The sequence below is a fragment of the Bos indicus genome, chromosome X, assembly GCF_029378745.1.
Source record: "Bos indicus isolate NIAB-ARS_2022 breed Sahiwal x Tharparkar chromosome X, NIAB-ARS_B.indTharparkar_mat_pri_1.0, whole genome shotgun sequence".
In the NCBI taxonomy this organism is placed as follows: Eukaryota; Metazoa; Chordata; class Mammalia; order Artiodactyla; family Bovidae; genus Bos; species Bos indicus.
The window spans coordinates 134,087,775-134,231,953 of record NC_091789.1 but is presented as its reverse complement, the minus strand read 5'-3'; the positions used below and the strand labels follow the sequence as shown (position 1 = coordinate 134,231,953).

Sequence of the window (144,179 nt, the reverse complement as noted above, 5' to 3'; positions counted from 1 at the left end):
TCTGCCTGTGATGCCAGAGACCTGGGTTCAATCCCTGGGCTGAGAAGATCCCCTGGAGCAGAGTGTGGTAACCCACTGCAGTGTTCTTGTCTGGAGTATTCCATGGATAGAGGAGTTAGTGGGCTACAGTCCCTGGGGTCGCAAAGAGTTGGACACAACTGAGTGGCCAAACACAGTGCAAGCTGTAATAGAAGATGGGCTTCCCTGGTGGCTCAGTGGTAAAGAATCCACCTGCTAATGCAGGACATGTGGGTTCCATCCCTGGGTGGGGAAGATCCCCTGGAGGAGGGCATGGCAACCCACTCCAGTATTCTTGCCTGGAGAATCCCATGGACAGAGGAGCCTGGTGGGCTACAGTCCACGGGCTTGCAAAGAGACACGACGGAGCGACTCAATAACAACAACAAAAGCTAGAAGATGGACACAAAAAATGTATTTGCTGATTTGCTGATATTTAACATTAAAAGCCAATTCTAGCCAATGACTCACTCATGGAGACTGGAGTGTCAGCTTTGCATGTCTTTGAACTTCCTACCTACTCTCCTATCATCATTTACCTTTACTTTTCTTTACCATTTCTCTTTCCACTGTGGAATATTTACTGAATCTATAGTTATTTACTGAAATACACACCTATGTTAATTCCTAAAGTGGAGTTTGCCAAGGGCTAGACTGTAAACATTTATAGAGTTTGTAAAGAATTCACTAAAACTGTTATCTGTTAACTTAAAGAGGAGAGATGTCAGTGGCTTCATTGGCCAAATAAATAAAGCCCAGACTGTCATTTATAGTGATTGTATACATGGTTCATACTCTCCTATGAATATTTTGGAGCACTGACATTCTAGTTTAATTTGCACATACAAGTTCCCAAGGATTAGCTGTGACTGGCATAGCCCGAGATTCAGACATGCATGCTATCTTGCTCCTGCATACAGAGACCCCTTGTGGCACTTATCTGACTGCCTCCCTGGGTATGTGGGAAACTTTCTCTTTCTTTTACAGTAAGATACACAACTCTCTTACTGCACTGGTGGCAACTGATTTTTTTTTTTGGTGCATTTGAATGAAAATAATATCTAAGACTTATGGAGTATTGTCTATGTGCCAGGCACTATCCTCAGTGTTCTACATGCATTAACTCATTTAATCCTTAACTCTACGAGGTAGATGATCTAGTTATTGTCCTCATTTTACAGAAGAAAAAAACTGAGGCACAGAAAAATTAAGTAAGGTGTCTAAGGTCACACACTTATTAAAGGATAAAGCTGGAATTTGAACCCAGAAAGTCTAGTTCCAGAATCTGGATTTTGAGGCACTAGAAATACCACATCCCTTAGTAGGTAGGGGAGTGATCTGAGTACGTTTTAGGAGAGGCTGTAGAGCAACCAGTAGTCTCGTCACTGCTAGTGGAAGTGCAAACTGGTACAACCACAAAGAAACTGTTTGCTAACAGTTGATACCTACTAAAGCTGAACACCTGCTTACCCTATGACCCAGTAATTCCTGGGTACATATCCCAAAGCAGAGCATACGTGTGTTGATGAAAGGACATGAATTTGGGTGTTTGCAACAGCACTGAACTGGAAACTACCCAAAGGTCCATCAACAGGAAAGCGGATAAACACATTCTAGTGTATTTATACCACTGTGCAGCAATGAGAAGAAACAATGTATCACTACACAGAGTAATAAGGAAGGCTCTCACAAACAGAATGCTGACTGAGAGAAGTCAGGAAAAAAGAGCAGAGGCTATATGTCTCTATTTATATAGAGTACAGAGGCAGGCAAAAGGAATCTCTGCTATTAGGGGTCAGGCTATTGGTTACCCCAAGGGGGTGAAGGTGTGTCTGGAATGAATATTTGCGGGAGGGGGCTTCTGGGATTGTGGGTAAAGATTTATTTACTTATTTGGGCTATGTGGCTTGTGGGATCTAGTTCCCAGATCAGGGATTGAAACCATGCCCCCTGCAGTAGAAACACCGAGTCCTAATCACTGGACTGCTAGGGAAATCCCAAGTCCTCTTTATTGATCTGGTTATTGGCCACAGCATGTTTAAAGTTCTGAAAGTTCAGGGAGCTTTATATTTAGGTTACATGCACTCTTCTGTATGTACACTATCTATCAATAAAAAATTTGCAAGGGTACTACCTGTGATCAAATATTACCTAGGAGATTTCATTAAATATTTTCAAATAAACAATGCATATTTAAGGAAAGCAGTCATTCCAGGCAATCAAAGAGTAAGTTTCTGCTATCTCTAGTTCTTCCCCCACTTTCCTGCTTTTTATCACAAATGCCAACCTGATGATTTAATAATAACAAGAGAAAATGTTCAACTGGGTCAGGTATATGGAACGGGTTCAGTGTGCCTGCCTCCAGACAGGAGTTCAAAGGCAGGGTAACTAATGAGAGTTGTATGAAGGTACTGAAACCATACTCACAGAAAACTAGTCAATCTAATCACACTAGGACCACAGCCTTTTCTAACTCAATGAAACTAAGCCATGCCCGTGGGGCAACCCAAGATGGGCAGGTCATGGTGGAGAGATCCGACAGAATGTGGTCCACTGGAGAAGGGAATGGAAAACCACTTCAGTATTCTTGCCTTGAGAACCCCATGAACAGTATGAAAAGGCAAAATGATAGGATACTGAAAGAGAAACTCCCCAGGTCAGTAGGAGCCCAATTTGCTACTGGAGATCAGTGGAGAAATAACTCCAGAAAGAATGAAGGGATGGAGCCAAAGCAAAAAGAATACCCATTTGTGGATGTGACTGGTGATAGAAGCAAGGTCCAATGCTGTAAAGAGCAATATTGCATAGGAACCTGGAATGTCAGGTCCATGAATCAAGGCAAATTGAAAGCGGTCAAACAAGAGATGGTAAGAGTGAATGTCGACATTCTAGGAATCAGTGAACTGAAATGGACTGGAATGGCTGAATTTAACTCAGATGACCATTGTATCTACTACTGCGGACAGGAATCCCTCAGAAGAAATGGAATAGCCATCATGGTCAACAAAAGAGTCCGAAATGCAGTACTTCGATGCAATCTCAAAAACGACAGAATGATCTCTGTTCGTTTCCAAGGCAAACCATTCAATATCACAGTAATCCAAGTCTATGCCCCAAACAGTAATGCTGAAGAAGCTGAAGTTGAACAGTTCTATGAAGACCTACAAGACCTTTTAGAACTAACACACAAAAAAGATGTCCTTTTCATTATAGGGGACTGGAATGCAAAAGTAGGAAGTCAAGAAACACCTGAAGTAACAGGCAAATTTGGCCTTGGAATACAGAATGAAGCAGGGCAAAGACTAATAGAGTTTTGCCAAGAAAATGCACTGGTCATAACACCCTCTTCCAACAACACACGAAAAGACTCTACATATGGACATCACCAGATGGTCAACACTGAAATCAGATTGATTGTATTCTTTGCAGCCAAAGATGGAGAAGCTCTATACAGTCAGCAAAAACAAGACCAGGAGCTGACTGTGGCTCAGACCATGAACTCCTTATTGCCAAATTCAGACTGAAATTGAAGAAAGTATGGAAAACCACTAGACCATTCAGGTATGACCTAAATCAAATCCCTTATGATTATACAGTGGAAGTGAGAAATAGATTTAAGGGCCTCGATCTGATAGAATGCCTGATGAACTATGGACTGAGGTTTGTGACATTGTACAGGAGATAGGGATCAAGACCATCCCCATGGAAAAGAAATGCAAAAGAGCAAAGTGGCTGTCTGGGGAGGCCTTACAAATAGCTGTGAAAAGAAGAGAAGTGAAAAACAAAGGAGAAAAGGAAAGATATAAACATCTGAATGCAGAGTTCCAAAGAATAGCAAGAAGACGTAAGAAAGCCTTCTTCAGCGATCAATGCAAAGAAATAGAGGAAAACAACAGAATGGGAAAGACTAGAGATCTCTTCAAGAAAATCAGAGATACCAAAGGAACGTTTCATGCAAAGATGGGCTCGATAAAGGACAGAAATGGTATGGACCTAACAGAAGCAGAAGATATTAAGAAGAGGTGGCAAGAATACACAGAAGAACTGTACAGAAAAGATCTTCATGACCCAGATAATCACGATGGTGTGATCACTGACCTAGAGCCAGACATCCTGGAATGTGAATTCAAGTGGGCCTTGGGAAGCATCACTACGAACAAAGCTAGTGGAGGTGATGGAATTCCAGTTGAGCTATTCCAAATCCTGAAAGATGATGCTGTGAAAGTGCTGCACTCAATATGCCAGCAAATTTGGAAAACTCAGCAGTGGCCACAGGACTGGAAAAGGTCAGTTTTCATTCTAATCCCAAAGAAAGGCAATGCCAAAGAATGCTCAAACTACCACACAATTGCACTCATCTCACACGCTAGTAAAGTAATGCTCAAAATTCTCCAAGCCAGGCTTCAGCAATACGTGAACCGTGAACTTCCTGATGTTCAAGCTGGTTTTAGAAAAGGCAGAGGAACCAGAGATCAAATTGCCAACATCCGCTGGATCACTGAAAAAGCAAGAGAGTTCCAGAAAAACATCTATTTCTGCTTTATTGACTATGCCAAAGCCTAGTCTTTTGACTGTGTGGATCACAATAAACTGTGGAAAATTCTCAAAGAGATAGGAATACCAGACCACCTGACCTGCCTCTTGATAAATTTGTATGCAGGTCAGGAAGCAACAGTTAGAACTGGACATGGAACAACAGACTGGTTCCAAATAGGAAAAGGAGTTAGTCAAGGCCATTTATTTTGTCGCCCTGTTTATTTAACTTACATGCAGAGTACATCATGAGAAACACTGGACTGGAAGAAACACAAGCCGGAATTAAGATTGCCAGGAGAAATATCAATAACCTCAGATATGCAGATGACACCACCCTTATGGCAGAAAGTGAAGAAGAACTAAAAAGCCTCTTGATGAAAGTGAAAGTGGAGAGTGAAAAAGTTGGCTTAAAGCTCAACATTCAGAAAATGAACATCATGGCATCCGGTCCCATCACTTCATGGGAAATACATGGGAAAACAGTGGAAACAGTGTCAGACTTTATTTTTCTGGGCTCCAAAATCACTGCAGATGGTGACTGCAGCCATGAAATTAAAAGACGCTTACTCCTTGGAAGGAAAGTTATGACCAACCTAGATAGCATTTCAAAGGCAGAGACATTACTTTGCCAACAAAGGTCTGTCTAGTCAAGGCTATGGTTTTTCCAGTGGTCATGTATGGATGTGAGAGTTGGACTGTGAAGAAGGCTGAGAGCTGAAGAATTGATGCTTTTGAACTGTGGTGTTGGAGAAGACTCTTGGGAGTCCCTTGGACTGCAAGGAGACCCAACCAGTCCATTCTGAAGGAGATAAGCCCTGGGATTTCTTTGGAAGGAATGATGCTAAAGCTGAAACTCCAGTAATTTGGCAACCTCATGCGAAGAGTTAACTCATTGGAAAGGACTCTGATGCTGGGAGGGATTGGGGGCAGGAGGAGAAGGGGACGACAGAGGATGAGATGGCTGGATGGCATCACTGACTCAATGGACGTGAGTCTGGGTGAACTCCAGGAGTTGGTGATGGACAGGGAAGCCTGGTGTGCTGCGATTCATGGGGTCGCAAAGAGTCGGACACGACTGAGTGAATGATCTGATCTGATCTCTGATGGTTGGTAGGTGGTATCAAAACAAAGGGTCCCTGGCTCACTCCCTTTGCATCTCCTGGAGCACTCACGAGGGTGTGGAAATAGCTTTCTTTTGTAGAAATCTTCAAGAATGAGGAATCTGAGGTCTCCGCTAAGAAGTGACTGACTCCACATGACACTCTGCCTAAGGGCAATCCCCTCTGAGGAGAGAGTCACTGGAAGCAGGTGGACCAGCTCACAGTAGGAATTCTCACTACTCCTGCTCACCTGTGTAAGCGACTCATCAGCCACCCCTTTATATTTGAGGGGTAGAGCCCAAGCCACCATGGCCTGTTTATCCCACTTCTGCCTTGGAGAGAAAGACTTCATTAACTGTCACAAAGGCAATGCTTTACCAGTGAAAGCGCTACCTTCTGTTTGCCTAAAAATTATGCCTACAAAATCTTTTATCACTATAGATGCTGTCAGCCGGTTCTTTCTGATAAGTTCTACAGAGAAGAACTTTTGATTCTAGCTCAAAATTATAATCAAAACAGCCATAAAATTCACCTCTATTATCAGGCAAGACATGAACCTGGCCATCTTACCAGGTTTTCTTTTTCTTCCTCTGTGCACTGCACAGAATTATGGATAATTAAATATAAGATAACTTTGGCAAATACTTTTCTTAGATTTCTGCTGATTATTCTCAGGGGGAAAGTCATATATGAAGAAACTAGGTTGACTTAATTACTAAGTTTAGTCATCAATCATTTAGTGAATTTGCTCCAGGTCTTATTTCCAGTTGCATTTTAAATTTCAATCTATTTTCAGGATCAGATTTATTCCCCTGTCCCTCTCCTCATCACCTCTCCCACCACAGAAGCCATGCTGGATTTACCCTTAGTTTTCCTTAGTCCCACCAAGCCCTTGTGGGAAAGAAAGACTTCCGGTGAGAAGTGATGAGGGACGGAGGGAGGAGGAGAAGTGTCCAACTCTTTGCGACCCCATGGACTTTAGCCCGCCAAGCTCCTCTGCCTATGGAATTTACCAGGCAAAAATACTGGAGTGGGTTACCATTTCCTTCTCCAGGAGATCTTGCCAAGCCAGGGATCGAACCTGTGTCTCTTGCATCTCCTGCATTGGCAGGCAGATTCTTTACCACTGAGCCATAAGGGAAGCCTGTCCTGGCCTTACCTGAGTTGATTTAAGGTCCCTTTCATCTGAGAGGCAAAAGAGGAAAGATCTCTGGATAGAGGGGTGACGGAAGACAAATTCTTAACCTGGTGTCTGCCCTGTGCCTGATCTGATGAGAATTCTGGGGCCCCCTAGAGGGAGGGGTCAGTGCCTAATGGCTGAAGGTGCTCTGTTCATCAGAAGCTCTGACATGTTGGGCCCAAGAAGGGGTTACGTGATTATTGTGCAGAGGAGATAAAACACGAAAAGAAAATTTCTCAAGATAAAGTAAAAAAGGGCAAGAAGGGTTATGTTCCCCAGACCGACTCTTTCTGAGACCATCACATAGCACTGGGGCTATAGGACCTTAAAGTGAGCGCTGGAGAATGGCAAGTCATAGAAGAGAAATAGAAATAGGTGCCTACCTGGCAACCACGAAGTACCAATAGGTACGTGACAACAAACACAGCTCAGAAGAACATGGACAAGCGTTTTCCTAACTACCTGTAAGATACTTGCCCTGTGAAGTACCAGGGGCATCAAGGAATTTCTAGTGGCAGTTGGAAGAGCAAGCCACTCAAAATGGTTATGTTCTTGCTCTCTGTCTCTCCCCTGACTAGTGCCTACTCCACCTACACCCTATGCGCAGTACAAACCATCCCACCTCCTTGCCCCACGGCCCAGCTAACTATAGCTTACCAGACGGCTGATGAGGAGTCGGCCCCTCCACTTCTTTCCGCGATCAGCCATTTCTGCCCATTGGTAGACTTGGGTGCCATGAGTATGGGTTCTTATGTGCGCATGCATGCGTAGTGCGTGTGCGCATGTGTGCGTGAGTGATGTGCGCATGTGTGCTTGCGTGGGCGTCCGCGTGCATGTGCAGGTGCCCGAGTGCGTGCATGGGTGCGTGTCTACGTATGTGCTTGCGTGCATGCGTGCATGCGTGTGTGCATGCGTGTGTGCGTGCCTGCGTGCGTGAGTGCATAGCTGCGTGGTTGGCCGCATGCATGCGTAAGCGGGTGCCTGAGTCCGTGCATGCATGGGTGCCTGTGTGCGTGGGTGCCTGCGTTACTGCATGCGTGCATGTTCAGCCATGTCCCAGTCTTTGACTGTAGCCTGCCAGGCATTCTCCAGACGAGCATAGCCATTTCCTTCTCCAGGGCGTCTGCCTGGCAGGGATCACCTGAGGTCAATTCCCGTACAGTTAGTAATCCTGGCTTCCCCCAGCCCCAGGAGTGAAACCTGCCAACGTGTCCGTCCTGCCTGCTTGCTCCTGCATTGCACACGATGGGATGTTGTTCCAGGACCTTGCTTGAGACAGGCAGGGTGCTCCATCGGGTAAACCATGATGTCTTCGTCTCTGTCGCTGACTTAGGGCCCTTTCTTTGGTCGTGAAACTAGGCGAGTCAGGCCTTGCTTGCCTGTGGGATGCAGCAGAACAGTAGTCTTGGGCTAGGAATCCCTAATTTGGGCATAAATGTGTGTGTTTTTAAAATTTTATTTAGTTTTTGGTTGTGCTGGATTTTTGTTGCTGCTCAGGGGCTTTCTCTAGTTGGGGAGAGCCGGGGCTTCTCACTGCAGTGGCTTCTCTTGCGGAGCACTGGCTCTAGGGCACGTGGGCTGAGTAGTTGTGGTGCACCGGCTTAGTTGCTCCAGGGCATACGGACCGGGAGGGACTGAACCAGTGTACCGGCACTGGCAGATGGATTCTTTTCCACTACGTAACCGGGGAAGTCCAGTTTGGGCATAAAAATGTGACATCATTCATTCCCAAACTGCTAAGATCTGGGAATATTTTAATTATTGCACAGTAGGGTGTGTTGTCCAATCTCCTTGCAGAAGATTATACAGATGGTGTTTTGTCAAACTACTTCCATTATATTAAGGTGCTCTGTGGAAAGAATAGTCAATAATCAAAACCGTTTGAGAATACTGGATTAAATAACATTAAGTAGATGTCTTTACTGAAAACCTCATGTCATTAATGTGCTAATGGGGCAGTGAATCCTTGTGTCAATCAGGATATGCTAGGTTATGCTGCAACAAAAATTGACTCTAAAATTTCAGTGGCGTATATCAACAAAGGTTTATTTCACTAGTCCTGCGACACATCATCTTCTCTTTGGGACCTAGGCTGAAGCAACAGACTATTTGGCATTTGTTAGTATTCAAGAGAAATTTACCTTTATTTTTACACAGAATAAAGTGCGCAAGTCTTATGATTTTCTATGTAGAAGTTCAGGGAAGTTAATGCCCGCGGGACAAACTCTGATCAGTGTAGAGACAGGAGACAGCAGAGAGTCAGCAGCTAAGTTTCCTATGCGTTCCCTCTCTGATGGGCTGTAATGGGGCACAGTTCTTTCTTTTTATCTTGGTACCAGGTGGACACACCTGAGAGAATCAGCGGTTTCTCTCATAAAGTTTGATGGAAAGTTTTTTGGGAAGCAGTGACCAGTATCATAGGACATCATCTTGTATTTGAATATTGATTCATTTATTTGGCTGCTCGGAGTCTTTGTTGTTGCTCGTGGGATCTTTAGTTGTGGCGTGTGAACTCTTCTTTGCAGCATGTAGGATCTAGTTCCCAGACCAGGGACTGAACCCAGGCCCCCTGCTTTGGGAGTGTGGAGTCTTAGCCACTGGACCACCAGGGAAGCCCCTCACCTTGTATTTGAATCTCCCTCTTTTCTCCTCACTTTAGCTGCCATGGATTATATCTCCCATGAAAGCTTTAGCATTTAAACCTTTCTTCAGGCTCTGTTTTCCAGGGAACCCAGGATAACACAGTGTGGGAAAATACCAGGGCTTTCTGGTCTCATAGACCAGTGGAATTGTGCTATGTTAGGCCTCCTTGGTATTTCTCCATCTCACAAAGTACACACTCAGCTTTGCACATGCTGTTTCTCTATATGGAACATTCTTCTTTCAGACATATGCATGGTTTATTCCCTCACCTCCTTCAGGCGTTGCCCAAATATTGCCTACTTACTGAGACCATCCCTTCTCTCCTATTTAAATTTGCACACATATACTGCACTGTATTCCTTCACCCCCAATTTATTTTATTTATTGTTATCTCTAGAATAATAGCTGCATATTATATCTCATCATTCTTGGTAAGCTCCATGAGAGGAAAAACATTCAGTAAGTATTTGTGTGGCAGCTGGATGGATGGATGGGTGATGGATGAATGGATGAATAGAGTGATGGATGAATAGATGAACAGATGGAGCAGTAGGTGATAAGGAGCTGTTCTTTTTCATGTTTCAGGATCTCTGTAAACATGGTATAAATAAACTCCAAATGAACTTCAGTTTCAGGATTCATGGGAAGTTCAGAGAAGAACTGTTGAATCAAACTGTGCTGAATGTTTTCTTCAGTTACTCCCGTCAATGGTTGAGCTCATCAATTTTGGAAGACATCCTAGTATGCCTTCCAAACAGTCTCATTAAGCTGTTTGATACTATTGATGTCAGAATATAGCACTCTTATCCCTCCTTTTTCATCGTTAATTAATGGGTTAAAAGTCCACTATAGCAGTGTTAATGGAGAAGGCAATGGCACCCCACTCCAGTACTCTTGCCTGGAAAATCCCATGGATGGAGGAGCCTGGTAGGCTGCAGTCCATCGGATTGCAAAGAGTCAGACATGACTGAGTGACTTCACTTTCACTTTCATGCACTGGAGAAGGAAATGGCAACCCACTCCAGTGTTCTTGCCTGGAGAATCCCATGGACGGAGAAGCCTGGTAGGCTGCAGTCCATGGGGTCGCACAGAGTTTGACATGACTGAAGCAACTTAGCAGCATAGCAGTGTTAAAATCTAGCCCAGGAAGAAGGTGGTCCTGGACTGTTGGCTAGCTGCATCTCATTCCATCTGATGCTGCTGAGGCCTGGCCATCCGTGTGCATTTGAGGGAGACAACAAAAACCCACCGATCAGATGGCTGGAGAGCTTGCTAAGTTTAGAGGCATCCATTAATGGACTCTGGTTTTTAGCAAAATGGAAGTTTGTTCTTTAAAAATTTTGTTTTGAATTGTTAATTTATGAAGAGATAAAGAATGCTTGGATTTTTAAGCCAGATCAGCTTGTGTTCACAAAATCATTCTACCTATATTAAGGTGAGGAAAGGCCATTTGTTTGTCTGGAAGAGAATTACCTAGCTTTTGAGTACCTTCTGAAGTGGCAAATGATGAACCATTTTAAGTGGGTTGCTTTAGTTATATCTACAGTTTGTTTAGTATTTTAACTATTTATAAGGCACGCCATAATGTTGGGAAATGAGTATAAACCCTAGTTTGGGTGGTATCTGGATGTTTGTAGCCCTTGTTTAGTACCTACAATTCTAACCATAAGAGCTTGTACTTAGTGCTTATGATGATCCAGGAATCACATTCAATGCTTTCAGTATGCTATTTTTCTTCACAACAATCTTAGGAGCGAAATATTATTATCCCCATTTTAAAGCCCAGGAAACTACCATTTAATGGGGTTGAGAACCTGCCCAGGGTCTTACAGCCATTAAGGATCACAGGCATGGCTTTACCATGTTTGTAGTTCAGTTGCCCAGTCATATCCCACTCTTTGTGACCCCACGGACTGCAGCATGCCAGGCCTCCCTGTGCCTCACCATCTTCCGGAGTTTGCCCAAGTTCACGTTCAGTGCATCAGTGATGCCCTTCAGGCATCTCATCCTCTGACACCCTCTTCTCCTGCCCTCGATCTTTCCCAGCATCAGGGACTTTTCCAATGAGTTTTCTGTTTGCATCAGATGACCAAAATACTGGAGCTTCAGCTTCAGCATCAATCCTTCCAGTGAATATTCAGGCTTAATCTCCCTTAAGATTGACTGGTTCGACCCCTTGCTGTCCAAGGGACTTTCAGGAGTCTTCTCCAGCTCCACAGTTTGAAGGCATTAATTCTCCGGCGTTCCAATCTCACAACCATACATGATGACTGGGAAGACCATAGCCCTGACTATATGGACCTCTGTTGGCAGAGTAATGTCTCTGCTTTTCAACGCACTAAGTTTTTCATTGCTTTCCTGCCAAGAAGCAATTGTCTTCTGAATTCATGGCTGCAGTCACTATCTGCAGTGATTTTGGAGCCCAAGAAGAGGAAATCTGTCACTACTTCCACCTTTTCCCCCTCTATTGGCCATGCAGTAATTGGGCTGGAAGGCATGACCTTAGTTTTCTGAATATTTAGTTTTAAGCCCGCTCTTTCACTCTCCTCCCTCACCCTCATCAAGAGGCTCTTTAGTTCCTCTTTGCTTTCTGCCATTAGAGTGATATCATCTGCATATCTGAGGCTGTTGATGTTTCTCCTGCCTATCTTGATTCAGACTGGAATTTCATCCAGCCTGGCATTTCTCCTGATGTGCTCTGCATATAGGTTAGACAGAGTGACAACAGACAGCCCTGTCATACTCCTTTCTCAATCTTAAACCAATCAGTTGTTCCATACAGGGTTTTAACTGTTGCTTCTTGACCTGCATACAGGTTTCTCAAGAGACAGGTAAGATGGTCTGGTATTCCCATCTCTCTAAGAGCTTTCCACAGTTTGTCATGATCTATACAGTCAAATGATCTATACATGATCTATACATCAGGGCTTCCCAGATGGCTCAGAGGTTAAAGCGTCTGCCTGCAATTCAGGAGACATGGGTTCGATCCCTGGGTTGGGAAGATCCCCTGGAGAAGGAAATGGCAACCCACTCCAGTATTCTTGCCTGGAAAATCCCATGGACGGAGGAGCCTGGTGGGCTATAGTCCATGGGGTCGCAAAGAGTCGGACATGACTGAGCAACTTCACTCACTCACTTCACTCATACAGTCAAACGCTTTTGTGTAGCTGATGAAACAGAGATAGCTATTTTTCTGAAATTCCCTTACATTTTATATACTCCAGCAAATGTTGGCAATTCGATCTCTAGTTCCTCTTGTTTTTCTAAACCCAGCTTGGACATCTGGAAGTTTGTGATTCATCTAATTCTGAAGCCTAGCATGCAAGATTTTAAGCATGACCTTACTAGCATGGGAAATGAGTGCAATTGTCTGATGGTTAGAACATTCTTTAGTACCACCTTTCTTGGGAATTGGGTTGAGGATTGACCATTTCCAGTCATATGGCCACTGCTGGGTCTTCCAGATTTGTTGACATAATGAATGCAACATTTTGATGGCATCCTCCTTTAGAGATTTGAATAGTTCTTTTGGAATTCCATCGCATCCACTAGCTTTATTAACAGCAGTGCTTCTTAAGGCCCACTTGGCTTCGCACTCCAGAATGTCTCGGTTTGGGTGACTAACCACACCATTGTAGTGATCCGGTTCATTAAGATCTTTTTTATACCATTCTTCCGTGTATTCTTTCCATCTCTTCTTGATCTCTTCAGCATCTACTCGGTCTCTACCATGTTTATCCTTTATTGTGCCCATCTTTGGGTGGACTCCATGCTTGCAGACTCCTGAATCCAAGCTCTGGGGTTTGAAGAAAAAGGGAAAAGGCTATATAAAAAGTGTTGAGTTCTAAACTCTCAAGTGATAAAATTTAGATGATTCAATACTACTGACATACTTCTAACCCTGGTAGAATCCACCTTGTTCAGGAGGAGGGACACACGCATGCACATACACACACACGTGCACACATACATACAAAATATAACACACAGATACACTTTTATTTATATGCACATACACATACACACACACCAACCCTTGGCCATTCACACCAGGGCAATTAGCAGACACTCGTATTCTGGGATCCTTCAGGCTCAGAGCCAAGTTAAAAGACAGACCAAGTGCATAATTGCTCTGAGCACCAATCTGTAAAGGTTATACCATTTCTAATGGAAATCAGGAATATGGTACCATTTAACTCAGATCTACATGTGTGACTACTTCTATAACCATCAACTTACAAATCAGTCCTACTTTAGCGAAGTAGACAGTAGAAATGACAAAAACCATCCTGATGCCAGTTCTACTCCCTCAGTAAGAAACTGTTGCATTAAGATTGGAAGGACAGCATCAGAAGCACATATGTAATTCTTAGTTTGCCTCAGCTGCAACATATCTTGGTCCAGACCTGTTTGTGCAATGGGTGTTCTACTCTATTTCTAGTGCCAAAGTACCAGAGGCTTGAGCCCTGCTCCCAGTCGTCTATTCCAACAACATTGTCTTCTTCAGCTCTCATGTGTGGTCCAATGCATGCAGTCCAGTGCTTGTCTCTGCACTTGGACTTTCCTTCTGATCCAGTGTGGAATTTGTGGAACAGATCTTGATTGCCTCACTGGCCTTCAGGCCTCTCCCAAATTTGACTTTACATATTAGATTTCCATTTGGGCTTGGGGTAAACTACTTTTCTCTTCTTGTTATTTGGCTATCAGACATGCTGCTAAATCTCTCTAGCCTTGGTCTGGTCTAGCCTAGCCTTTGGCCTTCCTGGGATCAGCAGCCTTCTCTGGCTTCCCAGGCATCCTTGGAATGCTTCCAGGATACCCGTGCTTGTTGAATGTTCAGTATCTGTCCTGTCCTCTGAATGTAAACTCTTTATTCAGCACTCTCTCTAGCAATTCACACGGGCCCCACCATGTTCGGTTCAGTTCAGTAGCTCAGTCAAGTCCGACTCTTTGTGACCCCATGCATTGCAGCATGCCAGGCCTCCCTGTCCATCACCAACTCCCGGAGTCTACTCAAACTCCTGTCCATCGAACCAGTGATGCCATCCAACCATCTCATCCTCTGTTGTCTCCTTCTCCTCCCACCTTCAATCTTTCCCAGCATCAGGGTCTTTTCCAATGAGTCAGTTCTTTGCATCAGGTGGCCAAATTATTGGAGTTTCAGCTTCAGCATCAGTCCTTATTGAGGACTGCTTATTCAGGACTGATTTCCTTTAGGATGGACTGGTTGAATCTCCTTGCAGTCCCAGGGACTCTCAAGCATCTTCTCCAGCGCCACAGTTCAAAAGCATCAATTCTTCGGGGCTCAGCTTTCTTTACAGTCCAACTCTCACATCCATACTTGACTAGTGGAAAAACCGTAGCTTTGACTAGACGGACCTTTGTTGGGAAAGTAATGTCTCTTCTTTTTAATATGCTTTCTAGGTTGGTCATAACTTTCTTCCAAGGGTCAAGCACCTTTAATTTCATGGCTGCAGTCACCATCTGCAGTGATTTTGGAGGCCCCCCCCCAAAAATATCTGTCACTCTTTCCCCATCCATTTGCCATGAAGTGATGGGATCAGATGCCATGATCTTAGTTTTCTGAATGTTGAGTTTTCTGAAGGTTGAGCACCTCACATGGGGCCTGCCATGTAGAAGGTGATAAGTATTTGTCGAATAAATAAGTGAATGTATATTTATTTAGTTTGTTTGCAGGTACATGACACTTAGGATGTGCCAGAAGATATTGTAAGGATTTTATACACATGAAACTCATTGAAATTTTTTTAACATGCCATTTATCCCACTAGACTGTTTGTTCCTTGAGGACAGAATTTGTGCTGATCTCTAGTACAGTGTCTGACAATATATTTTGATTACATGACTACATCTATAGTTTTAATTGTTAAAATTACATTTCTGAATCTATGTCTTTCTACTGTGAGCAACATGAAAACACATATCTCTTAACTTTTAAATGCTCATGTTTAAATGAGAAAAAAATAAAAATAAATGGGCTATGTCATGGCCAAATTATCTTAATTTTATTTTCTTGCTTGAAAATTTCTGTTGCTATAAAGTTTCATATTCTGTTATTTTCTTTTGTTGAGCTATCTACTGCTGTATAATAAACTACCCCCAAATTCAGGGTAAATTTATATATACTAAAATTTAACCTTGCTCACCAATGTGTGGGTCAGACATTCAAGGAAGTTTCAGCTGAGCAGGTCTCACTGGGGTATCTCACACAGTTGCAGTCAAGTGTCTGCTGTGCCTACAGTCATCAGAATCTCAGCTGCACTGGACATCCATGATGGCTTGCACAAGCCTGGCAGCTAATCCAGCTGTCAGGTAGGACTGCAGTTTGGGTTGTCCACCGGAGTACCTACACCTGGCCTCTGCATGTGTCCTGGGCTTCTTAGAACATGGTTGCTGGGTCCCAAGAGAGAGCTATCCAGAGAGCAGGTATTCAGAGAGAACTAAGCAGAAGCTGCCAGGCCTTGGAAGTCACGTAGCATCACTTCTCCTAAATTCTATTTCTTCCAAATAAGGCTAGCCCAGGTTCAAGGCAGTAGAAGGGGAGAATTAGACCCTGCCGATTTATGGGAGGAGTGTCAGAGAATTTGTGGCCATCTTTTCAAACGTCCACAACAAGGTTAGCCCTGAACTGATGAATGAAAAAGTAATGCCTATGTAAGCATATTTGGAAAACATGCTCTCCCAAATTCTGACTTCTGTGAAAACTTGGATTCTTCTTTGCTTTTTGTCTGCACTGTGTCACTTGTGGGATTTTAGTTCCCTGAGCAGGATCAAACACAGGCCCTTGGCAGTGAGAGCTTGAAGTTCTAACTACTGAACCACCAGGGAACTCCCTGCATTTATTCTGAAGTGTTATTAGGTCCAAAATTAAACATTGTTTTTATCACAAGAAAAGGTCTACTTACACAAACTTCTGGGCATAAGGTGAAAGGAAGGAAAAAAGAGAAATAGAATGAAAGTCAGAGCTGGCCTCTACTTACCTGGCAGGATCCACCACTCCAGATATTTCCTCCTTCATCTGTTTCCATACTTGAAATCCTTCCAGTGAAGGCTTCTACCAAATCTTTAGACAATACTCACTGCAATATAGATAATACTTAGAGAAGAATAGCATTTTAGTCTTTTGAAACTATTACCCCTTGGGTGTTAAAAGTGTGAATGAAGAGGCCCTGTTGATTGAACATAGATTTGTTCTTATAGGCATGATCAAAATTCTGGGAAAATTTAAAATTTTGCAGGAAAAAATGAAAACTCAGTTATTGAAGTGGAACATCATTGTATTTGTCATCCTACAAAGGTTATATTTATGAACTGAACTTCCCATTCCCTTTAGTGATTTGGTAAATCCCAAAGCAGTGTCAAGATAAACAATAAATTGCATCTCAGAAGCAATGAGTAAACCCTAAACGGGAATGGATCCCTTCATATCATCATCTGATATATGGAGACAGCTACTCTACAGTATTTATTGGTACTTATCTCTTGAGGTAACACCTTCAAATCAATAGTTCTTTTCTATTTTTAATGTTCTTCTGCCATTAACCTGTTCTTATGTCCATTTTTATTACTGAACATAGATTTGTGCAGAGGCTTGAGTGTTTTTCTAGGTTATTTTTTTTCCTCCATAGGAACAGATTGTATTTCATCTGAAGTGTGTTAAGTTGCATCAGGCTTTAAAGATTGGCAGTGTACCTTCATTTTGGACACAAAGGAAGCCATTCTCATGTCTGCTGTGTGAAAACTAAAACTTGGGTCTTATGTATTTTTAAATTATTATGGTAGAAAACACATAACATTAAGTCTACCATCTTAACTATTTTTAAATGCACAGCTTCAGTAGTGTAAAGCATGATCACATTACGATATAACCTTTCACATCCTTATGTACTTTTTTGTGTGTCTACATCTTGGTCAGAGAAGCAAGTAGCCTCTCGCCCTGTGTAGACAGGCTTGATCTGTTGTCTCAGGCCTCAGACATGGTTGAATGGGGAATTTAGAATTAGGTGTTGGACCTGTAAGAAACCAGGGAGGCATTAACTCCGTTGGACCCACTGTGCATTAGAGGCAGACATGCCATTTTCTGGTTGTTATGAGGTTACAGGATGGGGTATCATCTTTACTGTATCACTGCTTGAGTTTCAGGATACTCTGTGCAAGGGTCAAAATGGTCACTTGTGCCCCTAGTGTTAACTCCTGTGAAACTCTCCGTCACCTTGCACCCTTTTGCTTTTAGCCATCAGTGGATTGGTAAGACTCATCTGCGGGTGACAAAGCCAGAATATACACATGTAATTTCCAAAGCTCAGACCGTTTAGCTAAACCACATCTTACTACCACCTGTTCAAAAGGACCCAATAAATGCATTTTTAGGTGCTGATGTTCAGAAATCTGCATGTTAATAGGTTCTGAAGTTAAAGAGTGTTGGCTTGTGACTCCCCTGGAAAATAATTTTCATTGTTAGAAAACTTACCAGCCAATGAAGTAAGAGTTGTTCCTATTTTTGACATGCCAGTGATGAAATGATAGATATGAAACGGTATGAATTTTAGATTGCAATTGGTGACCTCAATTTTGCAATATCAGTAAATGATTTCTTTGTTTTCTAGAGAGATTTTATTTTTATTAATCTTTTCTTTTGAAAAATTTTAAACCTAACAGAAATGTTGCTAGAGTAAGTACGATGAATTCCTGATGGCCGCTACCTAGATCCACCAGTTGTTAACATGTTGCTATGTTTGCTTTTGCTCTCATTCAACGTGTATTTTCTTTATTGAAGTGAAATGTACATAATATAAAATTAACCATTCTGAAGGGAACAATTCAGTAGCATTTGGTACATTCATAATATACTCATTTACATTTAGGTCCAAAGCATTTTATTTACCTCAAAATAAAACCCATATCCAGTAAGCAGTTACTCCTCATTTGCCTTCTGCCCAGCCCCTGGCAACCATGAGTCTGCTTTCTGTCTCTATGGATTTGCCTGTTTTGGATATTTCATATAAATGGGAATCATACAATATGTGACCTTTTTGTGTTTGGCTTCTCAGTGTAATATGCTCGGGCTTCATTCACAAGGTAGTGTGTATCACTAATTTTACCACAGACACTTTTCACTCACTTAACATCCTCCTGCTCCCACTTCACCCTACAAACTGACTGGATAGGAACTTGTGGTCTTGAAACTGAGCCAGACTCTGTGGGGCCTTCCTGGCAACATACCCTCCATGTCTCCTACCTCTTGTTTGTAAAAAGGATTTAGCCTCTTAGACCTTCTCCACATTCCAAAGAGTATATTTAATCAGAGAAGTGAGAAAATACAGAAACAACAGTAGCAGTCAAGCAAGACAAAATTACAGTAGTTTAACAATAAAATAAAATCGAAGACCTTTAGTTCCTCCTTAAGGGTTATAGATAATATCCTGAGCCATACCTTGAATTGTTTTTGAGGATACTAAAACCCTACCAAGTGTCAGAAAGTAACTGCATGCTGACCACAAGCATGTAGACCCCAGATTGGTAGGAACCAGAAGGTTGATGATGTTAACTTCCAATATACCACCCAGTGACCTCACCACAACCAATTCGAAGAATGTCCACGAGCTGATCATGCACCCTACAACCTTCAAACCTAATAATGTAGCCTTTAAAAACCCTTCCCTGAAAGCCATCAGGGGGTTCAGGTCTTTTGAGCATGCGCTACCCATTCTCCTTGCTTGGCCCTGCAATAAACACTGTCCTTTCCTTCACCCAACCCCATGTCAGTAGATTGATTTTGCTGCAAGTCAGGCAAGCAAACCCAGGTTTGGCTCAGTAACCATCTCTTAAGTCCTGTCTCATAGTTTTGTTTTTTTTTTTTTTTTTTAATCAAGTGCTATTTGGGGAAAGGGTGGCTGTTTATTCAAGTATATGTGTGCCATATCCCATAGACTTATTTAATAGTTTAAATGGACATAAAGAAGCAAATACCCAAAGATAATCACACTAAATAGCTATATCACTCTGGATATGTCACTTAATCTCTCTTACACTTAGTTTCTCCACAATGAGACTGGATCCAAGCCCTAAGAGTCATTGTAATGAAAATTGTATGACTCTATTCCCCAGACATTCTGGCTTATTTGTTCCTTAATCTGTTATTCCAGGGAGCTACTTTTTCTCTGTGGTATATTAGAGTAAAACTGATATTGATGAACCACTGGGTGTGTGATTCTGGACGTTATAGACTATAGCTTGGATGAGTTTACAATTCAATTGGAGCTAAGAAATAGGTGAGCATGTGACAACAGGGATATTTATAACCAGAGGACAAATCTTGTTAAGAGGGATTAAATATTCATTGTTGCACAACATACGTACCCTGTAGAGAAACTGGTAAAAGTGCCAACAAGAAATATCAGTCTGCCCTCGTCTTCACGTGTCACTGCCCTCTTTGATTTGACCAGTCATCTGTGGGTCAAATGGCTACAGAATGCTTCTGGAAAGCAAGTGGCATTTTAAAATTAAAGCTTACCTAGCTGGTACACCAGACAGAACGTTCTCTCTTGAATTTTCATGCTCAATTTGTTTTTATTTGTTCCAAACGTTTATTATAAAACTTTTCAAACACACAGCAAAATGGAAAGAATTTTACAGTAAACCTCTATATACCTACCTCCAAGGATCTACTGTCAACATTTTACTGTACTTGTTTTATTATATATTTATCCATCCTTCTATCCATTCATTAATCCATCTTTTTTCTCGGAAGGATTTTGAAGTAAATTACAGATGTCCTTATGCATGTCATTAGAATTTTAGGCTTTGTTTATCAGTTTTTCTTTTGATGTAAAATGTATATGCAGTGAAATATGTAAATCTTAAAGTATGCATTCATTGAGTTTTGACAGCTGCACACAACTGGTTAATTCAAAATCTTATCAAAGCAGATAATGTAGCATTTGTTTTTTTATTTAATTTTTATTGTAAATATGTTGTTCTCAAAAATGTGATCACATGACTAGTTAAACTGAAAGACTACAGTCACCTGCCCCTTCCTCTCAATTTCCTCTTTCTGCTTCTCAAAGGCAACTACTTTCAAATCTTTTACCTACTTCTGGAAATTCTTTTTATATCCCTGTATAGAATGTTGTTACTTCTATTTCTTAAGTTTTCAGTTTTAGAATTATATCTTGGTTAGCTACTATGGAAGAATAGGATTTAGCTACCTCAAACAATTCCTTAAACATATACTTTTTCTTCCCTCCACCCCCAATATATTAATAGCATGTATTTGGTTAAATTAATATGCAGTGTTTATATTATTTCAACTATGTAAATATTGTTCATAGTAGACAGTAGATATGATCACATTCTATATCCAAACTTTGGTTTTTCCTAAGTTACTAATCACCTGTTTTGTTGGTTGCTTTTAAAATATTGTTGTTGTTGTTGTTCCATCACTAAGTCATGTCTGACCCTCTGTGACCCCATGGACTGCAGCACTCCAGGCTTCCCCATCCTTCGTTACCTCCCAGAGTTTGTTCAATTCATTAACATTGAGTTGATGATACCATCCAACCATTTTATCCTCTGTCGTCCCCTTCTCCTCCTTCTTTCAATCTTTCCCAGCATCAGGGTCTTTTCAATGAGTTGGCTCTTCGCATTGTATTGGAGCTTCAGCATTAGTCCTTCCAATGAATATTGAGTTGATTTCCTTTAGGATTGACTGGTTTGATCTTGCAGTCCAAGGGACTCTCAAGAGTCTTCTCCAGCACCACAGTTCAAAAGCATCCATTCTTCTGCGCTCAGCCGTCTTTATAGTTCGACTCTCACATCTGTACATGACTACTGGAAAAACCATAGCTTTCACTGTATGGACCTTTGTTGGCAAAGTGATGTCTTTGCGTTTTAATACTGTTTGAGTGTCTAGGTTTGTCATAGCTTTCCTTCCAAGGAGCAAGCCTCTTTTAATTTCATGGCTGCAGTCACCATCCATAGTGACTTTTTGGGAGCCCAAGAAAATAAAACATCTATCATTGTTCCACTTTTCCCCCATTTATTTGCCACAAAGTGATGGGACCAGATGCCATGATCTTTGTTTTTTTAAGGTTGAGTCTGAAGCCAACTTTTTCGGTCTCCTCTTTCACCCTCATCAAGAGGCTCTTTAGTTCCTCTTCACTTTCTGCCATTAGAGCAGTATTATCTCCATATCTGAGGTTGTTGATATTTCTCCTGGCAATCTTGACTCCAGCTTGTGAATCATCTAGCCTGGCATTTCGCATGATGTGTTCTGTGTAGAAGTTAAATAAGCAGGGTGACAATATACAGCATTGTTGTACTCCTTTCCCAATTTTGAACCAGTCTGTTGTTCCATGTCCAGTTCTAACTATTGCTTCTTGGCCTGCATACAGGTTTCTCAGGAAGCGGGTAAGGTGGTCTGGTATTTCCATCTCTTTAAGAATTTTCCATAGTTTGTTTTGATCCACACAGTCAAAAGCTTTTTTGTTGTCAATGAAGTAGATGTTTCTTTACAATTCCCTTGCTTTTTCTATGATATTGGCAATGTGATCTCTGGTTCCTCTCTGCCTTTTCTAAATCCAGCTTGTACATCTGGAATGTGTCTCTCATCAGTTCATCTCTAAGCTCTCTAAGAAAACTTTCAAAATCTTTTCAATGTGGTTTTACACATTAAATAGTGCACCAGTTCCATTTTCTCTTGGAGGCATCACTCCAATCTTTACTATTTGTTCCCTAGGCCCTGAGGGCTGCCCTCAGGACCCTTCTTCACCTCCTCTAGCCTGTGTTGGATTTCTTATTTCTGGATCCTACATCTTCTTCATGGTTTCATCCCTCCTTTTGATGAAACACATCCTGCAGTAGTTTCTTGAACAGGTAAACTCTGAAAGTCAAGTCTTTTTATAGCTCGCCTATGGAAAAGTGGGGTTTTTCTGATAGCTCAGTTGGTAACGAATCTGCCTGCAATGCTGGAGACCCCGGTTCAGTTCCTGGGTCAGGAAGATCCCCTGCAGACGGGCAAGGCTACCCACTCCAGTATTCTGGCCTGGAGAATTCCATGGACTGTACAGTCCATGGGGTCACAAGAAGTTGGACATGACTGAGCAACTTCTGCTTTAATGGATCTAAAAGTGTTTTTATTCTAGCATCATATTCAGGTGATCATTTGTCTGTCTAACAGAACAATTCAGTTCAGTTCAGTCACTCTGTCATGTCCAACTCTTTGCGACCCCATGAATCGCAGTATGCCAGGCCTTCCTGTCCATCACCAACTCCTGGAGTTCACTCAAACTCATGTCCATCGAGTCAGTGATGCCATCTAGCCATCTCATCCTCTGTCGTCCCCTTCTCCTCCTGCTCCCAATCCCTCCCAGCATCAGAGTCTTTTCCAATAAGTTAACTCTTCGCATGAGGTGGCCTAAGTATTGGAGTTTCAGCTTTAGCATCAGTCCTTCCAATGAACACCCAGGACTGATCTCCTTTAGGATGGACTAGTTAGACCTCCTTGCAGTCCAAGGGACTCTCAAGAGTCTTCTGCAACACCACAGTTCAAAAGCATCAATTCTTCATTGCTCAGCCCTCTTTAAGGTCCAACTCTCACATCCATACATGACCACTGGAAAAACCATAACCTTGACTAGATAGACCTTTGTTGGCAAAGTAATGTCTCTGATTTTTAATATGCTATCTAGGTTGCTCATAAGTTTCCTTCCAAGGAGTAAGCGTCTTTTAATTTCATGGCTGCAGTCACCATCTGCAGTGATTTTGGAGCCCCCCAAAATAAAGTCTGACACTGTTTCCACTATTTCCCCATCTATTTCCCATAAAGTGATGGGACCAGATGCCATGATCTTAGTTTTCTGACTGGTGAGCTTTAAGCCAACTTTTTCACTCTCCTCTTTCACTCATCAAGAAGCTTTTTAGTTCTTCACTTTCTGCCATAAGGGTGGTGTCATCTGCATATCTGAGGTTATTGATATTTCTCCCAGCAATCTTGACTCCAGCTTGTGCTTCATCCAGCCCAGTGTTTTTCATGATGCACTCTGCATATAAGTTAAATAAGCAGGGTGACAATATACAGCCTTGACGTATTCCTTTTCCTATTTGGAACCAGTCTGTTGTTCCATGTCCAGTTCTAACTGTTGCTTCCTGACCTGCATGTAGGTTTCTCAAGAGGCAGTTCAGGTGGTGTTTGTCTATACAGCATTGTAAATTGGACAACATTTCCCCTCAGAAATTTGAAGATGTTTTTCTACTGTCTTCTAGCCTTCAGTATTGTTGTCTGAGGCCATCTGTTTTCTAATACTTTAAATATATTTTTGAAGCATTCTCTGTACCCAAGTGTTCTGAAATTTTGTATTTATATGCCTTGCCATGTTCTTTCAATCTAGAAACTCACATCCTTTATTCCTTGTGGAATTTCCTTGATAATTTCCTCTGAGGGAATATTTTGTCTGTTCTCTTTCTCTAATTGTCATTAGTTGAATGTTTCACTTCTGATTTGAGCCTCCAGTTTTATCTTTTCTTTCATATAAAGTGTGTTTTATTGCATATTAAATATTTTTTAAAGTATTATTATCAAATGTAATTTATGAAGATTAACAATTTATTGTTTATTAGGGTGGTGTGTGAGTATCACATTGTGGTTTTAATTTTGCATTGCTCTATTGTTAATGAAGCCAAGCAATCTTTTCATGTTAACTGAAAATTTATATTCTATGAAATGCCTGATCAGGTCTTTTGCCCATTTTTTTGGTTAGTTCTTTGTCTTATTTCTTATCTACATCCAGAACTTCGTATATTCTGAATACTAGCCTTTTGTTTCCCTGTTACTTATGTTGCAAATATCTTCTTAAAAGAGTTTGTGGCTTTTGTTTTATTGTTTTTTAAAAAGTATCTTTTATTGAATAAAAATATTGATCTTAATGTCATTTTGGTCTTATTTAAGAAATCTGTTTCTATTCTCAAGTCATACAGATATTTAGATGTTTTCTATAATATCTCCTAAGAGATTTTGGATATCACCTTTTGCATTTAACTTTTTAATCCATCCAGAATTTATTTTAATTTTTCCCATATGGAAAACCATCTGGACCTGGTGTGTTTTGTTTGTGGAAAAATTTGACTGATGATTCAACTCATTTAATGGTTATGAGACCCCTCAGGTTTTCTATTTCTTCTTGGGTCAGGTTTGGTAAATTAAATATTTCTAAAATTTTGTCCTTTTCAACATTAAAAAGTTTATCACCTTAAAGTAATGTATAATATCCTTTTGTTAAACCTTTTAAAATTCCATATCATCTATGATTACACTCCTATTATGGCTCATTCTTGCCATTTTTATCTGCCTTCTTGCTGCATGTTTGTCTATTTTATTAGTTTTTTCAAGGAACTAAATTTTGGCTTTGTCAAAAGTCCCTATTTTTCATTTTTAGCTTAATCATTTTGCTATTATATTTAGTCTTTCTTCTTTTTACCTTCTTTTGGTATATTCTTTTCTTTTCTCATTACTTAAGTTGATTACTCAGCTCTTTATTTTACAAGTTAATTCTACTAAATAGTCAAGGAACAATCAATGGTAATCATGCACAAACTACTCTAGATTATAGTAAGAGAGGGAATACTTGCCAACCCAGTTTATGAAGTTAGCGTAACTTTGATATTAAAACTTGACCAAGAGAAAATATGACAAAGGAACATTACAGGCCTAGTTATCTTACGTAGGTACAAAAATCTTTAAAAAAATCTTATCAGCATATGAAAATTGACAAAGATGAGTTTTCCTCAATACTGCAGGGTTTCATGGATTAGAAAATCAGTTAATACAATTCTCCATAAAACTAAAATAAGAAGAAAAGGCATATGGTTAAACAAAAAGCCATATGGTTTAAAAAAAGGCATATGGTAATCTCAGTAGTTGCAGAAAAGCATTTGTTGAGGACAATATCCATTAATTTAAAAAATTCTTAGCATTATTAAGAGTAGAAAGAAATTTACTTTATATGGAAAGTGAAAGTGTTCGTCACTCAGTCCTGTCTGACTCTTTTCAACCCTATGGACTGTAGCCCACCAGGCTCCTCTGTCCATGGAGTTCTCCAGGCAAGAGTACTGGAGTGGGTTGCCATTCCCTTCTCCAGGGGAACTTCCCGATCTGGGGATCAAACCCAAGTCTGCTGCATTGCAGGCAAATTCTTTACCATCTGAGACACTTTCTACCAAAAATACACAGAAAATATCATAATTAATAGTAAAACATTGAAAATATTTCCTTTAAGATTAGGAGCAACAAAAAGTGGCTACTCTCACTGGCATAGCTTAGCCAGTGCAGTAAGAAAAAGAAGAGAGAAACAAAAGTTATAAGAATTGAAAAGAAAAATCTCAAAATTTATCATTCACAGATGATGTTAGGATCTACACAGAAAACTCCAAAAAATCTACAGTTAATAAGGGAATTTAGTAGTTTTTCTGTATATGAAAAAAATCAACATACAAAAAGCAATTGCATTTATATACAAGAATCAAAAAAAATTAAACAATAATAGTTCCTAAAAGCATAACACAGTATAAAATAAACATGATGAAAGATATGTCAGACCTCAATGAGAAAGTAAAAATTCTGCATTATAAATAAGCAAGGGAGGTCTAAATACTTCTCTAAACATAGAGAAGCAAATTCAGTATTGTAAAGATGTTGATACATAAGTGGATACAATTCCAATGAAAATCCCAAAAAGATGTTGCTTGTGGAGCGTTACAAACTGATTAAAATATTTGTTAATGATCAGAGAAGCAAGAATAGCCAAGACACTCCTAATGAAGAAGAAGTAAATGGAGGAACTCATCTTGCCTTTATCAAGAACTGTTTGAAATCTATAGTCATTAGGAGGATGTGGTATACACCAGTGGAAAACAACAGAGAGTAGATCTCTGTGGATGAAGAACCACTCCAAAGACCTTGTTTGCCTGCCCAGTACTGTCACATGAGCACTAAATACATTTCCATTGTGTTTTGGCCCTTTTATGGTTTTGGACCTATTTTGTCAAGCAGTTGGCCTATTTTCATAAAACTTCTATTGCTTTAATAGTCACTGTGTAAATTTTGATATTTGAAAATAGCATTAATATTTAAATTAAGATGTCTGTTTTAAAACACAAGAACTTTAGAGTATTTTGACTTTAATCACCCTCTACTTAATTTACGTGCTATTGTTATTGATATTATGGTTCTATTTTTAAACCATATAAGACATTATTGTTTTTGTACTCTAGTATGTTTTAGATTACCCACATATTTACTACTTTATTTGCACATCTTCTTATATCCCTAACCTTCCATGTGAGATCACTTTTATTGCTATAGAGTATATTCAATACATTCTATACACAGTATAGAATTTTATGGGGACTTCTATTGGTTTCTGATACTCCATATATTTTTCAGTTCAGTTCAGTCTTGGGAAGATCCCCTGGAGAAGGGAAAGACTACCTGCTTCAGTATTCCGGCCTAGAGAATTCCATGGACTGTATAGCCCATGGGGTCGCAAAGAGTCAGACACAACTGAGTGACTTTCACTCGCTGACTCACTCATTCAGTCGCTCAGTCGTGTCCGACTCTTTGCGACCCCATGAATCGCAGCACACCAGGCCTCCCTGTCCATCACCAACTCCCTGAGTTCACTCAAACTCATGTCCATCGAGTCGGTGATGCCATCTAGCCATCTCATCCTCTGTCGTCCCCTTCTTCTGCCTTCAGTCTTTCCCAGCATAAGGGTCTTTTCCAGTGAGTCGGCTCTTCACATCAGGTGGCCAAAGTATTGGAACTTCAGCTTCAGCATTAGTCCTTCCAGTCAATATTCAGGGTTGATTTTCTTGCAGTCCAAGAGACTCTCAAGAGTCTTCTTGAACACCACAGTTCAAAAGATTTTAAAAATACTTATTTATTTGGCTGTGCTGGGCCTTAGTTGCAGCATGTGGGATCTAGTTCCCTGACCAGGGATGGAACCTAAGCCCCCTGCATTGGGAGCACAGAGTCTTAGCTACTGGACCACCAGGGAAGTCCCAGAGTTTTGGTGTTTAGAAATATCTTTATTTGGCCTCCAGTCATTTTTTTTAGGCAGAGCCAGGGCAGGGTAGGGGAGGAGTTCAGTTATTCACAGTGTTAAAAGTTCACATTGCAATCAAATGAAACAAAATCAGGATAAAGTGAGACCTTGATTAATACATCCTCCAGCAACAAAGCAGCTGAAAGCAGAGTGAAGTGGAGACTTGTCAGAGTGCTCTTTTGACTCTGCCTATGGCAGGCAGCAGGAGAAATGTGACAGCACCCCTCAGATTCCTCCACGACAAGCTGGGAACCTGGTGTAGTTGGGAACAAGACTGTACTGTGCTGAACCAGGTGACCCAGTCATCTGGGAGTAGGAAAGAACCGTATTTTGCTTCACCTGGAAAGGAAGAAATAGGAGTTTCCTGCCAAGCTCTAGTGGGGCTTCAGTATTGCATGACTTTTGTGTCTCTACTTTATCTGCTTAGTGGCCAGACTTCTAGGCACTGAGCCATGGCTGACAAGAGCTCATGGTCAAAGTTTGGAGATGTGAGACTTCTTTTTTTATAATGTCCTAAAGATGATGCTGTGAAAGTGCTGCACTCAATATGCCAGCAAATTTGGAAAACTCAGCAGTGGCCACAGGACTGGAAAAGGTCAGTTTTCATTCCAATCCCAAAGAAGGGCAATGCCAAAGAATGCTCAAACTACCACACAATTGCACTCATCTCACACGCTAATGAAGTAATGCTCAAAATTCTCCAAGCCAGTCTTCAGCAATACGTGAACCATGAAATTCCAGTTGTTCAAGCTGGTTTTCGAAAAGGCAGAGGAACCAGAGATCAAATTGCCAACATCTGCTGGATCATGGAAAAAGCAAGAGAGTTCCAGAAAAATATCTATTTCTGCTTTATTGACTATGCCAAAGCCTTTGACTGTGTGGATCACAATAAACTGTGGAAAATTCTTCAAGAGATGGGAATACCAGACCACCTGACCTGCCTCTTGAGAAATCTGTATGCAGGTCAGGAAGCAACAGTTAGAACTGGACATGGAACAACAGACTGGTTCCAAATAGGAAAAGGAATACGTCAAGGCTGTATATTGTCACCCTGCTTATTTAACTTATATGCAGAGTACATCATGAGAAATGCTGGGCTGGAAGAAGCACAAGCTGGAATCAAGATTGCTGGGAGAAATATCAATAACCTCAGATATGCAGATGACACCACCCTTATGGCAGAAAGTGAAGAGGAACTAAAAAGCCTCTTGATGAAGGTGAAAGAGGAGAGTAAAAAAGTTGGCTTAAAACTCAACATTCAGAAAACTCAGATCATGGCATCTGGTCCCATCACTTCATGGGAAATAGATGGGGAAACAGTGTCAGACTTTATTTTGGGGGGCTCCAAAATCACTGCAGATGGTGACTGAAGCCATGAAATTAAAAGATGCTTACTCCTTGGAAGAAAAGTTATGACCAACCTAGATAGCATATTGAAAAGCAGAGACATTACTTTGCCAACAAAGGTCCGTCTAGTCAAGGCTATGGTTTTTCCAGTGGTCATGTATGGATGTGAGAGTTGGACTGTGAAGAAAGCTGAGTGCTGAAGAATTGATGCTTTTGAACTGTGGTGTTGGAGAAGGCTCTTGAGAGTCCCTTGGACTGCAAGGAGATCCAACCAGTCCATTCTGACGGAGATCAGTCCTGGGTGTTCTTTGGAAGGATTGATGCTAAAGCTGAAACTGCAGTACTTTGACCACCTCATGCGAAGAGTTGACTCATTGGAAAAGACTCTGATGCTGGGAGGGACTGGGGGCAGGAGGAGAAAGGGACAACAGAGGATGAGATGGCTGGATGGCATCACTGACTCGATGGACGTGAGTCTGAGTGAACTCCAGGATTTCGTGATGGACAGGGAAGCCTGGCGTGCTGCGATTCATGGGGTCGCAAAGAGTTGGACATGACTGAGCGACTGAACTGAACTGAGATGGGCTTCTCATCCTGCCATCTTATGGTACTGCTGCCACCTAGCTTTAACCAGATACATATTCAAAGACCACGTCCTGTTGGCCTAAAGAAAGCTCCTTGCAACAGCCAGGAGCAGTAAGACCATAGAAAGAGCAAAAGCCACCTTTTTCTGACCCCTTCAGCCTGACTCTCCTCCATTATCAGGAATCTATAAATAGGAATTTCTGTGCCAAATCAGGGCACTAGCAGTGTTCTTAAAATCATAGGGGGAAAAGGTGAGGTTTAGCCAGGTTGATCCTGTTCCAAAATAATTTCTTCAACCATCTAATGTCTATGAGTTTCTAATGAAAGCTGTGAGGTTTGTTTTGGTTCGCTGAGTGTTTTCCTAGTAGTGACCTGGGGCAAGTGTTAAAACTAAAGATTATGTCAACTTGAGTATGTATTCTTAATTCTTACCTCTGGGGCAGTGCTATCCAACAGAAATATTATGCAAGCCACATACATGATTTTAAAATTTCTAGTTATCACATATTAAAAAATAAAGAGAGACATGTGAAATTAATTTTAATCATACATTTGTATTATTTAAAGAACATATTTAATTTTAATATATTTTTTAATGTATTTAAAATAGACTATTTTACTTCAGTTCAGTTCAGTAACTCAGTCATGTCCAACTCTTTGTGACCCCATGGACTGCAGCATGCCAGACTTCCCTGTCTGTCACCAACTTCGGAGCTTGCCCAAACTCATGTCCATTGAGGCAATAATGCCGTCCAACCATCTCATCCTCTGTCATCCTCTTCTCCTCCTGCCTTCTGTATTTCCCAGCATCAGGGTGTTTTCTAATGAGTCGACTCTTCGAATCAAGTGGCCAAAGTATTGGAGCTTCATCTTCAGCATCAGTCCTTCCAATGAATGTTCCAGACTGATTTCCTTTAGGACTGACTGGTTTGATCACCTTACAATCCAAGGGACTCTCCAGAGTCTTCTCCAACACCATAATTCAAAAGCATCAATTCTTTGGCGCTTGGCTTTCTTTCTGGTCCAACTCTCACATCCATACATGACCACTGGAAAAACCATAGCTTTGACTAGATGGACTTTTGTCAGCAAAGTAATGTCTCTGCTTTTTAATATGCTGTCTAGGTTGGTCATAAGTTTTCTTCCAAGGAGTGAGTATCTTTAATCTCATGGCTGCATCATCATCTGCAGTGATTTTGGAGCCCAAGAAAATAATGTCTGTCACTATTTCCATTGTTTCCCCATCTATTTGCCATGAGGTGATAGAACCGGATGCCATGATCTTAGTTTTTCGAATGTTGAGTTTTAAGCCAGCTTTTTCACTCTCCTCTTTCACTTTCATCAAGCGGGTCTTTAGTTCTTCTTCACTTTCTGCCATAAGGGTGGTGTCATCTGCATATCTGAGGTTATTGATGTTTCTCTTGGCAATTTTGATTCCAGTAGATATTTTTCTGGAATTCCCTGCCTTTTCTATGATACAATGGATGTTGGCAATTTGATCTCTGGTTCCTCTGCCTTTTCTGAATCCAGCTTGAACATATGGAAGTTCTTGGTTCACGTACTGTTGAAGCCTAGCTTGGAGAGTTTTGAGCGTTACTTTGCCGGCATGTGAAAAGAGTACAATTGTGCGGTAGTTTGAAAATTCTTTGGCATTGACTTTCTTTGAGATTGGAATGAAAACTGACCCTTTCCAGTCCTGTGGCCACTGCTGAGTTTCCCAAATTTGCTGGCATATTGAGTGTAGCACTTTCACAGCATCATTTAGGATTTGAAATAGCTCAGATGCAATTCCATCACCTTCACTAGCTTTGTTCATAGTGATGCTTCCTAAGGCCCACCTGACTTCACATTCCAAGATGTCTAGTTCTAGGTGATTGATCACATCATAGTGGTTATCTGGGTCATTAAGATCTTTTTTGTATAGTTCTTCTGTGTATTCTTGCCACCTTTTCTTAATATCTTCTGCTTCTGATAGGTCCATACTATTTCTGTCCTTTATTGTGCTCATCCTTGCATGAAATGTTCCCTTGGTATCTCTAATATTCTTGAAGAGCTCTCTAGTCTTTCTCATTCTGTTCTTTTCCTCTATTTTACTTAAGTATATTTCATTAACTTTAATGATATATTTTATAAACAATATATTTTACTTACATATCCAGAATACTATCATTTTACATGTGAGCAATAAAACATTATTGAAATGTTTTATAATCTTTTTTCATGTTAAATTTTAAATTTTTTTGTGCATTTTATACTTATGGGACATCTAAATTTGGACTAGTTATGTTTAAGGGCTGATAGTGCCACATGTCTAGCGGCTACTGTTTTGGACAGTTATATTTTATCAGAAGGCCCTAGAAATCGGTATGTTTAAAAGCATCCTCAGTGATTCTTATCAAGAAAGTCTGGAAAATGCTGCTTCAGGGAATGGTAGACACTAAACAGTGAGTTTTTAGCCATTTTGGTGGCCTCACAGACACTTACGTAATGTTGGAGGGGAAGAGGCTTTGGAGGTCATATGGCACAATTTCCCCCTTTTACTGATGAGAGAACAGAAGTAATTGATTTGCCAAGTCACATGGTCTGTTGCAGTCAGAGCTGGAACTAGAATCTGTCTCCAGATGTTCTATTTTTATTCTTTACACTGTATTTATGTGTGTTCTTCAGGCTGTCTGAATTATGTGGGGGAAAAAATCTGTCAGAGTGGTATCTGGTGTACCAAACCTCAACCCACATTTGATTTTGAGGCAATAGAAGGTACCACTTACTGAGTGCCTACTATGTACCAGGCACTGTACTGTGTGCAACTTACATGTTAAGTTTAAACCCTCACAACAAATGTGTAAATATTATGTCCATTTTAAAGATGAGAGGAGTAGGACCATCTTCAAGTTCACAAATGATAAGTGTCCAGGAGGGGCTTTGAACTAGGGTCTGGCTCCTAGACCATGTCTTTCCCAACATGGCCTAGTCCTCAAAGACAGGATGTCTTGTCTACTCATGGTGCTGAGGCAAGGGCTGGAGGTTCTAACAGTGCACCAAAATGGAGGAATGATCTTCCAGCATCATGTGACCCAGTCACTGCTGCCATGGCTCTTCCTTATGCTTGGGAGCATTTCTCCATGACAGCCCCCCTCTTCTGAAGGTTGCCAACCCCCTTCACCCCCTTGCTGTGGACATGATCTTCTAGTTCTCACAGCCCTCATTGCAAGGATGGGAAAAGTCATCCTGCCCTTTGCCTCTACCCTAGCCACATCTCTATTCATAGCTCCAGTGTCTAAAGCTCTGGGGGTTGGATTCTCAGGTTCTCAGTTTGAATTGTAGCTGGGGAAGATGCCTCACAGACAGATTGTCATTCCTTGAACTGGAAAATCCATCCACTGGAGGAACATGGTGAGGTTGCCATGCCTCTGTATTTGGCTTGGCAACCACCTAGGAGACCTTTCAACTCTTTGAGGTTGGTATAACCTAGAACCTAGTCATCAGTTGGGAATGGAGTGTTTTCAGGAAAATGAAATTGTCATGTTCTGATTCATATACACACACAGAAATCAGGAAAATGTGTGTGTGTGGAGCGGCTTGATGGAAGTCTTAGAATTGGTATACTGTGTTCAGAATAAGCAAGGTCATTCTTCTTCCACTTCATAGAATGATGGGGTGCTTAGAGCAAACACAATGTGTAACCTCCACTCATACCCCAACCTTTTATAAATGGGTAAAAATAGATCAAAATCTGCAACAAGTGATCATGGAAATTAGCCTTAGGAGAGAAAGTCAAGAACAGCATGAAAAGGTGTAAGTATCAAAAGTGGGGACAGGGGACTTCCCTGGTGGTCCAGTGGTTAAGACTTCCTGCTTCCACCTCAGGGGTCATGGATTCAATCCCTGATCATGGAACTAGAATCCCACATGCTTCATGGCACAGCCAAAAAAAAAAAAAAAAAAAAACCACAAACAAAAGTGGTGACAACCACAGGCCTTTGCCTTTGGGACTCAGTAAAGGGACTGACCACAGGGATAGTCTCCAGGCCAGACCAGCAGCACCAGCATCAGCATCTCTTGGGAGTTTGTTAGGAATACAAATTCTTGTGCCTCACCCCAGACCTACTGTATCAGACCCTCTGGGGATGGAGTCAGGTGGTCTTCGATTTAATCAGTCCTCCAGGTGATTCTGATACTGTTTTTGGACAGTAGTTGTCAACTATTGGCAGATTAGGCTTGTACCATAGGGGCATTTTGGGGGAAAATACCAGGTCTTACCTCTGAGACATTCTGATTTAATTGGTCTGGAGTGGCGCTTGGGCAAATGTACATATTAAAGCTCCCCAGGCGATTTTAATGTGCAGCCAAGGTTGAGAACCACTGCTTTAAGAAATGATGTCCTCGATCCTGGGCCCAGCTCTGCCCCACCAGCTGTCTGACCTCAGACACTTCACATATCTGCACGTCAGTTCTTGTATCTGTCAATAGGCCCTGAGAAGCCAGATGTTGTCACTGATCTCTAGGACACTGTCCAGCTCTAACAAACTTGGGAGCACTAGTGGGTGGTGCCTCTAAAGCTTCCTCCTAAATCCTTGCCTAGTGCTACTAACTGGGGGTCGTGGGTGGAATCCAAGGCAACCACAAGGCATCCAGCCCTCTGTCCACCTGTATGGTCAGGCCCCTCAAGATGGCTGTGCCCTTGCTCTCTGTCCATCCCCTACCTGACCAGGGCCTGCTTCACCTGTATCTCAGGTGTCTGTATCGCAGAGGTCTGAACTCCCTACCCATTTGCCCCAGGCCCCAGCTGGTGACTGTTCTCTTCCAAGGTGCAATGAGGGGCGTGCCTCTTTGCTAGCTTCCCTGGTGACTGATGAGCCCACCTGAAGTCAATTCCCCTATAACCTGTAGCCTCCCCGCCCACTTCACCACGCCCCACCCCCACCACACACCCCACGCCCTGCCCGCTGCCATGTTCTGCCCACTGTCTGTCACTGCACAAGGTGGGGTGTTGTTCCAGGCCCTTGCTTCAGACAGGTAGGCTCCCCCAGCCATTCAACCATGTCATCTCTGTCGCTGACTCCGATCTCTTTCTTTGGTCATGAAGCTGGGCAAGTGCAGGGGTGCAGCCCCCAAATTGGTGGGCCAGCACCATGGAGACCGAGGAAACTCCCATGAGCACTGAGTCTTTGGGAAATACAGGACAGAGAATGGAAATTTGCGGGGTGCCAGCTCACTTATGGGGCCCAAAAGTTCCAGGAGTGACCCTGCAAGTTACTGGGAAACCCCAAGGTGACTGTCTACTAGCCTGTGGGGCCCTGTGGTTGCTGTCCTTGCTCGATGGAGGTGCCTCTGGGCAACAATGGCCTCTAATGGCTCTGCTGTTTATCAAAGTGAGCCTCTTGTATTTAAGCTAGCTTTCTAGAAGGAATTGGTATTTCTCTGATGCCTTTGAGATATAAATAACCTACCTGGGCTCTCTGGAACTTCAATCTTGTATGAGCTGTAAGTGTAAAGGGGAAACAAAAAGACCTTTCAAGTAAACTCTATTAGGAATAATTATATTTTGTGAATGTCTCTCTATGGTAGTCTCTCCAGATTTTGGTTACTTGAAACTAAACTAATTCAAATGAAGAGAATTCCTGGACAATCTGGGTCATTTCAAATAGGATAAACTATTAGAACATTAATTGGCTGGGTGCATCTGTGTACCTACCTTTGCCTGCTGTGGAGAGAAGACCAAAGCTTAAATTTTCCAAGCAGGAAATGCATAATTACTTGCTTCTTGGTTTTTGCCAGACATTAAGGTTTTTAAGGGTTAAGATTATTCAGTTCAGTTCAGTCCAGTCTCTCAGTCATGTCTGAGTCTTTGCGACCCCATGAACTGCAGCACGCCAGGCCTCCCTGTCCATCACGAACTCCCAGAGTTTACCCAAACTCATGTCCATTGAGACAGTGATGCCATCCAACCATCACATCCTCTGTTGTCCCCTTCTCCTCCTGCCCTCAATCTTTCCCAGCATCAGGGTCTTTTCAAATGAGTCAGCTCTTTGCATCAGGTGGCCAAAGTATTGGAGTTTCAGCCTCAGCATCAGTCCTTCCAATGAATACCCAGGGCTCATCTCCTTTAGGATGGACTGGTTGGATCTCCTTGCAGTCCAAGGGACTCTCAAGAGTCTTCTCCAACACCACAGTTTAAAAGCATCAATTCTTTGGTGCTCAGCTTTCTTTATAGTCCAACTCTCACATCCATACATGACTACTGAAAAAACCATAGCCTTGACAAGACGGATCTTTGTTGGCAAAGTAATGTCTCTGCTTTTTAATATGCTGTCTAGGTTGGTCATAACTTTTCTTCCAAGGAACAAGCATCTTTTAATTTCATGGCTGCAGTCACCAAGTGCAGTGATTTTGGAGCCCCCTAAAAATAAAGTCAGCCATTGTTTCCACTGTTTCCCCATCTATTTGCCATGAAGTGATGGGACTGGATGCCATGATCTTGGTTTTATAAATGTTGAATTTTCAGCCAACTTTTCTACTCTCCTCTTTCACTTTCATCAAGAGGCTTTTTAGTTCCTCTTCACTTTCTGCCATAAGGGTGGTGTCATCTGCATATCTGAGCTTATTGATATTTCTCCTGGCAATCTTGGTTCCAGCTTGTGCTTCTTCCAATCCAGCGTTTCTCATGATGTACTCTGCATGTAAGTTAAATAAGCAAGGTGACAATATACAGCCTTGACGTACTGTTTTTCCTATTTGGAACCAGTCTGTTGTTCCATGTCCAGTTTTAACTATTGCTTCCTGACCTGCATACAGGTTTCTCAAGAGGCAGGTCAGGTGGTCTGGTATTCCCATCTCTTGAAGAATTTTCCATAGTTTATTGTGATCCACAAAGTCAAAGGCTTTGGTATAGTCAATAAAGCAGAAACAGATGTTTTTCTGGAACTCTCTTGCTTTTTTGATGATCCAGTGGATGTTGACAATTTGATTTCTGGTTCCTCTGCCTTTTCTAAAAGTAGCTTGAACATCTGGAAGTTCACGGTTCATGTATTCCTGAAGCCTGGCTTGGAGAATTTTGAGCATTACTAGCCTTTGAGATGACTGCAATTGTGTGATAGTTTGAGCATTCTTTGGCATTGCCTTTCTTTGGGAATTGGAATGAAAGCTAACCTTTTCCAGTCCTGTGGCCACTGCTGAGTTTCCCACATTTGCTGGCATATTGAGTGCAGCACTTTCACAGCATCATCTTTTAGGATTTGAAATAGGTTAACTGGAATTCCATCACCTCCACTAGTTTTGTTTGTAGTGTTTCTTCCTAAGGCCCACTTGACTTCACAGTCCAGGATGTCTGGCTCTAGGTGACGGATCATACCATCATGATTATCTGTGTCATGAAGATCTTTTTTGGATAGTTCTTCTGTGTATTCTTGCCACCTCTTCTTAATATCTTCTGCTTCTGTTAGGAAGCATTTCTGTCCTTTATTGAGCCCATCTTTACATGAAATGTTCCCTTGGTATCTCTCATTTTCTTGAAGAGATCTCTAGCCTTTCCCATTCTGTTGTTTTCCTCTATTTCTTTGCATTGATACCTGAGAGAAGCTTATCTTACCTCTCCTTGCTATTCTTTGGAACTCTGCATTCAAATGGGTATATCTTTCCTTTTTTCCTTTGCTTTTCACTTCTCTTCTTTTCATAGCTATTTGTAAGGCCTCCTCAGACAGCCATTTTGCTTTTCTGCATTTCTTTTTCTTGGGGATGGTCTTTATCTCTGTCTCCTGTACAATGTCATTGGTCATAATTCTAGTTATTGTAGCCAAGTTTCTTTATTGCTTACATTGTAATCAGGTGCTTAGGCTTGTCTTTTTATGTCTTTTGTCTTTTATAGACAGTTGTTGTTTTATCTGATGCTTTTGCAAAGTGCTTCACCTTCAAGAAGATTCATAGGAGGGACCTTTTGATAGTGACAGGCCTCTGATAAATTTCAAGTTGTATTAATATTTCTAAACTGGCTAAGAACTTAAAGAATCTTAATGGAAGAACTGATGGCTTCATAAAAAACTAACAAGAGTTGGTTACTGAGTGAACTGATGAATATGGTTATAACTTTTACGAGTTTTGTCTAGAATATTGCTGGTTTTGATCTGTGTTTTTCAGATTAAGGAAGCCCTTCCCCTCAAGTTGATTTTGATTTATAGCACTTTGGTAAACTACACCTGTGGGTAGAATTGACGCTTTTTCTTTCTCTCTGCCTGGTCCCTCCAGATACTGGACACTCTTGGGTTCTGAGCAGCCTTAGCAGATGAATGGGAAAGACTGTCTCCTGTCATGTGCAGGAATTGTGATATTTTGGGGACCTCTAGAAGAGAGAAGTTCACTGAGGTGGAGCGTGAGAGCAGGTTTTGGCATGGCTTTCCTGGCTTTGAGAGGCTTTTGGGGAATTTGGTCTGAGACTTCTGAAGAGTTCCACCACAGCCACTTTGTGTCCTGTGTGCTTAGTCACTCAGTTGTGTCTGACTCTTTGTGACCCCATGACTGTGGCCCACCAGGCTCCTCTTTCCATTTATCTCCAGGCAAGAATACTGGAGTGAGTTGCCATTCCCTTTTCCAGGGAATCTTCCTGACCCAGGGAACTCCTGTGTTACATGCAAATTATTTACCATCTGAGCCATCAGGGAAGCCCTACCTAAAAGTAACATGGGAATTATGCAGGCCTAATGCCTGTGTGTTAGTCGCTTAGTCGTGTCTCACTCTTTCTGACCCCATGGACTGTAGCCCACCAGGCTCCTCTGTCCATTTTGGAGGCACATATATGGTCAGTTGACCAGACTTATTTTGCAAATTAGTCTTGATTTGGCTGTTTGGTGGAGATGAGGGTAATTTTAGAGCAATATTATATTTTGCTGCTGCTGCTAAGTCACTTCAGTCGTGTCCGACTCTGTGCAACCCCATAGACGGCAGCCCACCAGGCTTTGCTGTCCCTGGGATTCTCCAGGCAAGAACACTGGAATGGGTTGCCATTTCCTTCTCCAATGGATGAAAGTGAAAAGTGAAAGTGAAGTCGCTCAGTCGTGCCCGTCTCTTAGCGACCCCATGGACTGCAGCCTACCAGGCTCCTCTGTCCATAGGATTTTCCAGGCAAGAGTCCTGGAGTGGGTTGCCATTGCCTTCTCTGAATATTATGTTTTAGTGGATGTTACATTCTAGTTCTGTTAATTGAGGTCTGTGTTTTTGAAGTTTATTGTGTTAGCCATACTTTTGCCCTGATGTTCTGAAAAGAAAATGATCTACTGAAATTGTCACAGAGTGTAACTGCTCATTACGTGCGACATTGCTTTAAGTCTTCTGCTAAAAGCACATGTACATGCTTGTGTGACAATTGGGTATAAGTGATAACATATTGGCTCTCAGTGATAAAAATAAAGTGTTTACTCATCAACATACCTCTGAGCCTGCTCACGAGATCTGATTAATTTTCCTGCAACATGAATAACTAGCAAAATACAGAGGAGACCTCGCATTGAGGGACATAATCTGAACCTGGGGTAGGAGCCAGCACCCCAGCATCAAGGGATGGGTATTTTGATCATCACTGCTTTCTGATTTGGAAGATGTGACATCAAAAGGGGAACTGATTGAAAAATCTGCACATATTGAGGTGGGGGCAGTCATTCTGATTTACACATGGTTTCACTTAAATTTTACTGACCAGGGCAACCGTTCTGTCATTGTTCAGATATGCATTGTACATCTGCTTTGGCCATTGAGGAAGGGAATCATTTTGAAAGTCAAAATGGAGTAGTTGTCGTTTATACATCCAACGTAGAACTAGGTGACCATTGTATGTGTGATTTTAGACATGTTCTTCTATCATTGAACAGTTGAGTTTTCTGAACTGTATTGCAGATGAGGACAAAATTCACAGGCAGGTGTGGTTTATCTTAGAATGTGCTTACTGCTTGTATTTTGCTTTCTGGTCATCATCTCCCCTGTGTTGTGCCTGTTAGATGTCTTACATTTTCTCCCTTTTCTGAGCACCACCACTGGCCTTACTGTAAGATATGTCTGATTGTGGGTGAGCAATGAGATGCTGCTGTTGTCCTCCTCAGGACTTCCGTGGAACATTGACGTGGCTGATGTGACAATGTAGGAACTACTGAAAGTGGAGGGGAGGGGGAGACTCACTGTTTTCTGGCTCCATGTGCCAATACATCAGAAGGACCCTGTAGGTAAATGTCACTGTACAGCTGACACCCATGAGCCCCCTGGGCTCTGTTGTGTGGAGTGGAATAGGCTGGCTTCTGGATACACAGTTCCAACTAATGGGATTCAGTTCAGTTGCTCAGTCGTGTCTGACTCTTTGCAGACCCATGGACTGCAGCACACCAGGCGTCCCTGTCCATCAGCAACTCCTGGAGCCTACTCAAACTCATGTCCATCCAACCATCTCATCTTCTGTCACCCCCTTCTCCTCCTGCCTTTGATCTTTCCCAGCATCAGGGTCTTTTCCAATGAGTCAGTTCTTTGCATCAGGAGGCCAAAGCATTGGAGTTTCAGCTTCAGCATCAGTCCTTGCAATGAATATTCATGACTGATTTCCATTAGGATGGACTGGTTGGATCTCCTTGCTGTCCAAGGAACTCTCCAGAGTCTTCTCCAACACCACATTTCAAAAGCATCAATTCTTTGGTGCTCAGCTTCCTTTATAGTCCAACTCTCACATCTGTACATGACTACTGGAAATAATGGGATTAACTGGTTTTTATTTTGAAAGACCTAATGGGTTCACCCCTAATGGCACTGAGCATAACATGGGGGTGCAGACCTGTGCTATGACAGCTGAGAAGACTAAGCCAGTGAAATGTTTCTCTTAGAGCCAGGGCCCTCTCCTCCCAGGGGGGTGACTCTGAGTTTGTGACCAGCAGGGGTGGCCTGTCTGTATTGTATTTGTGGTATCTGGTGGAAGTGTCCCCTCTACAAACCTGACCCCAGCAATATCACAGAAGAGGGGCAGGCCAAGATTGTCTGGGTCATGCAGGGTGTGTTGGAGAGGAGTGTATGGTCAGGACCCCCTAGATGCCTGTGGCCCTGCTGTCTGTCCCTCCCCTGCCCGACCAGTGCCTGCTGCCCCTGCACCCTACTCACACGACTCACCTTCCTAGAACTTTCCCCAGACCCCAGCTGGTGATTATTCTTATCAAAAGGGTTATGAGGAGAGGGCCCCCCCTACTGGTTTCCCTGGTAACTAATGAGCCCACCTGATGTCAATTTTGGCTGTAACAGGCACCCTCCCCCTCTCCTGAGGAGTGAAGCCTGCCACCATGCCCTGCCTCCCATCAGCCCACACGGTGGGGTGTTCCCCCAGGACCTTGCTTCAAACAGGTAGGCTCCCCCATCCATTAAACCATGATGTCTCCATCATGCACTCCGGGCTGTTTCTTTGGTCTTGAAGCTGGGTACATTTAGGGATTATAGGCTTGCGGGGTGCAGCCCAACACCACCCAAAAGCCCCCCCATTCCATCCCCACCCCAGCTTGTAAAACATCTTTTGGTTCATACTTACCCTCGTTGTGAAATCAGTATGTTGAGGCGCTTCCTTTTTTTTTTTTTTTTCAGAAGAGATGCAACAAGTCCCTGTGAGGGTTCAGAAGGCAGCTCCTCAGCAGCCACACCCCCTCAAACATGTACATTGTTCCATGTACAGTTCTCAGTGTTGCTTCTTGACCTGGTTTCTCAGGAGACAGGTAAGGTGGTCTTGGTATTCCCATCTCTTCAAGAATTTTCTAGTTTGTTGTGATCCACACAGTTAAAGACTTTAGCATAGTCAATGAAGCAGATGTTTTTCTAGAATTCCCTTGTTTTCTCTATGATCCAATGGATGTTCGCAATTTGATCTCTGGTTCCTCTACCTTTTCTGAATCTAGCTTGTACATCTGGAATTCTCAGTTCAAATACTGCTGAAGCCTAGCTTGAAGGTTTTTGAGCATAATCTTACTAGCATGTGAAATAAGCAGAATTATACAGGAGTTTGAACATTCTTTGGCATTTCCCTTCTTTGCAATTGGAATGAAAACTGACCTTTTCCAGTCCTGTGGCCACTGCTGAGCTTTCCAAATTTGCTGACATATGGAGTGTAGCACTTTAACAGCATCACCTGTTAGGATTTTCACTAGCTCAGCTGGAATTCCATCACCTCCACTAGCTTTATTCATAGGAATGCTTCCTAAGGCCTACATGATTTCACACTCCAAGATATCTGGCTCTTAGGTGAGTGACCACACCACTGTGGTTATCTGGATGGTTAAGACCCTTTTTGTACAATTCTTCTGTGTATTCTTTCCAGCTCTTGTTAATCTCTTCTGCTTCTGTTAGTTCCTTACCGTTTTTGTCCTTTATAGTGCCCATTCTTGCATGGAATGTTCCCTCGATATCTCCAATTTTATTGAAAAGATATCTAGTCTCTCCCATTCTCTTGTTTTCCTCTACTACTTTGCATTGTTTATTTAAGAAGGACTTCTTATCTATTCTTGCTCTTCTCTGGAACTGTATCACCATGTGATTAAATTAAGCATGGTCTTTGACTCCTTCATAGGCACAGGGCACCATGGGACCTCTAAGGAGGAGTGTCCATCTCAACCAGCAAGCATGGGCAGGGAAGGAGGAGGACTTTCTGAAAGAAGGGACATGAGCCTCAGCTGTATCCTAAAGGGAGAGGAGGCCAAGAGGTGGAGGAATGGTATTCCAGGTCCAGGAAACAGGAGGAGCAAGGCCTGGATGCTCCTGTATGCAAGAATTTAAGAAGTGCTATATTTCAGTCAGACCATCAACAGACATAGAGAAAGTTAGAGGAAAAGTTGGAGAAGGAAATGGCAACCCATTCCAATATCTTGCCTAGAGAATCCCATGGACAGAGGAGCCTGGTAGGCTGCTGTCCATAGGGTCGCACAGAGTTGGACACGACTGAAGCAACTTAGCATGCATGCATGCATTGGAGAAGGACCTGGCAACCCATTCCAGTATTCTTGCCTGGAGAATCCCAGGGACAGAAGAGCCTGGTGGGCTGCCATCTATGAAGTCTCACAGAGTCAGACACGACTGAAGTGACTTAGCAGCAGCAGCAGAGGAAACGTTTGAGACTCAGAGTCTGTATCACCGAGGGTGTCATATATCTCTTCTCAAGCTTGGGCTTTATCCTTAAGGCAACTGGAAGCCATGGAAAGACTTTCAAACAATGTGACAGGAGCAGATATATCACATGGACCATCAGTTAATGCAGAAGGGAGAGGTGGCTTTGCCAGTAGTCCAGGTAGAGGGGGTGGTGAGCTCCGGAAATGGGGCCATTGGAGGACAGATAGAAATGGAGAAACAGTCACATGATAAAATCAATGGGACTCCAGGGCTAACTGGAGCGGGGCCTGAGAGATGGTGCTGTGGAGGCTGGTTCTCTAAGGGATTGTGTGCTTGGTGGCATCTCCATCTGGGACACAGGAGGATTTAAGTGGAGCCTGCCCCGAAGGGAAGGAGATGCACTCAGGCTGAGTCTTAGTAGTTAGAGGCTGGAGATGATGTCCCCCTTGATGAAATCATTTTCCATATTCTTTTAAAGAAAGCAGCTGGTGTAGATCACATTTCAGAATCATTTCTTTCTTTGTTTTTTAAACAAAAGGGTTAAAATTAAAGATTTGGGCACCCAAAGGAACTAGCTCCAATTTTTCAGAAATTATGGGATGTAAGTTTCCTCATTGCCTAAGAAGTCAGGTGAGGTATTGTTGTGCTGTAAATATGCCTGCACATGGAGTGAATTACATTAGATGGGCAGCATGTCCATTGATTGTTTCAAAGATTCTTTGGTGCTTTCTGAGTCTTTTATGCATCTAAATCTCTATAAAACTGTTTTGGAGAAGCCTTGGCCTTAGTTCTGCTTTTCAATGACTTGCTTGAGGGCAGAGGTGAATGCAGTCATCTTCTTAGAACACAAGTGGATTTCCTAGAAAAAGAGCAGCAGGGAACACCATGAACAGAATTGCCTCATGCTCTTCGGACAATCTATTCACCACCCAGGTCACTTGAGAAAAGAAACCCAAATCCACATCCAGAAAGTGAAGAGAGAGGGAATTTCAGAATTCTCAGAGCCTCTTAGTGCTTTTGCTACTTGAGTCCACTTCAATCTTCACCACAAACCACTGGGTAATGAAAATGGAATTTACTCACATCTTTTCACAATATTGTGGGATGTAGAAAGTCGAAATGAATTTGTTAGCATCCTTATCGGTGGCTTTTTACGTTTTGTGACTTTCAGTGAGATGTTTGAAAAGTCTGTCAACCTCTCGGACTTACTACCAGCATGAACCCCCAAATCGACCCAGCAGGACGTGTACCACATGTGGAGCACATGTAGACTCCCTGCTTGTGCAGGGAGTTTTTGTTAGTGCAGTGCAGTTTCTTTTGTTAGGTTACCTGAAGTGGAACTAGAATTCAAAGAGTAAGGTCCCGTGTAACTGTCACTCAGGTATACTGAGGACTTACTAAGTGCTAGTCACTTTTGTAAGTCCTTTGCAAACTCATTTACACTCCCGCACAATCCCATTTCACAGATGAGAGTATGGCGGCATACAGAGGGTCAGTGAGTTGTCCAGAGCCACAGCCGAGAGGTGGAAGGACTGAGATTCAAACGCGGAACTCTGGAGCCTGCGTTTTTTTTAATAACTCTTTTTATATTTATTTATTTGGTGGCACCAGGACTTAGTTGTGGCACTTGAAATCTTGGATCTTAATTTCCTCATGTGAGGTCTAGTTCCCCCACTGGGGATTGGCCCCCTGCATTGAGAGTGTGGAGTCTTAGCCCCTGGACCACCAGGGAAGTCCAGCCCCCATTTGTTTTGGACACATGCCCTAGGCATTGGGCTGCTCACCCAGAGTGAAGTCTACACCAGGCCAAATAAAGACAGACCCTGAGAATGGGGCTTTGAAGGGAGCTGTCAGCTCAAATAGTAACACTTGAGAATATGGCATTTGTAGAACTCCAAACCTATTCTGCCCATCCTGTGGTGGTTTGTTTGCTGGTTTTCACAGCTGCAGTAGGTCAAGGCTGTTGGTTTTCAAGGTTATCAAAGAACAGGGAAGAAAGGGATGGACAAGTTAAAATACCACTAAGCTTGCTGATCTTAGTTTTCTGAATGTTGAATTTTAAGCCAACTTTTTCACTCTTCCCTTTAACTTTCATCAAGAGGCTCTTTATTTCTTCTTCACTTTCTGTCATAGGTGTGGTGTCATCTGCATGTCTGAGGTTATTGATATTTCTCCCGATATTGATTCCAGCTTGTGCTTCATCCAATCCAGCATTTCTCATGATGTCCTCTGCATATCAGTTAAATAAGCAGGGTGACAATATACAGCCTTGATGTACTCCTTTTCCGATTTGGAACCAGTCTGTTTTTCCATGTCCAGTTCTAACTGCTGCTTTTTGACCTCATACAGATTTCTCAGGAGGCAGGTAAGGTGATCTAGTATTCCCATCTCTTTAAGAATTTTCCACAGTTTGTTGTGATCCACATAGTCAAAGACTTTGGCATAGTCAATAAAGCAGAAATAGATGTTTTTCTGGAACTCTTGCTTTTTTGATGATCCAACGGATGTTGGCAATTTGATCTCTGATTCCTTTGCCTTTTCTGAATCCAGCTTGAACATCTGAAAGTTCATGGTTCACATACTGTTGAAGCCTGGCTTGGAGAATTTTGAGCATCACTTTGCTAGCATGTGAGATGAGTGCAATTGTGCAGTAGTTTGATCATTCTTTGGTATTGCCTTTCTTAGGGATTGGAATGAAAACTGACCTTTTCCAGACCTGTAGCCACTGCTGAGTTTTCCAAATTTGCTGGCATATTGAGTCCAGCACTTGCACAGCATCATCTTTTAGGATTTGAAACAGCTCAACTGGTATTTCATCACCTCCACTAACTATGTTCGTAGTGATGCTTCCTAAGGCCCACTTGCTTCACATTCCAGGATGTCTGGCTCTAGGTGAGTGACCACACTATCGTGATTATCTGGGTCATTAGGATCTTTTTTGTACAGTTCTTCTGTGTATTCTTGCCACCTCTTCTTAATATCTTCTGCTTCTCTTAGGTCTGTACAATTTCTGTCCTTTATTGTGCCCATCTTTTCATGAAATGTTCCCTTGGTATCTCTAATTTTCCTGAAGAGATCTCTCTTCTTTCCCATTCTGTTTTTTACCTGTATTTCTTTGCATTGATCACTGAGGAAGGCTTTCTTATCTCTCCTTGCTACTCTTTAGAACTCTGAATTCAAATGAGTATATCTTTCCTTTTCTCGATTGCCTTTTGTTTCTCTTCTTTTCACAACTATTTGTAAGGCCTTCTCAGACAACCATTTTGCCCTTCTGCATTTCTTTTTCTTGGGGATGGTCTTGATCACTGCCTCCTGTACAATGTCACGAATCTCCATCCATAATTCTTCAGGCACTCTGTCAGATCTAATCTCTTGAATCTATTTCTCACTTCCACTGTATAATCATAAGGGATTTGATTTAGGTCATACCTGAATGGTCTAGTGGCTTTCCCTACTTTCTTCAATTTAAGTCTGAATTTGGCGATAAGGAGTTCATGATCTGAGCCACAGTCAGCTCCCGATCTTGTTTTTGCTGACTGTATAGAGCTTCTCCATCCTTGGCTGCAAAGAATATAATCAGTCTGATTTTGGTATTGACCATCTGGTGATGTCCATGTGTAGGGTCTTCTCTTGTGTTGTTGGAAGAGGGAGTTTGCTATAACCAGTGCATTTTCTTCATTCTGTACTCCAAGGCCAAATTTGCCTGTTACTCCATGTATGTCTTGAATTCCTCCCTTTGCATTCCAGTCCCCTATAATGAAAAGAACATCTTTTTTGGGCATTAGTTCTAGAAGGTCTTGTAGGTCTTCATAGAGCTGTTCAACTTCAGCTTCTTCAGCATTACTGGTTGGGGCATAGACTTGGAATACTGTGATATTGAATGGTTTGCCTTGGAAATGAAAGAGATCATTCTGTTGTTTTGGAGATTGCATCCAAGTAATGAATTTCAGTCTGTTTTGTTGACTATGATGGCTACTCCATTTCTTCTAAGGGATTCTTGCCCACAGTAGTGGATATAATGACCATCTGAGTTAATGTCACCCATTCCCATCCATTTTAGTTCGCTGACTCCTAAAATCTTGATGTTCACTCTTGCCATATCCTGTTTGACCACTTGTATTTTGCCTTGATTCGTAGACCTAACATTACAAATCTTTATAGCTTCCGACTTTACTTTGCTCTTTACAGCATCGGACTTTACTTTCATCACCAGTCACATCCACAACTTGGTATTGTTTTTGCTTTGGCTCCGTCTCTTCAATCTTTCTGGAGTTATTACCCCACTGATCTCCAGTAGCATATTGGGCACCTACCGACCTGGGGAGTTCATCTTTCAGTGTCCTATCTTTTTGCCTTTTCATACTGTTCATGGGGTTCTCAAGGCAAGAATACTGAAGTAGTTTGCCGTTCCCTTCTCTGGTGGACCATGTTTTATCTGAACTCTCCACCATGACGCATCCATCTTGGGTGCCATTCTCTGTATGGCATTTGACATTTTTTTTCCCTTAAAACTTATTCATTTTTGGCTGTGTTGGGTCTTTGTTGCTGTGCTTGGTCCTCCTCTAGTTGCAGTGAGTAGGGGCTACTCTCTAATTGTGGTGTGCAAGCTTCTTGTTGTGCAGGCTTCTCCTGTTGCAGAGCACAGTCTCTAGGGTACACAGGCTTCAGTAGCAGCACAGGGGCCTAGTTGCCTGCAGCATATGGGATCTCCCCAGACCAGGCATCAAATGCAGGTGGCTTCTTAACTATTGGACCACCAGGGAAGTACTTGTTTGTTTTTCTTACAAGTTAAGACAAATTAAATAAAGATACTGTTTCATTTCCAGAAAAAAAAAAAAAAAAAGAATTAGTCTTCTTTTAAAATGGTAAAGTTCTACTGTGTTTATCTCCAAGTTCTACTAGGCTACCCTCTCTGGTGCACCAGGCCAGTCCTTAAGATGAGGGACTATGTTGTTAAAGGCCTGTGTTACAGTATGGACATTGCCTTGGAAAGGTAGAAAATGAATCCATTAGAAGCCATTCTTTGGTGCCCTAAGGGGTGAGCTCTCCTCTGCCACATTATCCAGAGATTGAAGCTTGGCCTGGAGAAGTGTATATGGCTGAAAAGAGGCCCCTGAAAAGACCAGAAAGGCTATGTTTAGTGCTGGATTCTTGAACCTGGGAGTGGGTTGATGGGAAGAGTTAGAGGACTGAATGTTTGTGTCTCCCCAAAAATCCATATCTTGACATTCTAACCCCCTATGTGATGGTATTAGGAGGTAGAGCCTTTGGGACGTGATTAAGTCATGGGAGTTAAGCCTTAACAAATGGGCTTGTGTGCCTGCGTGCTCAGTTGCATCTGACTCTTTGTGACCCTATGAACTGGAGCCTATCAGCCTCCTCTGTCCATGGAATTTTCCAGGCAAAGAGACCAGAGCAGGTTACCATCTCCCCTTCCAGGGGATCTTCCAGACCCTTATAAGAGACATAAGAGAACTTGCTTCTTTTTTCTGCTCTCCACTGTATGAGGACACAGCAATAAGACAGCCATCTGTAAAGCAGGAAGAGGGCTATCACTAGAATCTGACAATGCTGGGACCCCAATCTCAGACCTCCTATTCTCTAGAACTGTGAGAAATACATTTCTGATACAAGCCACCCAGTCTAAGGTACTTTGTTATAGCAGCCCAAATTAAGACTGGAAGCCATCAAAAGAGAGGGCACATATGCTAAAAATAACCAAATTCGTTAGTTTCACTAGAGTTGGCCCTACTTGTTGTACTTAATATTGTTTAGAATATGTTATACATTGGCTGAACATTAGACATATGGACATAGAGATTTTTTGTCATTGCACTGATACTTGTTACAGTGAGCTTTGGAATGTTTTTTAAAAAACCAAATAGTGCCCATATAAACTAGAAGTGCAGCCTTGGATGTTGCTGCTGGCAGACACTCTTGGCTGCCTACCCAATTGCCCTGTTACCTGCCTTCTCTATAGCAAATAGAACTCTGATTTTGTTCAAGCTATGTGTATCAAGAACACAACACTTCTTAGCCCTACACGGTGAATCTTGAGTAGTCAAACCCTGGTGAGTGATTTGGGAACAAGTTTGTGACACACAATGCTGGTCAACTCAGTTCAGTCACTCAGTCATGTCTGACTCCTTGTGACCCCATGTACTGCAACACGACAGGCCTCCCTGCCCATCACCAACTCCTGGAGTTTACTCAAACTCATGTTCATTGAGTTGGTGATGCCATCCAACCATCTCATTGTCTGTTGGCCCCATCTCCTGCCTTTAATCTTTCCCAACATCAGGGTCTTTTCCATGAGTCAGTTCTTTGCATCAGGTGGCCAAAGTATTGGAGTTTCAGCTTCAGCATCAGTCCTTCCAATGAATATTCCAGACTGATCTCCTTTAGGATGGACTGGTTGGATATCCTTGCTGTCCAAGGGACTCTCCAGAGTCTTCTCCAATACCACAGTTCAAAAGCATCAATTCTTCGGCAATCAGCTTTCCTTATAAGTCCAACTCTCACATCCATACATGACTACTGAGTAGATAGCTTTGACTAGATGGACCTTTGTTGGCAAAGTAATGTCTCTGCTTTTTAACATGCTGTCTTGGTTGGTCATAACTTTTTTTCCAAGTAGCAAGCCTCTTTTAATTTTATGGCTGAGGTCACCATTTGCAATGATTTTGGAGCCCACAAAATAAAGTCTGTCACTGTTTCTGCTGTTTCCACATCTATTGGCCATGAAGTGATGGGATGGGATGCCATGATCTTCGTTTTCTGAATTTTGAGTTTTAAGCCAACTTTCTAACTCTTGTCTTTGACATTCATCAAGAGGCTCTTTAGTTCTTTTTCTCTTTCTGCCATAAGGGTGGTGTCATCTGCCTTCCGGAAGTTATTGATGTTTCTCTCCGAGGTGTTGATTTCAGTTTGTGCTTCATCCAGCATGGCATTTCACATGATGTACTCTGCATATAAGTTAAATAAGCAGGGTGACAATATGCAGCCTTGACGTTCTCCTTTCCCGATTTGGAACCAGCCTGATTTACAATGTCCAGTTCTAACCATTGCTTCTTGACCTGCATACAGATTTCTCAGGGGGCAGGTCAGGTTGATTGGTCAGAAATATTGATTGGTCTTTGGTTCGTAAGGTTCTCATAATCGTGAATGGGTTTTCCAGGAGATTTTTCTGGTGCCAGGCAAGATCGAAGACAGGAGGGGACAGGGACAACATTGGGTAAAATGATTAGATAGCATCACCGACTCGGTGGACATGAGTTTGAGCATTCCCCGGGAGTTAGTGACAGATAGGAAAGCCGGTTGGACAGAACTGAGCAAATGAACTGGACAATTTTCAAGACCAGGGATGGAACCGGGCCCTCCTATTCTGACAGCCATTTTTTTTTTTTTTTTCCTTAAACAGGGATTAGAGTCACCCTCAAGGCCGAGACAGTAAAGAGTCCTTTTACAAAGTGGGAGACCCAGATTTACTCCTGGGGAAGCATCTCCCAGAGAAAGGAATGGCTACTCACTGCAATATTCTTGCCTGGACAATTCCACGGACAGAGGTGCCTGGAGGGCTACAGTCCATGGGGTCGAAATAGTCTGAGCATGACTGAGTGGGTTTGGGACTCTATTTCATTCAACAGTACAGTGAACCTTCTCTGTGTCAAATTCAGCGCCCATATATCATTATCTTTAGCCATCAGGAAAAGCCTTATTCAAAAGAAATCAGACCCGGAGTGTCAAGGAGGAGAAAACATGGAGTCAGGGGCCTGGGAACAAGGGACGAGAAGCTGGCTTCATGGGAGCTGGGGTGGGGACTCAGCATTCATTTGCATAGTCAGAATGCACTGCATGCAATAGAGTTTCCACTTACTATTTCAATTTATTGTAGATTTCTTGTAAACATAGTATTTCGAAGAATGAGCCTTCATCCACTTTCTTGAAAAGATTTGCAAACAGTAGACCCAGACTTACCCTTGTCGTGCCTCACCCTCACTGAAATCGGAGTGAGCATTCCCTCGTCCGTATGTGCATAGGAACCGTGGAGATCTATAAACCGTTCTCGACCAATTTTTGGAGGTCTTGTGAGAGAAACAAGGCCAACATTGTTGTATGCAAAAACAGACCTCAAGGAGTGAATGTTCTGAGGCGGGGTTTATTCCTGGGGTTTCTATACTTAACAGCTTTCTGTGTGTTTATCATTTGAAATCATGAGGTTAGGTTTTCGTCTGCTCAGATGATGCTTTCAGCCATATCCGACTATTTTGTAACCCCATGGACTACAGCACTTTAGGTTTCCCCATCTATCATCCATTCTCAAAGCTTACTCATACTCATGCCCTTCGAATCAATGGTGCTATCTAACTGTATCATTTTCTGTCATCTCTTTCCTCCTCCCACCTTTAGTCCTTCCCAGCATCAGGGTCTTTTCCAGTTAGTCTGTTCTTTGCATCAGCTGGCCAAAATATTGGAGTGTCAGTGTCAGCATCAGTTCCTCCAGTGAATATTCAGTATTGATTTCCTTTAGGGTGCACTGGTTGGATCCCTTTGCCATCCAAGGGACTCTCAAGAGTCTTCTCCAAGACCACAGTCCACAAACTGTGACTTTGGTAATGGCACCCAACTCCAGTACTCTTGCCTGGAAAATCCCATGGATGGAGAAGCCTGTTGGGCTGCAGTCCATGGGGTCACTAAGAGTTGGAAACGAATGAGCGACTTCACTTTCACTTTTAACTTTGAATAACTGGAGAAGGAAATGGCAACCCTCTCCAGTATTCTTGCTTGGAGAATCCCAGGGATAGGGGAGCCTGGTGGGCTGCCATCTATGGGGTTGTACAGAGTTGGACATGACTGAAGCCACTTAGCAGCAGCAGCACAGCTTAACAACCAAGAACAGGTGAATGTTGGATTCCACCAAAAAAAGATACCCCACATCCAAAGGCAAAGGAGAAGCCCTAACAAGATAGTGGGATGGGCAAAATTTCATTTGGAATCAAATGCCATACCCACCAGTGATGCTTTGAGGGCTCAAACAACCTTGTGCACACCAGGGCTCAGAGACTCCACAGAGACTTAGCCAGAACTGTGTTTGAGTGTCTCCTGGGGAGGGACTGGGGGTCAGCAGTGGCTTGCTACAGGGACAGGGGCTCTGGGTGCAGGAGCCCTGGTCACACAGCCTGTGGCATAAACTCTCTTGAAGGAGGTCGCCATTAACCCCAACCGTAGAGCCCCCAAGCAGATGATCCACAAACTGTAGAACAATCATACCAAAGAAATTCTCACGCTGTTAAGAAAGTTCTAGGACCCACAACAGATTTACCAACCTGGGGATCTGGCAAGGGAACTGAGAACCCCCAAGGAATTTGACTCTGGAGGCCAGTGGGATTTGATTACAGAACTTACACAGGACTGGGGAAACAGACTCTTGGAGGGCACAAACAAAACCTTTTGCCCACCAGGACCCAGGAGAAAGGAGCAGGGACCCCACAAGGGACTGACCCAGGCTTGCCTGTGGGTGTCTCTAGGAGTCCCTGGCGGAGGCGTGGGTTGGCAGTGTACTGCTGCACGGTTGGGGGCACTGAGTGCAGCAGTGCCTGCCTGGGACCTTTGGAAGGAGGTGGCCATTATCTTCATTACCTCCACCTTAGTTTTGTCTCAGGTCAAACAACAGGGAGGGAAACAGCCCCGCCCATCAACAGAAAATTGGATTAAACCTTTACTGGGTATGGTCCCGCCCATCAGAACAAGACCCAGTTTCCCCCCCAGTCAGTCTCTCCCCACAGGAAGCTTCCATAAGCTTCTTATCCTTCTCTGTCAGAGGGCAGGCAGAATGAAAACCAGTGTCACACAAAGCTTGTCAAACTGATCACATGGACCACAGCCTTGTCTAACTCAATAAAACGATGAGTCATGCCATGTTCAGTTCAGTCACTGAGTTGTGTCTGACTTTTTTCGACCCCATGGACTGCAACATGCCAGAGTTCCTGTTCATCACCAACTCCTGGAACTTGCTCAAAGTCATGTACATCGAGGTGGTGGTGCCATCCAACCATCTCATTCTCTGTTGTCCCCTTCTCCTTAAGCCTTCAATCTTTCCCAGCATCAGGGTCTTTTCCAATGAGTCAGTTCTTCGCATCAGGTGGCCAAAGTATTGGAGCTTCAGCTTCAGCATCAGTCCTTCCAATGATATTCAGGGCTGATTTACTTCAGGATGGACTGGTTGGCTCTCCTTGCAGTCCAAGGGACTCGCAAGAGTCTTCTCCAACACCACAGTTCAAAAGCATCAATTCTTTGGTGCTCAGCTTTCTTTATGGTCCAACTCTCACATCCACACATGACTACTGGAAAAACCATAGCCTTGACTAAATGGACTTTTGTCGGCAAAGTAATATCTCTGCTTTTAAATTGTAAATAATGCTGCTATGAACATATGAGTGCATAAATCTTTTTGAATTATAGTTCTGTCTAGATATATGCCCAGGAGTGGGATTGCTGAATCATATGGCAACTCTCGTTTTTTGAGGCACCTCTGTACTGTGAAAATAGTTGTTAAAGTCACTAAAAATGTAGGTTGTACAAACACCTCTTGAGTTCACACCTCTAGGTAAGTGAAGACTAAAAGGGGCAAGAAATGGAAAGAGAACAAGGCAACAAAAGAGAAAGAAATACTTAAAATGTTTTTTTGTATTGGGGTGCAGCCTAATTAACAATGTTGTGACAGTTTCAGGTGAACAACAAAGAGATTCATCCATACATATACATGTACCATTCTCCCCAAACTCCCCTCCCATTCAGGCTACTACATAACACTGAGCAGAGTTCCAAGTGCTATGCAGTAGGTCCTTGTTGGCTATCCATTTAAAATACAGTAGTGTGTACTTGTCCATTCTAAGCTCTCTAGCTATTCCTCCCCACTGTCCTTCTCCCACCCCCCTGCAATGTTTTCTGAGTCTGTGAGTCTGTAAGAATAAGAAATTCTAAATCACTTACTTGGTTTAGATCAGTAAGACGTCTCAGATTTCTTCATAAATGTACTCACTCAAGAGTAACTGCAGTGCCCATCCGGATTGTAAACATGTTAATACAAAATGAAATAATTCTGAGTTGTAAGAGAAAACAAGGTATTCTTATAGCATTATTATTCCTGAAAAGACTACTTAGGTTTGCTGAGGTTGCCCAAATCAGGTGATGACACAAGTCATTCCGTGTTTACCCTCAGTTTAAGCAACTGTTAAAAGAGACCACTAAATATGATTACCAATATGATTACCAGTAAATATGGTCTATTGGTGGACTTTTAATTTCAACAAACAAAAATTATGCACCTTTTTTTTTTTTTAAAAAGGAAACTACTCTGCTTTGATTGTCTTGAAACAGCAAGCTATTGGGAAATCATTTAAATTGGTGCTTATTCTGAAAACATTGTTATTAAGATTATTTCAAGCCTGCATTCCTGAAATCTCATTCATTATATCTAAGAAGGAAACAGCTGAGCAAAAATTATGCTGAGGATTTAAAGGTTAAACCAATGTAACAATTAGTGATAATCTTTAAAAAACTTAAGGCCTCAGGTCCACAAATTTCTTTGGCATTTCACACTATAAAATCACCCTATTTATACCATAGAATTGCTGGGAGAAAAAAGTGAAAACGCACTCTTCTACAGTGTTCAGAAAAACTGTCATGTGGCATGATCCAAACCAAAAGAGACTCCAAAAGAACAAGCAAGCCACTTTAAAACTTTTCTTTGGTCTGTTTAAGTATCTGTGGAAAATGATATCCAAAACCAATCAGAAATAACTCCTGAGCAGAATATTTGCACATTTCCCATTAAAAAACTGATAGAGACAACTTTCCCTAATAAGTCACTTGAAAGTTCATGGCTCTGTTTGTACCTTTGCTTCAAGATCCTTTCTCCTCTGGCTGGCTGTTTTCCTTTCCTCTTTAGTATCTCCAGGGATGGAAATGTACCTGAGAAAGAAAAGGGGAAAAAGTTGAGACACATCTTTGAGTGGTTTCAGGGTTTAACTGAAAGATTTGCCTTAAGAGGTGGCAAGAAATGGACAGTGTTCATGCACCACATGTGGAGCTCACATATCTGTGTCCTCCTGGACTCTCTCCTCATGGGAACCTGGTTGTCTCTCTCCTGTTCGTTGTGTTTCTGATCTCAGTATTTAGACTAAGATGAGGCTGAAGAGTTTCATATGGAATTATCAAACAGTTATATCTACTGTATGTCTGCCATGAGACCCTCTAGCCTGTGGGTGATGTGGGGGTGCTGGCATATAGAACTTGTTTCCCTACCCTCAAAAATACTTATAGTCTAGCTAAGGAATAAAAACTAAATCACACTGAAGTTTTTGCTTTTGCTTCTTTTCCCCCAAAGTTTTATAGCTTGGAGAAAGGTCTTGGGTCATTGAGTTAAGCTGTCATCTTACACAGAAACTCTTGTGCCTTAATTTTATTAAGAGACTTGCTGAAGGTCTTATAGATGATAAATGATGGCTGTAGCACAGAGTCATGTTCCCTTTCTGTCTCACAGTGCCTCTTGGTGAATTATCTCCTTGAAATACTTTGTTCACAGTCTCCAGAACGCCAGATTCTCTTGGCTTTCTTCCTACTTCACTGAAGGCTTTTTCTTGTTCACCCCTGCTGATTCCTTTTCAACTGCCCAAGCTGTCAGTGTTGGAGGGCCCCAGGTCACTCTTCCCACAGCAGTTCTCCATTTACCCTCCCTCCCTTCCCTGGTGATCTCATCCACTTCAGAGCTTTAAGTATTATCTGTGTGCGATGTGTCTCCCCCTTCATTCTAGATTTACTTATCCATCTATACCTACCTGGCATCTCTGTTTGGGTGTCTCCGAGGCATCCTCAAATTTAATATACCAACAGACTAACCCTTGCTCTTCCTCTCAAACCCGATCTTCACAGAACCTTTCCCAGTTCAGTAAACGGCAGCTCCATTCTTCTCTATTCTCATTACGCTTTTATTTTTCTCCATTGCATTAATCCTACCTGACATTATCATGTTTTATTGATACATATGCATTTGTTTATTATATTAGTTAGGGTATTGCCAAATGGCTATAAGCAAGAAATCCCAGAGTACCATGGCTTGAGGAATATTGAAGTGAAAAGTCTAGACAGTGGAGTATCTCTGCTCCAGTTAGTCAGAGATCTGGGTCCTGCCACTGCGTTCCTCTGTCACCTCCGAGGGCACTATCCAGGTTCCAGCTGGTAGTGAAGGGGGAAGAGAATATAAGGGAGGCACAATCAAAGTCTAAAAGCCGAATTTAGGAAGCACCATAAGTCATTGCCACTCACATTTCATCAGAGAGAATTTAGTCACCTGACCACACCTAATTCTAAGGGAAACTGGGAAATATAGTTTAGTATCTCTTTTTCCAGGGAGAGGTGCAAAATGAATCTTCGGTGGACAGCCATCAGTCAACATTTCTTATGTGTATCCTTTCTCCTCATTAGAATAGGAACCCCATGAAGGTAGAGATTTTTGTTGGTCTTACTCATTTCTGTATTCTGAGCACCCAGAATAGCTCCTGCCATATGAAAAGAGCTCATTAAATATTTGTTGAAAAAATGAAGGACTGTGTCTATGAAAGCTTTCCTCCTTGACTTTACAGCAGCAAACATCTCCTGCTTAGGACAACCTGGCACTGAATTTTGTTTTTGCTTTATCACATGAGTGCTCAATAGAATACTTCATTCAGGGAAATGGGGTCTAAGATTTCTCATACCTCATCTCATTAGTGAAGCAGTTGTAAATTCTCCATCCACTAGTGTCCAAAAGCAGCCCCACAAACAGTCCCCCTGTATATTGAAAGATGACCTTGGCTAAAGGAAGAGGAGTGTTCTCCTTGGTTCAGTAGGGAGTCTGAGAACTATGTCCTACAGTGATTTGGGCTGTCCAGAGTCAAAAGCAATTTTTGCATCAATAAAGAACTGTTAGTTGAAATCTTTACCTGTTCCATGTTTCCTAACTGGATAATTTTGTGTTAACAGTACATCTTTCTGCCCCTAAATATGGTGATGTTTGTGCTGCTAATTAACCAAAATTAGAAAGATCCAAAGAGCCTGAAGAGTGGCCAGAGAAAGTCTGTGATGGTCTCTGAACTCAAGCTACTGTCTCTCATACCCCCTCCCTTCCCTGGGCAGACAGAATCCTTCCTCAACTCACTCCCCTTCACAGAAGGAGCATATTCCCACAACATTTGTCCTTCAAATGTTCAGACTATAGCTTTTGAAACTTACTGAGTAACCCAAAGCACCTTGCAATAACCTTATAGGGCCAGTCATAATTTACCAAAACTTTCCTAGTGCAAACAGACGCCTCTGATGTAAGGGTTGGCTCTGTCAGGCTCCAACAGTGGAAGAGAGGAAATAACCATGAAGTTCATGAACAGAAAAAAAAGTTTCCCTTCCTTCAGGAGAAAGAAAAATCCCAACACCGTTTTCAGTTTAAACTGAGCAATGGAACAAGACATGAGACTGCAACATTTGTCTCCTTCACAAGCCTTTATTTATCAATGTTTGTACTAACATTCCCAGTGAATGTTGTTTTAGCTATTAACTCAAAAAGCTCAAAAGTGTTAAGCTGGCTGAAATCTTTGAAACCAAATAATAGTGAAGTGTTTGGGTGTTTGATTTTTGTTTTACTCTTCACATCTCAAAATGCAAAGATTGAAACTGCAAAGCCTGCAAGTGATTTTTATAAATAGAGCCAAGATTGAGGCATCATCCCCTGCTCCTTTTCAGAGAATGTGTTGTGAAATCACAATATGTTGGTGAGCTCTGGTGTGGAATCCATCTTACTAAGAACATCAATGGCAAATTTGTTTTTGGAAATTATTCTGAGTTACCTATCTATGCTTCTGAAGCCTTTTTTTTCAGGTCTTTTGGGAAATAGTAAATACTTCAAAACTCTTGAAAGAGACTGACATTTTAATTTGTATGCCTCCCTTGTTGAATATTCTAGGACACTGAGCACAAATATTAGAGAATAAAGAAGCAGTGAATAGAAAGAGCATCAAAACAGGGTTGTTTGTTTTTTTTTTAAGAAAGGAGAAGTTAAAAACACACAAGTAAGCAGACCTGTTATCTGTGGCTATGGTTAATGTTTGCTTCCAACACTTCCAAATGATTATCTTTTGGCCTGTTTCTAACTTACACTTTAATAATATGTTTACTCTTTTTAATCCAGTCTTTAAAATGTTTAAAAAAAAAAAGACATGCTTGCAAGAGAATATTGTTTCATTTGTCTTCTTGTGTTTGAAAGACAAAGTCCTGGATAACACTGTTCAATGTGGGGGAGCGGAAGGCAGAACATACCATGCAGACCCATATCTACAAAAAAACATTTTATGTGGTTTCCTTGTTTAGTGAGAAATTTTTAAGACTTTAGGGTTGACCAAAAAATTCATTCAGGTTTTTCTGCACAATGTTATAGAAATATTTTGAGGGGAAAAAAGATCTAACAGCTTCTATTGACTGTACTGTATTTCTGTTTGCCTCTGGAAATATAATTTACATTACCCTTTCTGAGTTTCCTTTTCATGCTTCAGTTTAGATTTTGGGTGGTGAATGCTTTACATTAGTCATCAAATGGGAAAGTACATGTCCTCAGTTTCCAAAGAGCACCTGAAAGTTGAACCTTAAAAAATAAAAAGGTATCAATCACAAAATGTCCAGAATGGGTAAATCTATAGAGACAGAAAGGTTAGTGGTTGCCTAGAACATGGAATTGCCTGGAAAATCCCATGGACAGAGGAGCCTGGTAGGCTGCAGTCCATGGGGTCATGAAGAGTCAGACACAACTGAGTGACTTCACTTTCACTTTTTACTTTCATGCATTGGAGAAGGAAATGACAACACACTCCAGTGTTCTTGCCTGGAGAATCCCAGGGACGGTGGAGCCTGGTGGGCTGCCGTCTATGGGGTCACACAGAGTCGGATGCGACTGAAGCGACTTAGCAGCAGCAGACCATGGAATAAGGGGGTGAGGGGAGATAGGGAGTAACCAAAAATGGATGTATAGTTTCTTTTGGAGGGAATGAAAATGTTCTAAAATTAGAATGTGGTAATGGTTGCACAACTGTATAGTATGTAAATTATTTCTCAATGAAGCTGTTTTCTTATTTTAAGGCATGAGCTGTAACAACAACAACAACAGAAGCATGAGCTATGACAGGCTTAAAGCAATGCTTTGGGCAGTGTCAAACACACACATCCACCCACCCCTGTCCTGCCACCTTACTTACCAACTCCATCCTCAACTCATGAAAGCAGGACAGATGTAAGCATCCACTAGGCTGGCCTCAATGGAAAGAACAGATTTTCTTCAGCAAAAGAAATTGAAAATAAAAAAAGGAATTTTGGATCATTATTGTTTCTATTTGTGAGAAAATCATTGTTTTCCTGAGTCACCACACACATTTCTCAATCACAGTAAAAGTCTGAGTCCCCTCAGAAACATGGCTGATAGGCAATGTCTTACCCCATACACCTTTGTTAACAGCACTGCTTGGGCAAGTGATAGTGTGTTCTTTATTTTCAAGGGTGGACAATAAAAGGATTTCAAAATGTTGGAAATATGTTTTGAGTTTTATGAGAGAAGCTAGCATGTGAGTAAGGAGTAATTCTGCAGACTCCATAGAACTACCTGGGTTTTGGGTATTTCCTGGCTGTGGTTAGGATTCTGTTTTCACTGCTAAAGGCATGGGTTCAATTCCTGGTCAAGGAACTAAGATCCCAGAAGCCTCACAGGGTGAGAGGAACTACCTGGGTATGAAATGAAGAGACTCAAGAAGTAATCAAAAGGACTCCTCAATATTTGGTCTGCATACAGTTAGTCAGAGTGAAAGCAAGGTACAATGGCCGCATTCCCCACCCTCATCCTCTTTGCCCCCTTTGGTATCCTGATTGTGGAAATGAGAAGGGTTATCTGGTCTTTCCTACCAAACCAGTCAATCCTAAAGGAGGGTTATCTGGTGTTTCCTTTCAAACCAGTCAATCCTAAAAGAAATCAGTCCTGAATATTCATTGGAAGGAGTGATGCTGAAGCTGAAACTCCAATACTTTGGCCACCTGATGCGAAGAGCAGACTCATTAGAAAAGACCCTGATGCTGGGAAAGATTGAAGGCAGGAGGAGAAGGGGACGACAGAGGATGATATGGTTGGATGGCATCACCAACTTGATGGACATGAGTTTGAGTAAACTCTGGGAGTTAGTGATGGACAGGGAAGCCTGGCGTGCTGCAGTCCATGGGGTTGCAAAGAGTTGGACACGACTGAGTGACTGAACTGAACTGATGTGGTCTTTGGGGTACAGGAGGATTTGTTTGTGTGAGGGGTGTTGTGTATGATGCTGTGTGTGAATACATGTTAGTTCTGCATTTACCACTTTTGTCATAGCCTGCCTCAGGGAGGGAATGAAAGTCACAAAGTACTCAAAATATTCAAGGGTAGGATAATTTTTTTAAAGATTTCCTTGAATATTGACTGGACATTTGATAAGGAATTGATGTTAAACAATTTTAAGAAGTGATATTGGTATCATGATCATATTTTTAAAAGAGTCCTTATCTTTCTGAGATACATGCTAGAATATTCATGAGTAAATATTCACAAATGAAACAATATTATAAAATACAACAATAGTATATTTTGGATTTGCTTCAAAATTTTAGGCAAAGAGGAAATAGGTGGGTGTAGAGGATGAAATAAGACTGGCCAGGAACCATTAATTGTTGTAAGTGAGTGCAACAAGTGAAGGAGTTCATTATAAAGTTCTGTCTGTTTTTATAAATGGTTGATGTTTTCCATGCCAAAAAAGTTTAAGCATTTAGAAGAAACATTTTCACAAACATTTAGAACAAAAGTTAGGGCTCATGACCAAAGATACTAATAAGGGGGCATTTACTAGAAATGAAACACTTGCCAAAATAATATTCTAGTATTACAACAAAAGAACAGTTGTCAAACATGAATGGAAAGGCTATTCCATAATCAAGTTCAAGTGTATGACAGTATTCCAGCAGTGTCTACCTCTGTCACCCATTTCAAAGGGAGGTGACCCAAATAGGAAGTGGCCCAGCTGAGGCTAATTGGGAGTAGCAGGCTGACGCCGGGCAGTACAGAGAGCACTGGCCTGGTGGCCTCTTGGACTGCCCACACTGCCAATCCAAGAGGAGTTTCCCAGCTGAGAACAGGAAGAAAGGATTTAAGAAAAGAATGGAAAAACATCCTTTTTTTAGATTGGAAATTATTCTGTTCTTTTTTTTTTTAAACAGGAAGAACAGACATTAAAATTAAATTCTTCCCTACCTCAATAATATAAATATCTTTGCTCATAAAATTTTTTATTCCTTAACTTCTCATTCATGCAGTTTGACCTTTCTATAGTGTGACACATTAGGATTTCAACTGACTAGCATGAAACCAATCAGGGCCTTCTGTTAACTGGAAGAATACATTCTCTGTTCAAGAGAAAATTCAGACTGATAACCAAAAAGAATATCAGAGGATTTGTCCTTTTTCTCAGAGAAGCTGTGTACGTTTTTACACCTAATTTGCAGCCATAGTTACAGTGTTTTATTTATAACTATACTATAGATCAGGAGTCTCTTTCTATAAAAGTCAGATAGTAAATTTTAGGCTCTGTAGGCCCAATGGTTTCAGCTACAGCGACTCGACTCTGCCATTACAGCAGCTTCAGGCAGTATGTGAACAAATAGTATGGCTGGGTTCCAATAAAACTTGATTTATAAAAACAGCTGGTGGTCAAGATTTGACCTGCAGGCCATTGTTCACTAACCCCCGATCAACTTTATCAATAATGGGCTTCTGTTAGTTTCCTATCAGCACTGTAACAAGTTATCACAAACATAATAACTTTAAACAACACTGATTTCTTGTATTACAGTTCTGGAGATCAGAAGTCTGAGCTGGGTCTCTCTGGGCTAACATCAAGGAAGTGGGAGGACTGTGTTCCTTCTAGAGCCACTACAGGAGCATCCCTTTCCTTATCATTTCCAATTTCTTCAGGCTGCCATCATTCCTTGGCACATACCCCTTCCTCCATCCTCAAAGCTAGCAATGGCGGTCAGTCTTTCTCACATTACATCACTCTAAAGCCCTTCTGACTATATCTCTTCCACGTTTAATGGTCCTGTGATTACAGTGAGCCCACTTGGATAATCTAGGAGAATCTCACTGTGCAGTCTGCTCATTAGCCACCTTAATTCCATCTCAATCTTGAGTCCCCTTTGCCATGTAACATAATACATTTACAGATTCTGGGAATTAGAACACAGACATCTTTGGGGTAGTCACTATTTTCTCTATCACAGGGCCTAATAGGAGACAACTCGGTTAGGTTTTTGCTCATTCTTGGCAGTTGGCTCATGTCTTTGGGAAGAATGAGGGTAGAGGAAGACTAACATTTCCGGCTTTAAAAACAGGGCAGCTCATTTAGTGGGATACAGAGGACTGTGTATATCAGAGCACACTGAGGGAGCAGCATAGGACATAACAGAGCATGGGCTCTCGAGTATAGTGTTTCACATCCCTGCTCCACCACTTGTGAGACCTTGAATCAATTACTTGCCTTCTTTGCAGTATTAGTTTCCGGACTTCCCTGCAGGCTCAGACAGTAATGCGTCTGCCTACAATGTGGGAGACCCAGGTTCGATCCCTGGGTTGGGAAGATCCCCTGGAGAAGGAAATGGCAACCCACTCCAGTATTCTTGCCTGGAAAATCCCATGGATGGAGAATCCTGGTAGGCTACAGTCCATGGGGTCGCAAAGAATCAGACATGACTGAGCGACGTCACTTTCTTTTTCTTTTCATGGATGGAATGGGAATGGTAACAGCTCCCTTGAAGCTGTTAATGAAATAAGATTAAATGGGAAGCAACCAGCATAATGCCTAGCCTACAATTTAATGCTATTTCTGCAGAACTATGGGGTTCTACTTTGAGTCTAGCCAGGTCCTGCTGAACACAATGGCCACAAGGAGAAAGCATGCTATGGCTTAATTTCCCTGCAAGGCCAATTTTGGTTCTGCCCGTACTACAGCACTGTAATTGGGTCCTAATGATGAAGTCTAAAGCAACGTTCATAGGACCTTAAAATAACAGTGTACATCAGCACCTAGTTAATAAAAACCTTCTTAGAGTGATAATACCTCAAAATATTTTCTCTTCAAGTACTCTGGCAGATCATTCACTGGGGACACTGCTGAGGGCTTGCCAGGTGGAGTGCTCATCATATGTTAAAAATAGATGTCAGAAGGCCATTCAATAAATGCAACAGGTTTTATAGTCTTAAGTGATATTAAATAGCTTTAGCGAGGGTGTAGGATAAAGTTCTTCAAATATAAAAGCAGAATTATTTTCATTTTGAGAGTCAGTCATGTGATTTTTTTCCCCTCTTTTTAAAATATTTTTTATTTTTTAAATTATGAAAGTGTGATAACACATTTAGAGGAAACTTGGAAAATACAGAACAAAGTTACATATAGTTCCACTATATATTGCAATTTTTTAAAGTAATAAATGAAGATTTTCAGTTGGAGTTTCAATATCAAACTCTCTTAATAGAATGAATAGACAGAAAAGTAGGATATAGTCGACCTGAAAAGCACTGTGAACCAATTCAACATAATTAATACTTATACAATTTTCACACAATAGTAGGATACAAATTCTATTCAAATTCCCATATACTATAAACTAGGAGACACTGGACCATACCCAGGGACATAAAACAAGGTGCAAAAACTTCATGGTCAAAAGATATTGAAATCATACAGAGTCTGTTCTCTTACCACTGTGGAATTATGTTAGAAATCAATATCAAAAGATATTTGACAATAACCCACATATTTTCAAGTGCAATGTGACATTTACCAAGAGAGATCTTTGACTTAGCCATTGAAAGCCTCGGTAAACTTAGAAGACTGAAAAAACACAGAGAATGATTACAGAGAAGAAAGCATTAAAATGGGAAATTATTATCAAAGATACTTTAAAAACCCTGTGTGTTTGGAAATTAAATGTCCACTTTTGAACTATGGGTGTATCTAAGAAGTCATGGAAAAGGCAATGGCACCCCACTCCAGTACTCTTGCCTGAAAAATCCCATGGACGGAGGAACCTGGTAGGCTGTAGTCCATGGGGTCGCTAGGAGTCGGACACGATTGAACGACTTCACTTTCACTTTTCACTTTCATGCATTGGAGAAGGAAATGGCAACCCACTCCAGTGTTCTTGCCTGGAGAATCCCAGGGACGGGGGAGCCTGGTGGGCTGCCGTCTGTGGGGTCGCAGAGAGTCAGACATGACTGAAGTGACTTAGCAGCAGCAGCAAGAAGTTATAACAAGGAAAATTAGAAACTATTTGTAACAGAATAAAAATGGGAAAAGAATTTATCAGAATTTGTTGCATTCAACTGAAGCTGTTCAATGCAACTAAATACAGTGTGAAATCTTGAAAAGATATGAAAACCAATAATGGACACTAGCATAAATGTGAAATTTGAACAAAAATCTGTACTTTAGCTAATAATACTGTGTGCTGTGTTGTGTGCATAGTTGCTCAGTGGTGTCCTTTGTGATCTTATGGACTGTAGCCCGTCAGGCTCCTCTGTCCATGGGGTTTCTCCAGGCAAGAATACTGGAGTGGACTGCCATGCCCTCCTCTAGGGGATCTTCCCAAACCAGGGATAGAACCCAGGTCTGCTGCATTGCAGGTGGATTATCACGTTAATTACTTTCTTTCTTCTTTTTTTACAACATAGTATTTCTTTAAATTCTCAGAATTGGATTACAAGTTGCAAGGCTCATTCAAAATTTTTTATTAAAAATTACTAAAATAATAAGCTTTCTAGGCTTTTAGCAGTAATACTAGATGCCAGAATACATGGAACTATATCAAAGGTTTGAGCAAATGTAAATTAGAAGTCTAACACTTTATTCATACTTAGTGAAACAAGTGGAGCCAGAATGTCATACATTTTTTAGCTAAGCAAAAATTCAAAGTTTTCTAAAATATATATATTATGCATACTATATATATGTATACAAAAGCTTTTCTACTACACTTGATAAAGGCTTGAGAAAAAAAAAGAGAGAAATTGGAAACTAAATGAAATGGGAGCACTGAATATGAAATAGAAAAAGTGGAACAGACTAGATAAAAGATCATCATATAGTTGAATTGTTTTTAAACATGACTGCTCTTTAGAATCACAGAGCTTTGGAGAAAAAAGCAATACCTGCGTGTTTGTATTTTTCAAAAAATTCCATGGTAATTCTAATGTGCATCTGGATTTTAAAAAGTGATTACAGGTTTTTCTATTAAATGGTAATTTTAGTGGTACAGAATTCTGTTATTTTCTGTTGATCAATCATGATACAATGGTATTAAAATGAGTAATAAAAAATAAAATTTTTTTAAAAATTAAAAAAGGAATAACAGTTACATAATCACAATAGTAAAAGATTCTTATCAGTTTTCACAATCAGTAGTCAGATAAAAAATAAAAGACAATTACAAGCCATAATGGAAACATGATTAACCTAACAATATAAAATAATTGCATACAATATGGGGAATTAAGTAAAAGTGATGGGGTAAGTGGAAGTGCATACATGAATATGTTTTCATCCACCCAGCCAGTCTATGTCTTTTGGTTGGTGCATTTAATTCACTTATATTTAAGGTAGTTATCGATATATATGATCCTATTACTATTTTCCTAATTGTTTTGGGTTTATTTTGTGTCGATCTTTTCCTTCTCTTGTGTTTCCTGCTTAGAGAAGTTCCTTTTTCATTTGTTGTAAAGCTGGTTTGGTGGTGCTGAATTCTCTTAACTTTAGCTTGACTAAAGCCTTTTGATTTCTCCATCAAATCTCGAGTCTTGCTGGGTAGAGTATTCTTGATTGTAGATTCTTCCCTTTCATCACTTTAAATTTATCATGCCATTCCCTTCTGGCTTGTAGAGTTTCTGTTGAGAAAGCAGCTGATAACCTTATGGGAGTTGCCTTGAATGTTATTTATCATTTTTCCCTTGTTTCTTTTAATATTTTATCTTTGTCTTTAATTTTTGTCAGTTTGATTATGTGTCTCAGTTTGATTATGTGTCTCAGTTTGTTCCGCCTTGGGTTTATCTGGCCTGGGACTCTCTGTGCTTCCTGGACATGGTTGACTATTTCCTTTGCCATGTTAGGGAAGTTTTCAGCTATTACCTCCTCAAATATTTTCTCAGGTCCTTTCTCTCTCTCTTCTTCTGGGACCCCTATAATGCAAATGTTGGTGTGTTTAATGTTGTCCCAGAAGTCTCTTAGGCTGTCCTCATATTTTTTCCTTCTTTTTTTCTATTTTCTGTTTTGTGGCAGTGATTGCCACCATTCCATCTTCCAGGTTACTTATCCATTCTTTTGGCTCAGTTATTCTGTTATTGACTGCTGCTAGTGTATTGTTCATCTCTGTTTCTTTGTTCTTTAGTTCTTCCAGATCTTTGGTAAACATTTCTTGCATCTTCTCCATTCTTTTTCTGAGATCCTGGATCATCTTCACTATCATCCTGAATTCTTTTTCTGGGAGGTTGCCTATCTCTACTTCATTTAATTGTTTTTCTGAGGTTTTATCTTGTCCCTTCATCTGGGATATAACTCTCTGTCTTTTTACTTGGATTAACTTTCTGTGATGTGGTTTTCATTCTGGCAGCTTCAGGATTGTGATTCTTCTTGCTTCTCCTTTCTGCCCTCTGGTGGATAAGGCTAAGAGACATGTGTAAGCCTCCTGATGGGAGAGATTGGCAGTGGGAAAAACTGGGACTTGCTCTGGTGGGCAGGGCCATGCTCAGTGAAACTTTAATCTGATTGTCTGCTGATGGATGGGGCTGCACTCCCTCCTTGTTAGTTGTTTGGCCTGAGGTGACCCAGCCCTGGAGTCTACAGGGCCTATGGTAGGGCTAACGGTGACCTCCATGAGAGCTCACACCAGGGGGCACGTCCCAGGATTGCTGCTGCCAGTGCCCCCATCCCCACAGCAAGCCACTGCCATCCCATGCCTCTACAGGAGACCCTCCAACACTAGCAAGTAGGCCTGGTTCAGTCTTCTGTATGGTCACTGCTCCTTTCCCCTGGGTCCTGGTGTGTGCAAGACTTTGTTTGTGCCCTCCAAGAGTGGAGTCTCTGTTTCCACCAGTCCTATGGAAGTCCTGTAATCAAATCCCAATCAGTTCAGTTTAGTCGCTCAGTCATGTCCAACTCTTTGAGACCCCATGGGTCCCACTGGCTTTCAAAGTCAGATTCCCAGTGGATTCCTAGTCCTTTTGCTGGCTTCCCAGGCTGGGAAGCTTGATGTGGGGTTTAGAACCTTCACAACAGTGGGAGAACTTCTTTGGTATTATTGTTCTCCAGTTTGTGGGTTGCCCACCTGATGGGTATGGGGTTTGATGTCATCGTGATTGCACCTCTCCTACCATCTTGCAGTTCTTCTTTGTCTTTGGACATGGGGTATCTTTTTATGATGGGTTCCAGCATTCTCCTGTTGATGGTTATTCAACAGCTAGTTGTGATTTTGGTGCTCATGCAGGAGCAGATGAGTGCATATTTCACCATCTTGAACCAATCCTTTTATGCTGCTGATGCTAAGTCACCTCAGTCGTGTCTGACTCTGTGCGACCCCACAGACGGTAGCCCACCAGGCTCCCCCATCCCTGGGATTCTCCAGGAAAGAACACTGGAGTGGGTTGCCATTTCCTTCTCCAAATGTTTTCAATAAACAAAGTTTCAGCATGTTTTTGTGCATTGTACGTGTCCTCTGCCAGTAGGGTATTTGTTAAAAATCTCATTGGCATCTTTTGGCATTTTATAGAATCTATAAAAAGGGCAAAATTAGTTGCCCAAAACTACCAAAAAAATCCATACTAATGGCAAACCAGAGAAATGTTGGCTGGCAAACCAGCCCCAGACACAAAGGCCAGAGACCTAAGAAAGAGGCAGCCCACTCCAGGTTGACGGGTGGCAAGTTTCATAAGCAAGGGAATTTATCCATGAGGCTTATCTTGGGCCACCTCAAGACAAGTTGATCTCCACAGCTGTCCACCAGAATCTAAAAATGTATAGGCACCTTAACCGGATTCCGTCACATACACAATTCAGAATGATCTCATCATCATGTGGCTATATCAAGGCTTGTATCCTTTGTGCAACTTCTTGGAGTGAGAAAGGCAAGTGGAACCACATTCCAAGTGCAGGGGAGAAAGTCAGGAGCTCCCAATTGCCCAGATTCTGGTCAACCACTGGTCACATCTTCTTGATGACCACCTCCAATAAGAAAGGAATCCTAAATCCCATTTTGATGCCCTGATGACTGACATTCCCTTGTAGCATTAAATGAAAACGAAATCATTCCCTCATAGAGAACTTCCATAATAACAGGAGAAATATTGACATATTGTATCGGGGTCATTTTTTTGTGGTCTAAGTATCAAAATTGGAAGCCTCCAAGCTGCTCCAGATGCACACCTATATTATTTTTATCTGGAACAGCAGCTAAAATGGAGATCATTCTCAAATGCAAACAGTTTCATCATTCAGATAGTTTTCATGGCAGTTTATATAGAAAGAAATTCTTTTCTTTAAAGAAAATTATTCCAACTAATAGCTTACTCCTTCCTTGTCCCTAGGGTTTCCCATGTTTTAAGAATTCTCCACTTCGGAGTAAATCCTTAAAGTGAAGCTGACTCATGTACCCCATGATTAACTGTAACTTCTTTTCCTTTCTTCCTTCGGATCCTTTCCACAATGTCAATTTTTCCTGTGGCAGCTAGCCAAAATCCCTCAGCCAGACAAACTAAGAGAATGATGACCACTTTTTTAGTAAGTGAAAGGTCTTTAAAAGCAATTTCAAGATCTCCAATGAACTTGGAGATAGGTTACTGTCTAATTATATTTTTAAAAATCTGATTATGATAGCAATAAATTGAGGAAAGGGCACAAATGGATAAAGTGCTTGTGGACTGCTTCACTGTAACTATTTAAATCAGTATCAATGGTTTTGGTGATTCATTTATCAAAATAGATTTATAAAATATAATCAAAAGTTATCTTATGTCCAAGGAATATATGTAATTCAACCAGATTCCAAAATTTAAGCCCTTGGAAGAACTGGCCACAGGCATAAAAGGATGTCATTTCCATGTGGTGAATATTGAGTTTGTCCCTTCTTCACATTTACTGCTATCGATCATTTCATAACAATATCTTACTCTTGTTTCTCTTAGCTGACATATGTGTTTTAGAAGTATGAAATTCTCAAAAGTAAAACATATCTTTTTAATGGTAGTACTCCTTGGTGATGAGAACATGAAATGAGCCCCCAGACACTTCTGATGTAAATTAGAATAGCCTGTCTGTTATTTGGCAATAGTATGTCAAAAGCCTTAAAATCATGTCTCACCTTTAATCCAGATAGTCCATTTCTTTTCTAATAATTAATTAATTTTATTTTTATGATTATTTTTGTCTGTGCTAGGTCTTTGTTGTTGCCAGGGGGCTTTCTCTAGTTGTGGTGAGCAGGGCTACTCTTTGTTGTGCTGCCTGGGCTTATCATTGCGTTGGCTTATCATTGCATTGGCTTCTATTGTTGCAGAGCATGGGCTCTGGGATACATGAGCTCCAGTAGTGGCAGGAGGATTCTTAACCATTCTTAACCACTGGACCACTAGGGAAGTCCTCAGGTACTCCATTTCTTGAAATTTATTGGAATAAAACCATAAGCAAGGCATGAGAAAATGTATACTTTTGTACAAAAAGGTTCATCACAGCACTGTTTATAATATCAAAAACTGAAAACCATCTGTCCCCAATTAGAGAATCATCAGTTAAATGCATTATAACATATGTTCATATTATGTGATACATCTACTCAATAAAAACCATGCTTTAAAAGAATTTGGTAAAATGGCTTAAGCTGTGGTATTGAGTTAAATAAATTATACACAACATGCACAGTTTCCATAACTGCAGGGAATGGGCAAGTAGGTTTTAGGCACAGGCAGAAGTCCAATTACCAGAACTAGGACATAGAGTTGCGGCTGAACTAGCAGTCATGGTGACAAACTGAGTCCTATGGAGATGGGCTACATTTCTTTAAATCTCTCCTGAAGATGTCAAAATTGTTTTCATTACACTCCTGAATTCTTGTTCCGTTCTAATGTAGACCAGTTTACCATTTCTTTAGTACTTCCAACCGATGGCTTCAGGGCTTCCCTGCCACCCAGATCAACTTATCAAAGCCCTTTCTCAACCAAAAACATTTCCTTCTTTTAGAGAACTTGGGTACAAACTGGAAAGCATGATATTTTTGCTTGCCCCATTGCACATCAATACCCTTTGGGTTAAAACCTGTTAGAAACCCCCTGTGTGTGTGCATGCTAAGTCACTTCAGTCATGTCCAAATCTGTGCAACCCTGTGGACTGTAGCCTGTCAGGCTCCTCTGTTCATGCAAGTCTCCAGGCAAGAATACTGGAGTGGGTTGCCATGACCTACTCCAGCAGATCTTCCTCACCTAGGGATAGAACCTGTGTCTCTTACATCTCTTGCATTGGCAGGCGGGTTCTTTTACCACTAGTGCCACCTAGAAAGCCCTGGAGACCCCCTAGAATGGCTAAAATGAAAATGACTGACAATGCTAAGTGTTGATAAGGCTGTAGAGCAATTAAAACTCTCATAAGCTGTTAATAAGAGTGTAGAATGATAAAACAGTTTGGAAAACTTACAGTTTCAATAAATTTTAACACACATCTATCTTATGACTCAGCAATTTCACTACTAGATATTTATTTAAAAGAAATACCATATATTCCCAGAAAGATTTATACAAGAATGATCATAGCAGCCTTAATCATAATAACCCAAACCAGAAATAGCCATATGTTCTTCAACAGGAGAATGGCTAAACAAATTAAGGTACATATATACAATAAAATACTACTCAGTATTCACAACATGGATGAATCTTACAGACATTATGCTGAGTGGGGAAAAAATAGACACAAGAGTATATATTGAACAATTCTGTTCCAATGAAATCCTAGACTAGGTAAAACTTATCTATGGCTATACAGACATATGAAAGTGAGGTGAGATATTTTCTATACCTTTTTCTGAGTGGTGGCTACATGAGTGAAGATGATAGAAAAAAATCTATGCACTTAAAAACTATGCTTTTTATTATATGTAAATTATGTCTCAATTTTTTAAATTAGAAAAAGAATCACCCCAAAATATAACCTGCTAGGACATGTTTGGACCTTAAAATGAGTCTTTCACACCCATTGGGGAAAAGGCAGGGATTAATATTTGGGTTTTGTTGTGTACCAGGCTGTGTGTGAGACACTTAAAATAATCAGACTTCCTCCTGAAATACTAGGTAAATAGAGGAACCAAATGCAATTCTGTGATATTTCTTATCAAGCCCTTTTAAGAGTAAGTATCTCAGGCATTTAATGGCAGATGGGACTTTTAAGGAATTTTCATTTCTGGATGAACTAATAGTTTTCCCAATAGTTTATCTTGAAAATGATGGTAATACCCATCCAGTTTACTACTACAATAAAGAAAATAGTTCTACATAAATGTGATGAAATTTATTTGTCCCAAAAAGATTATATTTGTCAGTTGAAGGGTTTAAATTTGTATTGAAATGCTAAATTTACATTTGACAATGATAAGTCTTCCACCAAGTCAAAAGCACACCAAACCAATAAATTTTCCTTTGAGCCACAACAAATCTTTTAATAAGATTTTATTTCAAGAATATAACAATCAAGGAAAATTCCAGATGTTCGTTTTATAAAGCCAAAAAGAAGAATAGAACAAGAATAACCCATAAAACAGAAGTCGCTATTTGGGAGAGAATAAATGAAGTGTTCAGGCAAAGAAAAATGGATTTAGGTTTTTGGCTCAGACGGTAAAGCGTCTGCCTACAATGCAGGAGATCCGGGTTCAATCCCTGGGTTGGGAAGATCTCCTGGAGAAGGAAATGGCAACCCACTCCAGTATTCTTGCCTGAAAAATCCCATGGATGGAGAAGCCTGGTAGGCTACAGTCCATGGGGTCACAAAGAGTCGGACACGACTAAGCTACTTCACTTTCACTTTCTTAAGAGATAAACAGAAGATGAAAGGCTATTGGTGAATAGAATCTATTATCACTGTACTTGTTGACTAAACAGATATGACCCTTGGCTCTTTAATTTAGTGCAAAAAGATGTTTGTGATTTCAAGGAAATTACTTTTTATTGTCATTCCATATTTATTTATAGGACATCTTTTGGAAAGAAATTAAAAATTCTTTATTTTTCAGCTGTCAGTACATCTCTTTTGTTCATAAAAGAAAGTCTAAACTTTAAGCCTGATATTTAAAGAATTCTTTTTTAATTATCTGGCCCAAAGTTATCTAACATTTATCTCCTACTGCTTTTCTACACTTGCACTTTGGTCTAGCCAACACACTCTTAAAACAATCAAAAGATGACAGAAGAAATCACAAGGAAAATTAAAAAAATCTTAGACACAAATGAAAACACACAGCATACCAAAGTAATAGAATGCAACAAAAGTACTAAGGAGAAATTTATAATTATAAATGCTTACATTAAAAAATAAGTTTTTGTGCTCACTAAAAAAAAAAAAAAGATTAAGTCAACACTAGCTTTACAATTTAAAGAACTAGAAAAAGAACAAACTAAATCCAAAGCCAGCAGAAAAAGACATAATGAAGACTAGAGTAGAAAAAATAATGAAATAGAGAATAGACAAACAATAGAAAATCCACCAAAATTTGGTTCTTTGTAAAGACTAACAAAATTGACAAACCAGGGACTTCCTTGGCAGTCTAGTGGTTAAGATTCTGTGCTTCCAAAGCCAGGGGTGTGGATTTGATCCTTGTTTGGGAAACTAAGAGCCCATATGCTATGCAGTGCAACCAAAACATTTTTGGTGGCTTCCCTGGTGGCTCAGACGGTAAAGAATCTGCCTGCAATGTAGGAGACTCAGGTTCGATCCCAGGGTTGGGAAGATCCCTTGGAAAAGGTAATGGCAACCCTTTACTCCAGTATTCTTGCCTGGAGAATTCCATGGACAGAGGAGCCTGGTGGGCTACAGTCCATGGAGTCGCAGTGAGTCAGACTTTCACTTTAGGTAGACTAAGGGAAAAATAGAGAGTGGGGCTTCTGTAGTGGCTCAGATGGTAAAGAATATGCCTGCAATGCAGGAGACCTGGGTTCAATCCCTGGGTCGGGAAGATCCCCTGGAGAAGGAAATGGCAACCCACTCCAGTATTCTGGCCTGGGAAATACCCTTGGACAGAGGAGCCTGGCAGGGTGGCAAACAGTTGGACACGACTAAGCAACTGAGCACACATACACTACATTAATAGAATAAAGGAAGAAATCACATGATAATCTCAAATGATGCAGAAAAGGCAACTGACAAATTTCAACAACTTTTCATGACAGAAACACTCAACAAACTGAGGAATAGAAGGAAACTACCTCAACATAATGAAAGCCATAAATGAAAAATTCACAGCAAGTATCATACTCAATGATGAAACACTCAAAACTTTTCCTGTAAGCTTAGGAACAAGACAACTGTGTTCGCTTTCACTGATTCTATTCAACATATTACTGGAAGTTCTAGGCAGAGCAGTTAGGCAAGAAAAAGAAAGAAAAGGCATCCAAATTGGAAAGGAAGAAGTAAAATTATCTCTGTTATCAGATACATGCTCTAATATGTAGAAAAGACTAAAGATTACACACACAAACTGTCAGATACACACTGTTTAGTTGGAGTGTGTGTCCAACTTGTTAGAAGGGTCAACTACCTAGAAATGGGTCCTTTTATCCTTCAAGTAAAGGCCCCAGACTCTAGCATGGTGTATATCTGATCAACTCAGTTCCAGTTTCTGGACTTGTCACAATCATTTTTCAAGAAAATGATTACAGAGATCAGACCAACATGGCATGCTGAACCCACATGCCAGTCTCCCCTTCTCATCCTCAAAGCCATTGAAATGACAGAACAGATATTAATACATGCACACAATTTTTAAAATGATTAACACGTGTCAGTGCTAGAGAATAGAAATCTCTGAAAGACTTCAAGCAAATGAGAGAATAGAAAGCAGAATGCAAGAATAAATTAGAGATTTTAGAAATGAAAATTTTGGTTGTTAAAATTTTCTGCCCTGGGTTTCCTGGTTACTCATAAGGTGTCTTGGTAGGGGAAATAAAGCATCCTAAGCCTCATGTCTCAAACAACATGTCCTTCACAATTAAAATCTATATATAGATGAAGATAAAGATCAAGTAGAATCATTACCAGAATTTGGATTTGGAAACTTTTGCAATTCTGAAAGAACAAGACGAGTCTAACCAATTTGCTAGCCCAGCAGGAATGATGTTACTTGTATAATGCTTGAGTGATTTTCTAGTAAATCACTCCTTGCTAGCAATGAAAAAAAAAATCATGAGATTCCATACAGTGCAAATTGTGGCTGGTGCACTGGGATGACCCAGAGGGATGGTATGGGGAGGGAGGTGGGAGGGGGGTTCAGGAGAGGGAACACGTGTACACCCGTGGCGGATTCATGTTGATGTATGGCAAAACCAATACAATATTGTAAAGTAATTAGCCTCCAAATAAAATAAATAAATTAAAAAAATTATGACAAATGCCAAAACTGTATTGGAAGCCTTGAGAGAACCACCTGACTTTTTCATACAGTTTGCAGTCCCTAGACTTTTAAAGTCTTAGCTGGAAATACTAGAAATATAATTTTTCTCGTGGTTTGAAGTTTACCTACCAAAGACATGGAGTGATTCTGGTGCTTTACAAAAAAATAAAAAGGAAGTTTAAATGTGATCCTGGAAAACAAATTAGCGTGTAATGAAATGATTTTAAATTATCTAGTAAATTCATTATCTGCCTGTAATATTTGGCATGATTACAACAGAGCTGCATTAACATGTTAGAGAAATATGGAATGGTCAGGATTCAGAATTATCTAATTTCTTAATGAAGAACAAATAGGGCATTTAGTTGAGAAACAACAGTTCCTTTGAACTGCAAATTAACTCAATATTAGCTTATTGTGGTTTCAGTGTATTTAATATTTCATCACAGTAGGAAGTCTACCAGGCTTGCAGCAGGAGATCCGAATTCTAATTTCAGATCTCTTGCTACATGCCTCATGTCTTTGGACAAATCAGTTAACCTCTCAGAGCCTCAGTTTCCTCATCTTTAATATGAAGGGGCTAAACTAAAATATTCTCAAAGGTTTCTTCTAGCACTAAAATATTGTTGCTCCATCTTTTCCTCACCCCCAGCCCTTTTTTATTCCCATACCTCCTTCCTCTATTTCAGGCTCCCTAGGCTAATTCTGCTGCCTCTACTTCCCGCACTGCCCAGGGTTATTCTCTATGACATCAGCCAATCCTAGACAGCAGCACCTTTCCCAGGCTTCCTCCTCAGGGACACTAATCAAAACTTACACTCATGTGTCCTGGAGCCATGCTACTTATGCATGTAAAGGAATGAAAGGATGCTGAGGATTTAAGCTTCTGTGGCTTGGTTGGGGTAGGGTAAAGACCAAGCTCTGCTGCCTATTCCACACTGGCAGAAGCCTGTTCTTTGAGAACTGAAGCTTGTGTGCTTGCTTCCAATGTGGTTCTATCTCTAAGAAGGGTCCTGGTGGGTTAAGAGACTAGGAAAGGAGATGCTTGAAGCAACCTAGATGTCCGTCGACAGATGAATGGATAAAGAAGTTGTGGTACATATATACAGTAGAATATTGCTCAGCCACAAAAAGGAATGCATTTGTGTCAGTTCTAGTGAGGTGGATGGACCTAGAGCCTGTTATACAAAGTAAGTCAAAAAAATAAATACTATAAATTAACACATATATGTGGAATCTAGAAAAATGGTGATGATGAGCCTATTTATAGGGCAGGAATAGAGATGCAGACATAGAGAACAGACTTTGGACATAGCAGGGGAAGGAGAAGGTGGGACAAATTGAGAGTAGCATTGAAATACATACATTACCATATGTTAAAAAGATAGCTAGTGGGAAGTTGCTGTATAACACAGGGAGCTTAATGCAGTACTCTGTGACACCTCTGATGGGGTGGGGGGAGATTCAAGAGGGAGGGGACATATATATGCTTATGACTGATTCACATTGTTGTGTGGCAGAAGCCAACACAATATTGTAAAGCAATTATCCTACAATTTTAAATAAATTTTTTAAAAAAGGGGAAGACTTTTCCCAACATGCATGAAAATTGTTCTATTCAGACACTTCAAATTTCTACTTACATTTATGTGAATGAGACAAAGTATGTGCAATTGGATGTGTATACATAAGTATGCATTATGCTGAGTATTATACATAATTTATACATCTATATCTATACCAAAGGCAACTAAACACACAACATAAATGGTTTCCTTTTTATTTTTGCTGATGGAGATCTCAGCCAAAACCCTCATATGTTTGTCTGATTCCCTCTCTTAGCTTTCTTCTTCCCACTGTGGGATGGGAAGGGAATTTGCTGGGCAGTGAAGACACCAAGACATTGAGAATGTAAATTACTTCATAATCCCATATATTGTCCCTCCTCCCAATTCCCATGAGTCAGTGGGCAGATTTATTCTATAACCCTGCTGCCATGACACCCATCGTGATGTGACCCGGACACAAGGTTACAAAAGCACATGTGTAAACAACAAGGTCCTCCTGTACAGCACAGGAAACTATATTCATCATCCTGTGATAAACCACAGCGGAAAAAATATTAAAAGACTGGATGTGTATAAGAGTCTCTGCTGTACAGCAGAGATTGGCACAACATTGTAAATCCACCATACTTCAATAAAAATAAAATGCATGTGTGACATTCACAAGTTCTCCTGATACAAAAATCTTCTCCCTTTAAGAACCAAATTACCCTGAGCATATGTCTCCTGGCTGGATTGACAATGGTGGTAGCTCTTGAAAACTTTAACACCATTGTGTATTTGTACACATGTGTGTGTTTCTCATACAGCCCAGGTGATTGCATCTTGTCTTTCAGCACACTTAAGTGAGAAATGTTTCTGGCCTATAGCCTAAAATTTGATTTTTCATTTTAACCAAAACACTATCTCTCTCCTATCAATATCTTGGCCCATGTGTTATTATGCCCAGACAGAAATACTGAGTCCAAGAAAAATGAAAATCAAGGAAATTCTGTGTCGTCTTCTTTGGTACTCCACCTCCCAACCCCCACCCCCGTGTCTAGACATTGCTGTAGGCTTCCTAGTTACCACCCTTTTTCTTTTTCCACATTTCATTAATAATTGTACAAGTCAAACAATAGCTAATCTGGCAATTATGCACAAGTTCAGACACTGGAACATGTTACCCTGAGTCGCCTGCCAAATTACACTAAAATTTGGATCAATGAAGGTGCTGAAAGATTTTTCAGAAGTTTATCCTGCCTTTCTTCCTGCTTTTTGGGCAGACTTCTAAAAGGAACCAGAGTTAGTGGCTCTAAAAGCAAATCAACAACAACAGCATGAAAGCTGGCTCCTTGTGTCTCTGTTTTTTGTTTTTTTTTTTGTTTTTTTTTTTTTAAAATAGTGAAACCAGAGTAGGAAACCCAGAATCTGGGGGTGAGGAAGAAAAAAGGGGAGTGAGGCAAAGAGTTACCCACACCCTGAGATAGTTGCATCAGGGTGAAAGAATGAACACCACACCCCAGACTGTCAGCTTTCTGGGGTCATTTAATCATGCTCTGTACACCTGTGCTATGAGGGCAGTGCAGCTGCAAAGACAAATGCTGCTGGGCTGAGAGGCCAGTGTTCCCATTCCCTGCTAGATTTAGCTACTTCTAAACGTCCAAGATTAGCCACAGAATTTTTGAGGCGTGAAGTCAAGCAGCAGCAGGACTGGGTCTGCTGTGTGCTCTTCCAGAGTCAGTCTCGGGGCCAGAGCTTATCTTGGGCTCTGTGCTTGGGCTTCTCACTGCCCACAGGACCTCAGCCACCCGTGGCTGCAGTGTCCTTTAGATGCTGGGTGTGTGGGGTGAGCTGCATAGACAAGGGTCTCCAGTTGCCTTCAGAAGCGCCTTCAGAACTCAGATTCAGCCCCTAAAAATAGTATCAACTCTGCCCACACCTCCTCCTCTTGGGTTTCCTCACTTCCAAGTACTCTCTATAGATACTGTTAAGAGGTGAAAACGTGAACCCTCTCTGCAAGTACAGCATCAGTCATTTCTTCGTTTCTGATTTCCAAGGAAATCCTGTCCATGGAAATCCTGGAGAAGAAAGAGAAAGGAAGTTGACTGAAAGAACGCTTTAGGTTGAAGTCTGATTCTCATTAAAGCTCAGTCAGGGAGACCTTACTAGACGACTTCAAAGGCCAATTCAGACCTGAAATTCCTTGTCTGCAGACCTAATTACTGTGTGTATCTGGATTGGGAGCATACCAAGACCATGCTGGGCTCCATGTGCAAATGATGGAGCCTGACTGCTGAACTTCTTGGGTTAAAAGGACATGGTTGGTTGCTCATCTCTTCAGAGATTGAGTCTACCTCAACAGCTAGAGGCAAAGACCCAGCATTTGGGCAGGAATCCTGGGCTGGTTCTAAGACGGGCCTCAGTGATCTCAAACCTACCAGAATAACCCAGCTGTCTATGCTCTCCAGGGCAATCAAACAGAAGAAGACCTAGGGCTGGCCGGGAGCCTCTGAAAGCAATTACTGGGAGCATCCCATTCCCTCTTGGGAATCCACTTCGATTTTCACACTCATCTATTTATCTAATACACTCTGTCTTTTCTCTCAGTGACTTTTTGTATCTACAATAGGAAAGGCATCACATCAATGGGTAAGGATACAAAGGTGAAGAGAACATGAACTTTGTACCTGAAGCCCTCAAAGTCTAGATAGTAACAACCACTTTAAAGTTTGACAAGTGGAGGTAGGAACAAAGTGCTATGGGAGCGAGGAGGATAAAACCACTGACTGGACTTGGGGAGGCTGGAAAGGACATCATAGCAAGTCCCTCTCTTCCTACAAGCTCTGACTTATCCTTTGAGATTAATTCACCTGTTAAATCCTCCTCCTCTTCTCTCCTCCATCCCTTTCTGAGGCTCCCTCATCCTTCTGCAGAATGAATCCAACCGTGGTCTCACAGCACACTTTTTTTTTTTTTTTAAATACTGCTTATCAAGTTCTTTGAGTCAGAGGAAATTTCTGCAAGCTAGTTGAAGTGAGAGTGGGGCCTACCAGAGGCCTGATGCATGCTGGCTAAGGAGCCTCCTGAAATAGAATCTAATTGTGGACACAAAGAACTGGAGCCTGTGGGAAACCTTGGTTCAGGAGCCAGAGGATGGAAGCAATTCTGAGTATAACATGCTGTCTGACATTCAGCTTTCCCTACCTCCAGACTCCCAGACTCACAGCTTCAGGAACTGAAAGGCCATAAATGGAAGCCAGAAGAGCTGCTTCAGGAAGGAGCTTTACAGGATTCAAATATCAGCTGCATGCTTTGGAAGCCTTCTAATAGACTGAAACAAGGGGAAACAGGGGTACTCCCCTTCATTGGGCCACAGCTCTGGAACCACAGGAGCCCTGATAAACCTGGCTGAGCAGGAGTGGCACCTGGCAAAGACCTCAGTGCCTAGAGTAGAGAGACAGGCACCCCATGAGACAAGACAGCTCTGTGGGTAGTGTTTGCTAAATTGTGAGGCCTGATGCATTAGTGGATCATGAAATTTATTTGTTGGGTCATGACCAGCAGTTATTTGATAGATTAGAATAAGATGAAAAACAGTGGAGTTCCTGACAAGTCCCATGGATGGAGGAGCCTCGTAGGCTGCAGTCCATGGGGTCGCTAAGAGTCAGATACAACTGAGCGACTTCACTTTTCACTTTCATGCATTGGAGAAGGAAGTGGCAACCCACTCCAGTGTTCTTGCCTGGAGAATCCCAGGGATGGGGGAGCCTGGTGGGCTGCCATCTATGGGGTCGCACAGAGTCGGACACGACTGAAGTGACTTAGCAGCAGCAGTTTTACTTGAGTAGGTATATATGTATATGCCAGTGTGTGTGCATGTGTGTGAGTATCTGAAGCTATGTCCTGGGTCATTATATAAAATGTATCTTTTCCTGTGGGCTATGGTTTAAATCACAGAGGGATTGTCCTTGGAGCAGAAGTGGTATCTAATAGAAAGGGTAGTTATCTTGTATTTAATTTCCTAAAGATTCCCAAGTGTAATCAAACAGCTTGCAAGGGTCCATTATGGTAGCCACTAGTACATCTGGTTATTAAAATTCATTAAATTTAACTAAAATTTAAAATTAACTAAATTAACCAGCTGCATTTCAAGTGCTCAGTGGATACATGTGGCTACTGACTACTGTATTGGATGGTGCATATGTAGAACATTTCTGACATCTCAGAAGGTTCTCGTAGACAGCACTGGGCTTGCTCTAAACCTACTGGACCAAAATTTTCTGGAATGGGCATGGAAACCTCTACTTTTTTAAAGGCCTACAGTGATTGTGAAGTGCAGTCAAGGTTGATACTATTCTTGACCCCAAACAGCAGAAAATACAAATAACAGAGCTTGAGAAAGAGGTTAAACTAGAAACTTTAGATCTGGAAGCCATGTTGACTTATAGTCATTTTAAAGAAGTTCAGTGTCTTGTTGTACTTGGTGTTGTCAAGGCAACCCCATAGCCTTGAGAACTTTGGCAAAGTGCTCCTTGGCCAATGGAGAAACCATCTCTCAGAGGCCTCAGTTGGCCATTGCCTACTAGGCAGATCAGTTCCTTAATGCTATTCTCAGAACAAATTTTCCAGCAGATGCTAAGTCGGTGAAAACACATTGAGAATTGTAAAATAATTCATTTTCCATCTGTTTTCACCTGTACTGAATCAAGGACAGCAGCTCATAGCCGAGGCAATATATAACAGAGGCCAGGGGCTACTCCCCCTGTATTTCATAAAATACCTGTGGTGCCAAATTTTAGCATTGCAGCTGTCAATAACAAGACCCTAGAGTCACAAGGAGTGATCTCATCCTCCAATATACATCCAAAGCTTAAAGAAGGCTAGTGTGTCCTTATGGATCCTTGTGTTACTGATGGTGCTGAGTTCACCAGAGCTCACATGGTCCAGCTTGATCTCCTCAGGGTTCCTCTGTACATGCTCCGCTCCTTACTCCATCTGGGAATTGTATACACTGTTTCCCAGGGACCAAAAGCTAAGAACCATGAACTAGGAAATATAATAAGAAGAAGGGGAGCTACATGTCCACTGAGAGAGTCAACCAGTTTCTTTTTTCTTTTTTTGGTGACTCAAGGGAAACTTAACAGCAAAGCACACTGGAAACATGAATTGAGAAAATACTCCTTCTGAAAATCTGTCAGCAGCTTTTCATGGTTTTTGAAATAAAGGTCAAATTTCTAACATGGCTTCTGAAGCCCTCAGAGTGTGCCAGCCCTTCCAGCACTCCGTGTTGCCCTCACTTCTCACTGTCCTCTATCCTCTGGTTCCTTGCCAGAAGAGGCCCAGTTCCCTTTGTTCAGAATCTTCTCTACCTCACACTCAGTCTAGGGTTTTTGCTTTGTTCTGTTTTGGGGCTCACTGGACATGGAACAACAGACTGGTTCCAAATAGGAAAAGGAGTACATCAAGTCTGTATATTATCATCCTGCTTATTTAACTTATATGCAGAGTACATCATGAGAAACACTGGACTGGAAGAAACATAAGCTGGAATCAAGATTGCTGGGAGAAATATCAATAACCTCAGATATGCAGATGACACCACCCTTATGGCAGAAAGTGAAGAGAAACTAAAAAGCCTCTTGATGAAAGTGAAAGAGGAGAGTGAAAAAGTTGGCTTCAAGCTCAACATTCAGAAAACGAAGATCATGGCATCTGGTCCCATCACTTCATGGGAAATAGATGGGGAAGCAGTGGAAACAATGTCAGACTTTATTTTTTCGGACTCCAAAATCACTGCAGATGGTGACTGCAGCCATGAAATTAAAAGACGCTTACTCCTTGGAAGGAAAGTTATGACCAACCTAGATAGCATATTCAAAAGCAGAGACATTACTTTGCCAACAAAGGTCCGTCTAGTCAAGGCTATGGTTTTTCCTGTGGTCATGTATGGATGTGAGAGTTGGACTGTGAAGAAGGCTGAGCGCCGAAGAATTGATGCTTTTGAACTGTGGTGTTGAAGAAGACTGTTGAGAGTCCCTTGGACTGCAAGGAGATCCAACCAGTCCATTCTGAAGGAGATCAGCCCTGGGGTTTCTTTGGCGGGAATGATGCTAAAGCTGAAACTCCAGTACTTTGGCCACCTGATGTGAAGAGTTGACTCATTGGAAAAGACTCTGATGCTGGGAGGGATTGGGGGCAGGAGGAGATGGGGACGACAGAGGATGAGATGGCTGGATGGCATCACTGACTCCATGGATATGAGTCTGAGTGAACTCCGGGAGTTGGTGATGAACAGGGAGGCCTGGTATGCTGCGACTCATGGGGTCGCGAAGAGTTGGACACGACTAAGCAACTGAACTGAACTGAACTGAACATGGCTTGCAGGATCTTAGTTCTCTGACCAAGGATTGAACCCTTGCTGCCTGCAGTAGAAGCACAGAGTCTTAACCACTGGACCACCAGGGAAGTCCCACACCCAGTCTTCATCTAGTTTGTTCTTAATAATCCTCAAAAGCTTAACTCTGACATCACTTCCTCAAAGTAGCTTCCCTCCCTTCCCAGATTAGATTGGGGCTCTCCATTATACCCTTTCCTACTATCTGTGTTTTTCTCCTAGGTTATTTACTCAATTGTGGAATTAGTTATCTTGTGTGTTTCTTTCTAGCACACTCGAAGTGTCAATACTGTTAGTGTGGTGGCCATGCCTGTCTTGTTCACTATCCTTAGCACTAAGCCCAAAGCTGGTAGATAGTAACTCAGTAAATATCTTTCTTAAAAATGAGTTATAAGATTATTAAAGTTTTTGTGGGGTGATTAGAGAAGGAAGGGACATTATAACACAATATCTAGCATCTCACTCCAAAACTCTTCATTTTGTTCTCCACTAGTGCTTTTCAGCTATTTCTTCTTTCTTTTTAAATCTCTTGCTTCATAGCTTTCTCTATGGTTTTCAAATTTAATTCTTTATGCACATCTTTACTCAGTAAAGATATAGGAGTCTATCTTCTTTTAGAAAACAGTAGATATTTGTAAATAAGATGCATATTTTTACTTTTTTGCCTTAATGTATTAAATATATTAATATATTTTTTCATTTTCTGTCATAGTTGATTGAATCAGTCATCTTTTTAAGTTGGAGGATAATTGCTTTACAATGTTGCAGTGGTCTCCACTGTACATTGACATGAATCAGTAGAAATATATACCCTCCTTCTGGAACCTCTTCACCCCCCAACCCCCCATCTCACCCCTCTAGGTATCACAGAGCACTAGTCTGGGCTCCCTGTGTTATGTAGCAGCTTCCCACTAGTTATCTGTTTTACACATGATAGTGTATATATGTCAGTGCTACTTTCTCAATTTGTCCTAGCCCCTTCTTCCCCTGCTGTTTCCACAAGTCCATTCTCTATGTCTGCATCTCCATTTCTTCTCTGTAAATAGGTTCATCAGTACTATTTTTCTAGATTCCATATATATGTGCTAATACATGATATTTATTTTTCTCTTTCTTACTTCACTCTGTATAACAGGCTCCAGGTTCAATACCTCACTACAACTGACTCAAATTCATTCCTTTTTATGGACGAGTAATATTCCATTGTATATATGTACCACAACTTCTTTATCCATTCATCTATTGATGGATATTTAGGTTACTTCTATGTCCTGGCTTCCAATCCCAAAGAAAGGCAATGCCAAAGAATGCTCAAACTACTGCACAATTGCACTCATCTCACACACTAGTAAAGTAATGCTCAAAATTCTCCAAGCCAGGCTTCAGCAATACGTGAACCATGAACTTCCTGATGTTCAAGCTGGTTTTAGAAAAGGCAGAGGAACCAGAGATCAAATTGCCAACATCTGCTGGATCATCAAAAAAGCAAGAGAGTTCCAGAAAAACATCTATTTCTGCTTTATTGACTATGCCAAAGCCTTTGACTGTGTGGATCACAATAAACTGTGGAACATTCTTCAAGAGATGGGAATACCAGACCACCTGACCTGCCTCTTGAGAAATCTGTATGCAGGTCAGGAAGCAACAGTTAGAACTGGACATGGAACAACAGACTGGTTCCAAATAGGAAAAGGAGTACGTCAAGGCTGTATATTGTCACCCTGCTTTTTTAACTTATATGCAGAGTACATCATGAGAAATGCTGGGCTGGAAGAAGCACAAGCTGGAATCAAGATTGCTGGGAGAAATATCAATAACCTCAGATATGCAGATGACACCACCCTTATGGCAGAAAGTGAAGAGGAACTAAAAAGCCTCTTGATGAAAGTGAAAGTGGAGAGTGAAAAAGTTGGCTTCAAGCTCAACATTCAGAAAATGAAGATCATGACATCTGGTCCCGTCACTTCATGGGAAATAGATGGGGAAACAGTGTCAGACTTTATTTCTTTGGACTCCAAAATCACTGTAGATGGTGACTGCAGCCATGAAATTAAAAGACTCTTACTCCTTGGAAGGAAAGTTATGACCAACCTAGATAGCATATTCAAAAGCAGAGATTACTTTGCCAACAAAGGTCCGTCTAGTCAAGGCTATGGTTTTTCCTGTGGTCATGTATGGATGTGAGAGTTAGACTGTGAAGAAGGCTGAGCGCTGAAGAATTGATGCTTTTGAACAGTGGTGTTGGAGAAGGCTCCTGAGAGTCCCTTGGACTGCAAGGAGATCCAACCAGTCCATTCTTAAGGAGATCAGCCCTGGGATTTCTTTGGAGGGAATGATGCTAAAGCTGAAACTCCAGTACTTTGGCTACCTCATGCGAAGATTTGACTCATTGGAAAAGACTCTGATGCTGGGAGGGATTGGGGGCAGGAGGAGAAGGGGACAACAGAGGATGAGATGTCTGGATGGCATCACTGACTCTATGGATGTGAGTCTGAGTGAACTCCGGGAGTTGGTGATGGACAGGGAGGCCTGGCGTGCTGCGATTCATGGGGTCGCCAAAAGTCGGAGACGACTGAGTGACTGAACTGATGTCCTGGCTATTGTAAATAGTGCTACAGTAAGCACTGGGGTACATGTGTCTTTTAGAATTGTGGTTTTCTCAGGATATATGACTGATAGTAGGACTGCTGGGTCATATGTTAGTTTTATTCCTAGTTTGTTAAGGAATCACCGTAGTGTTTTCCATACTGGCTGTATCAATTTACATTCCCACCAACAGTGTAGGGGAGGGCTCCCTTTTCTCCACATCTTCAACAGCATTTATTGTTTGTAGTTTCTTTTGATGATGGCCATTCTAATTGGTTGATATGTCATGGTAATTTTGATTAGCATTTCTCTAATAATGAGTGATGCTGTGCATCTTTTCATGTGTTTATTGGCCATTTCTATGTCTTTGGAGAAATGTCTGTTTTGATCTTCTGCCCATTTTTTGATTGGGCTGTTTGTTTTTCTGGTATTGAGCTGTATGAGCTGCTTATATTGAGCTGTATGAGCTGCTTATATATTTTGGGGGTTAATCCTTCGTCAGTTGCTTCATTTGCAATTACTTTCTCCCATTCTGAAGTTTGTCTTCTAATCTTTTTTATTGTTTCCTTTGCTGTGCAAAGGCTTTCAAGTTTTATTAGGTTCCATTTGTTTATTTTTTTTTTATTTCCATTATTCTAGGATCAAAGAAGATCTTGCTGTGATTTATGTCAGAGAGTATACTGTGTAAGTTTTCCTCTAAGAGCTTTATAGTTTCTGGCTTTAACATTTAAATATTTAACCCATTTTCAGTTTATTTGTGTGTGTGGTGTTATGAAATGTTCTAATTTCATTCTTTTACATGTAGCTGTCCAGGTTTCCCCAGCACCACTTATCAAAGAGGCTCCCTTTTGTCCATTGTGTATTCTTGCCTCCTTTGTCAAAGATAAAGTGCCCACAGGTGTGTGGATTTATCTCTGTGCTTTCTATCTTGTTCCACTAGTCTATGTTTCTGTTTTTGTGCCAGTACCATACTGTCTTGATGATTGTAGCTTTGTAGAATAGTCTGAAGTCAATAAATATTTTGCTAAGTGACTAACTGCAGGAGTGAATTGCCATTCCTTTTGTCATTAGTGCTAAGATGAGGTGATCTGTTATATACCAACATAGAGCAAAAGGTTTTTTTAATGCTGTTTTTCCCTGTGCTATATCTCCCCTTTGTTTACTTAAAAAAAGAACTTATTTATTTATTTTTGCTTGTGCTAGGTCTTCATTGCTGTGTGAGTTTTTTCTCTAGTTGTGATTAGTGGGGCCTACTCTCTAGTTGCAGTGCTCGGGCTTCTGATTACTGTTGCTTCTCTTGTGGTGGAGCAGAGGCTCTAGGGCATGCAGGCTTCAGAAGTTGTGGCACAGGGGCTCAGTAGTTGCAGCACCTGGGCTCTAGAGTATAGGCTCAGTAGTTGTGGCACACAGGCTTAGTTGCTCTGTGGCATGTGGGATCTTTCTGGGTCAGGGATCACACCTGTGTCTCCTACATTGGTAGGCAAATTCTTTACCACTGAGCCATGAGTGAAAGTGTTAGTTGCTCAGTCATGTCCAGCTCTTTGCAATCCCATGGACTGTAGCCCACCAGGCTCCTATGTCAATGGAACTGTCCAGGCAAGAGTACTGGAGTGGGTTGCCATTCCCTTCTCCAGGGGAACTTCCCAACCCAGGGATCCAACCCAGGTCTCCTGCATTTCAGGCAGATTCTTTACAATCTGAGCCATGAGGGAAGCCCTCAAACACTTTATAGTAACAGCTTTACTGAGATAGAATTCACATACCATATAATTCACTCAGGCTTCCCAGGTGGCAGTAGTGGTAAAGAATCTGCCTGCCAATGCAGGAATCATAAGAGACATGGGTTCAATCCCTGGATTGGGAAGATCCCCTGGAGGAGGAAATGGCAACCCACTGTAGTATTCATGCCAGGATAATCCAATGGACAGAGGGGCGTGGGAGGCTACAGTCCATAGTGTTGCAAAAGAGTGGGACACAACTGAGTGAGCACCCACAGATGCACAATTCACCCATTTAAAGTGTACATTTCAGTGGCTTCTGGCATATTCGTAGTTGTGAAACCATCACCACAAGCAATTTTATAACATTTTCCTCACTCCCAAAGGAAATTCTATACACATCAGCAGTCATTCTCCAATTTCTCTAAGCCATATGCAACCATTAATCTACTTTCTGTCTCTGCAGAGTTGCCTGTTTTGGACATTTTATATAAATGGAATCATACTGCATGTGACCTTTTGATGACTTGCTCCTTCACTTACCATAATATTATGATTGAAGATTATAGCATATATTGGTACTTTATTTCATTTTTATTGTGAAATCATATTCCCTTCTATGGATTTACCACACTTTATTCATCAGTTTATAAATATTTGGGTTGTCTCCACCCTCTAGCTATTATGAGCTAAAACTTTGAGGTACAAGTTTTTGTGTGGATGTATGTTTTTATTCTCTTGGTACATACACAAATGCAGGAGTGGTATTTCTGAGTCATATGGTAACAATATGTGTAATCTTTTGAGGAACTGTCAAACCTATTTCCAAAGCAGCTACTCCATTTTAAATTCCACCAGAAGTATATGAGGGTTCCAATTGCACCAATATCCTCAAAGAACTTGTTAAGATCTGACCTTTTGGTTATAGCCATTCTCATAGGTATAACGTGTACCTCATTGTGATTTTGATTTTTTATTTCCTTGATAGTTATTGATGTTGAACATCTTTTCATGTGCTTATCAGTCATTTGTGTATCTTTTTTGGAGAGATGTCAATTCAAATCCTTTACCATTTTTAAATTGGATTTTTTTAACTCATTGAATTGTAAAAGTTCTTTATATATTCTAGATATAAATCTCATATCAGATATATGACTTGCAATTTTTTTCCCATTTTTTTAGGTTGTCCTTTCACTGTCTCCATACTGTTTTCTGAAAAACAAAAGTCTTAATTTTGATGGAACCAAAATAATCTACTTTTTTGTTGTTGCCTGTGTCCTTATGTGATGGAAGGGACAAACTGACTTCCTGGAGCCTGTTTTATAAGCATGCTAATCCCATTGGTGAGGTCTCTGCCTTCATGACTTAATTGTCTCCCAAAAGCCTCACTTCCTCATACCATCACCATGGGCAATAGGTTTTCAGTGGATGAATTTTGGAAGGACACACACTTTCAAACCCTAGCAACTGTCATTCTCTTTAGTCCCCTCCAATATTGATGCTGGGAAAGATTGAGGGCAGGAGGAGAAGGGGGTGACAAAGGATGAGATGGTTGGATGACATCACCGACTCAATGGACATGAGTTTGAGCAAACTCTGGGAGATGGTGAAGGACAGGGAAGCCTGGAGTGTTGCAGTTCATAGGGTCGCAAAGAGTCGGACATGACTTAGCGACTGAACAACAACAACAATATTGATGAGTTCCTCGCTGTTTGTCTCCTAAGACTTTGACATTTTAAAGGTGTACAGACTTTTTTTTTAATAGAATGTTCCTTAGATTAGAGTTATACATTGACATCCAGAATACTATATATATATGTTGTATCCTTCTCAGGGTATCACATCCATCTGATATCCATCTGATATCCATATGACCCTCATTTGTGATGTTACTTCTTTTTTCATTTATTTGTATCTGTGCTGGATCTTCATTGCTGCACGCAGGCTTTCTCTAGTTGAGGCGAGTGGGGACTACTTTCTGCTTGTGGTGCACGGACTTCTCCTTGCAGTGTATTCTCTTGTTGCAGAGCACTGGCACTAGTTATGCAGGCTTCAGTAGTTGTGGCATGTGGGTTCAGTAGTTGTGGTGTGTGGGTTCAATAGTTGCAGCTTGAAGGCTCTGGAGTGCTGGTTCAATAGTTGTGGCACATGGGCTTAGTTGCTCTGCAGCATGGGGGATCTTCCTGGACCAGGGATCGAACCCATGTCTCCTGCATTGGCAGGTGTTTTCTTCATCACTGAGCCACCAGGAATCCCCGTGATGTTATTTATGATCCCCTAGTTGAGCTGTTACCCAATTCTGTTTAGTACTAATACTCTAAAATTTTAACACTGTTTAGTACTAATACTCTAAAATTTTAACATTTACCTTTCCTCTATTCTGTCTTCAAGCTTTTTCTCTGTCAATAATTTGATATTTCACTTTGTGTCAATTCTTGCCATTTCTAATTATTCAACCTCTAGTAATATTTTTCTAGTCCTCAATTTGTTTCCTTAACTTTGACATCTCCCTTTTTAGCCACACTTGCAGTTTTAGCATTTCATCTTGTTTTTTTTTTTAATCTTATTTTCATTTGCTTATTTTCAGTGTTGCCAGGTGTCTAGACCTTTTGTTTTCTTAACATGTAGAAGTGATTTTTTGACCCTTTTCTAACTTACCTAAAACTCATTTATCTTCCTCAGATAGCTCAAGTTTGAGGTCTAAATATGACATTCAATATGCTTTTCTCTATACTGATGATAAGGTCATGGGGTAGAGGTAGATGGTTCAGCTGGAGTTAGGTGCTCCCTTTGTTGGGGAACATGAATTCTCTTTAAGAATTTCTTCTATGTTCTGTGCTAGGAGTTCAGACCTCATGCTTGGAGACATAACCTATTTTAACATGTTGTATCCTTAAGCTTGGAATTACACACCCAGCTTGCTTTGCAGGTGGCAGTAGTGGTAAAGAACCTGCCTGCCAGTGCAGGAAATGTAAGAGATGTGGGTTCTATCCCTGGGTTGGGAAGATCCCCTGGAGGAGGGCATTGCCACCCAGTCCAGTATTCTTGCCTGGAGAACTCCATGGACAGAGCTGCCTGGTGGACTACAGTCCATGGGATTGCAAAGAGTCGGATACAACTGAAGCAACTTAGCACATAACATGCGTGGTAAATGGCATACTCAGGGTTGTTGTTGTTGTTGTTTTTTATCTTTGCTGAAACACTCAGGTCTTCTTGATTTTTCCTAGGGTTTCTTACTTTCTTCATCAATTCACTTCTGTCTAGACTGAGAGTTACTGGTGAGAATTTGGGTTTTTGTCTTTCACTTTATTCTCCCCCTGTACCAGTTCACATGATTGTCGGTGGAGGTTGGAGTGAGGTTAAGAGCAGTCTTTGGTGGTAAATGTTTGGCAACTGGCTTGCAAAAGTGCCTAATGTATCAGATCAGATCAGATGAGTCACTCAGTCGTGTCCGACTCTTTGCGACCCCATGAATCGCAGCACGCCAGGCCTCCCTGTCCAACACCAACTCCCGGAATTCACTGAGACTCACGTCCATCGAGTCGGTGATGCCATCCAGCCATCTCATCCTCTGTCATCCCCTTCTCCTCCTGCCCCCAATCCCTCCCAGCATCAGAGTCTTTTCCAATGAATCAACTCTTCGCATGAGGTGGCCAAAGTACTGGACTTTCCGCTTTAGTATCATTCCCTCCAAAGAAATCCCAGGGCTGATCTCCTTAAGAATGGACTGGTTGGATCTCCTTGCAGTCCAAGGGACTCTCAAGAGTCTTCTCCAACACCACAGTTCAAAAGCATCAATTCTTCGGTGCTCAGCCTTCTTCACAGTCCGACTCTCACATCCATACATGACCACAGGAAAAACCATAGCCTTGACTAGACGGACCTTTGTTGGCAAAGTAATGTCTCTGCTTTTGAATATGCTATCTAGGTTGGTCATAACTTTCCTTCCAAGGAGTAAGCGTCTTTTAATTTCATGGCTGCAGTCACCATCTGCAGTGATTTTGGAACCCCCCAAAATAAAGTCTGACACTGTTTCCACTGTTTCCCCATTGATTTCCCATGAAGTGATGGGACCGGATGCCATGATCTTCGTTTTCTGAATGTTGAGCTTGAAGCCAACTTTTTCACTCTCCACTTTCACTTTCATCAAGAGGCTTTTGAATTCCTCTTCACTTTCTGCCATAAGCGTGGTGTCATCTGCATATCTGAGGTTATTGATATTTCTCCCGGCAATCTTGATTCCAGCTTATGTTTCTTCCAGTCCAGTGTTTCTCATGATGTACTCTGCATATAAGTCAAATAAGCAGGGTGACAATATACAGCCTTGACGTACTCCTTTTCCTATTTGGAACCAGTCTGTTGTTCCATGTCCAGTTCTAACTGTTGCTTCCTGACCTGCATACAGATTTCTCAAGAGGCAGGTCAGGTGGTCTGGTATTCCCATCTCTTTCAGAATTTCCCACAGTTTCTTGTGATCCACACAGTCAAAGGCTTTGGCATAGTCAATAAAGCAGAAATAGATGTTTTTCTGGAACTATCTTGCTTTTTCGATGATCCAGCAGATGTTGGCAATTTGATCTCTGGTTCCTCTGCCTTTTCTAAAACCAGCTTGAACATCAGGAAGTTCACGGTTCACATATTGCTGAAGCCTGGCTTGGAGAATTTTGAGCATTACTTTACTAGCATGTGAGATGAGTGCAATTGTGCGGTAGTTTTAGCATTCTTTGGCATTGCATTTCTTTGGGATTGGAATGAAATCTGACCTTTTCCAGTCCTGTGGCCACTGCATAGTGCATGCCAATTTACATAGTATAAATACTCCCATCAGAGCCAATTTCAAGTTACCAATATGACATTACTAAATGTATAATTGCAACACACAGCATTCTATAACATAGCCCAGGCATGCATGCTCAGTCTCTCAGTTGTGTCTGACTCTTTGCGACCCCATGGACTGTAGTCTGTCAGGCTTCTCTGTCCATGGGATTCTCCAGCCAAGAATACTGGAGCAGGTTGCCACTTCCTCCTCCAGGGTATCTTCCCAATCCATGGATCAAACCTGTGTCTCCTGAGTCTCCTGCATTGGCAGACAGATTCTTTACCATTGAACCACCTGGGAAGCCATAACATAGCACATTAGAGTATTTACACCATATAGATAAAATAGATGCAAATACCATCAAGGGCATAAGAAATAGTAAAAGAAAGTAAAACAATTAGGAAGTGATGCTTTTGAGATATTTAAAACAAAAGTCATAAATGAATTTACTTAATTGTAAGTTTATATCATTATATCATTTAATTTTTAAATAATTGCTCTAATACCTGGCTTGAAAAAAAAAAAAAATCCCTGAAGATTGGACCATCAGCTCCAGCACATCACTGAGCCAGAATAAGAGCCCAAATTACCCATTTATTCCTCTGGCCACTATTTTTTTTTTCTTTCTTCTTCTTTTTCTTCTTCTTTTTTTTTTTAATTTATTTTAATTGGAGGCTAATTGCTTTACAATATTATGGTGGTTGTTGCCATACATTCACATGAATCAGCCATGGGTGTAAATGTATTCCCCATCCTGAACCCCCCTCCCACCTCCCTCCCCATCCCATCCTTCAGGGTCATCCCAGTGCACCAGCCCTGAGCACCCTGTCTCCTGCATCGAACCTGGACTGGTGATCTATTTCATATATGATAATATACATGTTTCAATGCTATTCTCTCAAATCATCCCACCCTCTCCTTTTCCCACAGAGTCCAAAAGTCTGTTCTTTACATCTGTGTCTCTTTTGCTGTCTTGCATATAGGGTCATCATTACCATCTTTCTAAATTGCATTAATATACTGTATTAGTGTTTTTCTTTCTGACTTACTTTGCTCTGTATAATAGGCTCCAGCTTCATCCACCTCATTAGAACTGATTCAAATGCATTCTTTTTAATAGCTGAGTAATATTCCATTGTGTATATGTACCACAACTTCCTGATCCATTCGTCTGCTGATGGACTTCTAGGTTGCTTCCATGTCCTGGCTATTGTAAACAGTGCTGTGATGAACACTGGGGTACACTCATCTCTTTCATTTCTGGTTTCCTCAGTGTGTATGCCCAGCAGTGGGATTGCTGGATTACATGGCAGTTCTATTTCCAGTTTTTTAAGGAATCTCCACACTGTTCTCCATAGTGGCTGTACTAGTTTGCATTCCCACCAACAGTGTAAGAGAGTTCCTTTCTCTCCACACCCTCTCCAGCATTTATTGTTTGTAGACTTTTTGATAGCAGCCATTCTTACTGGCATGAGATGGTACCTCATTGTGGTTTTGATTTGTATTTCTCTGATAATGAGTGATGTTGATCATCTTTTCATGTGTTTGTTAGCCATCTGTATGTCTTCTTTGGAAAAATGTCTGTTTAGTTCTTTGCCCAATTTTTTGATTGGGTTGCTTATTTTTCTGGAATTGAGCTGCATGAGCTGCTTGTGTATTTTGGAGATTAATTCTTTGTCAGTTGCTTCATTTGCTATTATTTTCTCCCATTCTGAAGGCTGTCTTTTCATCTTACTTATAGTTTCCTTTGTTGTACAAAAGCTTTTAAGTTTAGTTAGGTCCCATTTGTTTGTTTTTGCTTTTATTTCCATTATTCCAGGAGGTGAGTCATAGAGGATCCAGCTGTGATTTACATCAGAGAGTGTTTTGCCTATGTTTTCCTCTTGGAGTTTTATAGTTTCTGGTCTTACATTTAGATCTTTAATCCATTTTGAGTTTATTTTTGTATATGGTGTTAGAAAATGTTCTAGTTTCATTCTTTTACAAGTGGTTGACCAGTTTTCCCAGCACCACTTGTTAAAGAGATTGTCTTTTGTCCATTGTATATTCTTGCCTCCTTTGTCAAAGATAAGGTGTCCATAGGTGCATGGATTTATCTCTGGGCTTTCTATTTTGTTCCATTGATCTATATTTCTGTCTTTGTGCCAGTACCATACTGTCTTGATGACTGTAGCTTTGTAGTATAGCCTGAAGTCAGGCAGGTTGATTCCTCCATTTCCACTCTTCTTTCTCAAGATTGCTTTGGCTATTTGAGGTTTTTTGTATTTCCATACAAATTGCAAATTTATTTGTTCTAGTTCTCTGAAAAATACCATTGGTAGCTTGGTAGGGATTGCATTGGTCTATAGATTACTTTGGATAGTACACTCATTTTCACTATATTGATTCTTCCAATCCATGAACATGGTATATTTCTCCAACTATTTGTATCATCTTCAATTTCTTTCATTAGTGTTTTATACTTTTCTATATATAGGTCTTTTGTTTCTTTAGGCAGCTTTATTCCTAAGTATTTTATTCTTTTTGTTGCGATTGGGAATGGAATTGTTTCCTTAATTTCTCTTTCCATTTTCTCATTGTTAGTGTATAGGAATTCAAGGGTTTTCTGTGTGTTGATTTTATATACTGCAACTTTACTATATTCGTTGATTAGCTCTAGTAATTTTCTGGTGGAGTCTTTAGGGTTTTCTATGTAGAGGATCATGTCATCTGCAAACAGTGAGAGTTTTATTTCTTCTTTTCCAATCTGGATTCCTTTTATTTCTTTTTCTTCTCTGATTGCTGTGGCTAAAACTTCCAAAACTATGTTGAATAGCAGTGATGAGAGTGGGCATCATGGTCTTGTTCCTAACTTTAGGGGAAATATTTTCAATTTTTCACCATTGCGGATAATGTTTGCTGCTTATCATATGTGGTTTTTATTATATTGAGGTATATTCCTTCTATGCCTGCTTTCTGGAGGGTTTTTATCATAAATGGATGTTGAATTTTGTCAAGGGCTTTCTCTACATCTATTGAGATAATCATATGGTTTTTATCTTTCAATTTGTTAATGTAGTGTATCATATTGATTAATTTGCAAATATTGAAGAATCTTTGCATCCCTGGGATAAAGCCCACTTTGTCATGATGTATTATCTTTTCAATATGTTTTTTTTTTTTTTTTTGACAGCAGCTAATACCTCTTTTCTTCTGTGGTTGTTGTTGGTAAATTTTTTTCATTTTGAAAAAAAGTTCCTTTTTTTCCTATTAAGGAAAAGAGATTCTGTGATTGGCTTCATCCTGCCACCTTATTCTAGTTCTCTCTGACTAAAGGTTTCTTTGGGGCTTCTTAGGTTTTATGTATTATTTAGGAGCAAGAAGAGGGTAATAGCATCTGAGACAGTAACTGTAAGTCTCCCTCTAAGCACAGATGCTACTTAGAGCTGGAAAAATAGTAAGTATGCACTCCATTGAGGAAAGTTAACAAAGAAGAGGTGGCAAGAATACACAGAAGAACTATCCAAAAAATTCTTCATGACCCAGTTAATCACGATGGTGTGATCACTCACCTAGAGCCAGACATCCTGGAATGTGAAGTCAAGTGGACCTTAGGAAGCATCACTATGAACAAAGCTAGTGGAGGTGGTGGAATTCCAGTTGAGCTATTTCAAATCCTAAAGATGATGCTGTGAAAGTGCTGCACTCAATATGCCAGCAAATTTGGAAAACTCAGCAGTTGCCACAGGACTGGAAAAGGTCAGTTTTCATTTCAATTCCAAAGAAAGGCAATGCCAAAGAATGCTCAAACTACCACAAAATTGCATTCATTTCACACACTAGTGGAGTAATGCTCAGAATTCTCCAAGCCAGGCTTCAACAGTATGTGAACCATGAACTTCCAGATGTTCAAGCTGGATTCAGAAAAGGCAGAGGAACCAGAGATCAAATTGTCAACGTTTGTTGGATCATTGAAAAAGCAAGAGAGTTCCAGAAAAACATCTATTTCGACTTTATTGACTATGCCAAAGCCTTTGACTGTGTGGATCACAACAAACTGTGGGAAATTCTTAAAGCAATGGAAAGACCAGACCACCTGACCTGCCTCCTGAGAAATCTGTATGCAGGTCAAGAAGCAGCAGTTAGAACTGGACATGGAGCAATTGGGAAAGCAATACATCCAGGCTATATCTTGTCACCCTGCTTATTTAACTTATATGCAGAGTACATCATGAGAAATGCTGGACTGGATGAAGCACAAGCTGGAATAAAGATTGCCAGGAGAAATACCAATAACCTCGGATATGCAGATGACACCACCCTTATGGCAGAAAGCGAAGAAGAACTAAAGAGCCTCTTGGTGAAAGTGAAAGAGGAGAGTGAAAAAAATTGGCTTAAAACTCAACATTCAGAAAACCAAGATCATGGCATCCGGTCACATCATTTCATGGCAAATAGATGGGGAAACAATGGAAACAGTGAGAAACTTTATTTTTGGGAGGCTCCAAAATCACTGCAGATGGTGACTACAGCCATGAAATTAAAAGACGCTTGCTCCTTGGAAGAAAAGCTATGACCAACCTAGACAGCATATTAAAAAGCAGAGACATTACTTTGCCAACAAAGGTCTGTCTAGTCGGGTTTTTCCAGTAGTTGTGTACGGATGTGAGAGTTGGACTATAAAATCTGAGCACCGAAGAATTGATGCTTTTGAAATGTGGTGTTGGAGAAGACTCTTGAGAGTCCCTTGGACTGCAAGGAGATCCAACCAGTCCATCCTGAAGGAATCAGTCCTGAATATTCATTGGAAGGACTGATGCTGAAGCTCCAATACTTTGGCCACCTGATGCAAAGAACTGACTCATTTGAAAAGACCCTGATCCTGAGAAAGATTGAAGGTGGGAGGAGAAAGGGACGACAGAGGATGAGATAGTTGGATGACATCACCGACTCAATGCACATGAGTTTGAGTAAGCTCCGGGAGTTGGTGATGGACAGGGAGGCCTGGTGTGCTGCCGTCAGTGGGGTCTCAAAGAGTTGGATATGACTGACTGACTGAACTGAACTGAACAAGGAAACAGTTGTAGAACTAAGCAATTTCAAATAGACAGTATCTGAGGGTAACAAAAGAAATAATTCACCTTTAAGAAAGAATGATGTTCCAACACATGTCAGGTAGCTAGCCTCCTATATATCCCTTTGAAAGACTTCAAAGTATCAGGTTTCATGAAAAGTGCTTCAATATACCCAAGAACATAAAGGAGTTGTTCTAATATACAGTGTGTTTTATGTGTGCTTGTGTGTGTGTGTACACACACACATAATTCTTCAAAATTCCATCTTTAGGAATTAAGGGCATTTTAAAATGATTCCTTACTAAAACAAATCATAGAATTCTAGTCAATATTTCCAACAATGCAATTATTCTTAGCTCTGGCTGAACCTTAAAATCACCTTCTAAAAAACACAAATGCCAGGACCCTACTCCAAGAAGTTCTAATTGAGTTGGTCTAGGGTGGGGCCATGGTATTTAGTATGTTTGAAAAGCTACCCAGGTGATTCTAATTGGGAGCCAGGGTTGTGAATTCCTGTCATAAAGTAACATTTTGTGTTGTATTATTACTCTAGAGAATTTACTACAGTGAATATATTAACCCCCTAAAATAGATGGCAATAAATAGGAAAATTTGTATAGTTCTGAAGATGTTTAAAGAAAAACAAGATAATCACAGTGTTTTTCAGGGTTTTTTTTGTTGGGTCCCCAAATGTTTTATAATTTAAAACAACTATGCAATGACTTAGGGAGCAAAAGTTTATTTTAAAAGTTTATTAAATGTAATAATATCTTGGGACTTCCCTGGTGGTCCAGTGGCTAAGACTCCATGCTTCCAATGCAGGGGACCTGGGTTCAATCCCTGTTCAGGGAACTAGATCTCACATGCTACAACTAAGGGTTTTCACATGCATCAACAAAAGATCCCATGTGATGCAGCTAAGACCTGGTGCAGCCAAATAAATAATAAATATAAAAAATACGATAATAATTGAAGTTGAAGACTGAAAAATAGGATGTTTTCCATTTTTCTCTTGGAAGGTTAGGATTGTCCATGATCAGGATTGTCCCTGTCAGGCTGAGAAAGATAACATGAGCCTTCTACAATAAAATCCCACTGATGTATTTTAGTTAATGGGAGTCAAAATGTATCCCTTCTGAGGAAACTATTTCTCAGGAGCACAAATTACAATCATAAATAAGATCTCTAAAAGATTTAAGCAAATAAACCTCCTCCAAGGGATTGACTACAAGGGAATTAATTAGGCTTATTAGATGCCATAATTATCTAATCACTGAAACAGGGTCCCTGGAGATCTTTTCTACTTTCTAGCTTACATTTAACTATTGCATGCATTTAAAATAATGTAGATCTTTTACTACATTTTTGAAAAAGATCATGACTTTTTCAGTTGCAAATAACAAATCCAATTAAACTAAAGTTAAGGAGAAAAGGAATGTATTGGTTAAATAACTGAAAAGTCCAGAGACTGACTTCAGGCAAGTCTTGATCTAGGGGCTCAAACAGTGTCATCAGAAATTTGTCTTGCTCTTTCCATCTCTCTCTGTTTTCCCACTAAGTAGACTGCATTCTGAAATGACTGTCTCCTCATGGTAGCATGATAGCTGCCAGAAGCTCGAGGCTTTCATACAGCTGTCCAGTAACCCCAACAACTCCCTTCCATTCCAAGATCTCCAACAGAAATTGTGGAATTGAATTGTATTGGCTCAGATTGACCTGATGTTGGTCATACGCCTTTCCTTAAACTTATCCCCATATTCAAATAGGTGCATTACTTTGATTGGCCAGGCTTGTGTCACATGCCCATCCTTGGTACTGGAATGCACCAAGTCCTCTACCTGAATTAGAGGACTGAGGGTGGGATAGAGTGGTCACCCAAGGAGAGTCATATTATTATCAGAAGATTTGGGGATGGATGCTGAGCAGAAAAAAACAGAGTTTCACCACAATTTAGAAAAACCATTTCAAATTAAACTTCCCTGCCTCTCTTTCCTCAAGTTTCTCATTTAGCTGTAGCCAGTTAGGTTGTATGGTATCTTCGAAATTATCCATTTTTTAAAAATTCAAACATATTATCTTATAGCCTTTAAAAAATTGGTATAGCCTTTTTATATAGTGAATAAACCATCTTTTGATAAGGGTCAGGCACTTAATAAATGCTGTAAAGGTTGTGCTAATGGTAAACTTCAATATATTATTACTTTTTTTTTTTTTTTTTGCCTCAACCAGCTCTAAAAGTTATTTGATATAAGAAATGCAAGTTTTAAAGAGTAGAGTAACATGACTGAAGGCACTGCTCTCTAAAAGCTCTTTGGCCACAGAGACAAGCCCTATGTCCAAGTTTCCCTGGAACCCAAAGCAGATGTCTTGAGATTATTTTCAAACTAGGAGAAACATTTCTGAATGAAGATACGAATATATACTCCCTCAGAAACACCAACAGCCTCCACAGTTCTGAAGTGGACTGTTAGAAGTAAGTTAGTGACCAGTATTGAAAGAGTTCATGGTTTGTGTTTTGTTAGTTCTGGTCGTCATGGCAACCAACTGGTTCTACATAAAGCCTGAAGCCAGCAGACTTGTAATGGAATACATTCCTTTGAGTGAGTCAAAGCCTTGTTGAAAAGGAAGCAATCACACTGTTATGGAAATAAATTATAAACTCCTATGAACTGCTCAGGGTTGAAATAAGCAACTTTTTTGGAATCACATTTCCCCCTCCTCCCACATATTTTTGATGATAAGTAACTGGGCAGTGCTTCATTTCTGATGGGACTGCCTATCACATCTTTGAGAAGAGGCATAGTAATATGTGACCTGCTTACCTCACAAGGTTTCAGTAAAGATCAGTTGAGAAAGTGTGTGTGAAGGGCTGTGAAAGCTGCAATGGGCCACATTAAATGACGAGTGCTGTGGATTTAGACTCCTTAACATTCAAAAATGGAAGTTGTGGATATTATTCTAACCCATCCCTGAGCCATTAGAGATTACTTCGTATGACACACATACTAATATTTTGTTCAGTCTAAAAACCCAAATGATGAAACTTCCACTGTTTTCCGGGGTATCCTCCACCACAGGGCCAGAAGTTTATGCCAGTGTTTAACAGCTTGGACTTTAGAATCAGACAGATGTGGATTCATATCACAGGTCTGCTGCTTTGTAGTTATGGGAACCTGGGCATGTTACTTCAAGTTTTTGCATCTCAAAGTCTCATCTATGAAATGAGGGTAATGATATCTGCTTTATAGGGCCGTGAGAGAAGTTCAGTATAATCATGTTAATAAAAGCCCCTAGCAATCTCTGGCACAGGATTAGAGGTGAATAAGTGTCAGATATTGTTGTTATGTTTATTCCCATTAGGGCATGACTGTCTTTACTTTCTTGCTAATTAGTTGCTACCATATTAAATTCTTTTTTCTACTTGATATAGTCTGTTGCTTTCAAATAACTACTTCAGTATTTTCAACTGTTTTAATCACTGTCTTTGTTATCTCTTTGATTAGGATAAACCACTGACTAGTTTATCTTCGAAATGTAGATTCCATAATAAAGACCATTAGTATTTTTAGAGACTTTTTATCCACTATTATTATTAACTTTGTTGGCCCCAATTCACCACCACCTTCTAATAGGACCTTGTGGGCTCAGAAATTAGAACATTCTTAAATATCAGTAGGATAGCCCACTTATGATGGACTGTATAGTTGGGGTCAGCCATGATAGCCACACCCTCCCCCATACCCTCACCTGGCAGGGAGCTGGGCTTGGGTGGTCCACAAAGCCAAGTTACACAAGTTTGGCAGTGAGTTTCATCCATTATCCATTACTCAAACAACCTTGTTACATTCCTGCAGTTTGAGCCTTTCTGAGATCTTCATCATTTTAGCATTGTCAGTCTGAGCAGACCAGTTTCTGCTTCTAGGAACGTTCCTTTGAAGAGCAGAAATTCAACAGACTCTCAAGTGCTCTTCAAACTCTGGAATTGCTGAAGTCCTTGAACTGATTCTTCTAATAGACTCAGAAGAATGGTATTTGGAGTTGCAAATTTGCATAGGTCAGTTTTTCCAAGAAATGAGGTCCTTCTTTTGGATAAATTAATTTGGAGAGGTTGGCATTTCCTTCTACCTGCTCACGTTTGTTTTCTCCATCTTCTTGTAGACTGACCTTAAAATAGTTTCTCTATCTCCATCCTTCCAGCATTTTTGTCTGTGCTCTTCCAGCTTCTTCATTAATTTTAATACCAGGCTTGATTTTTCTTTGCCATAAAAGGCTTTTAGCTTCTTTAATAGCTCTTTGACTCCTTCTGAACCTGCTTCCCTAGTACAGAGTAAGGTTTAACAAAAGGGTTTTTGTTTTGTTTTTAACAAGCACACTATGTGCCTTAGTGACGAACAGTATAAGACACTCTTGGCTTCTTCTTTTACCAGCAAACCTCAATAGCTGGGGAGAGGAAGGGTTGGGGGTGGTTAATAGTAGTTAATTCCCAGAACAGATTTTTTCCTCCTTACTCGAGGACACCTTGAGGACCTCGTGTTCAAGCCAGAGCTATTTTGGGTGGAAAGGAGACAAGACACCTGATACCTTTGTGTCTGGTAAAATCCTTCCCAAATAGCACTAGATTTTCATCTCTTCTTTGCAGTTGCCGATGGTTAAAATGCTAATCCCACTACTCTTTCCTTGGTCTGCACTCTGAACCTCAGACCACTTCCTTTGGGGCTGGGCATCTCTTCAGTTAGAACCACAATCTGAAGAGAAAATGCTTTTGATTTGAGAGGCAATTTAGGGAAGAAAAAAAAACTCCATGTGCTCAAATTATTTTATTCCATCCGACCAACTAGCCTTGTTTCTATTTTGAAAAATGTTGATTATACACACACAAAAAATGCAATGAACTTGCCATTTTCAAAACACCACAAACTCTAAGGCAATAAGATTTAATGAGTGATTTATATGATGCTGGTAAACTAGGGCTACCTAACTTCATTGGAGTGTGGTTTTTAAATTGCCAAGTTATGAAGATTGTTTAGCACTAATTTCCTTGCTGATGGACCTGTGATTTTAATACAAAGAAGTGTTTCTCAACCTCGGCACTATTGACATTTGGGGCTGGATCATTCTTTATTGGGGAGGTTGCCCTGTGCATTGTGGGACATTTAGCAGCATCCCTGGTCTCTCTCCACCAGATGCCAATAGATTCCTCACTCCAGTGGTAATAATCAAAAATGTCTCCAGGCATTGCCAAGTGTCTGTGGCCCTAGGGGCACAGTCACTCCTGGTTGAGAACCACTGATGTAGAGGGCCTGCTGAAACAGTTTTTCCCTCTCTTGCTTTTCTGGACTGTGAAAATCTTAGAGGCCAATGAAAGATGAGAACACATTAGGTCTTGGAATGTGCTATTTTGATTGTATTATAAAATTCTTAACGTTTTTCATTTGAGATTTTGAGAAAAACAATTAAATTTCCAAATATAGCTACAGCCTATAAACCTCGGCCCCTGGCACATCTCATCTCTCTGCTAATGGGTCAACAAGGACAAAATTTTTCATGAGATTTTCCAAGAGTTTGCAGGGCCCCTCTCTGGCCTAGTTCACTGAGGGCCAGGGTAAAACTACTCATTAGCACAGTGACTAATGCACAGGCTTAATAGTTGCAATAGTCAGTAAGGGGAAAAGGAGAGTAATGTTTCCTGTGTACTGTTTTCTCTTTTAAGGCAGAATGTGCAGTACTCTAATGAACAGCCACATCCAAGTTGGTTTTACAAATTGGAAAGTTGGGTCTTTGCTGCCCAGTACTTGCTTCCAGACTCATCGAGGTTTCCACAGACCCTAAAGTGAAAGGAACATGGTGGCCTCCTCCTCTCTTTGATCCATTCCTTCCTTTCCTTCTACCCTCTGCTTCTTTCTGACTTGGGCTTCATTGCTATTCTGAAGGGAGTGAGGGTGGAGAAGGGCAGGCAGGGAAGAAAATGGGGGTTAAAATCACCTAGAGAGCTCTTTACTCCACATAGAGCCACCCACAACCTCACCCAGTCCCCACCAGGCACCTACCAACAGGCCGAAAGCAGGAGGCACACTCTATTAGAAGGAGTTGAGGAGAGTTTAAGGAGAGACCATTTGCAGAGAGATGGTCAGGGTTTAGGGAAATTCCAAAGGAGAGCTCAGTACCACAAGGCAAGTAACAGCAGGGAGCCAGTGCCATTCCTGAGGGAAGGACGAAGAAGAGAACAGTCAGCAGAGCCCAGAGAGTAGCAATGGGAGCAGCCATCTTGTGGGAGCTGTTTCTTCCACTACACAAACCAGCAATCCAGGTTGACTTGGCAGGGAGGGGCCTGGAGAATAAATCCCCTGATCTCACTCTCTCCTGCCCCACAGCATCATGCCACTACCCCCAGTTGGCTGAAGGCAACCAGAAAAGGGAGGGCAAGGGAGCCTGGTGATGTAGTTCACACGGGTACACAGCAAAGTCAAGGAGGATGGATCTGGGGAGCAAAAGCAAGATATCCAGCCTGCACTGCAATTGAAAGGAACTTCAGAAGCCCTCAAAGTAGGCAAAGTTGTCATTTGAAAGTCCTTCCCAGTAATTCTTCTATATCCCCTGGAGTTGAGATCAGCTGCTTTAAAGTGTGATGGACCTTTTCAAAGCTCTATAATCCCCTGTAGGGGGTTTCATTGCTGAAACAGCTGGTAGACCCAACTTATACAAGTGCCATTCCATTCCCTGTCTTTTCCATTGTTCTGATTTCTACACAAGTCTGCAGGGAAGTCATCTGCCAATCTGTTTTGTCCTCACTTTAATGTTCGCAGCCACTTAAACTCCATGTCGTAATCTTGTATAAAGCAAACATTTCAATTCGCACTGGAGGTCAAAAATATTCCTAGGGTGCTTCAAGGACAGGCTCTGAGAGTGAGCCTTTGTGAGGGACAAGCAGGCTGGGAAGTGCGAAGAGTTGGGGCTGGGTAGATGTCATAGCCAGCACTATCTGCTTTCACTGTCCGTCTGCTGCTTAGAAAAGTGCAGGCATCTTTAGCATTGGAACAAACTTTGTGTTGCAGAGTGGGACACAGCTGAGTGACTGTGCACGCACTTGTGTAGGCTTCTGGGGCTTGTTTTTGTTTTGTTTTTGGCTCTCTCTCTCTCTCTCTCCCTTTTTTTTCCTAACAAGCGCACAAAGTCACACTGCCTTCTGGAAACGCTGCCATTTCAAATTACTCGCACTACACAAACGTGAACCCCGCCCTAGAGAACAGGAGGATCCCATTTCATATACCCATCTAAATTGGAAAAGCTTCTTCCAAAGCATCCTCACTACTTAGAAATATCAGTGACAATGTGGTTTCTTGTCAACTACTAAGAGGGTTTTACAGGGCATGATTTCTAAGTTAATTTAAATACATTAGTCTTTTCACATAGCAAAATAAGCAAATCTCACAGAGAAAATGGATATGTGAAACTACTGTTGATATCATCAAAACACAATAGAGGGACTTCCCTTGAAGTCCAGTGGTTAAGACGCCATGCTTCTGATGCAGGGGGTGAGGGTTCAGTTCCTGGTCAGGGGAATTAAGATCTCACATGCTTCACAGCACAGGCAAAATTAAAAACAAAAAACAAAACTATAAAATAGAGAAGAACAATGGCGAGAGGTGTATGAATCACCCTTTAGTTTATACTTACAAAGATACTTATTTTGTGATGGGTATATGGAGAGGAGAATGAAAAAGCTGGCTTAAAACTCAACATTCAAAAAATGAAGATCATGACATCTGGTCCCATCACTTCATGGCAAACATATGGGGAAACAGTGGAAACAGTGAAAGACTTTATTTTGGGGGGCTCCAAAATCACTGCAGATGGTGACTGCAGCCATGAAATTAAAAGACGCTTGGTCTTTGGAAGAAAAGCTATGACCAACCTAGACAGCATATTAAAAAGCAGAGACATTACTTTACCAACAAAGGTCCGTCTAGTCAAAGCTATGGTTTTTTCCAGTAGTTGTGTATGGATGTGAGAGTTGGACCATAAAGAAAGCTGAGCACCGAAGAATTGATACTTTCGAACTGTGGTGTTGGAAAAGATTCCTGAGAGTTCCTTGGACAGCAAGGAGATCAAACCAGTCAATCCTAAAGGAAATCAATCCTGAATATTCATTAGAAGGACTGATGCTGAAGCTGAAGCTCCAATACTTTGGCCACCTGATGGGAAGAGCCAATTCACTGGAAAAGACCCTGATGCTGGGAAAGATCGAGGGCAGGAGGGGAAGGGGATGACAGAGGATGAGATGGTTGGATGGCATCAATGACTCGATGGATATGAGTTTGAGCAAGCTCCGGGATGGACAGGGAAGCCTGGCATGTTGCAGTCCATGGGGTCGCAAAGAGTCAACAACAATACCTAGATAACTCATTTATGTCCATTCATAAGTAAAGCACTTCTTTAATATGCATGTTTGAACTTTACAGCTATTTTATTATGTGTAAAGCAAGAAGCCAAGATTACTCAACTTTAGCACCTTAATTTTTAAAAGAATTGGAACCAGCAAATATAAACAGACCACAGAGGTTTTGCAGGTTCAGTTCCAGACCATTGCAATACAGCAAAGGTTACAATACAGTGAAATTTTTAGTTTTCCAGTGCATACAAAAGTTATATTTACAGTACTATAGTCTATTAAGTGTACAATAGCATTATGTCTAAAATAACAGTGTAAATACCCTTTAAGAACACTTAGACTGGGCTTCCTCTGTCCCTTCAAATATCAGCAGATGATGATTCTTGGCCTCTGGGATCAAGTGCTGTGACATTTGTAGTCACTTTAATTTTGAGATTTTCAACATCAGCCCTAGAGGCATTTTATTTCTTCTGCACCACTGCCACTGTGAGGATGCAGAAAACAGCAATGCCTGAGGTCAGAAGGTGGATTTCCTCAGGCACGGACAATAAAAGTTGGGAGGTATGTGTAATCACACACTTCAGTCAATGGAGAATTTTCTCTAAACATGAGTATATACCCAGTAATCACTACTGTAAAGCTGATTATAATTTTCTTTCAATGCAAACAATCTAAGCAGCAATCAACAAGTGATTGCTGAAATTATACATTTTAGACAGCTGTTAAAAATTACGATGTTTGGACAATTTTATTGACATGAAAAGTTGATATAATGTATCATGGCGTGAAAAAAATGGGAGGTTAAACCACAGCATGTTTATATAGCAAAGAGTATATAGGAATGTTGATATTCACAAAGAAATGCCTAATTGTCTTTAAATGGAAACAACCTAAACAACTAAATGCAATGCCTGACCCTAGTCTGCATGCTGTACTATGCTGTAAAAGACATTATTGGATCAACTGACAGAACTGAAACACAAATGGCAAATTGAATAAAAATATTGTATCAATGTTCAATTTCCTGATGTTGATAACTGTACTGTGGTTATTTAAGAGAATATTCTTTTTCTTAGGAAATGTACACTGTACATTTCTCCAAGTTTAAATGATTCCCCCCACAAAAAAAATTTGAAGGATTATTTAGGAAGCTCACAGAACTTCTAGAGGGTGGGGGTACAGCACAGAGAAGCAGGCTACTTCTCAGACAGATCCCACAGTTCCCACAGATTACAGTGGGGACTAGGTACCTGAAATTCAACTGTTGTAGCCTCCAAAGAAGATGCCAGAGATGGGTTCCTCATATCACCTGCTCCCATACATTACTGGCTTTCAGATCCAAGTCTTATCCAGATACCTCTGGAGGAAAGTAGCTGAACGTGGGGAAAGCAAATGTATGATTTTAATCTTTAAAATATCAGCATCCATGTAGGAAGTTGTCCAAATATAAGGTGGGTATTCAAAAGATGCCAGGTGGCCACAGATGACAGAAATGTCACCAGGGGAAAATAGTTATTCTCTAATGCTGACTTTTGTGGAGTCACCTAGCCTGGGTCTGAGATGCCTTCCTTGTGCTCATCTAATCACTTCCTCATTTAAGCAGCTGCCTAAGGCTGGCCCAGACATATCAACCATGACATAGTCACTGGGCACCTCAAATCTATGCCAGGAATGCAAAGAGAGCTCAGTGAGACATCACTACATACCCACCAGACTGGCTAAACCATAAAAGGAAGGCTGACACACTCAGTGATGCTGAAGATATGGAAGGACTCTCTCACATTGTCAGTGAGAGTGTAAACAGGTTACAAACACTGTGGAAAAGCAGAATCTATGTACACTCTATGAGCAATTCAGCTCCTGGTACCTAATCAACTGCTATGCATTCTTATGTCCACCAAAAGACATGCACGAAGTATTGATGGCATCGTTATGCATAATAGCCTCAAACTGGAAACAACACACATATCCATCAATAGTAAAATGGGTAAGTCTTGCAACATATGCAAAATGGAATACTACACAGCCGTAAAGAAAAGAATGGAATACTCTTGTACACAATAATGTGGATGAATCTACCCAAGAATGTTGAGAAACAAATGCCAGACACAAAAGCACATGATTCCATTTGCATGAAGTTCAAGAACAGATAGACAAATACATGACAGTATGTTAAGATCAGTTAAACTTACTGTGAGGGTGAGAAATATGGAGAAGGGGCATGAGGGAGCCTTTTAGGATAATGAAAGTGTACACCCATAAAATTCAAACTAAGTAGTAAAATCTGTGCACTTCACTGTGTGGAAGTTACATATTGACTTTTGAAGAAGAAAAAAAAACTACAAAGGTAGAATTACAGACTTAAGGCAATGGCACCCTACTCCAGTACTCTTGCCTGGAAAACCCCATGGATGGAGGAGCCTGGTAGGCTGCAGTCCATGGGGTTGCAAAGAGTTGGACACAACTGAGTGACTTCACTTTCACTTTCCACTTTCATGCATTGGAGAAGGAAATGGCAACCCACTCCAGTGTTCTTGTCTGGAGCATCCCAGGGATGGGGGAGCCTGGTGGGCTGCTGTCTATGGGGTCACACAGAGTTGGACACAACCGAAGCGACTTAGCAGCAGCAGAGCCTTAAGAATTCTTTTCTATTAAGAAGAAAGAATTGTCATCTGGAGGAGTATGACATTTCCTTAAAGCTCTGACTTTGGTGACTTTGGTGTTATGCTATGATCTCTGCCAGGTTCAGCTCTTGACAGTGTTTTCCCAAATCTGCCTCACCCCTCTCTATCCCTTCAGGAAAGTAACTTTTTGCACTTAAGCCCTAGGTAACTAGCTGAAAGTGGGTGTATGGAACATCCTGCATGTTTGCACAGTGCTTTGCCATTCACAAAGAAGAGGGTACATCATTTGATCCTGGCAACAACCTTGGCAGGTGGGCAAGGGTGAGCACTCCTCTTCATTACCACGTGAAATATCTGGAGTTCAGAGAGGTTAAAAGGTCATTTAGACTCAGTACTTCTGACTCCTAACGTTTTTTAGTGGTGTTCATAAGTGTTCACTGCCATATAATAACTAAAAATACAGCAAGTCATATCCTGGAATGGATCCTGGAAAGTAAAAAATACTATAAAGGACATTTTGGGAACAATTAGTGAAATTCGAATACAGACTATATGTAGAGAATAACATTGTGTTTAATTTCTTGATTTTGGTAATTTTATTGTAGTTTCATAAGAAAGTTTATAAGAAATGCATGCAAAAGTACTGAGGGTGAAATGTCATCAATTAGTCAGCAGCAGTCCACAGCTCACTCTCAAATGGTTCTTTAAAACTCTCTGTGTATCTATATCTATATCTATACAGTAAGTCTCTTGTATATGAACCTTCAAGTTGCAGACTTCCAAAAATGTAAACGTGCAGCTTATTAATGAAGACCTGATGGAATTAGAGACCCAGAGAAAGGATAAAGAGAGACAAGAGGAAGAAGTAACTGAAGAATGGGAGAGATTCATGATGCAGGAGATGGCCAGGGGATTTTCTTTATCTGAGGAGGCACTGTTGGTTTTTGAGGCACAGGACCTGTGTAGAACAGTCCACGAAGGTTGTAGCAGCCATTCAGAATGTAGCCCAGTGCTACTGAGTCACCTATGATGAGAAAAAAAGAGAAATGGCAGCCCACTCCAGTATTCTTGCCTGGAAATCCCATGGACAGAGGAGTCTGGTGGGCTACAGTCCATGGGGTTGCAAAGAATTGGTTATGACTGAGCAGGAAGGCAGGCAGCCACACATTACCGGATTGTTTTTTTCAAGAGGATAGATAGAATTGAATTGAGCCAGGAACCAGAACCTGTGCTATCCATGTCAGGCGTGAGTGAAATTGCAGCTTGCCCTCCATCTCCTATCCTTCACCTCTACCATCTCCTACCTCCTTTCCCTCCTCCTGTTGCCTGTTCACTTGATTCCAGCCCCTATATGCCAGCTGTTGTACTGTACTATTGTACTTTTCAAGATGCTGTACTGTAAGATTTAAAGTGTTTGATTTATTTGTTTGTTTATGTATTATTTCTGTTAAAAGTATTATAAACCTACTAAAGTACAGTACTATATAGCTGATTGTGTTAGTTGGGTACCTAGGCTAACTTTGTTGGACTTATGAACAAACTGGACCTAGGAACATGCTCTCAGAATGGAACTCATTCATATAAGGGGACTTAACTGTATTTGTATCTAGAGAGAGTACAAATGTGGCAGAATGTTAACAAAACGTTAATGTAAGTGAATAAATATCTGTTGTACTGTTCTTATAACTTTTCTCCAGAAAAGTTAATTAAATATTTTTCTAAATTAAAAAGATATTTAAAAATTCAAGAAAAAAATAGGTATCTTAGGTAAAATCAAGTTGTGCCTTCTGTTGTGCACACCCCATTAAACCACAGTCATCTTGGGCAGTGTAACAGAAAATGACTAAATTGCATCCCTAACAGATTTATTCATTGCTTCATTTCATCACCACACAAGCAAAACAGTCTCTCTTACTAAGTTAGCATAGTCTAGTGAACTTAATAGAAGGACTTGCTTTTCTTGGAAGAGACATAGTTTTCATAAAATACCTTAGAACATTCTATTTTAAATCCCTGAGGGAGGGAAAGAGTCTGCTGTCTTGCTATCCTTGCTGCCTTTGTGGATGCCTCAGGAAAATAGTAAGACCTTGGTAAGCTCAGAGCCCCTGAGGCCCAGGAACAGGGGCTCCAGCTTTGCCAGAGTCCCATGATCCAGTTGTGTCTTGTCAGGACCAGAACTGCTGAACTTGAAAGGGAGCTTGTACCATGTCCAGTACAGGAGAATGGTTGATGACCATGAAGCAATTGCACAGCGGTGGCCTAGAGAAGACTCAGTAACTGAGATCAAGTTTTCCTCCACCATGGGTATGTAAAATTGAATTTAAGCAAATAGTAAAATGATTCTTTTATATTTAAATTTTTGAGCTGAGAGTCATTCCAATACATTAAGAAACATGTATTAAAATGGATGCTATGCTAGTAAGCGTGTTATAATGACTATCTCATTTTGTCCTCACAACAGCTGTATGATTTAGGTAAAATCATTCCTATTTTACAAATAGAGAAACTGAAGCTTTGAGGGGTTAATGACTACTTGCCTGAAGTTACACAGCAAGTAACCAATGAAGCTAGTTGAACCCAGGCAGCCTGAATCCAGAGCCTAGGCTTTTAGCCCCTCTACCATACTTGAAGGTGGCTACTTATTACCTGTAAGGCCAACTCTTCCCTGTAGCAATTCCCACTTAACTCCCAGCTTACAGAATAGGGCCAGTGATTTATTAAAGGGAGATGCTACTCTGTGTTGTAACAGAAACGTAAGAAAATCCCAGCCCAACAGAGCACAAGAAAATCATTAATTCCATCCCTTTCAGTAAGCAGCCAAACTCTCCACACTGCATGCTGATGACTCAAAGACAGCCGATGTGCCCAGGAGGGTGGGACTCCCATGCTAAATGTCCTGGCTGGTTATGACCTCCTCTCCTACAAAGAGTAGGGTGCTTCCAAACAACTCTAGTGTGCTCCACTCCCCCCATGGATCTGTAACTTAGGTAAGCCCACCAAAGCCATACACTGTGCCTCATCCAGCGCCTGAAAAGAGCTGGTCCCCCACTGAAGGCAATTTGTGAAACATAATTAATTGCAGATTCCTTCTGGAGCTGCTTCGGCTCCTTGATGTCTCACATGTGTGGTCAGGATGGAGCTCTCCTTGGCAGCTGAGGATCCTTCTGTCTCCAGCTGGAGAGGAGGTCCAAAGACAGAGACCAAGGGCATCTCTCAGATTGACTTTGGCCTTCCCAAGACTTCGTGGGGCGGGCTCAGATGTATGAATGGGGGTTTGGGGAGCCTATCCTTCCAGCAGATCCAAACCACACAGATCACAGAGATCAATGGAAAGTAAAGTCTTCCTGATGAGCTGATTGAGCATTAGTGGTAGTCTCCATTTGACTCAACTGAACGCTGAGTGGGGAAATGATGCAAAGAGCCTTTTCTTTCAGTTAAAGGGGAAACATGATCAGCAGTGAACATTTCCAGTAACCAAATGGGAGAATTTTCCCAAGATAGCATTTGCTTTCAGTTCAGAGATGCACATAAGCTTTGATTCTGCTATTGTAGTGTTTCTAATTATATTTATTATCTATTATTATCAAATCACAAAACTAGTATGGATGCAGCTATTTATAAATTTAACTCTCCTCCAAATCCTAACACATAGCTGTCATATATCCCATTTTGTTTATAAGTAACCACATTAATGTAAGCTTGAGAGGATTTTAATTATTTAAAAATTTTATTTATTTATTTGCCCACATGAGTTCTTTGCTGCCGCATGCAGGATCTTTAGTTGTAGCATGTAGGATTGGTTCCCTGACCAGGGATTGAACCTGGGCACCCTGCATTGGAAGCACAGAGTCTTATCCATTAGACCATCAGGGAAGTCTGGAGAGGATTTTAATTTTTATTTTTTTTTAAAGCTTTTCAAAATGTTATTTATTTATTTTGTCTGTTCTGAGTCTTCATTGCTATGAGGGCTTTTCTTTAGTTGTGGTGAGTGGGAGCTACGCTTTGTTGTGGTGCAAGGACTTTTCATGGTGGTGTTTTCTCTTGTTGTGGAGCACTGCCTCTAGGCATGTTGGATCAGTAGTTGTGGCTCCCAGGCTCTAGAACACAGGCTCAGTAGTTGTGGCATATGGGCTTAGTTGCTCCACATCATGTGGGATCTCCCCAGATCAGAGATTGAACCTGTGTCTCCTGCATTGGTAGGTGGACTGCTCACCTCTGAGCCACCAAGAAAGCCCAAGATTTTTTTAAATTCATTTTTTTAGTTGAAGGATAATTGCTTTACAGAATTTTGTTGGTTTCTGCCAAACATCAACATCAATCAACCATAGGTATACATATGTCTCCTCCTTCTTGAGCCTCCCTCCCAAAAGCCCAAGATTTTAATCAAGGTCAGATCAAACTTAGAAGCAGAGGACATCCAACAACATGAATGAATGTCATAGATATTGAACCAAATGAAAGAAGCCAGATAAGACCACATACTATATGATTCCACTTATATGATAATCAAGAACAAGCAAAAATAATCTATGGTGACAGAAATCAGAACAGTGGGTACTCCCAGGAGGGTGGTATTGACTGGAAAGGAGTATGAGGGAGCCTTAAGGGATCCTGATAACATTCTAAATCTTGACTTCGGTGGCAGGTGTATGTGTGTGCATGGGTGCTAAGTTGCTTCAGTCATGTTGGACTCTGTGTAACCCTCAGTGGCAGGTGTCTACAAATGTGCAAATTTATCTAGCTGTGCTTTTATCATTTGAGTACTTTATTATATTTAAATTATCTCTCAAAAAAGCTTTCACAATTTATGACAAAGGAGCCATTAATATACAATGGAGAAAGGATAGCCTCTTCAAGATGGTGTTGGAAAACCTTGACAGCCAGGTACAAAAGAATGAAACTGGACCAGTATCTTATACCATACACAAAAATCAACTTAAAAATGGATTAAAAAGTTGGATGTAAGACCTGAAACTGCAAAACTCCTCGATCAAAATATGGGGGTAAGCTCCTTGACATTGGTATTGGCAATGACTTTCTGGATCTGGCAACAAAAGTGAAAATAAACAAGTGAGACTATATAAAATTAAAAAAGCTTCTATACAGGAAATAAAGCCATGAACAAAACATAAAGGCAGCCTACAGAATGGGAGAAAATATTTGCAAATCATATATCTGATAAAGGGTTAATATCCAAAACATAGCAGAAATCTTAGGGAAGATTTAAGCTGTTAACTCTAGTGCCAAAGCCCCAAATTGACCATCAACCTTTATTTAGATAGCTTCAAGCAAATAGTTTTTATACCAGGTGCATAAAAATTCAGTTAATCTATACTCGCAGAAGCGTGGCGGCTGTGACGGACCATGCAGAAGTGCTGCTGAGAGGAGCTACCCCACGCCCTAAGTCAGGGGCAGCAGCTGGGAGGAGCTACCCCACGTCCGAGGTCAGGGGCAGTGACCGAGAGCACCAGGCTGCGATGGTGGAGAAGCAGCAGAGAGGAGCTACCCTACATTCTGGAGGGGCTGCTGTGAGGAGATACCCCTTGTCCAAGGAAAGGAGCAGTGGCTGCGCTTTGCTGGAGCAGCTGTGAAGAGACACCCTACATCCAAGGTAAGAGAAACCCAAGTAAGATGGTAGTTGTTGCGAGAGGGTATAAGAGGCCAGACACTCTGAAACCATAATCACAGAAAACTAGCCAATCTGATCACAGGGACCACAGCCTTGTCTAACTCAAAGAAGCTAAGCCATGCCTGTGGGGCCACCCAAGATGGGCAGGTCATGGTGGAGAGGTCTGACAGAATGTGGTCCACTGGAGAAGGGAATGGCAAACCACTTCAGTATTCTTGCCTTGAGTACCCCATGAACAGTATGAAAAGGCAAAAAGATAGGACACTGAAAGAGGAACTCCCTAGGTCTGTAGGTACCCAATATGCTACTGGAGATCAGTGGAGAAATAACTCCAGAAAGAATGAAGGGATGGAGCCAAAGCAAAAAGAATACCCATTTGTGGATGTGACTGGTGATAGAAGCAAGGTCCGATGCTGTAAAGAGCAATATTGCATAGGAACCTGGAATGTTAGGTCCAAGAATCAAGGCAAACTGGAAGTGGTCAAACAAGAGATGGCAAGAGTGAATGTTGACATTCTAGGAATCAGCAAACTAAGATGGGCTGGAATGGGTGAGTTTAACTCAGATGACCATTATATCTACTACTGTGGGCGGGAATCCCTTAAAGGAAATGGAGTAGCCATCATGGTCAACAAGAGTCTAAAATGCAGTACTTGGATGCAATCTCAAAAATGACAGAATGATCTCTGTTTGTTTCCAAGGCAAACCATTCAATATCATGGTAATCCAAGCCTATGCCCCAACCAATAACACTGAAGAAGCTGAAGTTGAACAGTTCTATGAAGACCTACAAGACCTTTTAGAACTAACACCCAAGAAAGATGTCCTTTTCATTATAGGGGACCGGAATGCAAAAGTAGGAAGTCAGGAAACACCTGGAGTAACAGGCAAATTTGGCCTTGGAGTACAGAAAGAAGCAGGGCAAAGGCTAATAGAGTTTTGCCAAGACAACACACTGGTCATAGCAAACACACTCTTCCAACAACACAAGAGAAGACTCTACACATGGACATCACCAGATGGTCAACACCGAAATCAGAGTGATTATATTCTTTGCAGCCAAAGATGGAGAAGCTCTATACAGTCAGCAAAAACAAGACTGGGAGCTGACTGTGGCTCAGATCATGGACTCCTTATTGCCAAATTCAGACTGAAATTGAAGAAAGTAGGGAAAGCCACTAGACCATTCAGGTATGACCTAAATCAAATCCCTTATGATTATACAGTGGAAGTGAGAAATAGATTTAAGGGACTAGATCTGATAGACAGAGTGCCTGATGAACTATGGACACAGGTTTGTGACATTGTACAGGAGACAGGGATTAATACCATCCCCATGGAAAAGAAATGCAAAAGAGCAAAATGGCTGTCTGGGGAGGCCTTACAAATAGCTGTGAAAAGAAGAGAAGCAAAAAGCAAAGGAGAAAAGGAAAGATATAAGCATCTGAATGCAGAATAGCAAGGAGAGATAAGAAAGCCTACCTCAGCGATCAATGCAAAGAAATAGAGGAAAACAACAGAATGGGAAAGACTAGAGCTCTCTTCAAGAAAATTAGAGATACCAAGGGAACATTTCATGCAAAGATGGGCTCGATAAAGGACAGAAATGGTATGGACCTAACAGAAGCAGAAGCTATTAAGAAGAGGTGGCAATAATACACAGAAGAACTGTACAAAAAAGATCTTCATGACCAAGATAATCACGATGGTGTGATCACTCACCTAGAGCCAGACATCCTGGAACGTGAAGTCAAGTGGGCCTTGGGAAGCATCACTACGAACAAAGCTAGTGGAGGTGATGGAATTCCAGTTGAGCTATTTGAAATCCTGGAATATGATGCTGTGAAAGTGTGGCACTCAATATGCCAGCAAATTTGGAAAACTCAGCAGTGGCCACAAGACTGGAAAAGGTCAGTTTTCATTCCAGTCCCAAAGAAAGGCAATGCCAAAGAATGCTCAAATTACCGCACAACTACACTCATCTCACATGCTAGTAAAGTAATGCTCAAAATTTTCCAAGCCAGGCTTCAGCAGTACGTGAACCATGAACTTCCAGATGTTCAAGCTGGTTTAAGAAATTTCAGAGGAACCAGAGATCAAATTGCCAACATCTGCTGGATCATGGAAAAATGAAGAGTTCCAGAAAAACATCTATTTCTGCTTTATTGACTGTGCCAAAGCCTTTGACTGTGTGGATCACAATAAACTGTGGAAAATTTGGAAAGAGAAGGGAATACCAGACCATCTGACCTGTCTCTTGAGAAACCTGTATGCAGGTCAGGAAGCAACAGTTAGAACTGGTCATGGAACAACAGACTGGTTACAAATAGGAAAAGGAGCACTTCAAGGCTGTATATGTCACCTTGCTTATTTAACTTATATGCAGAGTACATCATGAGAAACACTGGGCTGGATGAAACACAAGTTGGAGTCAAGATTGCCGGGAGAAATATCAATAACCTCAGATATGCAGATGACACCACCCTTATGGCAGAAAGTGAAGAGGAACTAAAAAGCCTCTTGATGAAAGTGAAGGAGGAGAGTGAAGAAGTTGGCTTCAAGCTCAACATTCAGAAAATGAAGATCATGGCATCCGGTCCCATCATTTAATGGGAAATAGATGGGGAAGCAGTGGAAACAGTGTCAGACTTTATTTTTTGGGTTCCAAAATCACTGCAGATGCTGATTGAAGCCATGATATTAAAAGATGCTTACTCCTTGGAAGGAAGGTTATGACCAACCTAGATAGCATATTTAAAAGCAGAGACATTACTTGGCCAACAAAAGTGCATCTAGTCAAGGCTATGGTTTTTCCTGTGGTCATGTATGGATGTGAGAGTTGGATGGTGAAAAAGCTCAGCGCCGAAGAATTGATGCTTTTGAACTGTGGTGTTGGAGAAGACTCTTGAGAGTCCCTTGAACTGCAAGGAGATCCAACCAGTCCTGGGTGTTCACTTGAAGGACTCATGTTGAAGCTGAAACTGCAATACTTTGGCCACCTCATGCGAAGAGTTGACTCATTGGAAAAGACTCTGATGCTGGGAGGGATTGGAAGCAGGAGGAGATGGGAACGACAGAGGATGAGATGGCTGGATGCCATCACCGACTCGATGGACATGGGTTTGGGTAGACTCCGGGAGTTGGTGATGGACAGGGAGGCCTGGCGTGCTGCGATTCATGGGGCCACAAGGAGTCAGACACGTTGAGGGACTGAACTGATACTTGCCCTGTTTGTTGACCTCATAACATTGCCATTAAAAGGAAAGGAGCAACAATAATCCAGATGGTTTCCTGAAGCTTTCTGAAGCTTGCTTTAGTGGTTCCAAGGCCTTTTGACTTGTAGACTTGGAACTATTGATTTAAAAAATTTTTTAATGTATTTATTTATTTTTAATTGATTGATGATTGCTTTACAATATTGATTTGATTTCTGTCATACATCAATGCGAATTAGCCATAGGTGTACATATGTCCCCTCCCTTTTATATCTCCTTCCCACCTCCCACCCGTTACCATCCCAGGTTTTTACAGAGTCCCAGTTTGAGTTCCCTGAGTCATACATCAAATTTCCATTGGCTATCTATTTACATATGTTAGTGTGAATGCTCCCATGCTATTCTCTCCATTCATCTTGCCCTGTCCTCCACCCTTGTCCCTAAGTCTTTTCTCTATGTCTGCATCTCCATTGCTGCTCTGTAAATAGGTTCATCAGTACCATCTTTCTAGATTCCAAATATGTATGTGTTGATATATGATATTTATTTTATCTCTTTTTGATTTACTTCACTCTGTATAATAGGCTCTAGGTTCATCCACTGCATTAGAGCTGACTGAAATGTGTTCCTTTTTATGGCTGAGTAGTATTCCATTGTATATGTGTACCACAGCTTCTTTACCCTTTCATCTGTTGATGGACATCTAGGTTGCTTCCATGTCCTAGCTATTGTAAACAGTGCTGCAATGAGCATTGGGGTACATGTGTCTTTCAGTTTTGTTTTTTTCAGGTTATATGCCTAGAAGTGGTATGTATGGTGGTTTTATTCCTAGTTTTTTAAGGAATCTCCATACTGTCTTCCATAGTGGCTGTATAAATTTACATTCCCACCAGCAGTACAAGAGGGTTCCCTTTCCTTCACACCCTTTCCAGCACTTGTTGTTTGTGGATTTTTTGAGAATGGCCATTCTGACTTGTGTGAGGTAGTTTTAATTTGCATTTCTCTAATAATGATTGATTTTGAGCATCTCTTCATGTGTTTGTTAGCCATCTGTATGCCTTTTGTGGAGAAATGTCTCTTTAGGTCTTTTTCCCACTTTTTGATTGGACTGTTTATTTTTCTGGTATTGAGTTGTATGAGCTGCTTGTATATTTTGAAAATTAATCATTTGTCAGTTGTTTCCTTTGCTATTATTTTCTCCCATTCTGAGGGTTGTCTTTCCACCTTGTTTATAGTTTCCTTTGCTGTGCAAAAGCTTTAAAGTTTAGTTAGATCACGCTTACTTATTTTTGTTTTTATTCCCGTTTTTCTAGGAGATGATCATATAAAGGATCTTGCTATAATTTATGTCATACAGCGTTCTGCCTATGTTTTCTTCTGAGAGTTTTATAGTTTCTGGTCTTACATTTACGTCTTTAATCCATTTCCAGTTTATCTTTGTGTATGGTGTTAAGAAGTGTTCTAATTTCATTCTTTCACATGTACTTGTTCAGTTCTTCCAGCACCACTTATTGAAGAGACTATCTATTTCCCATTATATACTCTTGCCTCCTTTGTCAAAGATAAGGTTGCCTATATGTGTTTGGGTTTATCTCTAGACTTTCTTTTTCCATTGGTCTGTATTTCTGTTTTTGTGCCAGTACCATTCTGTTTTTATGATTGTAGCTTTGTAGTATAGTCTGAAATCAGTTGATTCCTCCAGCTCCAATCTTCTTTCTCAAGATTGCTTTGGCTGTTCGAGATCTTTTGTGTTTCCTTATGAATTGTGAAATTTTTTGTTCTCAGTTCAGTTCAGTCACTCAGTCATGTTCGATCCTTTGCAATGCCATGGACTGAAGCACGTGAGGCTTCCCTGTCCCTCACCAACTTGCAAAGCTTGCTCAAACTCCTGTCCATTGAGTCAGTGATGCCATCCAACCATGTCATCCTCTGTCATCCCCTTCTTCCACCTTCAATCTTTCCCAGCATCAGGGTCTTTTTAAATGAGTCAGTTCTTCGCATCAGTTGGCCAAAATATTGGAGCTTCAGCTTCAGCATCAGTCCATCCAATGAATATTCAGGGCTGATTTCCTTCAGGATGGGCTGGTTGGATCTCTTTGCAGTCCAAGGGACTCTCAAGAGTCATCTCCAACACCACAGTTCAAAAGCATCAGTTCTTCAGTGCTCAGCTTTCTTTATAATCCAACTCTCACATCCATACATCACTACTGGAAAAATCATAGCTTTGACTAGATGGACCTTTGTTGGCAAAGTAATGTCTCTGCCTTTTAATATGTTGTCTAGGTTAGTCATAGGTTTTCTTCCAAGGAGCAAGCGTCTTTTAATTTCATGGCTGCAGTCACCATCTGCAATGATTTTGGAGCCCCCCAAAATAAAGTCTCTCACTGTTTCCATTGTTTGCCCATCTATTTGCCATGAATTCATGGGACTAGATGCCATGATCTTAGTTTTCTGAGTGTTTTGTTTTAAGCCAATTTTTTCACTACGACTTTACTAAATTCCCTGATTAGTTCTAGTAATTTTCTGATCATATCTCTAGGGTTTTCTATGTATAGTATCGTGTCTTCTGCAAATAATGAGAGTTTTACTTCTTCCTTTCCAATCTGGATTCCTTTCATTTCTTTCTTTTCTCTGATTGCCAGCTAAGACTTCCAAAACTATGTTGAGTAATAGTGGAGAACCATCACCCTTATCTTGTTCCTGATCTTAGAGGGAATGCTTTCAGTTTCTCACCATTGAGAATAATGTTTGCTGTGGTTTTGTTGTATATGGCCTTTATTACTATGTTAAGGTAGGTTCCTTCGGTGCCCATTTTTTGAAGAGTTTTTATTATAAACAGGTGCTGAATTTTGTCAAAAGCTTTTTTCTGCATCTATTAAAACTATTGTATGACTTTTATCTTTCAATTTGTTAATATGGTGTATCACATTGATTGATGAGTGTATATTGAAGACTCCTTGCATCCCTGGGATAAACCCAACTTGATGATGGTGTATGATCTTTTTAATGTGCTGTTGAATTGTTTGCTAGAATTTTGTTGAGGATTTTTGCATCTATGTTCATCAGTGTTATTGGCCTGTAATTTTATTTTTGTGTGATGTCTTTGTCTGGTTTTGGTATCAGGGTGATTGTGGCCTCGTAGAATGAAGTGTTCCTTCCTCTGCAATTTTTTGGAAGAGTTTCCGAAGGGGAGCTATCAATGATTATTATAGAAAGTTATATTTGTTAGAATATTTGTTCACTTAAAATCATAGCCTCTGATTGATATGAATGGTTGATTTTACTCAACCTCCCTTAATTACCTAGATGGCCATGTTGTTCAGTCAATCAGTCATGTCTGACTCTTTGCGATCCAATGGAATGCAGCATGCCAGGCTTCCCTGTCTTTCACCATCTCCTGGAGTTTGCTCAAACTCATATCCATTGAGTCAGTGATGCAATCCAACCATCTCATCCTCTGTTGTCCCCTTCTCCTGCCTTCAGTCTTTCCCAGCATCAGGGTCTTTTCCAATGAGTCAGCTCTTCCCATCAAGTGGCCAAAGTATTGGAGCTTCAGCTTCAGCATCAGTTCTTCCAATGAATGTTCAGGACTGATTTCCTTTAGGATTGACTGGTTTGATCTTCCTGCAGTCCAAGGGACTCTCAAGCGTCTTTTCCAACACCACAGTTCAAAAGCATCAAATTTTTGGCGCTCAGCCTTCTTTATGGTCCAACTCTCACATCCATACATGACTGCTGGAAAAACCATGGTTTTGACTATATGGACCTTTGTCAGCAAAGTAATAACTCTGCTTTTTAATACCCCCTCTAGATGGCCATGGCTGTGATCTAATTTTAAGTGATCTAATCACTCCAGAAAAGACTGTGTATTCCATGAAAATAAGAACATAGTTAAAGGCATTTCTCCTTGAAGGGACATTTAGAGGGCAAATAACATGACCAACCATATTCTCTTAAAACACAAAAAGGAATCTTGAAACTGAGGGATGAGATAAGTCATCCTGGGTTGATTGTGGCTACCAAATATGAGAAATGGGCTAGAGCTCAGGCCTTCTCCATCCTGATCTTACCATCTTTCCATTGTTTCATGACTCCTCAGACTTTAAAAAATTTTTTATTGAAATGTAGTTAATTTACACTGTTTCCTTCAGATGGATGTATAGCACAATGATTATGATATAAAGGTATACATACAGATTATTTTTTATTTATATTCTCTCCCATTATAAGTTATTGCAAGATAGTTTAGTTCCCTGTGCTATACAGTAGGTCCTTGTTGGCTACCTATTTTATATACTGTAGTGTGTATATTTTCATCCCAAACTCCTAATTTATCCCTCTCTACCTTTTTCCTCTTATGAGAACCATAAGTTTGTTTTCTAAGTCTATGAGTCTATATCTGTTCTGTAAATAAGTTCATTTGTATCATTATTTTAGATTCGACATATAAGTGATATCATATGATATTTGTCTTTGGCTTACTTCACTTTGTATGATAATCTCTAGGTCCATCCGTGTTGCTGCAAATGGCATTCTTTCATTCTTTTTAATGGCTGAGTAATATTCCATTATATATATATAATGGAATATATATATTCCACCATATGTTCTTAACCCAGTCATCTGTTGATGGACATTTAGGTTGTTTGCATGTCTTGGCGATTGTAAACAGTGCTGCAGTGAACATTGGGGTGCATGTATCTTTTTGAATTATGGTTTTCTCTGGATATATGCCCAGGAGTGGAGTTGCTGGATAATATGGTAACTCTATTTTTAGTTTTTAAAGGAACCTCCAAACTGTTCTCCATAGTGTCTGTATGAATTTACATTCTTACCAACAGTGTAGGAGGGTTCCTTTTTCCACACCCTCTGCGGCATTTATCTATAGACTTTTTGTTGATGGCCATTCTGACTAGTGTGAGGTGATACCACATTGTAATTTCGGTTTGCATTTCTCTAATAGTTAGTGAGCATCTTTTCATATGCCTGTATGTCTTCTTTGGAGAAATGTCTATTTAGATCTTCTGTCCATTTTTTTTAAAGAAATAATTTTATTTATTTATTTTTGGCTGTGCTGGCTCTTCATTGCTGTGTGGGCTTTCTCTAGTTGCAGTGAGTGGGGGCTACTCTCTAGTTGCAGTGTGCAGGTTTCTTACTGTGTGTGTCTTTTATTGTGGTGTTATTTCATATTGTGGTGTCTTGTCTTGTTGCAGAGCATGGGCTCTAGGGCATTTGGGCCTCAGTAGTGTTGGTTCCATGGCAACCCACTCCAGTACTCTTGCCTGGAAAATCCCATGGACGGAGGAGCCTGGTAGGCTGCAGTCCATGGGGTCGTGAAGAGTCGGACACAAATGAGCGACTTCACTTTCACTTTTCACTTTCATGCCTTGGAGAAGGAAATGGCAGCCCACTCCAGTGTTCTTGCCTGGAGAATCCCAGGGACGGGGGAGCCTGGTGGGCTGCCGTCTATGGGGTCACACAGAGTCGGATGCGACTGAAGCGACTTAGCAGCAGCAGCAGTGTTGATTCCTGGGCTCTAGGGCACAGGATCAGTAGTTGCAGCCCATGGGCTTAGTTGCTCCTCGGCACATAGAACCTTTCCGGATCAGGGATCAAGCCTGCATCTCCTACAGTGGCAGGCAGATTCTTTACCACTGAGCCTCTAGGGAAGCCCTGTCCATTTTTTAGTTAGGTTGCTTGTTTGTTTGCTATTGAACTGTTTGTATATTTTGGAGATTAATCCCTTGCAGTCATATCATTTGCAAATATTTCCTCCTGTTATATAGCTTCTCTTTTTGTTTTAGTTATAGCTTCTTTTGCCGTGCAAAAGTTTTCAAGTTTAATTGGGTCCCATTTGGGATTTTTTTTAATTTATTTATTTTACTTCTTATTTATTTATTTGACGGCACAGGGTCTTAGTTGTGGCATACAGGATCTTCGCTGCAGCATGCAGGACGTGTAGTTGTGAGATGTGGGATCTTTAGTTGTGGCATGCAAACTCTTAGCTGTGGCATGTTGGATCTAGTTCCCCTACCAGGGATCACATCCAGCCCCATGCATTGGGAGCACAGTCTTAGCCACTGGACGACCAGGGAAGTCCCCTATGTGTTTATTTTTTGTTTTTATTTCCATTACTCTAGAAGATGGATCAAAAAAACAATTGCTGCGATTTATGTCAAAGTGTGTCCTGCTTGTGTTTTCCTCTAGGAGTTTTAAAGTGTTTGGTCTCACATCTAGGTCTTTAATCCATTTTTATTTCATTTTTGTGTGTAGTGTTAGAGAATGTTCTAATTCCATTCTTTTACATGTATCTGTCCAGTTTTCCCAGCACCCGTTGGTGATGAGACTGTCTTTTCTCCATTGTATATTTTTGCCTCCTTTGTCATAGATTAAGTGACCATAGGTGCATGGGTTTATCTCTTGGCTTTCTATCCTGTTCCATTGATCTGTATTTCTGTTTTTGTGCCAGTACCATACTATTTGGATTACTGTAGCAAAATTCTATTTTATATTTAAAATGCAAATACCCATGGGAAAAAAGCTCTACTTCAGTGTAATAAAATTTGATAGTAAAAGAAATGCCTGTCCCTTCCCCAAAAGGTTTCTCATGTGGATGTTTAAAAACACATTTTTCATAATTTCTTTGGTTATCCTACTCTACCCATGCTCCTACCTATGACCCCTCTCTGTAGCTACCGAGGGCTTGTCTTTGAACACTCTGGGCTGCGTTAGTCATCAGTGTGCCTTTGCAAATGCTGGTCCTTCTTCCTGCAACTGTCTTTTCTCTGCTCTCTACCTGACTCTCTCTACCCCTGGTACAATTATCACTTCCTCAGCAAGCCTTCTGCCAAGGGCCTCAGGCAGGATTCCCTCCCTCGGCTGAGTTTCCTTGTGCCTCTGGGTAGTTATTATTTAAGCTTGTCTCCCCGCTGAACTGTGAGCAGCTTGTCAAAGGCAGGGCATGTGCCATGTTTACTCTTCTGTCTCCAGTGTCTCACTGTCTCCAGTGATCAATAATGTTTCTTGTATTAATAAAATAATTTCCTGAGCTTCAATGTAAAGACAATAATGTTTGTTATGAATAAAATAATTTCCTGACCTACAATGTTAAATTAAGAGCACATAATCCTGGAGCAGCAGTTATAAACTCTACACCTCAAGGGTGCCAGAGCCATCTGGAGAGAGTCCAGAAACTCTATCCCATAAGCCAAATCAGTCTTTGACTTTTCTAATATTGACCATCTCCAGAAGCCTGCTTTGTATGAATTGAAATACCATGTTCTATCAAAAACTACTCTTCTTGGGCATGGATGATAGGACTAAGGGAGAAGGGATAGAAGGAGAAAATGTCAGCCTTCCATACAGAACCCTTTCCCTATCTCTAACATCCTTGGAGAGTTACATGCTTGCATGCATGCTAAGTCGCTTCAGTCGTGTCGGACTCTGTGACCCTATGGACAGCAGCCCGCAAGGCTCCTCTGTCCACGAGATTCTCTAGGCAAGAATATTGGAGTCAGAATGTGGGTTGCCATTTCCTTCTTCTTGGAGAGTTACAAGGTCTCACCAAAAAGTCTTTGCTAGATTTTTAAAAGTAAGAACTACTGACATTTCACAACTGCAATTTCTCTGAAGATTAAGAGTCTCTCAAGCCCACCTTCCTGGCATTCAGAAAGTGCATTTTCTGTAGACCATAAAGCAGAGGGCAGGAAGGTGTCCTGATAGGAAATCTCAATACCAGACTCCTCTGGAGTCAGGAGCTACACTGAACAAATCAACTTAGGCAGAGTGTTTTAAAGGTCATAAAGATGAAAAAGGGTAGAGAAAACATGACCTTCAAGAAAAGAAAAAAAGAACCAGATGGGAGTCTTTGGATAACATCATTTCAGACGACTATGGAAAAGACTCTGAAATAAACAGGTGTTCAGTTAAATGTCTGAGTCTTTTTTTTTAAAAAAATTTTAACTTGAAGCTAATTACTTCACAATACTGTGGTGGCTTCCGCCGTACATTGACATGAATCAGCCATGGATGTGTGTGTGTCCCACCATCCTGAACTCCCCTCCCACCTCCATCCCCACCCCATCTCTCTGGGTTGTCCCAGAAGACCAGCTTTGAGTGTCCTACTTCATACATCAAACTTGCACTGGTCATCTGTTTTACATATGGTAATATACATGTTTCAATGCTATTCTCTCATATCGTCCCACCTTCACCTTCTCCCACATAGTCCAAAAGTCTGTTCTTTACATCTGTGTCTCTTTTGCTGTCTTTGTTACTGTCTTTCTAAATTCCATATATATGCATTAATAAACTGTATTGGTGTTTCTCTTTCTGGCTTACTTCACACTGTAGAAAACGCTCCAGTTTCATCCACCTCATTAGAACTGATTCAAATGTGTTCTTTTTATAGCTGAGTAATACTCCATTGTGTATATGTATCACAACTTCCTGATCCATTCTTCTGCCAATGGACATCTAGGTTGCTTCCATGTCCTAGCTATTGTAAATGGTGCTGCAATGAACATTGGGGTACATGTGTCTCTTTCAATTCTGGTTTCCTCGGTGTGTATGCCCAGCAGTGGGATTGCTGGGTCATATGGCAGTTCCATGTGCAGTTTTTTAAGAAATCTCCACTCTGTCCTCCATAGTGGCTTATTAGTTTGCCTTCCCACCAATAGTGTAAGAGGGTTCCCTTTTCTCCACACCCTCTGCAGCATTTACTGTTTGTAGGTTTTTGGATAGCAGCCATTCTGACTGGTGTGAGATGGTACCTCATTGTGGTTTTGATTTGCATTTGATGGATAATGAGTGATGTTGAGCATCTTTTCATGTGTTTGTTAGCCATCTGCATGTCTTCTTTGGAGAAATGTCTGTTTAGTTCTTTGGCCCACTTTTTGGTTGGGTTAAATGTCTGAGTCTTAAATATGTTAAATTATTGTATCAGTCAGGATCCTGGTAGAAAACAACTTGCAAATGGGGTAAGTTGAGACATGTTAATAAAAGGTTTAGTTATAAAGGATTGGGGACTTCCCTGGCAGTCCAGTGTTTAAGAGTCTGTGCCTCCACTGCAAGGGGCACAGGTCCAATCCCTGGTCAGGGAACTAAAATCCTGCTTGCCACATGGTGTGGCCAAAAGAAAAAAAAAAAAAAAAGACTGGGAAAGCACTACAGAATTCCACAGGGAGTACTTACACTGACCCACTCAGCTCCCATCCCTTACTGGTATTGCCCATTGATTGGACCCAATAGGAAGCCAGAGAGCAAGGGGGTCTATGGATGTAACTCATGCAGATCAACCTCTTGGGCCACAGGATGGGGAAGCTTGGAGAAAGCAGAGAGTGGTAACAAGATGCTCAGCACTGCAACAAACCCAAACAAATCAGGTGGGTCCCTGACCTACCTTTGAAGAACCTCTCTTCTTCATTTCCTTCTGCCTGAACAACCTGCTGATCTCCTATACATTTTACAACCATTGATTTGTGTTTGCTGTCCAGTCTCTGTGTCTTGGGCCTTTCACGGGCTTTAACCATTTGATAACCATAGGCCAGCGTGGCTTGGATGAGGAAGTGCCATTGGAATCAAGAGCGAAGAAGGTATCTGTGTAAATATCTAGGGTAAACCATTCTATGCCACAGGAAACAGCAAGTTTATAGTTCAAGTTCTGTCCCTCTGAGACAGAAAGGAGCTTGGAATGCTTGAGGGACAGGAAATTCATCCCAACATCCAGAGCTGAATGCTTAGTTACTTGTCAATGATTGGAATGATCAGCCCATCACCCCACACATAGGCACATGGAGTCCGTGACTGGATGAGAAACGGAAGCCTTGCTTTGACAAGCCATTTCAGTTCTCAGGACCTCTTTCATCTGTGAACTACAAAGCTTGACTGGGGTCTTTTGGGAGCTCACTTCCTATTCTAAAATGGTATGACTCTTCCCTGCTCAGGCTAAAATCATAACCGTCACAAACTCCTTGGGGAATTTTCTTGTGTTGTTGCATCTATGTGCATACATGGAATCACAGTTAATCACTAGTTAGTGACATTATCTGAAAAATACTGTGTGGGCATCGACTGTGTTTTCTCCTATGGGGCCAGTGTGACTGACACCATTAACAGTAATACCTTTTGCACTCACCATCCCGTTGTTCCCCTTGCCCACTCCTGCCATGGATGTACATCCAGCCTGTGTGCAAGGAAGGCCAGAGTGGCACAGAGTTGCCCTGGAGCAGCCCTGGGCCATGATGAATGAATGGAAGTAGGAGGGTCAATACCCCAGCTTCCTCTCCCTCAGATGGGACAACTCTGAGGTGTACCTCATACATTCCCCTAGAGATTCTCAGGGATATGAAACCCCAGTTGCCCACAGAGGGAGCCTGTTCTTGCACTGGCTTCTCTGTTTCTCTTCCTCTGTCTCACTTCCTCACTTCCTGACTGCTGCTCCTTCCAAATAAATGACTCGCACTTGAATTTTATTCTCAGATCAACTTCTGAGGGAGCCCTATCTAAGACAGCCAGGTGTACTGGGCAATACCAAGGAGTGTAAAATATTTCTTCAAACACAAAGAGCTCACCATCTAGTTACCAGTTTTTAAAGTAAACAGTAAAGCTTTGAAATACAAGTTTTGATGTAGCTGTCCAAGTTCTAAGAATACATTTTATGAAAATTATTGTAGTTGTACACAAACTTAGACACCAAAATGTTCATCTCTTGTCAAAGCATTGAAAATAATAGATAAAGTTAGGAGATGTAAGTAACCTATCATAGGGAAGTGAATAAATAATGGTATATCCATATAACAAAATTTTTTCATGGGGACTGTCCTGGGCACTGGAGGATATTTCAAAGCATCTGTGGATGTCAGCAATACCCCACCTCCAGTTGTAGCAAACAAAAGCATCTCTAGACATTGCCAAGTGTCTCCTGGGAGCAAAATCATTCCTGGTTCACAACCACTGGCGTAGGAGAATTTCATATTGTAAAAGAGTTAATGACCACAAAGTCAAATAAAATGATTCAGAAGCTGTTTCAGATTTACATGAGTTTTTTTTTTTCATTTTGAAGTAAACAGTGTCATATCAACATTTAACTTAAAGTTGAGCTGTTTCAAATCCTAAAAGATGATGCTGTGAAAGTGCTGCACTCAATATGCCAGCAAATTTGGAAAGCTCAGCAGTGTCTACAGGTCTGGAAAATGGCAGTTTTCATTCCAATCCCAAAGAAAGGCAATTCCAAAGAATGCTCAAACTACCACACAATTGCACTCATCTCACACACTAGTGGAGTCTTGCTCAAAATTCTCCAAGCCAGGCTTCAACAGTATGTGAACCGAGAACTTCCAGATGTAGAAGCTGGTTTTAGAAATGGCAGAGGAACCAGAGATCAAATTGCCAACATCCACTGGATCATCAAAAAAGCAAGAGTTCCAGAAAAACATCTACTTCTGCTTTATTGATTGTGTCAAAGCTTTTGACTATGTGGTTCACAATAAACTATGGAAAATTCTTAAAGAGATGGAAATACCAGACCACCTGGCCTGCCTTTTGAGAAATCTGTATGCAGATCAGGAAGCAATAGTTAGAAATGGACATGAAAAAACAGACTGGTTCCAAATAGTATATTGTCACCCTGCTTATTTAACTTATATGCAGGGTACATCATGAGAAATGCTTGGCTGGATAAGCACAAGCTGGAATCAAGATTGCTGGGAGAAATATCAATAACCTCAGATATGCAGATGACACCACCCTTATGGCAGAAAGTGAAGAAGAACTAAAGAGCCTCTTGATGAAAGTGAAAGGGGAGAGTGAAAAAGTTGGCTTAAAGCTCAACATTCAGAAAATGAAGATCATGGCATCTGGTCCCATCACTTCATGGGAAATCAATGGGGAAACAGTGGAAACAGTGTCAGACTTTATTTTTTCGGGCTCCAAAATCACTGCAGATGGTGACTGCACCCATGAAAATCAAAGATTCTTGCTCCTTGGAAGAAAAGTTATGACCAACCTAGACAGCATATTAAAAAGCAGAGACATTACTTTGCCAGTGAAGGTCCATCTAGTCAAAGCTATGTATGGATGTATGGATGTGAGAGTTGGACTATAAAGAAAGCTGAGCACTGAAGAATTGATGCTTTTGAACTGTGGTGTTGGAGAAGAGTCTTGAGAATCCCTTGGACTGCAAGAAAATCCAACCAGTCCATCTGAAGGATATCAGTCCTGAATATTCATTGGAAGGACTGATGCTGAAGCTGAAACTCCAGTACTTTGGCCACCTGATGCAAAGAACTGACTCATTTGAAAAGACCCTGATGCTGGGAAAGATTGAGGGCAGGAGGAGAAGGGGATGACAGAGGATGCAATGGTTGGATGGCATCACCGACTTAATGGACATGAGTTTGAGTAAACTCTGGGAGTTGGTGATGGACAGGGAGGCCTGGTGTGCTGCAGTCCATGGGGTTGCAAAGAGTTTGACACGACTGAGCCACTGAACTGAACATTTGTCCTAGGAGAAGGGCCACTTCCTCAGACCTCTAAAACACAGCAAATAAGAGGTTGGAAGGCATCATCTGTTCAGTTTCTAAGTTTAGGCTTTAAAAAGTTGAAGTCTTGCCAGCCTCATGGGACGTTTGTTACCCATCTGTTCTGACACCGCATGAAGAACATGAGATAAACAGAACCCCCCCCCCCGAAATATTCTATATTAGAGACTTCCTCAGCATGATAATGTTCAGTGATTAACTGTGATTCCACGTATGAACACAGATGGAACAAGGCAAGAAAATTTCCCCAGGAGTTTGCGATACTTACCAGTTAGCCTGAGTGGTGAAGATTCCATCAAGACATGATTATTGAGCACCCACTCTGTGCCAAGCAGTGTTCCAAGGCTGTGAAGATACAGAGGGGAGCCCCTTATGCTGACCCTAGGTGAGTTCTCCATTCTAATGAGGGGTGCCAGTGATAAACACAGGCACATCTAGGCCAACAAGCTAAATCTGGGACAAGAACTAGACCCTGTGGAAGAGAGTGGCTGGATGGTGTGGAAGGGAGGGACACCTTTAGCTGGTGCATCTGCGCAGAGATCTGGGCCTAGCCTGGTGAAAGCATACCTGCAATGAATGCCCTGAGCTGGGAATGAGTCTGAGTATTTGAGGAACAGAAAGAGAAGCAGCTGGACCAGAGCAAACAGAAGGTGAGGGGAGAGAGGCTAGGGCAGCTGGCTCCTTTGAAGGTCTTTGCAGGAAGTTTGGGTTGTACTTCATGACAGAAGGTGCAGGAGGAGAAGGGGAAGGACAAGGTCTGGTTTCTGCTTTGGAAAGCTCCTCTTGAGCACGTGCCAGAGTGACCTGGAGCAGGACGAGAGAAGCATCTGCTGTTTGGTCTCCTCGGGAGTCCAAGTGAGGCCAGCTGGGTTGGAGGGGTGGAGGTGAAGTGCTTGCATTTGGAAGGAGATTCGGGAGAAGTGTTGGTGGCCTACGTGGGCCTGGCAGCCCTGGTGTACTGAGCCAGCTGTGGAAAAACAGAGGCCAGAGTGAGGAGCTGGGGGCTTGGCAACACGCTCAGGCTGCTTGAAGCTGAAGCTCCAGGGAATGAAGCAGTGACTAATGACAGAGAGTGTGAATGCCAGGGCCTTGTAAACCCATTTTTATTTTTAAATAGGCTAACAGCCAGGGAGTAGGGCATTTTGTAACTTCCTTGGGAGTCAGAGCCAAGTGGCACCAGGAGCTGCTGCCTATGTGAGCAGCACAGAGCAGAGGCCAAAGCACGGCCGGATCGGGGGAGATCCTCTTATTCCTTCCTGAAAAATCCCTGTCTGGTGACTGATGCCTGAAACTCCACCAATCGAGAAATGTCTTTCAGGGTTGGGTTCGTAGTTTGGGACAAAATGTGAATTCCTTCCAGAAGGCAAAGCAGAGGCCAGCCATGAGACTGAGCCCTGAGGAACGTGACTTTCAGGACTGTCAGAAGTCAGAGGGGACAGAAGATTCTTTCTGGGTTGGAAACAGTTTTAGGGCTGTGGCACTGGAAGTCCTGAGGTGTCCAGTGGGTGACTGCTGGGTGAGCAGGTTTGGGTGGGGTGAGGGGAGCTCAGAGAGAAGGAAGCTGTCCGTCAGGGCCTGAAAATGGGCAGGGGGCAAATAGAGCCACACTGCCTGAGGCCACCCTGGCCTCTTGTGTCTGATCTGCACATCAGGAGGCCCTAGCCTCCTCCTCCCATGGCTCCTGGAACCTAACAGCTTTCCCAGGCTCCTCTGGGTGAATAACACCAACATTTAATTCAAAAACCAACATCCAGAGCATTTAAGTGACTGAAACAGTTTTGATGGCCATTGAAAACACAAATCAAAACCATTTTAATAGGCTGTAAGCCTATTTAAAAATAATTTTCTCACTGTATTTTATCCTTTAACGTGATCTTTGCTGAATTTTCTTATCTTTCAATTCACTAACTTAAAACATCTCACCTTTGGAAGGCATTAAAATGAACAACATTGTTATTTCTGTCTCAATCACATTTTCTCCTACTTTTCACCCTACCTGTCTAACTGCAGGATACAGAAGCATTTTTTCCCTCCCTCCTTGTTCACTGGCCTCTCACAGTTTTATTCATTCTTTTCACTATTTAATACACATTTACTGAATTCCCATTATGCATCAGCTACTGTATAAGATTCTGGAGTGGTAGAAAAGTTAGATAGTTTTCCTCTGACCTTGAGGACCTGCTAATGGTGGGAAGAATATGCAAACAAGTAATTAAAATGCAAAAGTTAAGCACTATAATTAAGATCTGCCAAAACCACTTGAAAAAATATGTACTAAAGTTTAATTTACACTTTCATTTACTAAGTAAATAAATCTTGTACGTTGATTATCACAGTATTTCCTTTTAGTCTCTTTTTTTTTTTCCCCCAAATTCCTTGTGTTGGAGTACCATCTACTGAAAATGTCCTGGAAGTACAACTGCAAGGTTTTCTATTTCTTATGTTAGAGTGCCATCATGTGGAATTTTTATGTAATTGCGGTCACCATTTTTCCATCCCTTATGTTAGAGTGCCATCATGTGGACTATTTATGTAATTGTGGTTCATCCTTGTTTTTTTTTTTTCCCCATTTTTTATGTTAGAGTGCCATCTTTTGGAATTTTCTTGTAACTACAGAATGGATTATCTGTAGTTTTTGTTTCTTTGTTACAGTGCCGCCAATTGTTTTTGTTACATAATTGCAAAGTGTTGAACATGACTTGCTGACTAAGCAACAAATATTTTTCTTACTTATCAGGTAAGAGTGTCACCAGGTAGAATTTTCATGTAATTGTACACAGATATGTTTTTCTTGTTATTCTGGTTAGAATATCACTCGATTTTTTTCCTGCAATTGCAGATCAGATTTTTCATGTTTCTCACGGTAGCATGCCCCCCAGTGGAATTACTGTGTAATCGCAGAACTTGTTTTTCTTATTACAGGTATCGCCTGCTTTCTGAAAATTATTATTACTCCATTGTGTTTTATGAAAGACCTAATTAGTAGGAGATGCTATTGAAAATAATACCTAATTTTCAGTGATCAAAATAAATCTGAAGATTTTTGCTTTCACAAAAGGAAAAAAAGAGCCATTACTGACTGTATTGATGTTGGTCTTTTGTTACAGTTAAGTGGCATTATTGAAACTTCTAGAAATCTGGGATTCTCTATACCCCATTTCTGTTTACAAAATGTTTTACAGGAACTTTGTTTTCAGATTGTGGGGAAACCAGTAATAGCAAAGAAAAATGTGTTCTGCACTTACATGATAATTCCACCAGGTGGCGCCCAGATCACCATGGGGTGGAAATACCATATAATTGCAAAACAAGTTTCTTCTTATTCAGGTTAGGATGCCACCCAGTATAATTTTTCTGCAATTGTATAACAGATGTGCTTTCAATTTCTTATGTAAAGTGGCACCTTGCAGGATTACCCAGCAGTGGCAGGAAAAAAAGTTTTCATTTTCTTGCGAGAGTTCCACCTAGTGGAATTGTTCTTTGTTATAAAGTACACTGAGACATCTGAATAACCTGGAGAATTTCTTAAAACAAAAATTTCGTGTCCCCATCCCCAGAGTTTCTTATTCAGGAGGTTTGGGATGGGGCGTGGGGATTTGCATTTCCAACAATCTTTCCAGTTTATCAGTTCAGTTCAGTTCAGTCGCTCAGTCGTGTCCGACTCTTTGCAACCCCATGAATCGCAGCACGCCAGGCCTCCCTGTCCATCACCAACTCCCAGAGTTCACTCCAACTCACGTCCATCTAGTTGGTGATGCCATCCAGCCATCTCATCCTCTGGCATCCCCTTCTCCTCCTGCCCCCAATCCCTCCCAGCATCAGAGTCTTTTGCAATGAGTCAGCTCTTTTCGTGAGGTAGCCATAGTACTTGCATCAGGTGGCCAAAGTACTGGAGTTTCAGCTTTAGCATCATTCCTTCCAAAGAACACCCAGGACTGATCTCCTTTAGAATGGACTGGTTGGATCTCCTTGCAGTCCAAGGGACTCTCAAGAATCTTCTCCAACACCACAGTTCAAAAGCATCAATTCTTCTGTGCTCAGCTTTCTTCACAGTCCAACTCTCACATACATACATGACTACTGGAAAAACCAGTTTATGCTGATGCTAATTATCTGAGACTGCCCTTTGAGAACCACTGAAATACCTACTCCTTAAATCTTAGTTTCACACATAACTGAGAATTTTTTTCGTGTATAATTTCTAGAATTGTTTCAGTTCCAAAGAGCTGTAAGGATTCAAAACCTTTGCTCTCCCGAATCCTTCCAAAGAACTTAGGATACCTGTTGATTAGATGTACCAGTTGCTTTTGATATCAGTTTTTGCAAGCTTACCTAAGCCACATTATGATGTGCAATGAATTCTGTTCGTTTTCAGTACCACAGTACCAGAGCATCACAGGCGCTCCCTGCATATCTGTTGGATGAACAAACATGGGCCTTCAGCATTGCCAGGTTGTTAGGATAAACATGGCAGCTTTCCACTACTGAAATAGGACACTTAGTTTCCTTGTCTGCAGCTTCACTATCATGTGACAGTGAAAGAAGCTGCAGACAGAAATCGGTCAAAATCATTTATTCACATGCAAGCACAAACCCTGCCCTACCGCCTGTGCCTAGAAGCAGCCAAGGGCCTGTTCTGTCTCTTCAGGCACCATAACAAGCTTCTTCCTGAAGTGTTAAATCAAGGCAGAGATAACAGAGTCTCCATAAGAGCTGAACATGGACTGCTATTTCAGAGCTGTTATCCCTCTGACTTGTCAGATGCTTATCCTTCATGCAAGAGTGGGTCCCTCATTATCTTTGTAGCCAGTCACATGTTTTGAACACCACTCATTTCACCAATGAAAAAGTTTTCCTTATATTTGTTAGGTGAAGTAATAAACTCTGGTGCAGATGGAGATGGGATATTTGCAAGTCCTCTACAATATGGAATCCCTATCAGGGTTCTTCTGATGTTAACAAGCTAACCTGCAGCATGGCTCCCTGATTAGGGTGCATCACAGGTTGACTGACTGCCCCTCTGGTAGAAAAGACTAATGTGAATTTATACACATCTATATAGGCTTCCCTGCTGGCTCAGACAGTAAAGTGTCTGCCTGCAGTGTGGGAGACCTGAGTTCGATCCCTGGGTTGGGAAGATCCCTTGGAGAAGGAAATGGCAACCCACTCCAGTACTCTTGGAGTACTGGAGAAAATTCCATGGACTGAGGAGCCTGGTAGGCTACAGTCCATGGGGTAGCAAAGAGTCGGACATGACTGAGCAACTTTGCTACTATATGGATGTGAGAATTGGACTGTGAAGAAAGCTGAGCACCGAAGAACTGATGCTTTTGAACTGTGGTGTTTGAGAAGACTCTTGAGAGTCCATTGGACTGCAAGGAGATCCAACCAGTCCATCCTAGAAATCAGTCCTGGGTGTTCATTGGAAGGACTGATGCTGAAGCTGAAACTCCAATACTTTGGCCACCTGATGTGAAGAGTTGAGTCATTGGAAAAGACCCTGATGCTGGGAGGGATTGGAGGCAGGAGGAGAAGGGGACGATAGAGGATGAGATGGCTGGATGGCATCACCGACTGGATGGGCATGAGTTTGAGTGAACTCCGGGAGTTGGTAATGGACAGGGAGGCCTGGCGTGCTGCGATTCATGGGTCAGACACGACTGAGCGACGGAACTGAGCTGATACCACTTCATTTACGATGGATTCTGTGAAAGTAAATTGCAGACAGTATAAATCCTGGAAACCAGAAAGGTTTTTTTCATGCATTTATTTACTCACTCTTTATTAAAGGTCTTAACACATGGAATGTAGGCTAAAAGTTGGGAATTCTGAGTTCTGGTCTCTGCTAGGCCACCAGCTAGCTAGCTGTGTTATCTCAGACAAATTCCTTAACCTCGCTCAGCCTTTTTTCATTTGTGAACAAGAGGCCTGAACCAGCCATTACTAAAGCTACCTCTAACTCTAAAATGTCAAGATACCATTCTTTTGGAAAATATCAGGACTGATTTGCAATTCCAGTTATCCTCCAGCCTTTGTCAGCTGCAGGGAGGATTAAACCCTGATATCCCCAAGCATCCATTGTATGTAGTGAATTAACTTCTCTCTTGTAGGCCTAATATAGGAGTTCCGTACTCTCTCTGTCAGAAGGGAAAAGACAGTCACTGCCATCATCTGTGTTCTGTGGTCCAGATGAGGAACCTGGCGTGAAAAAGCCTTGCAAAGCCCTCTGCAGATCATCCAGCACAGAACACCCAATGGGTGAGCTACGAGGAAGCCAAGGTAGACTGATCTGCTTGCCTTCGCTGGAGGCTGGAATTCCTGTGGAGGCCCAGGTTGGTGTGACAGCTGCCTGGCCGGTTGATTCCAATGAGCTGAGTAAGGAGCAATGTTTTCTCCCTGTTCTGCAACATGAACAGTGTGATAAGCACTTCTCTACTATGGAATGAACTCAAAAATGTGCAACTTAGGCCATGGGAATCATGGTCCTTACCCTAAAAGATGCCCCGTGGAGATGTGAGTCAGAGCTTGCCAAGCAGCTGAAGGGGAGGGTGGGCACACACCAGTGGGAACTCTCCTCACTCAGTGGGGTGCCCAGTTCCCAAACTCTAGTCACTGTCGAAGACAACTGTCTGTTTCAGTACAAAACTTGGTGCTGCAACACAACATGCCTTTAGTATCTCCTGTGGCTCAGGAATGCAGAAGCAGCTGAGCTGGGGGATTGGGGCTCAGGGTCTCTGGTGAGATTGTGGGCCAGGCTGCAGTCATTTGGGCCAGGAGGAGCCATCCCCAGGTCCCTGGCTGGACTGTGGGTACCTCGTGGGCCTCCCTGCAAGGCTGCTAGGGGGGCAGCTGGCTGCTCCCAGAGGCAGTGTGACCCAGCTGATGGAAAAAAGCCTAGTGCTTTTATGACCCTGTCTTAGCAGTGACATCACTGCTTCTGCCAGGGTGCAGGAGGAGGACCCGGGGGTGAGTGCCAGGGGGTGGCACCACTGGGCCAGCCTGGGGGCCGCTGCACCTGCCTCTGCAGATCCATGCTGCGGGGCAGCCGCCTAGGGAGCCATGCACATCACGGTGACACCGTCCTCTGGTGGGAAGGGAAGTCTGGTTGCCCTGTGCTCTCTCCAAGTCCTCTAACTTGCCCCTCCTTCAGTATTCTTCTCTCCAGAAAAATTCACCGTTTTCTCCCCTTACCAGCCAGACCTCCCAACTTAGACCAACCCCTGTCTTCTAGCTCCCTTTTTTCCTTGCCTTTCTTTCTTCTCTCCACTTTCTTTTTCTTCCTCATTCTCTCTTATTTATTCATTTTCCAGAAAGCACAGGAGGATTTAATTTTCAAAATGATTACAAGGAACAAGTCCAAGAAGAATGATGAAAACCAAAGTACTCTGGCCCTTTGAGACTCGAGTTTTTCTCTGTGAAAAGACACCTACTTTGGCTGCCAAAAGACACTATTCTTTCGGAGCAGAGCCTCAAAGCTGCCAAAAGGAGCAAATAGCTTTTCCCAGTGAAATCTTCTATTTAAGACATGGAGGCTCATTTGGCGGAAACACTGAGATTTGGGAAACCTTGCCTCCCTATGAGGAGGGAGCCACCTCCAGGGAAGGATTCACGGGGACCCTTCTGTGAGGTGGTCCTGCACTGTGCTCTGTTTCCTTTAGAAAAGTGCCAAAGTCCTTGAAATCCAGGCCCTTTGGAAACTTCTCAGAGCATCGTGGTCTCATAACGTGAGACTGGTGAATACAGCTCACATAGGCAAAGATTTAAAGTCGAGTTTGAACTTCTCCCCCATCAAGCCACGTCAGCATCACTTGGGAGATGCCAAGTCAGCCCCGCCCAGAAGTCCTGGATGTGAAACCCTCGGGGCTGGACCACCAAGTCCAAGGAGGGATGCTGGGGCATTGAATTAAAGGACCACTGGTTTGAGAAAAGCGGGAGTCAAAAGTACACATTGGGACTCTGCCATGAATGGAGTAAAAGACCTGGGAGACACCAGCAGGTGAGACAGAGAAGATAAGGGGATGTGACATGCTGAAATTTTCTAGGTACGAACAAATACCTAGAAAATTTGGGGGTTGCCATTCTTTCCCTTGCCTCTGACTGCCTCCCCCGCCTCCCCACTTTCTGCTCTATCCCCCCTGCTCAAGCACCAGCTCACTAACAGGAACCAGCCCTATTTGAGTCTGGGCGGGTCGGGGGTGGGGGTGAGAAAGGGATCATTTCCTTAACCACATTTTGGAGCCAAAAGCTTTTAAAAGAGCCGCTGGCTATGAAGCATTTGCTCGAGTTCGCCAATAGGGGACGCCAGCAAGTTGCTCTCAAGCCTATCACAACCCATTGCCAGCTTTTTAAAACAACTGTTTTTTAAGCATCCTCTTGGACTGTGAAAAAGGCTGAGTGCCGAAGAATTGATGCTTTTGAACTGTGGTGTTGGAGAAGAGTCTTGAGAGTCCCTTGGACTGCAAGGAGATCCAACCAGTCCATTCTGAAGGAGATCAGCCCTGGGATTTCTTTGGAAGGAATGATGCTAAAGCTGAAACTCCAGTACTTTGGCCACCTCATGCGAAGAATTGACTCATTGGAAAAGACTCTGATGCTGGGAGGGATTGGGGGCAGGAGGAGAAGGGGACGACAGAGAATGAGATGGCTGGATGGCATCACTGACTCGATGGACGTGAGTCTGAGTGAACTCCGGGAGTTGGTGATGGACAAGGAGGCCTGGTGTGCTGCAATTCATGGGGTCGCCAAGAGTCGGACACAACTGAGCGACTGATCTGATCTGATCTGATCTTTAGAATCCTTAAGTGTAATTCACAGGTAATAATACTTAACTTCACACATAATTTTTAGATTTTTTAAAGACTATAATACAAGCAAGAAATCAAAACAGTGTGTTATAAACTAATATGTATGCTTGAACAACATTAGAGTCACAACGAAGTGGTTGGATGTTTGGTCGTGATCACTGTGACTGCGGTGCCTGCGGGCATAGACCAAAGTGGGGTGTTAAATCAGTGGCTTGAATACCACTAGTAGCATTGCCGCTGGTGATAGGACTTTTCTGCAGTGGTAAACAACTCATGAAAAACCTGGAAAAAAGCAAGTTATCAACACAGCCCTCAATTTACTTACTAGATACTTTTGTATTCCTGGGAAGTTCATTCAAAAGCTATTTTTTATTTTTCTGTAGAATGGTGATAGGATCTAAGTCCAGATATTGCATGCAGGTTTTAGATGCAGGATTCCACCTACATAAATGTCCAGAGGAACATTTGAAAGTCATGTGAGAAGTAGACAACATTGCCATCACACAGGATGTCAGCAGTCGAAGTTCAAGGGTACCCCCACATCCTTGTCACAGCAAACCCTCGCCCACAGAGATGCCCACTGTGAGCCATAGAGGACAGCGCAGCGCCCATTGAGAATCACTGGAAAGAGAGGAGCAAAGGCAAGAGAGGAGAGACTAAGGAATGTACTTGCAGGCTCAAGATGGGCCAAGGAGCATAGTCTTCTGGCAGATGCAGCAACGTGGGGTCCACGTGGGCTAGGGTGCACATGCGTGCCGTGTTGCCTGTTTGGGTGGCAGGGAAACACCATTCACTTGTGTCTTCCTCCCACGTTTTAGCCCCTCTACCACCACCCTTGGAGTCAAAAAAGTATTTAAATATCTAGAAATCCTTTTTAAAAAGTTCTACCTGTTTATTGCTACCAGCCCATCTCCCTCCACCCTGGTCACACGTGCATGCTCTGTCGTGTAACCTCATGGTTTGTCATCCGCCAGGCTCCTGTGTCCATGGAATTTTCCAGGCAAGAATACTGGAGTGGGTTGCCATCTCCTTCTCCTAAAAACCTTTTTTAAAAATAGATGTAATGTTCTTTTTTGGCCCCAAGTGGATTTCTGAGAATGAATCTAATGCTTCTTAAGGGGCAAAGTAAGATTATGAATCAGATCCCTGAAATGCTTGCATATTGTTGGACCCAGCAACTTCACCTCGAGAAACTTGGTCCTCATGTTGATGTATGGCAAAACCAATACAATATTGTAAAGTAATTAACCTCCAATTAAAATACATTTAATAAAAAAATAATAATTTGGATGAGGTGATAGTTACAAATACACTCAAGCATTGTTTATAATTGTAAAACAGAAAACCATCTAATTGGGCAACAATGAGGGAATCAGTGGAATAAGTTACAGCTACAGTGGAATATTAGGAGTTGAAAATCAGGTTGTTAAAAATGTTACTTACCCATGAGAGCGGGTTACAAACTAATAGGTACCTTCTGACTTCATTCATATAAATTTTTTAAATGTGTAAATGTGTGACAAAAGTATGTAGCTGGCAGATCATACACTGACATTAGCAGTGCTTTTTGTGGCCCTGTATGGTTGGAGAATATTTTTATCTTTTAAATTTTGATTTATCTTTAGTTTCTAGAATTTCTATACAGAACATGTTTTCTTTTGTAATAAGAAAAATGCGAGTTGTAAAATGATGCAAAAAAGCTTTATGAAAGAATTCCATGATAGCTATTTGGTAAAGTCCCTAACTGCCTCCCCTTGTGTTTGATAAATACCACTTTTGGTTTCTTAAAGGCTGCTGCTACTTCTGCTAAGTCACTTTAGTCATGTCTGACTCTGTGCTACCCCATAGACGGCAGCCCACCAGGCTCCCCCGTCCCTGGGATTCTCCAGGCAAGAACACTGGAGTGGGTTGCCATTTCCTTCTCCAATGCATGAAAGTGAAAAGTGAAAGTGAAGTCGCTCAGTCATGTTTGACTCTTAGCGACCCCATGGACTGCAGCCTACCAGGCTCCTCCGTTCATGGATTTTCCAGGCAAGAGTACTGGAGTGGGGTGCCATTGCCTTCTCTGTCTTAAAGGCTGGCAAGTTGCTTAAGATTGGCAAGGTTTATTGATGGTGAAGCCAGTTGTGCACACAGTTGGTGAAGCCCAGTGGTTTTTTTAAATTAATTTTTTATTGGAGTATAGTTGTTTTACAGTGTTTCTAGTTTCTTCTGTACAGCCGAGTGACTCAGTCAAACCCATACATAGATCCACTGTTTTTCAGATTATCTTCCCACAGAGGTCATTACAGAATATTGAACATCCAGTTCCCTGTCCTATAAAGTATGTCCTTGTTTGTCATCTATTTGATACATATTCGTGTATATGTCAATCCCAGGCTCCCGTTGTATCTTCCCCCTCCTCCTCCCCGCTGCTTCCCCCTTTAGTAACCATAAGTTTGTTTTCTTTAGCTGTGACTCTATTTCTGTTCTGTTGCAGGTTCATTTGTACTATTTTTTTGATTCCACATATAAGCAAAATAACATGATATTTGTCTTTCTCTGACTTCATTCATTATGACAATCTCCAGGTCCATCCACATTGATGCAAACGGCACTATTTCATTCTGTTTTCATGTCTGAGTAACATTCCATTGTATATGTATATACCACATCTTCTTTATCCATTCCTGTATTGGTGGCCATTTAGGTTGCTTCCACGTGTTGGCTATTGTAAATAGTGCTGCAGTGAACATTGCAGTAAATGTATCTTTTCAAATTATGATTTTCTCCAGATACGTGCCCAGGAGTAGGGTTGCTGGATCATATGATCACTCTATTTTTAGCTTTTTAAGGAACCTCGGTGTGTGTGTGCACCAGGTCACTTCAGTCTGTGTCAGACTCTTTGCAACCCCATGGACTGTAACCCACCAGGCTCCTCTGTCCATGGGATTCTCCAGGCAAGAATACTGGAGTGGGTTGCCATGCCCTATTCCAGGGGATCTTCCTGACCCAGGAATTAAATCCATGCCTCTTATGTCTCCTGCATTGGCGGGCAGGTTCTTTGCCACTAGAGCTACCTGGGAAGCCCGTATAAGGCACCTCCATACTATTTTCCATAGTGGCTGTACAAATTTACATTCCCACCAGTAGTGTAAGAGGGTTCCCTTTTCTCTACACCCTCTCCAGCATTTATTGTTTGTAGGTTTTTTGATGATGCCCGTTCTGCCAAGTGTGAGGTACTACCTCATTGTAGTTTTTGATTTGCATTTCTCTCATTATTAGTGATATCAGGCATCTTTTCATGTACCTTTTAGCCATCTCTATGTCTTCTTTGGAGAAATGTCTATGTAGATCTTCCACCCATTTTCTGATTGGGTTGTTTGTTTTTTTTAATTTTGAACTGCATGAGCTGTTTGTATATTTTGGAGATTAATCCATTCTCGGTTACTTCGTTTGTAAATATTTTCTCCCATTCTGTATGTCATCTTTTCATTTTGTTTATGATTTCCTTTGCTGTGCAACAGCTTGTAAGTTTAATTAGGTCCCATTTGAGGCCTGGTGGGTTTTTGTGAGTGGAGAACCTTAACCAGAAAGAAGCTGAGCTGCAGGATGAGGTTGGAGGCCGCTGAGCACCCCGATTCCACCTGTCCTTGGACATCTGTCTTTGTTTGGCCGGTTGTTTAATTAATGATCTTTGGCTAAGCACTACACTGACACAGGTTCTCTCTGTTTATGTAGCAGCTCCTGTTGCTAGCTCCCAAACAATAGTTAACTATTGACTGTGAAGATAGCAGTCACCTCTAAAACCTGCCGAGTACCCAACTGATTCATTCTCAAAGTGTACCTAGCAGAGAAATTTCTAGAAGTTGCTCAACTAATGAGGACAATGAGGTGCCCAGAGGTTCAAAGATACTAGTATGCTGCTTGTTACGGATTGTGCACTCTTCCAAGTGCTTGACAAATGTGAATCTATATAAGTTTCATAAGGGCCCCAAGAGATGAATGTTTTCTTCCCCTTGCTTTTAATGATGAGAAAGCCCAGGCACTCAGAGGTTAGGCAACCTCTCCAGATCGCAGGATTTGAAATCAGACAGATTGAGGGTCCAGATGCTATGCTGCCTGTCCACAAGCCTATTCTTAGGTTTCCAAAGGCTGCTTCTATTTGGAAATCAGCCACACAAATGACTGGCAGTAATTTAAAGCTATGACGAACTGTGTTGTTGTTGTTCAGTGGTTAAGTTGTGTCGAGCTCTTTGTGACCCCATGGACTGCAGCACACCAGGCTTCCCTGTCCTTCACTATCTCCTGAGGTTGGCTCAGATGCATGTCCATTGAGTTGGTGATGCTAACTAACCATCTCATCCTCTGCAACCCCCTTCTCCTGCCTTCAATCTTTCCCAGCATCAAGGTCTTTTCCAACGAGTCCGTTCTTCACATCAGGTGACCAAAGTATTGGAAGCTTCAGCTTCAGCATCAGTCCTTCCAATGAATATTCAGGGTTTCCTTTAGGATTGACTGGTTTGATCTCTTTGCTGTCCAAGGGACTCTCAAGTCTTCTACAGCACAATTTGAAAGCATCAATTATTTGGCTCTCAGCCCTCTTTTAGGGTTTCCCTGGTGGCTCAGATAGTAAAAGCATCTGCCTGCAATGCTGGAGACCCAGGTTCAATCCCTGGGTTGGGAAGATACCCTGGAGAAGGAAATGGCAACACACTCTAGTACTCTTGCCTGGAAAATCCCATGCACAGAGGAGCCTGGTGGGCTACAGTCCATGGGGCTGCAGAGTCGGACACGACTGAGCGACTTCACTTTCACTTTCAGCCTTCTTTATGGTCCAACGCACATATCCATACATGACTACTACTGGAAAAACCATAGCTTTGACCATATAGACCTTTGTCAGTAAAGTGATGTATTTGCTTTTTAATACACTGTCTATGTTTGTCATACCTTTTCTCCAAAGGAACAAGTGTCTTTTAATTTCATGGCTGCAGTCACCATCTGCAGTGATTTTCGAGCCCAAGAAAATAAAATCTGTCATAGCTTCACCTTTTCCCCATCTATTTGCCATGAAGTGAAAAGACTGGATGCCATCATCTTAGTTTCTTGAATGTTGAGTTTTAAGGCAACTTTTCACTCTCTTCTTTGACCCTCATCAAGGGGCTCTTTAGTTCCTCTTCACTTTCTGCTGTTAGAGTGGTATCATCTGCATATCTGAGATTGTTGATATTTCTCCCCCTAGTCTTGATTCCAGCTTGTGATTCATCCAGCCCAGCATTTCACATGATGTATTCTGCATAGAAGTTAAATAAGCAGGGTAACAGTATACAGCCTTGTTGTACTTCTTTCCCAATTTGGAACCAGTCCGTTGTTCCATGTAAGATTCTAACTATTGCTTCTTGACCTGCATCCAAGTTTCTCAGGAGACAGGTAAGGTGGTCTGGTATTCCCATCTCTTTAAGAAATTTCCGTAGTTTATTGTGATCCACACAGTCAAAGGTGTTAGCATAGTCAGTGAAACAGAAAGTAGATTTTTTCTGGAATTTCCTTGCTTTCTGTATGATCCAACAAATGTTGGCAATTTGATCTCTGGTTCTTCTGCCTTTTCTAAACCCAACGTTGAACATCTGAAAGTTCTCGGTTCACATACTGTTGAGTCCTAGCTTGAAGGATCTTGAGCATAACCTTACTACCATGTGAAATGAGCACTATTGTATGGTAGTTTGAACATTCTTTGGCATTGCTCTTCTTTGGGATTAGAATGAAAACTGACTTTTTCCAGTCCTGTGGCCACTGCTGAGTTTTCCAAATTTGCTGACATGTTGAGTGCAGCAATTTCACAGCATCAACTTTTAGGATTCTAACTAGCTCAACTGGAATTCCATCACCTCCACCAGCTTTGTTTGTAGTAATGCTTCATAAGGCCCACTTGACATCACACTGCAGGATGTCTGGCTGTAGGTGAGTGACCACACGCATCATGGTTATCCAGCTCATTAAGACCTTTTTAATTTAGTTCTCCTCTGTATTCTTGCCACCTCTTAGTCTCTTCTGCTGCTGTTAGGTCCTTACCATTTCTGTGCTTTATTGTGCCCATCTTTGCATGAAATGTTCCCTTGATATCTCCAGTTTTCTTGAAGAGATCTCTAGTCATTCCCATTCTGTTGTTTTCCTCTATTTCTTTGAACTGTTCACTGAAGAAAGTATTCTCATCTCTCCTTGCAGATTTCTCTGGAAATCTGCATTCCGTTGAGTATATCTTTCCCTTTCTCCCTTGCTTTTTGCTTCTCTTTTTTCCTCAGCTATGTGTAAGGCCTCCTCAGACAACCACTTTGCCTTCTTGCATTTCTTTTGCTTTGAGATGGTTTTGGTCACTGATTCCTGTACAGTGATACGAACCTCTGTCCATAGTTCTTCAGGCAGTCTGTCTAGCAGATCTAATCTCTTGAATCTCTTTGTCACCTCCACTGTGTA

The 144,179-nt window shown here is 41.4% G+C and overlaps 1 non-coding gene across 1 annotated transcript; it reads right to left on the bottom strand.

Annotated features, from left to right (window-relative positions):
• Nucleotides 1-111,336: 111,336 nt before the first annotated feature.
• On the bottom strand, nt 111,337-111,409 carry TRNAG-UCC (transfer RNA glycine (anticodon UCC)). The gene has a single exon. It is a non-coding gene; the product is annotated as a tRNA-Gly (tRNA).
• Nucleotides 111,410-144,179: the final 32,770 nt, after the last annotated feature.